Genomic DNA, 144,179 nt, shown 5'->3' with positions numbered 1-144,179 from the left:
AATAGATGTCAGTCTTGCTAATGCTGCCCACACCCTGAAAGCAAATTCTTTAAAAAAAAAGATTTTGCCCGTGAGCTCCCAATTTGTTTAGCTTCTGCTTTCAGTTGAAAGTTCAGATGTTGTTTCTAATCAAGATTTCAAAGGAATTTGATACTTTGAACATAGACCAGGTTACAAAACAAAAACAGAATTACCTGGAAAAACTCAGCAGGTCTGGCAGCATCGGCGGAGAAGAAAAGAGTTGACGTCTCGAGTCCTCATGACCCTTCGACAGAACTTGAGTTCGAGTCCAAGAAAGAGTTGAAATATAAGCTGGTTTAAGGTGTGTGTGTGGGGGGGGGCGGAGAGATAGAGAGACAGAGGGGTGGAGGGGGGGGGTGGGGGGGTGTGGTTGTAGGGACAAACAAGCAGTGATAGAAGCAGATCATCACAAGATGTCAACGACAATAGTACAACAGAACACATAGGTGTTAAAGTTAAAGTTGGTGATATTATCTAAACGAATGTGCTAATTAAGAATGGATGGTAGGGCACTCAAGGTATAGCTCTAGTGGGTTTTTTTTTATATATAATGGAAATAGGTGGGAAAAGGAAAATCTTTATAATTTATTGGAAAAAAAAGGGGAAGGGGGAAACAGAAAGGGGGTGGGGATGGGGGAGGGAGCTTACGACCTAAAGTTGTTGAATTCAATATTCAGTCCAGAAGGCTGTAAAGTCCCTAGTCGGAAGATGAGGTGTTGTTCCTCCAGTTTGCGTTGGGCTTCACTGGAACAATGCAGCAAGCCAAAGACAGACATGTGGGCAAGAGAGCAGGGTGGAGTGTTAAAATGGCAAGCGACAGGGAGGTTTGGGTCATTCTTGCGGACAGACCGCAGGTGTTCTGCAAAGCGGTCGCCCAGTTTACGTTTGGTCTCTCCAATGTAGAGGAGACCACATTGGGAGCAACGGATGCAGTAGACTAAGTTGAGGGAAATGCAAGTGAAATGCTGCTTCACTTGAAAGGAGTGTTTGGGTCCTTGGACCGTGAGAAGAGAGGAAGTGAAGGGGCAGGTATTGCATTTTTTGCGTGGGCATGGGGTGGTGCCATAGGAGGGGGTTGAGGAGTAGGGGGTGATGGAGGAGTGGACCAGGGTGTCCCGGAGGGAGCGATCCCTACGGAATGCCGATAAGGGTGGTGAAGGGAAGATGTGTTTGGTGGTGGCATCATGCTGGAGTTGGCGGAAATGGCGGAGGATGATCCTTTGAATGCGGAGGCTGGTGGGGTGATAAGTGAGGACAAGGGGGACCCTATCATGTTTCTGGGAGGGAGGAGAAGGCGTGAGTGAGGATGCGCGGGAGATGGGCCGGACACGGTTGAGGGCCCTGTCAACGACCGTGGGTGGAAAACCTCGGTTAAGGAAGAAGGAGGACATGTCAGAGGAACTGTTTTTGAATGTAGCATCATCGGAACAGATGCGACGGAGGCGAAGGAACTGAGAGAATGGGATGGGGTCCTTACAGGAAGCAGGGTGTGAGGAGCTGTAGTCGAGATAGCTGTGGGAGTCGGTGGGTTTGTAATGGATATTGGTGAACAGTCTATCACCAGAGATTGAGACAGAGAGGTCAAGGAAGGGAAGGGAAGTGTCAGAGATGGACCATGTGAAAATGATGGAGGGGTGGAGATTGGAAGCAAAATTAATAAATTTTTCCAAGTCCTGACGAGAGCATGAAGCAACACCGAAGTAATCATCGATGTACCGGAGAAAGAGTTGTGGAAGGGGGCCGGAGTAGGACTGCAACAAGGAATGTTCCACATACCCCATAAAGAGACAGGCATAGCTGGGGCCCATGCGGGTACCCATAGCCACACCTTTTATTTGGAGGAAGTGAGAGGAGTTGAAGGAGAAATTGTTCAGTGTGAGAACAAGTTCAGCCAGACGGAGGAGAGTAGTGGTGGATGGGGATTGTTCGGGCCTCTGGTCGAGGAAGAAGCTAAGGGCCCTTAGACCATCCTCATGGGGGATGGAGGTGTAGAGGGATTGGACGTCCATGGTGAAGAGTAAGCGGTTGGGGCCAGGGAACTGGAAATTGTTGATGTGACGTAAGGTGTCAGAGGAATCACGGATGTAGGTGGGAAGGGACTGGACAAGGGGAGAGAGAAGGGAGTCAAGATAACGAGAAATGAGTTCTGTGGGGCAGGAGCAAGCTGAGACGATCGGTCTACCGGGGCAGTTCTATTTGTGGATTTTGGGTAGGAGATAGAAGCGGGCCGTCCGAGGTTGGGCGACTATCAGGTTGGAAGCTGTGGGAGGGAGATCCCCAGAGGAGATGAGGTCACTGACAGTCCTGGAAACAATGGCTTGATGTTCAGTGGTGGGGTCATGGTCCAGGGAGAGGTAGGAGGAAGTGTCTGCGAGTTGACGCTCAGCCTCCGCGAGGTAGAGGTCAGTGCGCCAGACAACAACAGCACCTCCCTTGTCAGCGGGTTTGATGACAATGTCAGGGTTGGACCTGAGAGAATGGAGTGCAGTAAGTTCAGAGAGAGACAGGTTAGAATGGGTGAGAGGAGCAGAGAAATTGAGACGACTAATGTCGCGCCGACAGTTCTCAATGAAAAGATCGAGAGAAGGTAAGAATCCAGAGGGAGGGGTCCAGGTGGAGGGAGAATATTGGAGATGGGTAAAAGGATCCGTTGAACTGGGAGAGGACTCCTGCCCAAAGAAGTGAGCCCGGAGACAAAGACGGCGGAAGAAGAGTTCAGTATCATGCCGAGCCCGAAATTCATTGAGATGAGGGCGTAAGGGTATGAAACTAAGTCCTTTGCTGAGCACTGAACGTTCAGCATCGGAGAGGGGAAGGTCAGGGGGTATAGTGAATACATGGCTGGGGTTGGGATTGGAAGAAAGGGTGGGGACGGAGGAACAGGCAGGGGTGGGGGGTCCTAGATGGGTGTTGGTGTCGATGAGTTGTTGTAGCTTGCGTTCCTTAGCACTTGAGAGAAAGAGAAAAAGTTTCTTGTTGAGGCGTCGGATGAGCCGAAGGATAAAATGAAACTGGGGGCACGCGCAGCTTTGAAAAAGGGTACGGCGGTGCTGCTGGAGGGAGAGGTCGAGTGTGTTCATATGGCGGCGCATGGCACTGAGTGTGGATTTCAGAATGTGACGGGAACAGCAGTCCGAGAAACGTTTTATGTTAGCTTGCTGATTTAAAATGGTAGTAGCCACATGTAAAAGTCACAGGGGTCTTTGTGAATTGAACAAGAGGATGACCTAATCAATGTGATTTCCTCTCAATCCTGTGAGGGAAGTAATTCCCAGCAAACACTCCCTGCTGGTCGTGTCCTGAGAAATCAGACATTGTTGCCTCCATTTTTATTTTGGCATCCTTATGTGAGCATAATGAGCATTGCTGATTGTATTTCTTAATACAGTCTTGCGTCTGTAGGTCTGTAGGGGGGGTCGGGGGAAGGGGAAGCAAGTAAAGACTGTACTGTAAATAGCTATATTCCATTGGAAGGAGGAAAGTTTTCTTTTGGGAAGAAGGGGAAGTGTTGCATGTGCCTGCATGCCATTGTAACGTAAAGGCGATTGGCAGAGCAAGGATTGATGTGGGACTGGAGAATAGCATCGTCCACAATATGATGTAAATTCACACGGTAATAAACTCGAAGAACAGTCTAGAAGGAAGTTGCACCATGCTTGGCAGTAACTGGGATTTGCACATAATTAAGGATTACCGGTAAATGATTTGAGATCCCATCAAACAAACAATAGCACACCTCATTTTTATAACCAGACCTGAGCTCCTGTCCAAACCCTACAGGAATCATAGCCTGTTCAGTGAGTTGGGAGTGAGAATTCAGATGGCAGCAGGCTACCTCCAGTGATCCAGGAAAATAGCCCCCACAGCTAGATGTAGGGGGAAGCCCAGGTCAAGGGAGATTCAAGGTTTCACTTGGAACCTTCTTAGAAAAAAATACATTTAAACATGCTCCTCCTGGCCCTTGATTGAGTTGTAGACAGGCTTAGCTTGGAGCACTCTACTAAAGCAGAAACTTCTTGGATCAGCCTTACTCATAAGTCAGGAACAGTTTTAACATTAACATTGATTTAAAAAAAAAGCACTAAATCACTGCAAACCACAGACATGTTCACTTGTCCAAATGTGCTCTTCTTCCTCAAGTTTTCAACTAGTATTCTCATTTCTTATGCTGATACTTGGAGCGGAATCGTTCCAGATTTTCACAAAGTGCGGTAGCGGGCAGGGAAAAGGATGCTTTATCTGCCGACTGCAATGGTGCGCTTTCACGCCATATCGTCCCATTCCCGGCACGTCCCGCCTCATTAATAATAGATTCCCAGGAAGCCGGCCAGGTTGCTGATGGGGCCGCCTCTGATTCGCCAGCCTCACCCTCACCTAAGGGTGTCAGTAATCCAGGCGCCCCTGCACAGAGCCAGCTCTCTCTAAGGGATCGGAAGCTGCTGCTAAATCATCTCTGCCAAAGGCAGGAAACATTATGCCCCCAAATTTAGTGACGTCTCCCTTGGGCACCTGCTGGATGCAGTGGAGGATCGCCATGAAGTCCTCTGCCCCCACTCTGGGCAAAGACCAGCAAGCAGGGTCACCAATCCAGCAGGGGAGGCACTGGCAGTGGTGGTCAGTGCCAACACCCTGCAAAAGAGGACAGTCACCCAGTGCCCAAGAGGATGAATGATCTCCTCCATTCCGTCAGGAAAGTAACTCTTCTCATCACTCTCAACTCATACACTCACAAGCCCATCACACATCCACCGGGCCTTCACTCACTTCCAGTGCATGGGACATCACCAATCACTCTCTCACACCCACCTTCATCTACCCTGCAGATTGTGTCCTCATCTGCTCCATGGCACTATTCACCATCCACACATAGAACCATAGAACCATAGAAAAGTTACAGCACAGAAGGAGGCCATTCGGCCCATCTTGTCCATGCCAGCCCAAGGACACCCAGGTGCCCTTTCTAATCCTACCCTCCTGCACCCGGCCCATAGCCCTGCAGCTTACAGCACTTTATGTGCAGATCCAGGTACTTTTTTAAAGAGTTTAGAGTTTCTGCCTTTACTGCCAACTTGGGCAGCGAATTCCAGACACCCACTACTCTCTGCGTAAAAAATTCTTCCTCATGTCCCCCCTACACCTTCTGCCACTTATCTTGAATCTATGTCCCCTGGTTCTAGAACTCTCCATCAAGGGAAACAATTTTATCCTGTCCACTCTATCTATTCCCCTCATAATTTTGTACACCTTAATCAAGTCACCTCTCAGCCTTCTTTGTTCTAAGGAAAATAACCCCAACCTATCCAATCTCTCCTCGTAGCTACACTTTTCTAACCCTGGCAACATTCTTGTAAACCTCCTCTGCACTCTCTCCAGAGCTATTACGTCCTTCCTGTAATGTGGTGACCAGAACTGCACACAATACTCCAGTTGTGGCCTCACCAGTGTTTTATACAATTCCAACATTATATCCTTACTTTTATATTCTATACCTCTGCCAATGAAGGAGAGCATTCCATATGCCTTCTTTACAACCTTATGAAAACAAAAAACTGCGGAAGCTGGAAATCCAAAACAAAAACAGAATTGGAAAAACTCAGCAGGTCTGGCAGCATCGGCGGAGAAGAAAAGAGTTGACGTTTCGAGTCCTCATAACCCTTCAACAGAACTGAGTGAATATTAGGAGAGGGGTGAAATATAAGCTGGTTTAAGGTATGTGTGTGGGGGGGTGGGGGGGGAGAGAAGTGGGGGTCGGGGGGGAGGTGTGGTTGTAGGGACATGACATCTTTTGATTATCTGCTCCTATCACTGTTTGCTTGTCCCTACAACCACCCCCCCCCCAACTTCTCTCCCCACCCCCAACACACACACACCTTAAACCAGCTTATATTTCACCCCTCTCCTAATATTCACTCAGTTCTGTTGAAGGGTCATGAGGACTCGAAACGTCAACTCTTTTCTTCTCTGCTGATGCTGCCAGACCTGCTGAGTTTTTCCAGGTAATTTTGTTTTTGTTTTGTTCTTTACAACCTTGTCTACTTGAACTGCTGCCTTCAGGGACCTATGTACTTGTACGCCAAGATCTCTCACTTCATCTACCCCTCTTAGTATATTCCCATTTATTGTGTAATCCCTGTAACTCTTTGACCTCCCTAAATGTATGACCTCACACTTCTCTATGTTAAAATCCATCTGCCACTTTACAGCCCACTCCACCAACCCATCTATATTGTTTTGGAGATTATGGCTATCCTCTACACTATCCACTACTTGGCCAATCTTTGTGTCATCTGCAAATTTCCCAATCATGCCCCCATGTTCGTGTCCAAATCATTAATATATAACACAAACAGCAAGGGCCCCAACACCGAGCCCTGTGGAACACCACTTGAGATAACTTTCCATTTGCAAGGGCATTCATTGACCATTACCTTTTGTTTCCTGTTACAAAGCCAAACTTTCATCCAGTTTGCCACATTACCCTGAATCCCATGGGCTTTTACTTTCCTGACCAATCTGCCATGTGGGACATATCAGGCATCCTTCTCATCTGGCCTGGTAGGCTTCCTGCTTACCTTTCTCCATTTGTCTTCATGCAAGACAAGCTGGCACATAACAAAATGGAGAGGTCGCAGACCGGTGGAGGAAAGCCTGACATCAAGGTCCTCACAGACTTTGAAAACAGAGCCATCCAGCTGGCTGATGATGATCTGATCCATTCGTGTGATGACAGTGAAGTCGGCGGTTCTCAACAAAGTGAGGATCCAGCAGTGCAACGCCCATCAGACAATCATGCTGTAAGTAAGTTCCCCTGTTCTGCAGTCCCCTGACATGCCCTAATTATTTCTCTTTGCTTCCTCAGGCACACCTGGGAAGCAGCCGAGGGGGTCCACGAGTCAGGTCCTCGACTCAAACCCCAAAGACACCTTGGAAGAAGAATCTGATGGCACCCTGATTGAAGACCCATCACAGCGCACTCAAACTCTCCTCCAGTGCAGGGACACACACCTTAGTGGGACCTAGTTCTAGAGTAGCCTCAGGGTCACAGTCTGGTGAGCACATCGCACTGTCTGATCCACAGCAGGCAACAGCAGGTTTCTGGCACTCAGAGAACTGCTGGAGAACAGAAATCTGCTGAGTCTGAGTCAGATGAGCAGCCTCTGGACTCGGCCATGTCTCAGTTGCTGGAGCTGCAAAGGCAAGCTCAGGGACATCAGGAAGGTTCTATCCACTGCACGCCTCAAATTGCAAGGCATGATGGAGGAGTCTGTCTGCCTTCAAGCTGAGGTGATAGTGCTGGCTTGCTCACGCACCAAGGTTAATGCTGGTGGAATGGTGGCCGCCATGGAGACCTTGGCCCAGGACATCAGTCCTGCACTGCTGCACAGGCTGAACTCCGTCGATGACACCATAGTTGGCCTCCAATAGTGTCAATGCGAGACACTGGACACATTAGTGATGTCTGCGCCTGCAAGGATGTTGTGGACATGTGTCACAGAGTTGCACCATTCTCTCTGTGTGTTCACAGCACCTTTGATGTGCGACTGTGCCTGCCTCTCCTCCCCCCCACAGCATCTGTGACCAGTGATGCAGTGCTCCTGAGGGGACAGGTGCTGAAGGCTGACAAAGGATCAGGTGCCTTTAAAGCTTTCATGGCTGGGTCTCCACGATATGACCCTGATCACAGAGCGCAAGTGAGCTGCTCTCAGCCAGGCAGGGGTCAGATATTCACAGAGGGAATGTGAAGATCTATGGAGTGCTCTCATTGTATATCGTCATCATCCTCCTGGAATCTAGCAACTACTAGGGCCTTCACGGCATCTCCATGACATGAGCCTGAGCACTGAGGGTATGTGCGCTGCCATCAGCCACACAGGAGCCAAACATTCACAGATGCAAGGTGAGGATGTCAGGACTGTCCTAACTGCATCTTGTCATCATCCTCCACGAATCTTGCGGCTATGAGGGCCTCCTGAGCACACCTGCCTCATCTGGCCAGCGCGGAGGTCTCATCACCGGCATCCTCGTCTTTGAGGGCCTCAACACCATCATCCCCTTTGACATCCTCCTCATTGGAGGATAAGTGCAGCTCCTCCATCTCCTCCACAGCCAGGTCCTCCCCAGTTGCAGCACCAGGTTGTGTAGCACACAGCAAGTGACCATGATGCACACCACCCTCCTGGGGACTGTGCTGCAGTGCTCCTCTGGACCTGTTGAGGCACCAGAACCAAACTTTCAAAATGCCTATCATTTGCTCTACCAAAGACTGGGTCACAGCATGAACCTTGACATACCATCGCTCTGCTGCAGTCTGAGGGAGCCACACAGGCATCATCAGCCACGCCCTCTGGGAGTAGCACTTGTCCCCGAGGAGCTAACCCTGCAGTCTCTCTGGACGCTGGAAGATGTCATGGGTCTGAGACCTGCTAAGAATGTAGGAGCCATGGATGCTCCCTGACAATCGTATGCAGACCTCTAGGATGCATTTATGGTGGTCGCAGACCAGCTGAACATTCAGTGAGAGGAAGCCCTTGCGGTTGATGTAGTTGACTGCCTGTTGCCATGGAGATCTAAGCGCCATGTGAGTGCAGTAGATGGCACCCTGCACCACTGTAGAAAACCAGAGATCACCACAAATCCCAGCGCTCGTGCTTCCTGGCTTTCCCGATCCCAGGTGAAATACCAAATTTCTGTGCCTTCACGAAGATGGCATCTGTGATCTCCTGGATTTACTTATGGGTGGAGGCTTACGAGATCCTGCACAGGTCACCAGAGGAGCCCTGGCGTAAAAATTGAGTGTCACGGTTACTTTCACTGCATCTAGCAGTGGATGCCCTCCATGTCCCCTTGGTGTCAAATCCTGCAGCAGGTAGCATATGTGACTGACCACTTCCCTAGACATGTGCAGTCTTCAGCAACACTGGTTCTCAGTCATCTGCAGGAATGACAAGCGCTGTCTACAGACCCTGGGTCTAGCAAGGCACCTATGAGCGGATCTTCAGCTGCGTGTGCAGCAGGCCCTGCCACACCTTCATCTTGAGGGAGGTGTTCCTCTCTTTGCCTTGCCAGGTGCTCCTGCCACTCTCTCCTTCGTCTCCTCTGGTCTCTGTAAGCCATGAGGCATACCGCTATGGGGAGGTGAAGGCGTAGTGGTATTGTCACTAGACTAGTAATCCAGGGACCCAGGGTAATGCTCTGGGGATCCGGGTTGTGTGCACTCACCTCTGAGTTCCCCTCGAAGTCTTTCCAAGGCAGTCATGAAGCACACCGTTCTGAAGTCACGCTGACGTGGGTGGTAAATTTGATGTGGGGGCAAGATTCTGGCGAGCAGGGCTTTTACTGAGAGGCAATGTGTTAAAATGATAAAAACAAAAAACTGCAGATGCTGGAAATCCAAAACAAAAACAGAATTACCTGGAAAACCTCAGCAGGTCTGGCAGCATTGGCAGTGCTGGTCATTGTTGCAAGAATGTAGTGGGCAGGCGCCACAGAGTCTCTCATTATCCCTGTGTGCTCTCAACACCTTTAAGGTGGGGCTGGCCCCCATCACACCAGCATCTGTGACCAGTGACGCTGTACACCAGCTCCTGAAGGGCTGTGGTACTGAAGGCGGACACAGCATCAGATGCGTCTAAAGTTTCATGGCTGTGTCTCTGAGATTGCCCTGATCATGGAGCACAAGCGAGCTGCCCTCGGCCAGACAGGAGTCAGACATTCTCAGAGGCTGTGTGAAGATCTATGGAGTGTCCTCACTGCAGGTTGTCATCATCATCTCAAAATCTGGCGACTATGAGGGCCTCCCGAGTGAGTCTGCCTCATCTACCCAGTGCAAGAGCCTCATCTCTGTCACCATCACCATCAAGGACCCCACTCATGCTTGTCACCGTCGGCATCCTCCTCATTGGAGGAGAGGTGCAGTTCCTTCATCTCCTCCTCAGCCAGCTTGTCAGCTTGTCTCCCCGTTGCAGCGACCGGTTGTAAAGGGTGCAGCAAACGATGACGATGTGTGACACCCTCTGTGGGCTGTATTGCAGGGCTCCACCAAACCAGTCCAGGCACTGGAACCGCATCTTCAGCATCCCGATGGTCTGCTCCACCATGTTGCAAGCTGCAGCATGAGCCTCATTATATCATCGCTCTGCTGCAGTCTGAGGCCTCCACACGGGTGTCATCAGCCTCTGTGTGTAGCCCTTGTCCCCAAGGAGCCAGCCCTGCAGCTTCTGTGGACCCTGGAAGACTGCAGGGATCTGCGAGCAACTCAGGATGTAGGCATTGTGCACATTCCCTGGAAACTGTGCACATACTTGCAGGATGCGTTTCTGGTAGTTACATACCAGCTGCACATTCAGTGAGTGGAAGCTCTTGTAGTTGACGAAGTCCACTGAGTGTAGCGATGGAGACCTGAGCGCCACATGAGTGCAGTCAATCGCACCCTGCACCTGTGGGAATCCCGAGATCAGGGTGAATCCAATAGCTCTTGAATCCTGGCTGTCCTGGTCCTGGGCAAAATGCACAAAGCTGTGTTGCCATGGAGAAGATGGTTTCCGTGACCTCATGGATACATTTGTGGGTGGCAGATTGGGAAATCCCACAGAGGTCACTTGTGGAGCCCTGAAAAGAGCCACTGGCATAGAGGTTGAGTGCTGCAGTCACTTTCACAGGCACTGGCAGTGGATGCCCTCTATGTCCCCTTGGCACCAAGTCCTCCAGTAAGTGGCAGATGTGAGCCCCCAGGTCCCTAGACATGCACATTCGTCGGCGACACTGGTTCTCAGTCATGCAGGGATGGCAGGCGGTGTCTATAGACCCTGGGTGTCACTAGGCACTGACCAGCCACTGCTCACTGTCAGTCCTGGGTAGCGTGTGTGGGAACCCCTGCCGCCCCTTCTTCATGAGGTTGCTGCTCCTGCCTTTGCACAGCCAGGAGCCTCAGTCACTCTCTCCTCCACCTTCCACAGTCTCTGTAGGCCATCAGACATACAGCTAGGTCACCAGGATCCCATGAAAGAGAGAGAGAGAGAGACGTGGTTACCATGTCTGTACTTAGCACCTTTCCTGGCCCTGTGTGACCGCCCCTTAATGCTTCCTGGAGAGTGCTGATCACCCCTTGGATGGCCAGAGGTGAGTGCGCTGCATGGCTGCCCAGTCAACCTGTGACACTGGGGGACCCTGGCCCAAAACAGGATGCTGAGATTTCAAGGGGTTGTGAGCACCTCCAGCAGTGACTGCTACATGGCCAGCGTTGGTGAGGAGATTGTACAACGTGTGCAGTCCAACTGCTCTGTGGTCCAATAAAGTGGTGGCGGACTCGAAATCTGTGCCAGGGGGGCGGTGGGGGGGGCAGGGGAGGGGTGAGGTATGGAGCACTTGATGGCCCTTTGGTGCCTCCCTGTTGCTTGGCTGGGCAGGCAGGCTAGGAGCCTGACCCCAATCATAGCACTGTGGCTGTGCCTGATCTGTCTCAGTTGCAGGGGCCTGGTCAGTTTATACAAGTGTCCCTAATGCGTGGCCACTTCCCTCGCTTACCCTGCCCCCCGCCTCGATTGCCTGTGCGCGGGATGCAGCGCCAGGGCAGCACTTGACCCCTCCACCCCCTCAGCAGTCGCCTGCCGGGCCAGGCATCAGTTGCCCCCACCCCCCCCAGGCACCCCTGAGGCCTGTAAACAACGGGCGAGCTGTGGTGAACGCTGCTGCTCACTCACCTCAGTTCCACCAAAGTGAAGGCCGCCTAGTGTGTGTGGCCTGCGCGCTGTTGTGAAACAGGTCGGCGCGCTTTCCCGCTGACGTGGGTGGACGATGCGGTGGGGTTCCAGGAGCCTGGCAGGATGGCCTTTCAATTAAATGCTGATGTGTTACAATCAGCTCCCCCGCCGACCGATGGTGGGAAACACGGCCCGCCAAGGTCACGACCTGCCTTCGCGCCGTCATGAAATGGGTTCCCCAATATTTTCCTCGGTTGCCCCAATTATCACGACCACCACCAGCGGGCTGGGAAAATTCCACCCATATTACCTGTTTATTACCACATTGCTGTTTGTGGGAGCTTGCTGTGCGCTGCATTTCCTACATGAAAACATTACCCTTCATAAGGACTTCATTGGCTGTAAAGTGCTTTGGGATGTCCTGAGGTCGTGAAAGGTTCTATGAGATGGCAAAGCTTTCTTTTCTTTACGAAATGAACAAGAAGATAAAAAATGGGCAGCAGTCGGGTGGAAGGATAGGGAGATGGAACCAGATAGGGAGGTGGAACTAGATAGGGAGGTGGAACCAGACAGGGAGGTGGAACTAGATAGGGAAGTGGAACTAGCGGGAGAAGAATACTTTATCTGGTCTGATAAACCATCAGTTTTAGTCAAAAATGAAATATATTGACTGGATAACAATAATTTAAATTAAAATTATATCAGGAGGGTGGACTGGATGATACAGTGGTTTAGTCATATTACTAAAACCAATTGTGAGCACTCCTGGTTCTTACCCAGACTAGTGAGATGAATGGTTTCGATGTCTATCACCTATTTAGAAACATTAAAACGTATACACAGTCTAATTCTCATCGACTTAAGTCAACATCATTTAATGTTTCACAACTCAGAGTAGACTAGTAATGAATCAGCAACTGCAGGAAAGTCATTTGAATGGCTGGCATGAAAGGGGAAAAGATGTTAGATACTGGTGCAATGGAAAGGCTCTCTGAAAATAGGTATAATGCATATTGCTGAGACAGTGTAGAGAAAATCTTGCTCTGTAATGACCCGACAATGGATGTGGAACTGGATAGGTCTTGCATCTACTAGAAATGTTTACAGTAGCGAGCATTAGAAACTAGCAGTTTCAATGTTCTAAAACAAGCATGTTGGAACATGTAAGAAGGAAACAATTACGGAGCTAAAACCTATGCCAGTATTGGGCTTAGCTGCTGGACTGACACAGTAACAATCTGGTTCACAAGCAGTACGTTTTGATGCCATCTGTTCATCTTTGATTCTTGAAATGGGGTTGGGCAAGGAAAGCCAGCTTCTCAGACAAAGCATGCAAGATGTTTTCCCAGGGAATAGACATCTGTATTATTCAAAATATATACTCTTCACATTGCATGCAATGAAACAAAATTATACACCAAATTATCCATGTAAAAGAGGCAGCATTGGTAATGACCATCTGATTGAAGTGTGTGATACAACTAAACTGTAAATCTTACAATGGTGTCCCCTTATGATCTTAACTAGATAGTTGTATCTTTCACACACAACCTCTTCTGAGACAGAGCCAGAATGCATTTGGTAAAACAAGGCTATTCATGCATGGCTCTTATGTAGAAAATAGCCAATTTATACAGGGGAAGGGCCCATACACAACAAATGGATATAGAGTTAGTCTTGTTTCAGTGATGCTAATTGAGAAGTCAACATTGATTAGTTCACCACAGATAATGGAGTTCTCCTAAATAATATAAGGGAGTCCTTTACAGCTGAACAGGTAACCAGAGTTTCCAGAAGACAGAATTCCTCCAAGATCAAATAAAAGGTGCGGGCCCAAATTAGGTGCTTAAGTTCATAGTAGGACTAAAATCCTCAAGCTTCTGATATGGGTATTACCAACTGAATCAAACTGACACTAGTGTACATAATATTGGTATATGCATCTTAGGGCATTACAATGGTGGTAAGGATGGAGCCCTGAAAGGCTAAAATAAAACTTGTACTTTTCTGGAACTTCCAATAGATACAGGCAGTAAAAAGAACAGACAAATAAATACATAAAAATAAAAAAATTCAAGCGCAAACTAAGCAATAATATCTTTATGTGACCTGTCTTGTTTCACTGACATTAGTAGGCACTACTTATACACCACACCTTTAGATATATAAAGAAACAGAAAACACAGATGTGAAGTCTGCTTCAGGGTCATGGAGTTGAAAGATAATGTTGGTGAACAAGTTTGACATAGTTCCAGATACAGGAACTGAAAAAAGAAAAGGAAGATTTGTACGTCTACAATGCCTTTCATAATCTCAGGCTGTTCCAAAACTAATTTACAGCCAATTAACTACTTTTAGCTACTGTTGTAATGTAGAGAAATACAGCAGCCAATTTACACACAGCAGAATCACAAAATTCTTATGGCACAGAATGGGGTCATTCAGCCCATCATGTCTGCACCAGCTCTCTAAATGAGCATTATGGCTTAGTGCCAGTCTCATAATGCTTATTTGGCAAGCAATAAGATAATGACTGGATAATCTATTTAATTGATGTTGGTTGGACAGGCCACTAAGGATAACTCATAGATAAAAAAAAACTTCAGAGGCTGGAAATCCAAAACAAAAACAGCAATACCTGGAAAAACTCAGCAGGTCTGGCAGCATCGGCGGAGAAGAACAAAGTTGATGTTTCGAGTCCTCATAACCCAGTTCTGTTGAAGGGTCACGAGGACTCAAAACGTCAACTTTGTTCTTCTCCGCCGATGCTGCCAGACCTGCTGAGTTTTTCCAGGTATTGTTGTTTTTGTTTTACTAAGGAAAGCTCCACTGTTCTTCTTTAAATAGTGGTATGGGATCTTTTATGTCTTAGAAAAGGCCAGCCAACAACAATATGTATTTACATAGCACCTTTAAACATAATAAAATTCCCCACAATGCACCACAGGAGTGAAACAAAAATTGATACTGAAACAAATAAGGAGCTTTTAGGGCAGGTGAAAAGCTTGGCCAAAGAGATAGGTTTTAAGGAGCTTCCCAATGAGAGAAAAGAGAGATGGAGAGATGTAGGGACAAAATTCCAGGTCTTGGCAGCTGAAGGTGCAGCCACAATTGGTGAAGCGAAAAATCAGGGATGCTCTAGAGGTGAGAATTAAAAGAGGCATAGGGTTTTGTGGCTGGAGGGGTTTAAAAATAAGGTTTTGTGGTGTTGCGTAACCAGCAGCCAATGTAAGTCAGCGAGCACAGGGGTGAACAGGGCTTGGTGATGGTTAAGACATAGGCAACAGTCATGGCTGACCTCAAGTTTATGAAGGGTGGAATATGGGAGGCTGGCCAAGAGTGTGTTGGAACACTCAGAGGTAATGAAGGCATGAATGAAGGTTTCAGTAGCAGATGAGTTGAGGCAGAGCAAATTAAGCTGAATGATGTTCCAGACCAGTCAGCCTAACCTTAGTGGTGGAGAAATTATTGAAAAAATTCTGAGGGAGGAACGGTACTACTTGTCATTCAGAAAGGTATGAAATAATCAAAAATGGCCAGAATGGATTTGTTTGGGAAGGTCGTATCTGATGAACGTTACTGATTCTATTGAGAAACAAGGAAGGTCGTGAGGGGGGCACATTTGAAATGGACAAGGCTTTCGACAATGTGCCACATAGCAGACTGGTCAAAAAAGTAAAAAACCCATGGGAAAATGATGTGTGTTCAGGGATAGGGTGGTTTTGGGGGGAGGGAGAGGAGGTGCGGGATGAAGCGGGGTGGGGTGGTGGGTTGCGGGGGAGCTTTCATAAAGGTTTGGCCCTGTGGGCTAGGAAAAGGGAGGAAAGTGGCAGAGGCAACTAATTGGATGGTCTCAATCTCAGTGACAAAGAAGCCCATTAAACTGCTTGTACTTCTGGAGGTCAAGATGGAGGAGACAGGGAGAGAGGTACCATACATTAAAAATCTCTTCAGTGAAAACAGAAAGATGGTAGAAAAAGAGGTAGAATGGAAGGTTGAGAGTGCATATTTGACTCAGCAACATCTCAAAAATGTAACTAAAACCTGCCATATTCACATTTATTGCATTTATGGGTAGAATTTTTACCTCAGCAGGTGGGCGCGCACCAATCCCGCTCGAGATTAAAATGGCACGTGTTGACATCGGGCGTGCATCCCAACATCCATGCGCAGTCACACGATATTTTGGTCGCCGCGCACACACGGGAATCGTCAGCCCGCCTGCCAACAATTAAAACCCCTATTAAAGCCATCGGAAAGATAATTAACTTAAACTTTTCACTGCCCATCCAACTTTGCGGTTGGCGGGAACGCTAAGAGGCCAAGCGGCCTTTGCAATTTTTTTTAGGAAACCTCATCCATGGGCGGGATGAGGTTTCCAAGAGCAAATAAAAATAAAATTTAAAAAAATTTACGTTTCATTTATAACATGTCCCCTGCTCGAGGGGACATGTTTTATAACATCTTTTAAATCGTTATTTTTTTTTTAAACTGTTCATCTCCCTGAGGCAGCGCTGTGGAGATTTTCAAGTGCGTACCTGCGCGAACTTGCACGCTCTGTGCGGCCATGCGTGACTCACGATCGGTGGGCCTTAATTGGCCCGCCAGCGTGAAATTGCAGTCCGGCCCCGATCGCGGGCAGCGGTCAGCTTTCTGACCTCCCCCGCCAAGTCCGCCCGACAAGGGCAAAATTCTGCCCTATCTTGCTCTGAAGGATATAGGCAGCATCTTCCAAAAACATTACTAAATCAGTGGTTTCAAGCCAATTCAGCTAATGCCTTCAGATTATCTGTTATCAGTTATAAATACATAAACCCTTGAAACAGGTGGCTGCTCTATGCTCAAGTATTTTCAGCAGCGTGAAACCAGATATCATATTTAAGCACAATATCCCACATGGGTTGCAGGATTTTAAGTAGCTGCAGAAATGATTGGCATTGAAAGGCATATGTTTTTGGACCTAATAGCCTTTTTCTATTCCAAAGACTTTGTTTATACTCTCTTAATGACTTTCTCCTGAGGCATTGCTCATGGTAAGCTCAAGTATATAACAATTCGTAAGGATTTGAACAATGTTGCACACATTGCATCAATCTGCCACCAAGGCTCGCTTTCGTATGAATTGATGCTCCACCGTTAAGATTGCGAGGCTCCAATTGTTAATTGTGCCATCCTGCCTTGATGCAATTTTATGGTGAACTGCACATCAGAAGAAACTTGCAGACAGTAACTGGTTTTTGTCCTCTTTTAGTGAGCACAAATGTGACTTGGGACGTCGTGTCAATGATCAACCAAAGCTAAACGAGTGAATGTCATAGGTCAGGATATTGAGTTTGGCAAACGGGGGGGAGTTGGGGGGCGGGGGCAGCGGGGGGGGTGGTGGGGGGAGTGCGGGGCCGTTTAAAAATTAATTGAACGAGTTAATGGACCTGCCGTACAACCTTAAGGTTGGCGGGCAGGCCGGGAGCCTTGGCGGGCTTCAGAAAAAGCATGAAACCCCATCCACCGTCGGGACGAGGTTTCATGACGGTTTTAAAAAATTTAATAAAAGTTTAATTAAAAGAGATGGACATGTCCCAACTTATGTGACAGTGTCACATGAGGGGACATGTCAAAGAAATTTTATTTCTCTACATTTTAAATTTGAAGCCGATCTCCCTGAGGAAGCTCTTAGCCTCAGGGAGATGAGTGCACTCTTCCACGAACATGCACAAAAGAGTGCACTCCCGGATTAGGGAATCCACCCCCCCCATCCGCACAGGAAGCGCATAGCGCTTACTGGCAGATGTCACGCTGGGCGGGCCTTAATTGGCCTGCCCACGTAAAATGGCACAGCGCCCCCTGCAGGCACACCTGCACACGCCCACTCCCCCAAAGGGTGGGAAAATTCTTCCCATAAACTTTCCTGCTTCTCAAATGTGTCAGAATCAAAGCTGTTGTGGGGGTGCAGTAGCTAGGGTTTAAGGCTTGGACAGAACTGTACAATTTCTAATGAAATAATTTTTCAAATCATCACTTTAGAGATGATGAAGTGTTTATTGGTGGGCATTTAAATAGCACTTTTAATGTAGAACCTGAAAAAGAAACAAAGATACCAAACAAGAGATTACTAGAGATTATTAAGGATTATGGAATCAAGGGAAGGGTAACACAAAGGAATTAAATCTGTTCAGGGTGGAAATAGAGAGCAGGAGTTAAGAGTGTTTTCCCAGAGTGGTTGGAAGTGGGTAACAATGTCCCAGTGGGTTCTATTCTGGAGCTACTTCTGCTTACTCTCTACCTTAATGATTTGGATTATAGGGATAAAAGGGTTGGAGTCCAAATGTGCAAACCACACTAAATTAGGAAGCATAGTAAATGGTTCTGAGGACCAGAGAGTGCTGCAAGGGGACAATGACAGGATGGTGGGATGGGCACAAGTGTGGCAGGTGGAATTCAATGTCAATAAATGGTACATTTTGGCTAAAACAAAATTGTACTTGGGTATAAAAGGAGTAATTGGATGTGAGATATATGATGTGGAAGATCAGATGGATTTGGGGAGTCGAGATTTACAAGATAATAAAAGTAGTATCTCAAATGGATTCTATAGAAATGAAAACCCATTACTACTAGTTTATTGCCTGGCAATGACTTTAAAATCTACCCCAAGGAGTGGCATTAATTACCTTTTTTATTCTGGACTCTGGAAATCACGTGCCTCTGGTTCGTTTACTGTTGGCATCCATTGTTGAAAATCGCCCTCTTTTCTGTCCCTCTTACTGTACATGTGAAAAAGTGTGTGACTGAGAGACTGGGTGAGTGAGTGAGAGTGATAAGGGTGAGAGGATAAAGAAGTTGCGTTTGTCTCTCCACTGTCCATAATACAGTATATATAATTGCATAATGATAATTCCACAACTACATACCTGGTAAGCGCAGTACTGTTCTTATATAGACTGTATAGGAGTCTGATTGATACTGGACACTGGGTAAGTTTGATGTAAATGTAAAGTTGGCCCCTGGTAACCAATCTGCACAGATGGTTAATCTGAACATATTAAATTTAACTGTAAAATAAAAAAAAAATAATGATGCATCCAGAATAGGCCAACTCATTGGAATGGTCTGACTGGTCTCAAAGTACCATGGGATGAATTTAATGATTGGCCTCTGTGAAGAGTTTTGTGCAATACAGTGAGCATCAGGAATTCAGGTAAAGGACCAGTATACATAGCTCCTCAGCCACTATATCTAATGGGTGGAAAACTATCAGGAAGTGAAATCAGGGGGAGCTGATCTCCAAAACCTCATTCAGATATTTGCAGTTTTGGACTGGGAGCATTAAATTGTAAAATTTATAACTCCTGTATCTCTCGCAATTGGTTCCTTCATCAAAAACTATTTTGCTTCCTTCTGAACTTGCCAAAACTGCTATTCTCCACTATCACACTGTTCCACCTGTCAATTACTCTTTTTACAGAGCAATTTGATTACAACTGTCTGTTCTCTCTTCTGAGCCGAGATCTTGTGGTAATGTCAAATAATGTATCCAGGCTCAATTTATTGGTGCTCATGGGAATATGGAAAACTGCAATAAGATCTCCCTTATTCTTTTTTCTGTAATAGGGATTCCCAATCTCTCCTCAAATGCCTCATACCTGACATCATTTTAGTCACTTCTTCGGTGCATTATCTTAAAACCAAGATGTGCCCGCTGTAGAATAGGAACCAAAATTATCCATTAACTTCAGTCTTCAATTCAATAGCCCCCACACCTGGGCATTTGGATCAAGATACGCACTCATGTGGCCTGTTGACTGCAACTCAGAGAGCACACCAACTTCATGCTGGTCAGTGATAGAGGGAAGGGAAGGTGTGGGACTGTTAGTCCATGGGGAATCGCGGTGGCATTTATTGGTATTGTTCTCTGATAAGTCCTTCATGGACAGCCCAGCCAGAAAGATGCTATCTAGGTTGCCTCTTCTCTTCCTGCTTATGCTTTCGCTGTAAACTGCTTTCCACCTAGCTGGTGGCAAGGTCTATCACCTCATAATGACGAGGTTGTGTAGCATGCAGCAGACCAGAATGAATCTTAAAATCCGCTTTGATGAACACTGCAGGGCTCCTCCAGAATGGCCCAGGCAGAGGAAGCATTGTTTCAGCATTCCAAAGATCACTCTACCTCATTTTGTGTGGTATCATGACTCTCATTGTATACATTCTGCGTATGTATTAGAGTGTGTGTGTGGATTGAGTACCAGAGCCATTAGCCACGTGGTCAGCAGATAACCCTTTTCGCCCAGTAATCACCCGTTTATTTGCTGTGGTAGCACAAACGCAGTGGACTGCTGCAGATTGAAGGCATCATGGCTGCTACCAAGATACTGGGCATTGATCTGCATGCTTCTCTGCATATGGTTGCACACCAGCTGTACATTGAGGAAATCCCTTTCGGTTGCACTATAGGGGCAGAGTTGACATGTTCCACCTGCAAACTGATGTGTGTGCAGCCAATGACACCCAAACCATAGGGAAGGCTAATATGCTAAAGAAGCAGTGTGCTCATTGTATCTGCTTCTCTCTGGTTGGTGTGGAGACTCATAACCTTCAGATTTTAAGGGCGGAATTTTTCGTTGGCATCGGGCGTGTTTGGTGGTGTGAGCGGACAAAATGGCGAGAAGGCCCAAAATCGGTTTCACAACTTTGTGAAACCGTTTTGCGATCGTCCGCTCGGCCCACCGATGGCTATCAGACGTCAGGACCCTCATTGTAATACATCAACATACCATTATAAGGCTAGCCCGCCAGACTCATCCCCCCTCTGCTGGATCATCCGCCCTCGCGCCTATGTGTTTCACAACACCAAATAGAAGGTGTGCACTTGCTGGGCTGCACTTTGAGGGAAATTCAGATGTGAGTGCACAGCAACGTTGCAGAGCGCTCATGAGAGACGCCTGTCAGACTTCAAGGTTGAGGTGTTTTGGGGGGGTGGGGGGGTGCGGGGCAAAAGCTGCCCTGAAGTGGAGGCGACTTTGGTGCAGGGTGGGGGTGGGGGGGGGGCGGTGCAGAAAGGCTGCCCTTTGGTTGAAGTGACTTTGGGGATGGGGGGGGGAAAGGCTGCCTTGCGGTTGAAGGTAGCGCAGAAGCACGTGCAGGGTTTGGGGGGTGGTGGGCGAGGAAATGGCCACGCATTAGGGACACCTCGTATAGAGTGACCATTCTTCTGCAGCTGAGACGGTTCAGGTTCAGCCACATTGATATGGTTGGAGTCGGGCCTCTAGCTTCCCCACCCACTCAAGCAACGCAGAGGCATCAAAGTGCCACCTAGTGCTCCAGAGCTTCTCACCCCTCAGGCACAGACTGCAAACTAATGAGTGTTTTAGTGGACTGCAGAACAGTTGGACGACTGCACATGTTGTACAACCTCCTTGCTAAAGCTGGCCATGGAGCAGTCACTGGTGGAGGTGCTCACAGCCCCTTACAATGTTATCATCCTGGTTTGGACCAGCCTCCCCCGTGGTTCAAGCTAAGAGTGCAGCTTTGCAGCATGGATTAGGAGAATGCCTGTGCCTGAGCTGAGAGCACAGCCTGCAGTCCAATGGGCAAAGCTGCTGCCAATTGGTCAGGTGGAGTGGGACAGAGGTGGGTGGGGTTTCGGGCAGCCAAGCAGCGCACTAATCTCTGGCCATCTAAGTGATGGCCAGCACTCTCTGGTAGGCATTAAGGGGCCTTCATCTCTTAACCAAGAGATGTTCTTAGTACCAAGCTAACCCACACATCTCTTTCTTTCATCCTGCAGGAGGAATATATCAGGATCATGGAACCTGGTGAACTAGCTGTGTGCCTTCTGATGTACAAAGAGTGAAGACGATGGAGAAGAGAGCGATTGAGGCACCTGCGCAGAGGGAGGAACAGCACCTCTGGAAGAGGGGGCGGCTGGGGCTCCACACATACCGCCTAGGAGCCACAGCGAGCCATTGCTGGTCAGCACCTAGCAAGATCCTGGGTTTATACACGCCACCTTTCATTCTTATAGATGACTGACAAGCAGTGTCGCCAAAGACTGTACATGCCTAGGGAACTGGTCGGTCACATCTGCCAGCATTTGGTGCCACGTGGACATGGAGGGCATCCACTGCTAGTGGCCGTGAAAGCGACTGCGGTGCACAGTTTCTACACCAGTGGCTCCTTTCAGGGTCCCACAGGTGACCTCTGTGGGATATCACAAGCCTCCACCCACAAATGCATCCATGAGGTCATGGATGCCATCTTTTCCAGGATGCAAGAGCGATTGAATTTGCCCAGATCTCAGGTTTCCCAGAGGTGCAGGGGGTTATCAACTGCATTCAAGTGGTGCTCAGATCTCCGAAACAACGTGCAGTTAACTATGTTAACTGCAAAGGCTTCATTTGTTGAACATGCAGCTGGTATGTGACTACCAGAAATACATCCTGCAGGTGTGCGCATGTTTTCTGGGGGTATGCACGACTTTTACATCCTGAGTCACTCGCCGAACCTTGCAGTTTTCCAGGGTCCACAGAGGCTGTAGGGATGGCTCCTCGGGGACAAGGGCTACCCGCAGAGGCCGTGGGTAATGAAACCCATGCAGCAGCCTCAGACTGCAGCAGAGCGAAGGTATAACAAGGCTCATACTGCAACTCGCACCTTGGTGGAGCAGACCATCAGGATGCTAAAAGTGAGGTTCTGGTGCCTGGTCTGGTGGAGCCCTGCATTTAGTCCTGAGGGTGTCACGCATCATTGTCGCCTGCTGTACCCTTTACAACCTGGCTCTGCAATGGGGAGAGGAGCTGGCTGAGGAGGAGATGCAGGAGCTGGAGGTCTCCTCCGATGAGGAGGACGTTGACGGTGATGAGGGTGAGGAGGCCCTCGGAGGCAGCGATGATGGCCAGACAAGGCAGGCGTGCTCAGGAGGCCCTCATGGCTGCTAGATTTGTGGATGATGATGATGGCATACAGTGAGGAGACACCATAAGATCATCACATTGTATCTATGAACATTTGACTCCAGTCTGGCTTATGGCAGCACACATACTCTCTTTGATAATGCTCCTGTCATGAAGACACAGGGGAAGCCCTAACAATCACTCGATTGCAGGAGGATGATGACGGCCTGCATTGAGGACGCTCCATAGATCTTCACATAGTATCTGAGAATGTCTGACCCCTGTCTGGCTGAGGGCAGCTCACTTGCACTCTGTGATCAGGGTCATATCATAGAGACGCAACCTTGAAACTTTATCTGATCATTTGTCTGCTTTCAGCACCTGACCCCCTCAGGAGCACAGAGTCACTGGTCAAAGATACTGAATTGATGGGAGCCAGCCCCACCTTAAAGGTGCTGAGAGCACACAGAGAGAATGACAGAACTCTGTGACACCTGCCCAGCACAATAACAGCAATGACAAGCACCATCGAGGTGCAGGCATCACTGATATGTCCAAGGAATGAGGGGCTGGACCATCACTTTGGTCTGAAGGCTGCACAAAGCACAGGAAAGAGGCCGTGGAGTGAGACACCTGCCTTTGTCTCATGCAGGAAGGTTTCACATCTGAGTGACATCAACACTGCTGATCAGAACAAGGAGCCTTAGGCAGGGAGACATTCTTGGGAGTTTATTGACAATGGTGAACTCAGACTCCGCAGAACTCATTAACCTTTCTTCAGTCTGATTGTTAAAGAAGACACACATTTACTTGCTCTAGATCCTCTATAGGGGATGCTGGGTCAAAACAGCTCTCTAATCACAGCAAGCTCCAGTGCAAAAGCCGATAGATTATCTGAGGGGTAAGTAGATGTGTAATGGATGGCTGGCACTACTGACTGCAAAATCTAACTCAATATTATTTTCCAATCACAGAATCTGAAATGTTCCCTTTAAAAATTCATATCAGCATCCCTATGAATGGCTCAGTAAACCAGGATGTCTGCTGAATAAAAACAGCCTCTTGTTACTTGCTTTACAACAACTTAATAATTTGAAGAACAGACTTTATAGACAGAAGGAAAGCACAGATCATTGCAATACATTCTGTTGATTTAAGGATGTGGTATATATTCATAATTGAAAACTGTTTCTGTTCCATAGCGACAAGCAGAATAATACAGGAATGTTTTGTCTCAAAATATGATAATATTTTTGATATGGAACAGATAACTGCCATCGTATCATAAAAGTTGTCACGTAAGCTGTTACTCACATGGTTTAAGTTTTTCCAACAAAGTGGAATCCACGTTGTAAATCATATATTTCCAAGTTCTTCAACAGCTGAGTAAATAGTGAACACCAACATCTGCTCAGTGGAACTCTCCCAGAGCACATTGTCAGGTACATCCAGAGAATGCATCGTGCATTGGTCTGGGTAAACAAGCTGTCTGTTACTTTGCTTACAAGACAAAGATAAAATGAGCAACACAGCCATCAGCACCTGCGGGCATCCCTTAGACAGTATTGCAGTCGAATCAAGATTGTACCATACAGATGGAAAAAGAAAAAACTTGTATCTATTTTCACAACTTTGAGACATTCCAAAGAGCTTTGTATTCAATTAATTGCTTTTGAAGTGTTCTCACTGTCACATTGTAGGGAATGCAGCAGCCAGCTAACGCACAGCAAGATCCCACAAACAATGTGATAATGATCAGATGATCTGCTTTTAGGCACTGGCTATGGGACAAATGTTGGGCAGGACACTGTGAAGAACCAAACCACCACTACAGCCCTCCACTCCCCACCCTTCTTCAAAATAAGGATCTTTTATGTCCACCTGAGAGAGTTGACAGGACTTGAGTTTAGTGTCCCAAACAAAAGATAGCACCGCTGACTGTGCAGCACATCCTCAGCACTGCTGCTGAAGTGCTTGGAGATACCTGAATTACAACATGGATTCCACCATTCTGGTTGAAGTGCCATCCTGGATTGGAGTGGGACTTTTGAATCCACAACTTTCTGACCTAGAGGCTAAAAGCGCTGTGCCCTATCAATAAAAAAGTAACATCACAGTGGATTAGTTCTCACTTTCCGGAAAGCAGCCAAGCTTCAACCTAATTGTCTTGCTTGAAGAAACTGATTAGCTCAGTTGGCTAGATGGCCAAAATGTTGTTCAGAAATACACCAACAGGCAGGTTCAATTCCCATTCTGGCTGAGGTAGGCTTGGCAACCTGCCTCATGTTTGATGTGGAGTTATGCCCCTCAAGCTATCAAACCTACTAACTCTCTCCAGATGCCTACAGTCCCCTATGGACTATGGCTATACTTACCATGTTTAGACAACTACAAAGAACAAGATTAAGAGTTCTTGCCTGCAGCATTGCATATCAAGATTTAAATCTTTGCATACAGACAAATGAATTTTACTGCCAAACAGGATTACTACAGCCAATAGGTCAATGTTAACTGAAGTTAAATATTTCCTCCATCTGATGAGTCCAGATCATAGAGGGAGTGTAGTGTTAAACTGCACATAGCTCAGAACTCTCAGCAAAGAACAGAACTTAGTTAAACACGTTTTACTACCTCATGAAAGTGGAAGAGGAGAGAAGGGAGCAGGGGGAAAATACAAAGATGCGCTGAGAGCACAAGGGGAGAGGAGGTTGGGGGCTTAGTAGGATGGAGTCTGGAGAGCATAGAATACATGAGGATGAGGGGAAAGATTTGAGGAAAGAGATAAGGGACAAAAAAACTCTCTATAATAGTTCCATTTATTATTTAAGAGAGGCTGTGATTATCTAATAAATAAAATTAAATTTGTCAGATTCATACTTAGTTATACTACAACCATATTAAGCATCATTAACCTAAACTGACGACATTTGCACAAGTATATTTATCAGAATATTGTGATTGTAGTCAATAGTTTGTTTCTCTTTTGCTTTTTATTTTCTTTCTCCCTCTAAAGTCTTCTCCCCTTAACTCCTAAAAACATTAGTTACAAGGCACCCTCTACGTTCCTGTGGGAATATGGGCATGAAGAGGGTAATTTGGACTTTTATCTTTGATCAATAGATGTCAATGAGGCCAACAGAAAAGAAAATCAGACAAGGTATAAAATTGACTGAGGATTAGTTATCACCCATTTCTCAACTGGCACCGATATAGTAATTAAAACAGAGATCAGGCCATTCGCCCCAACCTGTTCATCCTGATGTTTATGTCCCACATGAATCTCCTCCACCCTTCATCTAAATTGATCAACATATTTTTCTCATGTGTGTTTTTCCAGCTCCTCTTAAACGCATCTATGCCAGTCGTCTTCTTATGGTAGTACCTTTCACATTCTAACTACTCTGTGTCTCCAGAACCAGGGGAGTTGGTTGCTACTTAATTCTTTCCTCTGGACTTTCTTTTCTTGAATTTTCTTTTCACCATTGCTATCTTTTCAGACTAGCTAGACTTTGTGATATCTAAATAGATTCCTTCTAGAGCTTCGAGTTTCAATAGGAAATTTATGCCAGGACTAGGGATGCTGGCATAATCCCCACTTCCTTAAGATTCACCTTCTTCCAGTTGGTGCCACCGACCAAATGTGATAGTGGGAGCAGGCCAGTAAAAGCTATTTTGAACAAAGAGGTTGTTACAGGTTAATTCAAGAGCCAAGATTGCAAGATAAAACCACAGAAACAGAAGCATCAGCTATATACACCTCATTTATTTTGCTTGGCTTGATTCTGATCTCCACCCAGTTATAGAATTTTTCATGTGTGAAGGTAAACTTCTTTTGGATTGAACATAGAGCGCACACAAACTTTTAATCTATTTAGTATGGCATTTTCATTACAACCTATCTGTCTATTTTCTATCTGCATGACAACTACAGAAACAGTTCTAGGGGGTTTTATATTATGTTATTGCAAATTCAAGTAAAGAGTCTGCAAAGGGATATAGATGACGGGCAAAAACTTGACAGATAGACTATAAGGTGGAAAGATGTGAGGTTGTGCACTTTGTCAGGAAGAATAGAAAAGCAGAATATTATTTAAATGGAAAGGGACTATGGAATGCTGCAGTATAGTGGGATCTGGGTGTCCTTGGACATGAATCACAATAAATTAGCATGCACGGACAGCAATTAATTAGGAAGGCAAATGGAATGTTGGCCTTTTATGCTCCATCCCCCTTGCAATAATGTAGGGAAGACTTGCTTCAACTGTACAGGACATTTTTGAGATGGCACCTGGGAAACTGTGTACAGTTTTGGTCTCCTTTCTTAAGGAGGGGTATACTTGCATTGGAAGCAGTTCATAGAAGGTACATTAGGCTGATTCCACGAGGAAGAGGTTGTCTTAGGAGGAAATGTTGATCTGGTTGGGCTTATGCCCATTGGAGTTTAGAAGAATGAGAGATAATCTTTTTGCAATATAAAAGATTCTGAGGGCGCCTGACAGGTAAGATGCTGTGAGGATGTTTCATCTTGTGGTGAAGTGGACTATAATCCCTTTTTGGGACCATTCTGGATCAGGCATACTCCTCAGATGATCAATCTCACTTAAGGTTGAGAAAGACATGCCCCATAGACACTTAAATGGGTCTGAAGAACTGATCCAGCTCTTCCTGAAGGAAAGTAAATCACAACAGAATATTACCATCCTTTAGATAGACTTTTTTAACAACTTCTAGTTAGATTATAACAGCCCGGCTATTATAAGGGTCCAGGCATCTCTCCTCAACAATGTACCTCTCCACTGAAGAGTATACAGAGATGGGTTTTTGAGTTTGGATACAGAAGACTATGAGATAATATATTTTGTAAGTTATATAAAAGTTTATTAAAGAAACGAACATGCAGTTCACTTTGGATGGTAATTCAATCACAACATTGACAGTCCTAGGAAAAGTAAGTATAATCTTGTTTCTAATAGAGAATCCAGGTCTTAGTAATGTTACAGAGAGATATTTAAGACATTCATCAATATTGAAAGAAGTATTTATTGTAAAGCCCCAAGTAGAAAGCTATCAAGTCTAGCAAGGATACCTCTATTCCAATTAAGAGGAGGGCTATCATCACGACACTTCAGCAGCTACCCTTACCTTGTGACACTGCAATGAATCCAACAAATATAAAAGTCCTGCTGTGTAGTTCCAATATTTATACCCTAAAAAAGGACTAAACCAGCAGGAAGCATGTTGAGTTCTAATACTGCACAACATCCAGCGTTTTTCACAAACATCCTTGAAACAAACAAGATACTAAGAGGTGGAGATAGTGGTCACTGCACAGTTGACAAGTTATTTAGGGTCATCCTTAAGGTTATCCATTGTTAGATTATTGTACCTTACAATTTACCAATGCCTTGCAGAGGTGATGTAAAGGCCAGGTTCCTATTTTTTCAGAACTGCCTTATGTCCGAGGATATGCCACATTCTATGCTGCAGGATGTTGTTGTCCTTCAGCACACAATTATATCTAGGCATGTTAATAAACTTTTTAATTCTTGTCCCTTTGTTCAGCAGATGAATGCTGCTTTTAATTTTTAATCCCTACCTCATCGGAGAATTACTCTGTTTAATCTTATGGACAGGATTTTGCCCTTGGTGGGGGTGCCCAGTGGGGGCAGGTGGGGGCAGTTGGGCAGCTGCCCGCCGCCCACGATCGGCTCCGCACTGTGGTTTCATGCAGGCGGGCCAATGAAGGCCCGCCCTGCGTGGATCGCGAGTGGCAGCGCTGAGTGCTGCCTGTGCAGGAATGGGAGGAGGGAGATCCGGGTCCAGCACACAGTTCACGCATGCGCGCAAAGGAGTGCTTCAATCCCTCGAGGCATGGAGCTGCCACAGGAAGATTGAAGCGCTTTTTAAAAAATATTAATATCTTCCATTTTTCTTGGATTGGAACATATGCCAGCACTGGAATAAATAGAACCAAAGGAATCGATCTGCTGTGTGTTGATGTTGCATTTCAGAACGTTGAATGCCAATCCTTCAAAAAGTGCAGATTATGGTCATGTTATTGCTTTGTTCTTCCCACAACAGATATATCATCTGTGGTGCAGATGCATCCTGGCACAATACATGTAATGGGATCCGTGTGAGCTTGAAAGAGATCCTGGCTAACAGATAGTCCAAAAGGAAACAATATCGTCCGAATGGGGTATGAAATGTAGTAAGTTCTTGGGACTTCTCCTTGAGATGTGCTGACCAGTAGTCATGCCTGGCATCAAGCTTTTAGAAGAATTTCGCACCTGAAAATGTCAGATTTAACTCTTCTAGTGTGGGTATGTTACAAGGAAAATGTTTCAAAGCTGCATTTAAACGTTGTGGACCGAGGCATACTCTCAATGCTCTCTCCTTCTTTATGACATATTTGATTGAGCTGCACCAATCTTATGTGCTCTTATACTCTTCTAATGGTTATGTCTTTCTACATTTTATCTAGTTTGACCTTCAATTTGCTTTGCAATTGGATTCTGCACTTATGTTGTGGATCAATTAATGGACTTGCATTCTCCTGCATGTATAATGTTGTGGCTCCCTTGAAAATGCCAATTTTGTCAAAACATTCTGGATACTTCGATGTAAGGTCAAGAACAAAGGTGGTAGGAATAGTTTCTGAGGTTGATCTACCTTAGAATGTCTGACTGATTCCATGGATTGTGACTAGTGTGAGGCCATGACATGCTGGTAGACCTGCAATTGCTGGGCCTTTAGTTTCCATGATGTAAAGCATCTGTGAACCCCAGGAGGATTGATTGTACTTGTGCCCCAGGACTATGGATCATCCACATTGAACTAGTGAACTGTTGTATGTTGAAAGTTGTGCAGCAACAGGTTTCACTATGGCCTTCCAAGTCTCAGAAGACATGTTGTTTAGAATTTGTAGAGGTAGCATGTTAGCACTTGCTCCTGTGGCACTTGCCTTTCTTAGGGCAGATAATTAAAATCTTGGCAAACACTTTGGATGGTGTGACAGTATCTATGCTTTCCATGAGATTGATGGTGTGAAACATGTGCTCACTGCTCTTTGTCGTGCACATCATCGTCATTTTCTGGTTTGTCAATTGCCTCATGTATATGTTTCTGATGGGATACTGGATGGTCATTCTTATTGCTTGAAGGTACCCATTGTGTACAGTCTGTTTGGATCAGTGTACAGCTCTTTGTAGCTGCACCAGCCTTTGCTCTAGTGCACTGCCACTGCCAATGGCCCTTTCTGCCACATGCCTTGCAGAATTGATGGAAAGTTGGGCATTTCCTTGGTACATATTGAAGGTCACACCTTCCACATATCTTGTTAGGTTTGGGTGTTCTAGTGAGAGCGTCAACAACTGGGGCTGTACTTAGGACTAGTAAGCAATGTTGACCTGCAAAGGTCGCTTCGTACTTATGACCATTCTTGAGTAACTCGTCAGTGTTATATGTTTTGAGCTTGTCTAGCAGATCTTTCTGGAACCCTTCCATGGGAGTGGATGTGACTCACCAACTCAACAATTCTGTCTGCTGGCTCTGTGGTTGAAATATCACAGTATGTACCCTTTTCTCTGCATCTGCTGATGAAGTGGCCTATGGATTCTGTAGACCGCTGTCAAAATGACATGAACTCTAGTCGATGGATGCAGAAGTTTTACCAGATTCTGAACTGGTCTTCCAGTGTAGTCCTTATCTTTTGCAGATCCCTTTACTCTTCTTCTGTTAATCTTGATGTGTTCAGCCTGTGTAGACCTTCCATTTGCTAGGTGAATTTTTGTGACTTGCCTGTCTGCTTCAGACACGCCCAAATCATGAAACCATAGCTCACTATGCTGTTTAAACATTTTACATTTGGATAGGAGGTCACCTGCATCTCAATTCAAACTGTGGAATTTTGTGGGCATTCTGACAATATCCCTTTGATCTTCCTTCTTCTATGGTACCTGGGATGAGTGGTTAATAAGGAATAGAAAGGGTTTTAAGATGGTAGCAGGAGCTATGTATAGGCCCTAGTCTAAAAGCAGAATACTGCAGATGCTGGAAATCTAAAATAAAAATAGAAAGTGTTGGAAATACTCAAAAGGTCAGGCAGCACCTGTGGAAAGAGAAGCAAAGTTAATGTTTCAGATCTGTGACCGTTCATCAGAACTGGGAAAGTGAGAAATGTGATAGGCTCTGAGCAAGGGATGGGTGGATTGAGGAAAGGAAAGTCTGCAATAGGGCAAAAGACAGAAGAGTTTGTCTTCCAGGGCCAAAGGGGATGGCGATGGGGCAAGAAAAGAAACAAAGAAGCAAAAACGTGCCAAGATCAGGTGTGCTGCTGACCCCAAAAGAGAGAAAAACTGAGGGCGGAACCGTCCCAGATTTGCACTAAGTGCGGTAGCGGGCGGGTAAAGCAACATTTTATCCACCAGCCACAATGGTGGCTTTTCACACCGTTTCGTCCCAAACGTGCCACATTAATTTTGAATTTCCATGGCAGGCGGGTTCTCATTCACCTGTCACACCATCAGCTCATCGCTTCACCATGCCAGGCACCATATTTAAAGCACAGCCGTGCACCTCTCAGTACTTCCAGCCCATGACTGCTGCAAAAAAGACATGGTCCTGAAAGGCAAAAGGACTGAAGGCCCCCCAAGTTCAATAATGTGTGCATCGAGCATGTTTTGGACGCAGTGGACGCTCGCGGTGATACCCTCTGCCCTGCTCTGGCCACAGGATGGGCAGCAACCTCACTAATCCAGCTTGGGAGGCGGTGGCAGTGTGGTCAGCACCAAAAGAGGACAGCCACCCAGTGCAGCAACAGGACGAATGATCTCCTCCGTTCCACCAGGGTAAGTCACTCTTCTCATCACTCTCAACTCACACACTCACAAACCCATCACACACCTACAGGGCCCTCACTCACTGCCGGTTCAAGGGACATCACCATTCGCTCTCTCCCACTCACCTTCATTGTCCCCATCCCGTCCATGGGACCACTCGCCACCCACATAGGCCAGGCATACTTATCATCTGGCCTGGCAAGCGTCCTGCTTATATGCTCTCCATCTCTATTCACGCAGGACAAGCTGGCACACAACAACAGGGAGAGGTCGCTTACCGGTGGAGGAATGCCTGAAATCAAGGTCCTCACGGACTTTGAAAACAGAGCTATCCAGCTGGCCTCCAAGGATCTGGACCGGTCCTGTGCTGATGCTGAGGCCGGTGGTGCTCCACCAAGTGAGGATCCTGCAGTGCAACATCCATCAGACAACCATGCCGTGAGTGATGTGTCCTGTTCCGCAGAGCCCTACCATGCACTAATTATCTCTCCTTGCTTTCACAGTCACATCTGCTGAACAGCCAAGAGAGCCCATGACCCAGGGCCTCCAATCAAACCTAAAAGAAACCTCTGAAGAGGAATCTGAAGGCACCGTCCCTGAAGTTCTGTCACAATGCTCACCCACACCCTCCACCAGCGCAGAGACACACACCTTGGTGGGACCTAGCTTTAGAGTAGCCTCGGGATCACAATCCGGTGACCGCACTGTACTTTCTGATCCACAGCAGGCGGTGGCAGGGACTTCCCAGGCACCTGGCACCTCGAGGACTGTTGGAGGCCAGAACTTTGCTGAGTCTAAGTCAGATGATGAGCCTCTGGACTCGGTCATGTCACAGTTGCTGGAGCTGCAAAGGCAAGCTCGGGAACATCAGGAAGGGATGTCCTCTGCACTCCCCAGATTGCAAGGCACAATGGACGAGTCCATCCGTCTTCAGGCTGAAGTGATAGCTCTGGCATGCCAACGCACCATGATCAACATTGATAGGATGGTGGCCGCCATGGAGACCTTGGTCCTGGATGTTGCTCCAGCACTGCTGCATGTGCTGAACTCCATTGCTGACACCATAGTTGGCTACCAATAGTGTGTACGCAAGAGGGGTGTGGGGCAGCTCGATCTCATTCCAGTTTCCCTTCTCCTCAAGGAGACAGCCAGGGGCCCTCAAGCACCCATAAGGAGGAAGATGTCTACAAGATGGCCTTTTGGAGCAGCTTGTGGTGGAGCCCACTAGGAAACAGACAATTCTAGATTTAGTGATGTGTAATGAGGCAGATTTGATAAGGGAGCTTAAGGTGAAGGAATCCTTAGGAGGAAGTGACCATAATATGATAGAATTTACCCTGCAATTTGAGAGGAAAAAGCTGGAATCAGATGTAACGGTATTACAGTTGAATAAAGGCAACTACAGAAGCATGAGGGAGGAGCTGGCCAGAATTGCCTGGGAGATGAGCCTAGCAGGGAAGACAGTGGAACAGCAATGGCAGGAGTTTCTGGGAGTAATTTGGGAGACACAGCAAAAATTCATCTCTAGGAAGAAGAAGCATACTAAAGGGAGGACGAGGCAAGCATTGCTGACAAGGGAAGTCAGGGACAGCATAAAAGCTAAAGAGAAAGCATACAATGCGGCAAAGAGCAGTGGGATTGGTAAGCCTACAAAGACCAACAGAGGACAACTAAAAAAGAAATAAGGAGGGAGAAGATTAAATATGAGGGTAAACTAGCCAGTAATATAAAAGAAGATTGCAAGAGTTCTTTTAGACATATAAAGGGTAAGAGAGAGGCAAAAGTGGACATTGGGCCGCTGGAAAATGACGCTGGAGAAGTAGTAGTGGGGAACAAAAAATGGCGGAGGAACTGAATAGGTACTTTGTGTCAGTCTTCACAGTGGAAAACACAAGTGACATCCCCAAAGTTCAAGAGAGTCAGGGGGCAGAGGTGAGTATGGTGGCCATTACCAAGGAGAAGCTGCTAGGAAAACTGAAAGGTCTGAAGGTGGATAAATCACCTAGACCAGATGGATTACACCCCAGAGTTCTGAAGGAGATAGCTGAAGAGATAGTGGAGGCATTACTGGTGATCTTTCAGGAATCACTGGTGTCAGGGAGGGTCCCAGAGGACTGGAAAATCGCTAATGTAACCCTCCTGTTTAAGAAGGGAGTGAGGCAAAAGACCGGAAATTACAAGCCGATTAGCCTGACCTCGGTCGTTGGTAAGATTTTAGAGTCCATTATTAAGCATGAAATTTCAGAATACTTGGAAGTGCATGGTAAAATAGAGCAAAGTCAGCATGGTTTCATCAAGGGGAGGTCATGCCTGACAAATATGTTAGAATTCTTTGAGGAGGTAACGAGTAGGTTAGACAAAGGAGAGCCAATGGATGTTATCTACTTGGACTTCCAAAAGGCCTTTGACAAGGTGCCGCACAGGAGGCTGTTCAGTAAGATAAGAGAAAATGGTGTTAGAGGCAAGGTACTAGCATGGATAGAAGATTGGCTGTCTGGCAGGAGACAGAGAGTGGGGATAAGGAGGTCCTTCTCAGGATGGCAGCCTGTGACTAGTGGAGTTCCACAGGGGTCAGTGTTGGGACCACAACTTTTCACTTTATACATTAATGATCTAGATGAAGGAACTTAGGGCATCCTGGCTAAGATGATACGAAGATAGGTGGGGGGACAGGTAGCATTGAGGAGGCGGGGAGGCTGCAGAAGGATTTGGACAGGTTAGGAGAATGGGCAAAAGAAGTGGCAGATGGAAAACAGCATGGGGAAGTGTGAGGTCATGCACTTTGGTAGGAAGAATAGAGGCACAGACTATTTTCTAAATGGGGAGAGAATTCAGAATTCTGGAGTGCAAAGGGACTTGGGAGTCCTAGTCCAGGATTCTCTTCAGGTTAACTTGCAGGTTGTGTCGGTAGTTAGGAAGGTAAATGCAATGTTGGCATTTATTTCGAGAGGACTAGAATATAAAAGCAGGGATGTGATGCTGAGGCTTTATAAGGCTCTGGTCAGACCACATTTAGAATATTGTGAGCAATTTTGGGCCCCGTATCTCAGGAAGGATGTGCTGGCCCTGGAGAGGGTCCAGAGGAGGTTCACGAGAACGATCCCAGGAATGAAAGGCTTAACATATGAGGAACATTTGAGGACTCTGGGTCTATACTCGATGGAGTTTAGAAGGATGAGGGCAGATCTGATTGAAACTTACAGAATACTGAAAGGCTTGGATAGAGTAGACGTGGGGAAGATGTTTCCATTAGTAGGAGAAACTAGGACCCGAGGGCACAGCCTCAGAGTAAAGGGAAGACCTTTTAGAACAGAAATGAGGAGAAACTTCTTTAGCCAGAGAGTGGTGAATCTTTGAAATTCATTGCCACAGAAGGCTGTGGAGGCCAGGTCATTGAGTGTATTTAAGACCGAGATAGATAGATTCTTGATTGGTAAGGGGATCAAAGGTTACGGGGAGAAGGTGGGAGAATGGGGTTGAGAAACTTATCAGCCATGATTGAATGACGGAGCAGACTCGATGGACTGAATGGCCTAATTTCTGCTCCTGTGTCTTATGATCTTATGGTCTTATGGAAGATCAGCAGGTGCACACACTGGCGCCATGCGCCTTGGTGATTCTGGGAGTGTCCAGCCCATCTGAAACCCCTCTTCCTGTGACCTCAGCAGCTCCAGCTCCACAGCCCGAGGAGGGTGCCACTGCCACACAGCAGGACCCTGAAAGCAGGCCAGGGCCCTCCAAGACTTGGTCCTCCAGAAGACCAAGGTCATCACCGACAGTGTGTAACGGTCAGCGGGTTGCTTTCACCTCACTGTGGATGTCAGGGAAGCACCAAGATGTAGCAGCAGGTTTAGGAAGTTTAAGATGATGTAGTTGCACAGGTTTTAAGTCATAATGTTTGCTATTTTCAATAAGCTCCCAAGAATGTCTCCCTGCCTATGGCTCCTTGTTCTGATGAGCAGAGTTTGTATCACTCAGATTTGAAACCTTTCTGAACAAGATAAAGGCAGGTGTCTCAGTTCAGGGCCTCTTCCTTGCGCTCTGTGTGGCCTTCAACCCACAGTGATGGTCCAGCCTCACATTCCCTGGAAACATTACTGATGCCTGCACCTCAACGGTGCTCGTCATTGCTGCCAGAGTGTCCTGTGTGATGTTACGACCCACCCCCCGGTGAGGTTACCCAAAGTTGTTGATCCAGGCGAGACCCCTCAATTTGTCACCATCTGGCTGGGAGACCCCCAAATTGTTATGTCCCAGGTGAGGAGGGATGAACTGTCTCTCTGTCTTCATTCAGCACCCTGGCTTCTGTTGGTTGTAATGAGATTTTCACGGATACCATTTTCTCAGACCCAATCTGGATTTGAAGGAGCCAATTTGGTCAGACTGTATTGAGTTAAAAGTATGAGTAAGTTTATTAGCTACTACAGGCGAGAAAAGATAAAACACATGCATATGCAAACATACAGGTTAAAAGTAAAAAGTTAGCTTGAAGTAAGTGAATATATATATCTACTAAAATAAAAAGGTATACATAACAGTCCTTGACTTGTGGGGATTGAGCCGTTGCGATTCGAGATTCCAGTAGAATTGACTCCGGTGGACGAATAATCGGTTGAGATTCCAGTTGAATTCACTAGAGAGGGAGAGAGATCGGGATGCCTGCAAAATGGCCATTTGCAGGGGTACTGTGTGCGGCTGTTACTTCTGAGTCAAACTTCCAGCACTTGCTCTCTCTCAGGATACCCACCAACAGACAGACACCAGGTAGCTTTTCTGCTCACTTTTAACCCCTTCTTTGCATATTCCACATGGGAAGGAAACTCACAAATCTGTCTGGGCATAGCTCACAGGATTTCTTGATGAACTGATACACATCTCCCATTATGTCCCATTGTCTGTATCGGAGGGAGCAATTAGTTTCTGGATGTCTTTAAAAAGTACTTTGTCTGGTAACAGAGTGGGGTTCCATTACCTCTTAGGGAGTCACCCTGCAGCATTCCAGCCATTGGCTTGTGTGCATTTTTAAAAACTCAGATCTTCTCTTTTTAAAATCCAATATTTCCAAATACAATCCGGTGTTTTTACTTCATTATCATGACAGCAGGCGTTACAGAGTTCCATCATTCTCTCTGCGTGCTCTCAGCACCTTTAAGGTGGGGCTGGCTGCCATCTCTTCAGCATCTGTGACCAATGATGCTGTGCACCTGGAGGGCTCAGGTTCTGAAGGCGGACAAAGGATCAGATGCTTTTAAAAAGTTTCATGGCTGCGTCGCTATGATATGACCCTGATCACAGAGCGCAAACGAGCTGCCCTTGGCCAGATATTCTCAGAGGCTATGTGAAGAACTATGGAGTGTCCTCACTGCATGTTGTCATCATCCTCCCCGCAATCAAGCAGCTGTTAGGGCCTCCACTGCATCTCAATGAGCAGGAGCATTATCGCAGAGGGTATGTGTGCTGCCATAAGCCAAACTGGAGTCAAACCTTCACAGATGCAAAGTGATGATCTTATGATGTCTCCTCACTGTATGCCATCATCATCCTCCACAGATCTAGCAGCTATGAGGGCCTCCTGAGCCTATCTGCCCCATCTGGATAGTACAAGGGCCTCATTACCTTCCTTGTCGCCTTCGAGGACCTCCTCACCATCGATGTCCTCCTCATCGGAAGAGACCTCCAGCTTCTGCATCTCTTTCTGAGCCAGCTCCTCTCCCTGTTGCAGCGCCAGGTTGTAAAGGGCGCAGCAGGTGACGACAATGCGTGACACCCCCCTGTGGACTCTATTGCAGGGCTCCACCAGACAGGTCCAGGAACCTCATTTTCAGCACCCGATGGTCTGCTGTACTAAGTTGTGAGTTGCAGCATGAGCCTCGTTACATCGTCACTCTGCTGCAGTCTGAGGCTGCCGCACGGGTGTCATCAGCCACATCCTCTATGGGTAGCCCTTGTCCCCGAGGAGCCATCCCAGCAGCCTCTGTGGACCTTGGAAGGCATCAGGGATCTGTGACTGACTGAAAATATGGGAGTCGTGCACACTCCCTGGAAACCGTTGCAGACCTGCAGGATGATTTTTTGGTGGTTGCACATCAGCTGCACATTCAGCGAATGGAAGCCTTTGAGTTTGACATAGTTGACCGCTTGTTGCCACAGAGATCTGAACGCCATGTTAGTTCAGTCAATGGTACTCTGTACCTGTGGGAAACCCGAGATCTGGATGAATCCAATTGTTCTTGCAGCCTGGCTCTCCTGGTCCCGGGCGAAATGCAGAAAGTTGTGAGCTCTCGGGAAGATGGCATCCATAACCTCATGGATCCATTTGTGGGTGGAGGCTTGTGAGATTCCACAGAGGTCACCTGTGGAGCCCTGAAAGGAGCCACTGGTATAGAAATTGAGCTGTCACTTTCACAGCCACTGGCAGTGGATGCCCTCCATGTCGTCGTGGTGTCAAATCCTGCAGTAGCTGACAGATGTGACCGACCAATTCCCCAGACATGCGCAGTTTTCAGTGACACTGGTTCTCAGTCATCTGCAGGATTGAAAGGTGGTGTCTGTAGACTCTGGGTTCAGCTAGGTGCTGACAGTGACAGCTCACCATGGGTCTTCGGTGAGGTGTGCAGGACCCTCTCTTCCAGAGGGTGTTGCTCCTTCCCCTGCACAGCCAGGCACTTCAGTTGCTTTCTTCCCAATCGTCTTTGCTCTTTGTGAGCCATGAGGCATACAGCTAGTTCACCAGGCTCCATGATCCTGATGTACTCCTCCTGCAGGAAGAAAGGGAGAGACCCATGGGTCAGCATGGGTGTACGAAGAACCACTCTTGGTTAAGTCTGAAGCCCCCTTAACACCTCCGGAGATTGCTGGCCACCACTTGGATGGCCCGAGATTAGTGCGCTGCATGGTTGCCCGATACCCCACCCACCTCGGCCCCACTCCACCCGACTGATTGATGGCAGCTTTGTCCATTGGACTGCATGCTGTGCTCTCAGGCATTCTCCTAACCCATGCTACAAGGCTGCACTGTTAGCTTAAACCTCGGGGAGATTGGTCCAAACTGGGTTGATGACATTGCAAGGGGCTGTGAGCACCTCCACCAGTGGCCAACTTTAGCAAGGAGATTGTACAATGTGTGCAGTTGTCCAACTGTTCTGCAGTCCACTAAAACGCTCATTAGTTTGCAGTCTGTGCTTGAGGGGTGAGAAGCACTGGAGAATTAGGTAGCACTTTGATGACTCTGCATTGCTTGAGTGGGCAGACAGGCTAGAGGCCAGGACTCCAACCATGTCAATGTGGCTGCACCTGAACTGTCTCAGCTGCAGAGGAATGGTCCCTTTATACACGGTGTCCCTGATGTGAGGCTGTTTCCCTCAGTCACACCCTCCCACCCAGCACCTGCTCGTGCACTACCTTCAACCACAAGGCTGCCTTTGCCCCCACCCAACGTCACCTCAACCGCAGGACAGCCTTTTCCTCCATGCACAAAATCGCTTCCACTGCAGGGCAGCCATTGCACCACCCCACCTCTCCAAAAACCAAGTTACCCCAACTCCAGGGCAGCCTATGCTGTCCCCCACCCAATGCGTCTCAACCTTGAAGTCCAACAGGCATCCCTCACGAGCGCTCTGCAACATTACTGTGGACTCACCTCCGAGCCCCCCTCAAAGTCCAGCCCGCCAAGCACACACATTTTATATGCTGTTGTGAAACACGTCGGCATGATGGGCAGACAATCCAGCAGGGAGGAGGGTTGGGCCAACGGGGGGCAAGTCTGGCAGGCTGGCCTTTTGGTGATATACTGAGGTATTACAATGATGTTCCCCAACGCCAGATGGTGGGAAACATGGCCGCCATCAACGGGCTGAGCAAACAATTGCAAACTGGTTTCATGACGTTGTGAAACCGATTTTTGGCCTCCTCGCAATAATGTCCGGTCATGCCACCAAACACGCCCGACGCCTGCGGGCACGGACGATTCCACCCTGAAACAAATGGAACAAAAGCAGCAAAATGGGTGCCAAGATTATGGTCTGAAATTGTTGAACTCAGGAAGGTTGTAAACTGCCCAATTGAAAGACGAGATGCGGTTCCTCAAGCTTACACTGAGCTTCCCTGGAACGGTATAGCAGGCTGAGGACAGAGAAATCAGCGTGAGAGCGGGGCGGAGAATTGTAATTGACAGGTCACTGAAAGCACTGGGTCATGTTTGCAGACTAAGCAAAGGTGTTGCGCAAAGCGGTAACCCAATCGATATTTAGTTTCCCCAATGTAGTCAAGAACGCATTTTGAGCACCGAATAGACTAGATTGAAATTAATACACGTAAATAGTTTCACCTGAACAGAGTGTTTGGGGCCTTGGACAGTGAAGAGAGAGGAGATAAAAGGACTGGTGTTACCTCTCCTGTGTTTGCATGGAAGGGTGCCATGGGAAGGAGGTGGGGTGTTGGGAGTGACTGAGGAATGAAGCAGGATATCAGGGACAGAACAGTCCTTCTGGATTGTGAAAGGGGGGAGTCGAGGAACATGCTGGTGGCATAGCTCACTTTTACCTCACCTTCCATCTCACCCTTCAGTCCGCACCCACATAACCCTTTTGCTTAGAAATATATGGACACACCTTTCGGTATCATTCCACATGTACAAAACAAGCAGTGAACAAGTCAGAACACAAGGCATTGATACAGCAGGTATCAAGGCAGCATTTGACAGAGTGTGGCATCAAGGAGCCCTAGTAAAACTAGAGCAATGGAAATCAGGGGGGAAACTCTCCACTGGTTGGAGTCATACCCAGCACAAAGGAAGATGGCTGTGCTTGTCGGAAGTCATTCATCCCTGCTCCAGGACTTCACTGCAGGAGTTCCTCAGGGTAGTGTCCTAGGCCCAACCATCTTCAGCTGCTTCATCAGTGACCTTCCTTCCATCATAAGGTCAGAAGTGGGAATGTTCACTGATGATTGCACAATGTCCAGAACCATTCACGATTCCTCAGGTACTGAAACAGTCCATGTCCAAATGCAGCAAAACCTGGACAATATCCAGGCTTGGGCTTACAAGTGGTAAGTCACATTCATGCTACACAAGTGCCAGGGAATGGCCATCTTCAACAAGAGAGAATCTAACCATCACACCTTGATATTCAATGGCATTACCATCACTGAATCCCCCACTATTACTTTTCTGGGGGCTTACTATTGACCAGAAACTAAACTGGACTAGCCACATAAATACGGTGGCTACAAGAGCAGGTTAGAGGCTAGGAATCCTGCAGTGAGTAACTCACCTCCTCACTCCCCAACGCCTGTCCACCATCTACAAGGCACAATTCAGGAGTGTGATGGAATACTCCCCACTTGCCTGGATGAAAGCAGCTCCCACAACACTCAACAAGCTTGATACCGTCCAGAACAAATCAGCCCGCTTGATTGGCACCACTCCCACAAACATTCACTTCCTCTACCAGCGATGAACAGTAGCAGCAGTGTGTACCATCTACAAGATGCACTGCAGGAATTCACCAAGGCTCCTCAGACAGCATCAACTACTACCATCTAAAAGGACAAGGACAGCAGACATATGGGAACACCACCACATGGAAGTTCCCCTCCAAGTCACTCACCATTCTGACTTGGAAATACATCGCCGTTCCTTCACTGTCACTGGGTCAAAATCCTGGAACTCCCTCCCTAACAGCACCGTGGGTGTACCTACACCACATGGACTGCAGTGATTCAAGAAAGTAGCTCACCACCACCTTCTCAAGGGCAATTAGGGATGGGCAATAAACGTTGTCCTAGCCAGAATGGATAAAAAAAAGGTGCTGGAAATCTAGAGCAAAACCAATTGAACACAGGAGGCACTCAGCAGGTCAGGCAAGGGGAGGTAAGGGGAGGGCATTTTAAGTAACAGTTAGTATTGCTGAACACCGCATATAGACACAGATTAAAGCAGGACCAAAACACCCACAGACACCTACCTCTTTCATTTCTTTCCACTTCACTTCACCACACACTGCTTTAAACTTGAAGGGTTTATTTCAGCTACCAAGCGATGGCACTTGCATTGATCTACAATTTCCCCTAGCTATCCATACTGGGAGGATGAGGCTAGAACAGCCAATCAGCCTTTAAAAAGGTAACTTTTGGCATGTGGCAAAGTCTGGGCTCTTGGGCTGCATTAAGCAAATTAAAATGTATAAGAGTTTTTGACAATTGGATATAGTCAAGATTTTAAGCTAGGGCAGAATCAATTCAGAACACAGCGAGGACAAAACACTTCAGAACAAATTAGCTATCACTAATAAACTAGAGAGTTCCTCCAGTGCTAATATAAGTTGCAAAGGGATGAAAATGATTTCTGATTGTGTTCTCTCCTCAAATGTGGTTTGAGACAAAAACAGAAAATGCTGGAAAAACTAAGCAGTTCGAACAGCATCTGTGGAGAAAAAAACAGAGTTAAAGCTTTGAGTCCGTATGACTCTTCTTCAGAGCTAAAGAGAAGTAAAAAGGCCCAACTTGCACCTCCTTCAATTTGGCCTACTGCATTCACTGCTCCCAATGCTGTCTCCTCTACACTGGACAGACCAAGCGCAGACTGGGTGACTGCTTTGCAGAACACCTTCGGTCTGTCCGCAAGCATGACCCAGACCTTCCTGTCGCTTGCCATTTCAAAACACCATCCTTCTCTCATGCCCACATGTCTGTCCTTGGCCTGATGCAATGTTCCAGTGAAGCCCAACGCAAACTGGAGGAACAGCACCTCATCTTCCGATTAGGCACTTTACAGCCTTCCGGACTTAACATTCAGACCATGAACTTTCTCCTCCATCCTCACCCCTTTTTTATCCCCCTTTTTCAATATTCATTTTTATTTTTTATCCACTTAATTTTGTTTTCATTTTTATTCAAAGGTGTTGTCCCCACCTTTTATCCTATTTTCGATCTTTTTTCCCACCACTGCCCCCTCCCCCCACTAGGGCCATCTATCACTTTTTAATGTTGTTCTTTCCAGAGTGCTTACCCTTGTCCTTCTATTACCACATTCTGCTTTCTTACCTTAATGCCACCATCAGCACCTCCTTTAGCCAGTACCACTACCATTAACACCCCTTTGTCCTTTTGTTCATGACACCTTTGCTAATATCTCCTTTGCCCCACCTATCACTGGCCTTCTATCCAACTTCACCAGCTCCACCACCACCCCCCCCCTTAAACAGTATAAATTTCATCATATTTTTACTTCTCTTTAGCTCTGAAGAAGAGTCATATGGACTCAAAACGTTAACCCTGTCTTTCTCTCCACAGATGTTGTTAGACCTGCTGAGTTTCTCCAGCATTTTCTATTTTTGTTTCAGGTTTCCAGCATCTGCAGTATTTTGCATTTATCTTAAGTGGTTTGAGATAATCCATTATTGGGATGAGAATATCTTTTGTTTCCGTGCTTTCAACAAATCAATGGCCCATAAACAGAAGCAGACAGGTACAAAACAACCAGGAGACAGGATTTTTTTTAAAAACTTTGACCTAAAGGCATTTCTATTCTAAAAATTATTGACAATATATAATCCAGGAACCTGGCTGAAATTCCCTTCTTTGCACCAATTTATTTCCCTAACCTTTTTCAGACCTGTCTGGGCTAAGTGGCGCATTTACTCAAAGGTTTTAACAGTTAAGCCAACAGGACGTTAAGATAATAAGTTTAAGTAACTATTCATCACTGATCCTAATGCTTCCTGCATCAGATTGTGTGGACTGTAACACACGTGAAAAGGCATTTTGTGCTAGGGCTTTTCAAACACAGAATGAATCAGCAGGTCCCATACTTGTTTTGTTAAGCACTCCTCCTCTGTCCTGTTGGGAAATTCACATCCCATGTTTGGCCTTCACCTCCCTCGAAGACAGTATTTTTTTATTTTTGCATAATTAGTGTTCATCAGCTAAAACATTTCAGAAGTTTTACCACCTGAGCCATTTTAAATCCCCCCTTACAATTTTGGATTTTAAATATGAACTCCAATAATTTCTCTTTCTTCTTTCATGGGATGTGGTTCCTGGCAAGGCCAGCATTTGTTGCCCATCTCTAATTGTCCTTGAACCAAGTGGCTTGATCGACCATTTCAGAGTTAACCACATTGCTGTGGAGTCACATGTAGTCCAGACCAGGCTGGGATGGCAGGTTTACTTCCCTAAAGGACATTAGTGAACCAGATGGGTTTTTAAATCGATGATAGTTTCATGGTCTCCATTACTAAGGCTAGCTTTCAATTCCAGATTTTTTTAGTTAATTAAATTTTTATCAATTAATTGAACTTGAATTCCACTAGCTGCCGTAGTTGGATTTGAACCCATGTGCTCAGAGCATTAGCCTGGGCCTCTGGATTGCTAGCCCAGAGATATTATCACCAAGTTTCCATCTCATTAGAACTCATTGACCAGGAAACTCCTGGGATTTCCTGCTTCGCTCCCAGAAGTGGGGCAGGAGCCATGCAAATGAGTGTTTGCGCTTCACTTCTGGTAAAGCAACAGCAGCAAAGCATAAGCACATCCAGTGAATGCCCCCCGAATACCGAGACCTGTGAATGACTTCACTTAAAGCAGGAAAACCACAGATCAATCCAGTCTTTGGGTTGGGATTGTGAGCTGGGTACAGGGAAAACGATCCTCTTCATATCGGACTAGAAGGTGTTAGTTGCTGGGTTGCCTGTAGGGTGGAATAGGCAGTCTCTGTTGTTTATTCAGTACTGAGGGGGCACCACACTGTTACAGCAGGCATCCATCAGATGAGACGTTAAATCGCTGCTGCCCGCTCAGGTGGGCATAAAAGACTCCACGGGCTGAATTTTCACCTCGTCATGCGGATGCATGAACGAATGCACGAGCATTAAATGACGTTGGCCGAGGGTCTCAGCGTCATGGCACACTCGTGCAATATTTTGATCGGCGGGTGCGCACGGGAGTTGGCAGTGCACCCGCTGACAATTAAGAGTGCTGTTAAGCCCGTTAATAAATTAATTAAGTTAAATTTTTCCCTGCCTGCCCAACCTTATAGTTGACGGGCGGGTGAATAGGCCAAGCAGCCTTTCAATCTTTGAGGAAATCTCATCCACGGCTGGGATGAGGTCTCTGATGTTAATTAAAAAATAAAATAAAAGTTTTCAGAACTCATCGTCAGCCTGTACCTGCTCATGTGCCAGAGTCACATGAGTGGCGCATGTTTCCTCTATTTTAAAATACTTTACTTTTAGTGTGAAAAATCTTCAGCTCCCTGAGCCAGCTCTGTGTCTTCAGGGAGGGCATTCACGCGCATGCGCTGACTTCCACACTCGCCCTCCTCCCGTCCCCCTCCCCCAGGCAGCGCTGAGCGTTTCAGTGCGTGATTCACCCTGGCTGGCCGTCAATTGGCCGGTCAGTGTGAAATCGCAATCGGGACCTGATTGCGGGCGGCAGTCCGTTATGTGGCCACTCCCAGGCCCGCCCTCCATGCCCACCTGACGAGGGGAAACCCCACACCCCAATGGCACTATTTCAAAGAAAGGCAGAGACGTTCTCCTTGGTTCTGGGCCAATATTTATTGCTCAATCAACCTCACGAAAACAGATCATCTGGTTATTAACACACTTAAGTTTATGGGAACTTGCTGTGTACATTTTAGTGGCTGATTTTCCCACCTTGCAATTGTGATTACACTTCAAGAACACAATTTCATTGGCTGTAAAGCACTTTTGAAACACCTGAGGTTGTGAAAGGCATTCAATCAATGCAACACTTCCCTTTGAGAAGGAAAAAGTTTAATTTTCGTTCTGTAAAACACCAAGGACTGATGACAGCAAATGCTTTTGTTTGTATTTTGTTCAATTTAAGGTGATGTCAAGCAAGCACTAACATGAAATCAAGAGCAAAGAAAAATGAAGTTTCCCAGAAAGAGCCCTTGGGGATAACAATCTTTGAGGCAGTGACAGGTTTTTCTTTCTTTAAAAAGGAAGCCCATTTACCTGTCATCACAAACATCATGGGGAAGCCGCAAGGGCTATTGAGGACTATTGGACTGTGAGTAAAGAAAGGATATCTTAATCCTTCATGGGCCCAACATCATGGCCAAAGAAGAGTCAGAAGCCTGCACTGGGCAGATTTTAATGTGTATGTTATGGAGCCCATCATGCCATGGTGGTGGAGGGTGATGGTGGGTGGTGGTGGGTGGTGGAGTTTGAACCCTTGTCTGCAAATCCTGAGCCTGGGCCTTTGGATTACTCACCCAGCAACATCACCACTAAGCCACTATCTTCCCCTGAGTACTTATTTGCTTTCCAAATGGCATGGGAATGTGGTGCACCTCAAAATGGGCATGTGGTGCAACCAGTGGAAGAATGAATGTTTGGAGGAAGGCACCTCTAGGGTTATGGCCAACTAGAGTTGGCAACCAAAGGTTCAGGGCACTTATAGAGAAATTTACACTGCACAGGAAGGAAATACAAACAACCTCCTTTTTAAAGCGAATAATTTTGAACATTCCTGCAAACTGGAATTGTTTGCAGGGAATTCTCAAAGTCTGGTGCGTAAAGAATTGAATTGAGCCAGAGTCCAGGAAAAACATGGAGAAAATGCATATTGCTCCTCTGCTTGTAAGTTACACCAAGCATCATGCTTATGTTCAATTCCAATTTGAACACCTCTGAAATAAACTACAGAAGGTTAAGAAGCAGATCAGAAACCAACCACCTGAACATGAAAGCTGTACATTGCAACATCATTGTTAATTATGGGTTTGCGATGGCTATATACAAGGCCAGTCAATCCTGCTCAGTTGTATTCCAGAGACAGCTGTTTGGCATCAGGCAATTTTTAAACAAAGTTTCATCACTGTGTAACATGGAACATTTTTCAGATACTACTACTTTCCGCCCTCCTTCCTGTGCTCTAACTCTCACCAAGTCCCATTCACCCAACACCTCTGTGCATTGTGACTGACACTGGCTTTTGGTTAAACAAAATCTTGATTTTAAAATTCTCATCGTTGTTTTCAGATCCCTCCATCTTCCTTCCCTAGCTCTGTAATCATCTCCACCCTGAGATACCTGCACTCCTTTAACTCTGGCCTCTTGAGCATCTTTGACTTTACCCCCTCCACCATTGGGAGCCATTCCTTCAGCTGCCTGGACCCTAAGTCTGGAATTCTGTCCATCAACCCCCCTATCTTCCCCTCCTATTTTAATCGCTTCTTTAAACCTGCCTCATTCAATGAGCTTTCAGTCATCTGCCCCAGCATCTCCTTTGTCTCAGTGTCATAGTTTGCTTGATAATGTTGTTGTTGTACAATGGGGCAGATGTTTGTCTTTCGGTTGAAATCATTGGAATGGAAATAGGGCAAATTCTACAAACAGGAGGGTGATCACTGCTCCAATTATCACCCAGACAGTGGAGGTGAAAATCTACCCCAACATGTTCAAACGAGATCAATTTTTCCCTGCTTCCCACTATACATTCATTGCTGTTTGAGGACAATGCAAGCTCCTTGGCGGTTAATGGTTAATGTCTATATCCATTACACCCACTTGGAAATATGCAAGCATTACACCTCAATTGGCAAAGAAATAAATCTCTGGGTTGAATTGCATGTATGCAAATTGGGACAGTCATGTGAAAAGCAATTGAGAAACCTGGGAAGAGTCAAAGTCTAGAATGTCCAAATTTTTTTTTGTCATATAAGAAATCCCGGACACACACAATTATACCCCTTCCTAGCACAACGGGGTCAAACATCAAAACCCAGATTTATTCAAGTCATTCCAGATGTCTGTCGATGGGAAATTCAGTGCATTCCTGGGAGACAAAGACCAATAGTAAGAGAGGGTGGAATTCGTAAAGATATCTGACAACACTCCAACAACATACATGAAGCTCAACACCATCCAGGACAAAGCAGCCCGCTTGATTGCCACCCCATCCACCACCTTCAACATTCACTCCTTTCACCACAGTGGCAGCTGTGTGTACTATCTACAAGATGCACTGCAGCAACTCACCAAGGCTTCTTTGAAGTCACCTTCCAAACCTGCAACATCTATGAACTTGAAGGGTAAGAGCAGCAGACGCATGGGAACACCACCACCTGCCAGTTCCCCTCCAAGCTACACACCATCCTGACTTGGAAATAGATCGCTGTTCCTTCACTATCACTAGATCAATATCCTGGAGCTCCCTTCCAAAGCGTACTGTGGGTGTACCTATACCACATGGGCTGCAGCAGTTAGGGGTACAAGTTGCTAAAAAAAAAGCAGCACCTTAAAACATTTGGTTGTTCCTGAAGTGCTTATATTTGCAAATGGTTGTGATTCCTCAGCAAGTACCCAGAAAGAGTTAAGTCAAGGGCATTATTAAATCCAGGTATACCATATCATATTAACACTTCTTCCTTGAAAAAACTTCAAGTAGTTAGCATCATATTTCATTACCATTAGCTGCTGGTAGATACTAGATTTAAAAAAAATGTCACTTTCCCTCCCAGGGAAGATCTACCAGCGTTACATACAGAGTTGCAGAGAAATATGAGTCATTTCACTCTGTCCCAGTGTTAAAAATTAATAGGTTCTCCTAATCAGGTTTAAAAACAAAAAGCTTTCTTTATAACAAGGTCATAATTAAGATCGCCAACCCTCCAGGGTTGTCCTGGAGCCGCTAGGAATTAAAGATTATTTTGGACACTGGTGTCAGCAACCCAGGAATCACAGGGGCATTAAATAGTGTTCTTTTCATTTTATTTGAACGTTCTGTTTATTCATTTTAAAATTATTGGGGTGATGGTGGGTTGGGGGAGGTGGGGCGAAGGGGTGGGCTGGTGGCAGAGAAAGGGCTGTTTGACCAGGGAGCGCTGTTGGAGGTGTGGTGTTATGTGGTGCAGCCTCCAGGAACATATCCAACCAGAGTTGGCAACCTTAGGTCCAATATGTCTGAATAAGGGCTGTCAAAACTATAAGCTACACAGAGGGTGGGGGGAAGGGGGAAGATGACCACTCATTACGCAGGAGGAGGAGTGATTGATGTCTCTTTGGTTAGTGAGGGGAAATTTGCTCTTTGTGCTTTTTGTAATGAAATTGTAAACCACTTCTTTAAAAGAACAAGTTTGTGCTTTTCTTACGCATAATCCACTGAAGGAAATCTTTTCACCAGAAAGAAAATTTGGGTGAATTTTGTGGGACTGTGAGTGGCGATCAGAAAGTCAGGCAACAAGATCAATGCAGCTGATTTGCAGAACTCCTGATTTTTTGATGATCAGAATTATGGCTGGAAAATTGGAAACATCACAAGTTAAGCCGGCATGACCTCTAAATCCAATTGCTGGATTCACACTCATATCAAGTGATGCGTTACACCCAAAGTGTTACCATGCAAAAAACTTACACCACCTGTCCCATAACTCTGGGAGACAGGCTGGAAAGTATAGTATGGGATTAAATCAATAATCAGTTAGATAAGTGCAGGATAATAAAGGAAAGCCAGCATGAATTCATCAAGGGAAAATCATGTTTAACTAACTTGCTGGAGTTTTTAGAGGAAGGAGCAGAGAAGGTTGATAAAGGAAATACTGTTAATATGGATTTTCAAAAGGCATTTGATGCAGTGCTACACAACAGACTTGTGAGCAAAATTCTAGGTCATGGAATAAAATGGAAAGAAGGCACTTGGATAAGAAATTGGCTGAGTTATAGGAAACAGAGAATAGTGAGAAATGGTTGTTTTTCAGATTGGAGGAAGGCTTGCAGTGGAGTTCCTCAGGCGTCAGTGTTGGGACCCTTGTTCATCCTGATATATCTTAATGATGTTGACTGTGGTGTTCAGGGCATGATTTCAAAATTTGCAGATGATACAAAGATTGGAAGTGTTGTCAACTGTGATGGGGACAGTCTTGAACTTCAAAAGGACATAAACATGTTGGTGGATTGGGCAGACAATTGGCAGATGAAGTTCAATGCAGAGAAGTGTGAGGTGCTTCATTTTGGCAGGAAAGATTTGGTGAGACAGTATAAGATATAGGAAGAGCCTCTAAAGGAGGTGCGGGACTGAGGGACTTTGGTATATATGTACATGGGTCATTGATGATGGCAGGGCGTGTTGAGAGAGCTATTAATAAAGCATATGGTATCTTAGAAATTAATAATAGGGGCATTGAAAACAAGAGTACAAGAAGGTCATGTTGAATTTGTACAAGACACTAGTTAGGCCTCATCTGGAGTACTGTGTCCAGTTCTGGGCGCCAGAGGAGATTCACAAAAATGATTCTAGGGATGAAAAACTGTAGCAATGAGGATAGATCGGAGAGGTTGGGACTTTTTCCTTGGAGAAAAGAAGGCTGAGAGGAGACGTGATAGAGGCATTCAAGATCCTGAGGGTTAGGAAAGGATAAATAGTGAGAAACTGTTCCACTGAAGAGAACAAAAACTAGAGGGTACAGATTCAAAATAATTGGCAAAGGGAATAAAAGTGATATGAGGAAAAATTCTTCCACTCAGAGGTTGGTTGGAATCAGGATCAAACTTCCTGAAAGGATAGTGGAGGCAGGTTCAATTGAGGTATTCAAAAGGCAATTGGACTGCTAACTGAAGAGAGAGAATGTGCAATGTTCGATGGGCCAAATGGCCTCCTTCTGCACTGTAAAGATACTGTGATACTATGAAGAGCCCTGACCTGTCAGTAACAAGTCTTTTCCTTTTCCTTCCTTTAAAAGCAGTGCTTGTTAAAACCTTTTTTGGTTTGAAGGATATCTCTTCAAGTGGACAAGTAAGTAACCATGGAACTCTATCTATATTATGATACTCCAATGAGCTGTATAGTAATTGTTTTAATAATGCCTTTAAGAAATCAGATATTTACTTACACATTTCAGCGAGGTGGGTGTGCCAGATTCTCACGGCAGAATCCTTCTATCCTCAATGTGATGTTGGACAATGACACTCCTGATTGATTCTCCCAATTCCAGATGAGCCTTGCACTCGTCTTCAATGTTGCCACAACAGGATGTTTCACAAATGTTTGGTGTTGGAAAGGTACCAAGATCTTCATTGTTTGCTTCTTTTCAATCAATTCTAGGTACTCAGGGTGGCCAAAAAAAAAAACCAGGTTGGCATTTGGCCCTGAAACTTAATTTTCAGCCAGCAGTCATGGGACAGTTCCACCAGTTCCTTCTTTGTTTTTCCACTTGGGCAACAAGATGATGTAGTAAACATTGAAAATGAGTTCCCACACCAATTGTACTTATTTGCATTTATAATTTTTAAAATAAATACTGAAGTATTCAGTCAATAGTGCAAGATGAGTAATGATCCTTACTTTCACACACTCAACTGGAAATTGGGAGCTTGCACCCAGAAACTCAGTGCCAGGAATATATCTGACATTGTTCACAGCCTTGTTTTCCCAAATCTCAATTTCGTTTCTGAATGTTACAATTTTGCCGCTCACTTTTGAGTGTTTTTGTATTACCCTGCCCCTTGCATTGATAGGTTCAGCCCCTTAATAGGTTAAAAGTGTCAGGAAGGTAGAGAAGTTCTATTTACTGTAAGGTCAGGGAGGTTTTCAGTGAATGCAGGATTATGCACAAAAAGAAAATCCAGCAGCTCTTTAAACTCAAAAACTCTTTCTAGGATTCTGCTATGGGATAACAGCCTGCTTCAATGTGGAATGTACTGCACCCATTACTCAACGTACCTTTGCAAACAGATGTGAATTCACAAGTTTGGACTTTACAAGATTCACAGCTGCATTTACTACAGCATTTAATGCAGGTTCCATTGTACTTGAAGAAAGGACTTGCTGATGCAATAGATGATGCGTGCCACGATTACCTGTGGTTTCCAAACTGTCATTCTTGCAACACTGCCACTCCTATTGCGTGTCACAAAGGCAGCACTGTCTGTGCAAACAGCCACGCTCCTCCCACTTCTGTGATTCTCATTCCATGAAATTATCCAGTGGCATGAATATTTCCTCATTTGTTGCTCATTCTGGTGATGGTTGATAAAGAAAATCTTCTAAAAAAAAATTTACCCCAGCCAAATGGCAAATGAGTTGTCTCATTGAACTGAATACTGAATTGTAAACTGTTCACTTTTATAAACCCTGTCAATTGGAAGCTTATATCCCTTGAAAGTTTCTCAATTCTTCCATTACCTTTGTCATTAAGTGAAATGGTCTTCAATTTCTGTGCTGCATCTTTACTCACCATTAGTTTGTCCATTTCTACAGCAGCTGCAGGGATCAGTTTCTCTCCAATAGCATGGGATTTCATGCTTTTAGCAATCTGAATGCTGATTAAAAAGATGCTCTCAGGGCCTTTTCTGAAACTAATTGTTTTGAGGTTTCTGACAACTGTATCATTCTTTATCTTGTTAAAAAAGGGGGTCTTTTGTTTTATCTTTATGTTCCAGATGCTCAGCTGGAAGTTATCATTTAGCTTTTGGAGGTTTTGGCACGTCGTTCGATAAAATTCATAAGCACACAAAACCTTGCAGCCGTCCATCATTGAGCTCAATGAATCCAAGTTCCATATAACTCTCCTCAGAATTTCTGTTCTTCATTTGATCCTCAGTCGTGGACTCAGCACTGTTCATAGATTCAGCCAAAGTACTTGCAATGGTAGCATGAGATCATTTCAAATAAGTTATCATTAATTTACACGCACACTATCATTGATCAACTTTTAAGGGCATCTGTTGTACAGAAGCACATTGCTCGAAGAATGACAAAATATGAAATATATTCTAAAGGTAATGTATGTGTATATTTGTATTATATGGCAACTGTGTATTTCTGAAGTGCACTATTGTGGCGATTTCAAGCTCTGTGCATCAGAAGTCATTTATATAGTTATAACTTGGTAATAGGGCCAGCCTTAGGGAAATGGCATCCTGGATGAACTAGTATATTGGCCCTTTCTTCTGTTTAAGTATATAGTGTTATCCAGATCTTGGTTCTATGCAGAGGTGACTCTAGTTTTTATGTGAACACCAGGTTTTATTCAGCGATTTAAAATGTCTAGTCCCTGCTCTATCTCTGGCTTCCAGCTCTTTCTACGGCTTTGTTTACACACCCAGGTTCAACCAATCAAGCACAATGAGCATCAATAGTAAACAGACCCATAATCAAACACAGAACATTTAAATACTACATGTCGTACTTAAATATTTTAACAACCTACCCTCTCTTCAGCAAGGCTGAACTCACCTGACACCCACCACCAGTCTTGGTGATCTCCTTGCTGCTCAGCATTCCTCTATGCATGCCTTCCTCAAGGTGAGACAGCCAGTCCACTCTGCACTGCACATGTGGCAGCCTCACTGTGCCACTTGCCTCCACAAAAGTTTGCTTCTGTCCACTGCTCATTTGCTTACCCTGGATCATGGCTCCAAGACTGGCCCTGATTGGAAAGTATTTTCACATTATTTTGTGGGCCCCTGGAAAATCTTCACTGACTCCCAGTGGTCTACGGATCCCAATTCGACATCCTATCTTTAAAGACCACATGAAAGAGCCCACCATTTTGAAGAGTAGGGGCGTTTTCCTGGAGGAGCTGGCTGATATTTATCCCCAAACCAATATGTAAAACAAGTCAGGTATTGTTGGTGGAACGGCTGTGTGCAAAATTGGTTGGCACTTTCCCCTACATTACAACAGTGACCATACTTCAAAAAAGTACTTCATTGGTTGTAAAGTACATCGAAAGGTGTAATATTGCGGTGAGCACTATATAAATGCAAATCCTTTCCTTTATATTCAACTTGAGAGTGGGGGAAACATATGCTTTAACTATCATAACATACAGCATCTGCAAAACCACTACAATGAATAATTGAAATGTCTTTCTTACCTCTCCATCTACAGGTTTAAATTCACTGCAGTCAGCAGCTTATGCCTCACCTTTTTGCAGTTGGAATAACCCCTTCAGGCATTCTTCAGGAGGAAACTGTGAATGTGCATGTAGGTGACCTATTATGCATGGCAAGCACTCTTCACTTAAGTTTGCAGAATTTTTAGAAATGGATATGAGACAGGGTGGAAAGCTGAAGCAGCCATCACAACATTTTCTTTCCCTGAAAGTCGTGCCTTCAGAATCCTGGAAGAAAAGAAGAAGCTTTTACGTAGGAAAAAGACAAAAAAAAGGTGCTAAAAAAAAATGATCAATTCACACAATTACACTGGGGAGGGCTACCAGATGAGGGAGCACACAGTGGATTCAGGTCTCTGAACGAATGCAGATCTGACCCATAGCACCATCATGGGTAGGACAAGGAGGCAGGTCCCAAATCCACCCAGCCAGAATGGGCGTTGGCATACATTAGAAGGAATTACAAGTTAACACTCAACCTATTTGGCTGCATTATGAATACACTTTCCTTGGCCATCAATCAGACTTGAACCCAGAGCTTCTGGCTCAGAGGCAGGGACGCTACCTACTGCACCACAAGACCACATTGAGTCTGCAACAAGCACGCAATATACAAAGAATCAGTTAGTGTCTTCAAATAGAACTCATGCTCCACTTTAAAGGAAAAATTACCTGTTGTAGCTTGAGAGGAACTGACTCTATTATAGAAGTGACAGCCACCGACATATTTGTGTATAATGCCGCTGTTCAAGTGGCAGGATGTGACGAATGGAGTCCCACAGGGGTCTGCGCTGCGGGCCTTAACTTTTTACAATTTATATCAATGACTTAGATGAGGGGAGTGAAGGCATGAGGGCTAAATTTGTAGATGACACAAAAGATAGGTAGGAAAGAATGTTGTGAAGAGGACATAAGAAATTTGCAAACAATATAGATAGCTTGGATTAGTGGGAAAAAATATGGCAGATGGAGTATAATGTGGAAAAATGTGAAGTTGTTCACTTTGGCAGGAAGAATAAAAAAGCAGAGTATTAATTAAAGGGAGAGAAACTGCAGAATTCCAAACTGCAGTAGGATATAGATATTCTAGTTGAGGAGTCACACAAAGCTAGTATGCAGGTACAGCAAGTAATTAAGAAGGCTAACGGAATGCTATCCTTTACTACAAGAGGAACTGAACATAAAAGTAAGGATGTAAACATGGGAGAAGTTTAGAATGTAAGGTGTAAAAGGACATTTGCATTTTTAAATAAACCCGACTAGATTGTTTTCAAAGGAGGGCTGAAATGTGTCACCTGGCCAGGTAAAAGTCAGGAACAGTGTGTTTATTTTTCCCAAAGATTACTGGTAAAATGAGTACAATGGTAAAATGGGTACTATGGTAAATATTTATGATCAGGAAGGTAAAGTCCAAAGACAGTGAAATAATGGGTATTTGAACTCAAAGGGGAAAATATGTATAAAGGAGCGAAGGCTGTATGTAAGGGTAGCATTTTAAGAACTAACAAGTATGAAAAAACTTGATCATCTATGCCCCAAGTTGCTATTTTCAAAGAACTGAAGTTAAGAAAACTCACTTTAAATTCGACTGGTTCGGGGTATCATGTTTCTTTGCCTGGATCTTTTAAAAATAGGAGTGTTACGGGTGCCTTAATGAAAGTGTAATTGGGAGTCAGAATAAGTAGGGGATTTAGAAGTTTTCATAGTCATAATTTGTAGATCTATGTATGTGTTTAAAACTATTTCTCTTATTAATTTTTAATCTAGCTTTGTAAAACCTCTAAGACTTGGTGGTCTTATTACTACTGAATTCAAGTCACACATCTTGAAATTTATACAAATTGCAAAACAAGTTGCGGCAGTTGTTTCAAGTTTTCTTTTGGGATTTGAACAACTCAGCATTTACCATCAGCTGTGCCATAACAGGGAACAAAACATATAACATAATTCATAGTCTGATGGCTCCAAATGCACCAAATTCCAGATGCTTCACTGAGGTAGTAGACATCGTGAAGGCACATTTTCAGCCAAAACCATCAATGATGATGCAAAGATTCAAGTTCAACTCTTAGGTAACATGAAATTAAAACAGTTAATGGAGCACTGTGATTTCAGTGATACTCTAAATGGCATGTTGTGAGATCGTTTGGTATGTGGCATACACTATAATGCCATTCAGCACCATTTATTTGCAGAAGTTAACATAGACCTGAAGCGCACCATGGAGATAGCGCCAACAATGTGCTGACTGGGACTTGCAGGCTTTACAGAGTGTGCAACATGGCACCGTTCTGCGGTTAGACTAGGAATCTGTTGCCAGGTGAAGATCAGGGAGGCAGCCGCGAAATGGGACACGGTCCCTACCACTTGAAAAACCAAAAGAAATACTGGAAGCAGCTCACCAGTGATTCAAAAATTAAAGTGTTACCGATGTAGGGGTAACCATGTACCAGAAACCTGCAGATTTAAAGAGGCAGAATGCCACTACTGTCACAAAAAAGGGGATATTATAAAACAATGCAGGGTGAAATCAAGACAGTCATTCAGACAGGAGGCCAAGTTGAATGAAGTGCACATTATAAATGAATCAGAAGCTGCTGATACTGATATCTATTCTCTACACAATCTGAAGGTCAGGAAAAATGAACCAATCACAGTTATCCTTCATGTAAATGGAAAGCCTCTAGTCATGGAGGTTGACATAGGAGCATTGACCCCAGTGGTGGGGTCAATTCAAATCACACATTTAAATACCTCAGAGAAGCTACCCAGTCACTAAGGTTGGAGCAAAAAAATGCAGAGGCTGCACAGCCTTTTCGCCTGCCCACCAGCTGTAAGGTTGGACCGGCAGTGAAAAATTTAATTCAATTAGATTGTTAATGGCCTTAATAGGCCTGTTAATTGTCAGCGGGCAATTGGACAATTAGGAGTCAGCAGCGCGCCGGCCGACTGAAATGTCGCAGGAGTGCGCGATGATCTCGGGACGCTCGCTGGACGCCATCACACGTCATTTTACACTCGTTTGGGTCCGGCATGCGCCCGCCCAACGAGGTAAAAATTCTGGCCATTGCATCTCCTGCCAACGCAAGATGGCCGCCAATATTGGTCCAGGCGTGGACTGAAATGCAATAACGTCACGTCTGTCAGGCCGGCAGGACACGGGAACAAGGATCCAGAGCCGACAATAGCTTCAGACATGGACACATGGACACATAACCCCCCTCCCCTGGGAAAACCCCCTTAGCTGGGAAAACTCCCCCCCTAGAGGCCTGGGCTGTGTGTCAGGCGGGGAAGACCAAGGGAAAAGCCACAGCCGAGAAGCAGTGAGGATGCGACTGGAGGGAAGAGCTCGGTCAGTTTTGGGTGGGGGTGGGGGCAGATCAAGATCGGGTGGGTGACGGGGTGTTAACGGGGGAGGGGGTAATTACATTATTATAAAATCAACATTCCTATAACAGTTAATATTACATTAAGCACCCGATTTATTGTTTCCCTTTCCTAGTTTTATACAAGAAATTTCGAAGAAATCCACACTTGCTGGTTTCTGGACCATAATCCCGCCCCATGCTCCTAAACCTGGGCCAGAGTAAAAACACGAGAGCTGTGCTCACGGGCTGTGCTGGCAACAAATGCAGCCTGTAAGAAAAGCAGCAACCAGTTTGAGCCCAGCAAGATCCCAGAAACAGCAATGGGATAATGGCCAGAGAATCTGATTTTAATTGACAGATAACTACTTGGAGGGCAGTGAGCAGCATTTCCTTTGCTTATTCTCCTAACTTGTGCTGCGGGATCATTTGCATCCACCTGAGGGGGCAGGCAGGGCCACGATGTTAATGGGCAGAATTTTGCCCTTGGTGGGCGTGTGGGCCCCACCGGCTTGGCGGTGGGCGGACAGCTGACCCCCACCACCGAAACGGGGCCCGCCGCCATTTTGAGTGGGCGGGCCAATTAAGGCCCACCCAGCGGTCTGTCCAAAGGGAAGCGATATGCACTTCCTGTTCCGGGGTGAGGGGTTTGGTGGGGAGGGGGGGAATCCCCATCTGTCAAAGTGCGCACTGCTCCCTGAGGCAAAATGCTGTCTCAGAGAGATTAGTGACTATGCACAAAAGTTAAAAAAATAGAAAAATAAAAATATTATTAACATGTCTCCCTCATGTGACAATGTCACAGGAGATGGGACTTGTTACTAAAAACGACATAAACTTTATTCCACTTTTTAAAAACGGACATGAAACCTCATCCCGCCGGTGGATGAGGTTTCATGTGTTATCAGAAGCCCGCTGGGGCTCCTGGCCTGCCCGCCAGCCTTAAGGTTGAACAGGCAGGGTCTTTAATGATCTTAACTACTCTGTCAATGACCTTAATTGGCCATTGACAGGTCAGCGGTCGGACAGCTGATTTCGCCTTCCAAAAAATTTAAAGGGACCGGGATGATGTCGGGGGTTCCTCCCGAAGTCATTTCGTGTCATTTTCCCCTCAGCGAGGGGGCCCCGCTCCTAAATTGCTGACGGGAAAATTCTGGCCAATGTCACATCAGAAAAATAGCACCTCCATTAGCGCAACGCACCCTCGTTACTGCACTGGGACTGTGTCAGCCGAGATCTTTGTGCTCAATTCCCACCTGAAGTCAATGGACCTTTGGCTGGTCCGTCAAATTTTCCATCCCGCCCACAATGATTCCCGTTGTGAGCAGGACCGGAAAATCCCGGCCCAAGTCTCTGGACTGGAACTTGAAGCCACAACCTTATAACTCAGGCCTGAGAAGTGTCACCTACTGAGCCAAGTGCAACATAATTTGTCATTGGTTATTTTTAATAGGACTGAATGCGTGAACTAAGCTCGGTGGGGATTCAAGGAGGATAAATTTGCACAACCAATAATGTTTGGCTTACTTCAACTTTGTCTGCCACAGGAATTCAATTTTCCTTACAATTCCAAGCAGGTCCATTTTATTGGACATAATAGAAATGGCCAATTAAATGAAAACTATTCGACATGTTAAATTTTGCTGCCTGAACGTTTGCACTGCCAGAGTTGAGAATCAGCAGAATTTTAAAATATTAGGCGTGGATGATATGGGCAATTCTGAGAAAGTGTCACACCAAACATTCGTTGTTCCTTTTTCAGCTTCTGAATCACTGACTGTACATTTTACACTGGAACTTACAGTGCAGTTGCACAAAGGCTCCCTTTCTATCTCCGGTTGCTTATTTCCTGATGGACATGGAATTTTTCCACTCAGGGACTCTTGGCAACTGTGAAAGTTAAAAAGACATCAGGAAGTCACCACTTATTTAATTGGGACAAAGAACAAGACTAGAATAAGTTCATCATTAAATTACCAAACATTATGGCAGACTGAGCAGATGGACTAGTGACTACAATGGTACTGGTTAAAGCATTACTCCACACAAGCCATAAGGTCCCATCACAAAAACAGAATTACCTGGAAAAACTCAGCAGGTCTGGCAGCATCGGCGGAGAAGAAAATAGTTGACGTTTCGAGTCCTCATGACCCTTCAACAGAACTAGGTGAATCCCAGGGAGGATTGAAATATATAAAAACAAAAAAACTGCGGATGCTGGAAATCCAAAACAAAAACAGAATTACCTGGAAAAACTCAGCAGGTCTGGCAGCATCGGCGGAGAAGAAAAATATAAGCTAGTTTAAGGTGATGGTGGGAGGGGGGGTGGGTGGGGGGGTTGGGTGGGGGAGAGAAGTGGAGGGGGGTGGTGTGGTTGTAGGCAAAAGCAGTGATAGAAGCAGATCATCAAAAGATGTCACAGACGGCAGAACAAAAGAACACATAGGTGTCGAAGTTGGTGACATTATCTAAACGAACGTGCTAATTAAGAATGGATGGTAGGGCACTCAAGGTATAGCTCTAGTGGGGGTGGGGGGAGCATAAAAGATTTAAAAATATTTAAAAATAATGGAAATAGGAAGGAAAAAGAAAAATCTATATAATTTATTGGAAAAAAACAAAAGGAAGGGGGAAGAAACAGAAAGGGGGTGGGGATGGAAGAGGGAGCTCAAGACCTAAAGTTGTTGAATTCAATATTCAGTCCAGAAGACTGTATGCCTAGTCAGAAGATGAGGTGTTGTTCCTCCAGTTTGCGTTGGGCTTCACTGAAACAATGCAGCAAGCCAAGGACAGACATGTGGGCAAGAGAGCAGGGTGGAGTGTTGAAATGGCAAGCGACAGGGAGGTTTGGGTCATTCTTGTGGACAGACCACAGGTGTTCTGCAAAGCGGTCGCCCAGTTTACGTTTGGTCTCTCCAATGTAGAGGAGACCGCATTGGGACTGGAGGAACAACACCTCATCTTCCAACTAGGCACTTTACAGCCTTCCGGACTGAATATTGAATTCAACAACTTTAGGTCTTGACCTCCCTCCTCCATCCCCACCCCCTTTCTGTTTCTTCCCCCTTCCTTTTGTTTTTTTCCAATAAATTATATAGAATTTTCTTTTTCCCTCCTATTTCCATTATTTTTAAATATTTTAAAATCTTTTATGCTTCCCCCACCCCCACTAGAGCTATACCTTTAGTGCTCTACCATCCATTCTTAATTAGCACATTCGTTTAGATAATGTCACCAACTTCGACACCTATGTGTTCTTTTGTTCTGCCGTCTGTGACATCTTTTGATGATCTGCTTCTATCACTACTTTTGCCTACAACCACATCACTCCCCTCCACTTCTCTCCCCCCACCCAACCCCCCCGCACCCCCCCCACCCCCCCTCCCACCACCACCTTAAACCAGCTTATATTTCAACCCTCCCTGGGATTTACCTAGTTCTGAAGAAGGGTCATAAGAACTCGAAACATCAACTCTTTTCTTCTCCGCCGATGCTGCCAGACCTGCTGAGTTTTTCCACGTAATTCTGTTTTTGTTTTGGATTTCCAGCATCCGCAGTTTTTTGTTTTTATCTATAAGGTCCCATGTTTGATTACCGATCAATGTTGATTTTGTTAATCTCAGCCAGTGCAGCTATACAGCACATTACAAAACCATGAACCCAACACCCATGGGGTGATACCCCATCACCAATGACTGCAGCAGGAGCATGGAATGAAATTGGAAGAAGCTTCCAATTAAAAGATTCACACAATGCGATTATAGGTTTATTACAAATCATGTTCAACACGTCCGATGATGATCTTGCCTCAGGTTCTTCCATATGCTCCCCCTTCCTGGGTGAAAGAGCCAGCCCACCTTGCATAGCACGTGTGGCAGCTGCACTCTGCTCCTGGCTTGCCCCCACTCATGGCTCAATTATTTTGCAGACGCCTAGGATCCATGGGCCACAGTTTGAGAACTGCTGGTATAGAAAATCAATACTTGGAGTTGCTTGGGACTACAGTGTGTAAGCACCAATACCCATGACCGATTTGTCCTTCCCCGCTATGGTATTAACACAGAGAAATACAGAACGTATACTTTTATTAGTTCCCCTCTCTTAAAAATAATGTTTTGTACAGCGGTGGCATAGTCGGCATTTGTTGCAAGGAGAGCTGTCTCACATGGAATAACACTTAGGCCAGAGTATGACGCTTGTTGGGGGGGGTGCGCACCTGACCCGAACGAGCGTAAAATGATGCGCGATGACGTCAGGCAAGCGTCCAGATGTCACTGTGCACTCGCGTGATATTTCGGTCGGAGGGCACACACGGGAGTTGGCAGCGCCCCCTTAAGGTTGGTGGCCAGGCGGAAAGGCCCGAGCGGCCTTTGCAATTTTTAGGAAACCTCATCCACGGGCGGGATGAGGTTCCAACAGCAAATAGAAACAAAATAAAAATTTTAACATTTCATTCATAACCTGTCCCTGCTCATGTGACACAGTCGCACGAGAAGACATGTTTCATAACGTTTTGAAAATCTTTATTTTTAAATCTTCATCTACCAGAGCTCTGCACCACAGGGAGCTTTTCCAGCGCATACCCACGAATTTGCACTCTTGCCTTCCTCTCTCCACACCCCACCCCCACACACACACACAGGCAACGCTAAGCGCTGCAGCACGCTTTCATGTGGTGGGCCTTAATTGGCCCACCAGCTTGAAATCGGGGTCTGACCCCACCCGCTTCCTGACTGCCCACACCATGCCCGCCCGATGAGGGAAAAATTCTGCCCTTGAGGAAATTGTACTTGGGTTTCAACATGCAGGTAACAGGTTTCGTATAGTCTAAGCTGGCTCCAGCAATCCTACCTGAGCAGGAGGCCATGCTATCTGGGAAAGTGTTCCACAAGCAACAGTTCTGCTTAGTTAGGCAATCCAGCCAATAGCTTCCCCTGTAGTTGCGCCTCAAGAATTGTGCACCAACCAACAATGTAGAGGTCTGGCATATTGGCATTGAAGGCAGGTTTAGCTTTCGAGCTGGGTGTGTTCCATTTGGCTTGCCAGAATTCTATTTCACTAACGTAAACCTGCCTGTTTGATTTATAAACATGATTTCAAAATTAAATGAAACAAGGAATTTCAGTTTATATATTGCCTTCCACAAGCTCAGAATGTCAATTTCTGCACAGCAAGGTCCCACAATGAGATAATGGCTAAATAGTCTGTTTTAATGATGTTGGTCGAGGGATAAATATTGGCCAGAGCACTGGGAGAACTCCCCTACTATTCTTCAAACAGCACAGTGGGATCTTTTATGTCCACCTGAGGATAAATGTGACCTTAGTTTCAATGTCTCATCTGAAAAAAACAACACCTCTGACAGTGCAGCACCTCCCTCAATACTGCATTGTAGTGCCATCCTATTGGACTCAAATCTTTGAAGCTAGATTTGAACCAATATAACTAACAAACTGTACTGAACCATTTGCTAAAGTCACTATGATATATTTAAAATCAGGTAGTGGATTTACAATGTTTAAAAATTTTTTTTGTGGCAAACCCATTTTCAGTTACATTACTGTCACTGGGCTAGTAATCCAGAGGCCTAAGCCAATGTTCTGGGATCAAATCTCACCATAGAAGATGGTGAAACTTAAATTCAAAAAAATCCAAAAAAAATCTGGAATTCAAAGCTAGTCTCGGTGATGGTAACTATGAAATTATTATTGATTGACATAAAATCCATCTGGTTCACAAATAACCTTTAGGGAAGGAAATCTGCCATCCTTACCTAGCCTGGCCTACATGTGGCTCCAGACCCATAGCAGTTGACCCTTAATTGCCCTCAAGGACAATTAGGGATGGGCAACAAATGCTGTCCTAGACAGAGACACCCACATCACAGGAATAAATGAAAGAAAAATCAAACTGCACACCATTACAACTCTTAAAATATATCAATGAATATTTTTCAAAGCAAAATGTCTTTTTTTTTTAAAGGTTTAAGGTTTGTAGCGATGAATCATGGTAGATATTAGTTTTGGCTTGAGCTTGAGTGGATACACAAGGAAAGAAAACATTTCTCAAAATTGGAGTATTTAGCACCTGGATCACACCCAGTGTAAACTCTATTTATTTATTTGTTCATAGCATGTGGACTGGCTCGGCCAGGGTTTATTGCCCATCCCTAATTGCCCTTGAGAAGGTAGCGGTGAGCTGCCTCCTTCTACCGCTGCAGTCCATCTGGTGTAATTACACCCACTCACCATCCTGACTTGGAAATATATCGCCGTTCCATCACTGTCGCTGGGTCAAAATCCTGGAACTCCCTAACAGCACTGTGGGTGTACCTACACCACATGACTGCAGCGGTTCAAGAAGGCAGCTCACCATCACCTTCTCAAGGGCGACTATGGATGGGCAATAAATGCTGGCCCAGCCAGCAAAATCCACATCCTGTGAATGAATAAAAAAACCAGTGCTGTTAAGGAGGGAGTTCCAGGATTTTGACCCAGCAGCAGTGAAGGAACAGAGAGATAGTTCCACATCAAAATGGTGAGTGGCTTGGAGGGAAGCTTCCAAGTGGTGGTGTTCCCATGCATCTGCTGCCCTTGTCCTTCTAGGTTGTACAGGTCATGGGTTTAGAAGGTGCTGCCTAAGAAGCCTTGGTGATTTGCTACAGTGCACCTTGTAGATGATATACACTGCTGCCACTGTGCGTTGATGGCGCAGGGAGTGATTGTTTCAGGCGATGGATGGGTTACCAATCAAGCAGGCTGCTTTGTCCTGGATGGTGTCAAGCTTCTTGAGTGTTGGAGCTGCACTCATCCAGGCAAGTGGGAAGTATTCCATCACACACCTGACTTGCGCCTTGTAGATGGTGAACAGGCTTTGGGGAGACAGGAGGTGAGTTACTCACCAAAGAATTCCCAGCCTCTGGCCTTGTAGCCACAGTATTCAGGTTGGCAAGATGTAATGAGTGCCGTGCCACAAGGATCAATGCTGGGAGCTCAATTGCTTACAATTTATAAATGACTGGGATGAAGGGATGGTCACCAAATTTGCTGATGTCGCAAAGATAGACAGGAAAGTAATTTGTGAAGAGGACATAAGGAGGCTACGAAATGATACAGATAGGTTAAATGAGTGGACAAAGATTTAGCAGATGGAGCATAATGTGGGAAAATTGAAATTGTCCATTTTGGCAGGAAGCTTAAAAGAGAAGCACATTATCTAAATGGTGAGAGATTACAGAGCTCTAAAGTGCGGGGGGAGGGATCTGGGTGTCCTAGTACATGAATCACCAAAGGCTGGTGTACAAATACAGCAAGTAATTAGGAAATCTATTGGGATGTTATCATTTATTGTGAGGGGAATTGAATACAAAAGTAGGGAGGTTATGCTTTAGTTGTACAGGGCACTAGTGACAGCACATCTGGATTATTGTGTACAGTATTGGTCACCTTATTTCTGGAAGGATGTAAATGTGTTGGAAGCAGTTCAGAGAAGGTTCACCAGACTAATACCTGGAATGGGTGGGTTGTCTTATCAGATCAGGTTGGACAGACTAGACAGTGTACCCACTGGAGTTTAGAAGAGTAAGGGGCGAATTGATTGAAACGTAGAGGCCAGGGTTTTGCCCTCGTCAGGTGGGTTCGGTGGGGGGCGAGTGGGAGTGGTCACGATAGCGCCCACCGCCCGCGGTCAGGCCCCGATCGTGATTTCACACTGGCAGGCCTGTGACACGCACTCTGCAGTGCTCAGTGTTGCCTGGGCTGGGGTGGGAGGAGGGTGAGTGTGCAAGTTTGCGAGTGCATGCAATGAAAGCTCCCTGAGGCACAGAGCTTTATAACAGGGACTTAACAAATGAAAAATAAAGGATTTTAAAATGTTAAAAAAAAACGTGCCCTCTCATGAGCATGAGCAGGGACATGTTAGGAATGAAAATGTTAAAAATTTTTACTTAATTTTTATTTGCTGTTGGAAACCTCATCCCACCCGTGGATGAGGTTTCCTAAAAAATCCAAAGGCCGCGTGTGCTTTTCATCTACCCACCAATCGTAAGGTTGGACGGGCAGCGAAAAATTTAATTTAATTGGTACTTTAATGGCCTTAATAGGCTTGTTAATTGTTGGCGAGCATGCTGCCGACTCCCACACGTGCCAGCCAAGTGAAATGTCACGGGTCATTTTCCACTCGTTTGGGTCGAGCACACACCCACTTGACGAGCACAATATCCTGCCCGTAAGATCCTGAGGTGTCTTGACAGGGTGGATGTGGAGAGATGTTTCTTCTTGTGGGAGAATCTAGAATTAGGATCACTGTTTTAAAATAAGGGGTCTTCCACTTAAAACAGATGATGCAAAAATTTTTCACTCAGAGGGTTGAGAGTCTTTGGAATTTTCTTACTGAAAAAGTGGTGGAAGCTGAGTCTTTGAATATTTTTAAGGCAGAGGTGGATAGATTCTTGGTAAGCAAGGGGGTGATAAGTTTTTGGCAGTAGGTGGGATGCAGATTTCAAGTTACTATCAGATCAGCCATGATCTTATTAAATGGCAGAGCAGGCTCAAGGGGCTGAATGGCCTTCTCCTGCTCTTTGTTCGTATGATCGTATGTAGTTATATGGCTGGTCCAGTTCAGGTTCTGGTCAATGGTTATCCCCAGGATGTTGATAGAGTGAGGGATTCAGTGGTGAAATGCTATTGAATGCCAAAGGGACAGAGATGATTGACTTTCAACAAACACAATCATCTTTCCTTTGTGCTAGGAATGATTCCTACCAGTGGAGAGTTTTCCCCTCGATTCCAATTGACTCCAGTTTTGGTAGGACTCCTTAATGCCACACTCGATCAAATGGTGCATGGCAAGGGCAGTTCAGCTCTTTTTTCTGGATCAAGGCTGTAATGAAGTCAGGAGCTGACTGGCTCTGGTGGAACCCAAGCTAAGCATCAGTGCGTGAACAGGTTATTTTTGAGTAACCTGAATCTTATTGTTGAATCTTATCCCCATGTCAACAATCACTAACTCTGGCCAATGCTATTTCCACTGAATCCTATAAAATCCACTTTAACCTTCGATAAATTTATTGGATATAGCCCAAGTCACTTTGATGTCCTTCCACACCACATGACTTTGGAACACAGTGACAAAGGGACTCAATTCAATCCCTGAGTCTCACCAAGTTAACTAAACATAGAAGAGGTAAAGGCACATTTCGGTAAAAAGGGGACTCAAAGTTTGCACTTTTGAATAGCTAATAGTTTTTAACTCAAAATCATTAGTCAAAAAATTCAAACATTCTATTCTCTCATGCTCTTGGATAAATAAAGCAGAAAAATCGTTGTGCAAACCTGCTTCAAACAAGTTCTCAACTGGAGAACAAGGCAGCTTAGAGCTGTTGATTTTGTCAGGTTAGCTTAATCATTATGACACAAACCTCAAAAAGAAAATCATTAGAAGGTTCATCTCAGTTGAAGGATGCAGTGCTCATGAGCTTTAATGGTTCCAAACATCGCTGTTCCTTTTTTTAACCCCTCCTTCAACACTTGCAAAACCCAGAGATGTTCAAACCAAGTGGGTCAAGGCCCTATTCAGTTGTTTCAGTGACTACTGCCTGATTATTGGGGACCAGTTTGCATTACATCAGCTGCCATTACAAAATATTCCGGCACTCAAACAGCAACTAATTGTAGTGACAATGACAGCTTCATACCTGCCAAGTACAAGAGTCAGTTTCCCTGCACAATGTCCCTTGCAGCCAATTTCCAACTTCAGTCCCAAATTCTGTCATCATTGAATCTTACCATATCTCCTTGCCAGTGCACTGTGTCCTATGCTCAAACCAACGTGTAAAAGTGACAAAACAGAAGCACCCTTCTATGCCTACACAACAACGCAATTTTCATAGGAAGCCTTCTTCATATGGTCTAATTTATCCTGTTTACTGGCAAAAACAGCTCCAGTAGCTTCAGGAGAGGTAGAACTTTCCAACAAGTAGTTCGGATAGTTTCACAATACATGTCAAGGCATGCATTAGTTTCAAGGGTGCTGTTACTCAGAAATTGGAGGCAAGTCCCACAGAAAAGGTCAAACCCAGGTATGATTAATCAGCACTGCATTAGTGCAAGAATATTCCATGGGTAATGTAAGTATCGGGCAGTGTGATTATGTTCCATCTTCACGTTGACTCTGCCTCCAGTCGAAGGCCCAGATTTTTTGCTCGCAGGTCAGGTGCACAGATACATGGGAATTCCCAGCTCTGTGCACCCCAATTTTAAAAAATGGCCACCCGCAGTTCTGATCTTCCTTCGGATTGGAGCAGCAGGGGAGGGGCTGCGGTTGGAAGGGGGGGGGTTGCAGCAGGCTGGATTGGAAGTTGGGTCTGCTGCCCCTGAAACGATCGTGGAGGCTGCCGGGTGTGGAGGCAGGTACTTATTCTCCCACCCAGCCTCTGTTCCAGCACTTTATTCAATTAAATAAAAAAGAAACCAGGCCTCCAGGCCTTATCCCTCACCCCATGCCCCATTCATGCCAACCTATGTCACCTCATGTCCCTCTACCCACCCCCCCATGACCCCTCGTACCTCCTATGATCTCCACATCCCCATGGCCGCTTATAGCCTATATGCCAACCAAGTGCCAACACATGCCAACTCATGTCCCCACCCACCACCCGTTGCCCTTAGCCCCTCCATGTCAACTCATGTAGTGTCCTTTGACAGTTCTTTGATAGCTCCAATGAGATCATGTGCTTTTTACGCACAATCACGTTTACTTTTAACTCCCCCAAAGGTGCCCTGGGGCCATGTCCAAAAGGGAGCCTTACCTCTCCAAAGGGGTACCCTGGCTACCCAAATGAATCCACCAAGTTCAGACCAACTCTTACCCGATCTGATCTGCTCAGTATCTCCTGAAGATAGTGGAGCTGTTTTTGCCAGTAAACAGGGTAAATTGGACTATGTGAATAAGGCTACCTATGAAGATTGGATTGTTGTTGCATAGACATAGAAAGGTTAATCTGTTTTACCACCATCCTAGCTTTGCAAATGTTACTTTGGGTATATATGACGTGATTTAAATGGCCGGCTGCTCTGTAAACCACGCATGCGTGAACCCTGGCCCCAACCTCAGTCCCACCCCCACAAAAATAGGAAGTGCTGCGTTCGGGGGCAGAGCATAGAATTTCTGCGTTCGTCTGCTATTTTTGGCATGACAGAGTGGCTCTCTATCATGGCAACAATCTGGGCCTAGGTATCAAAGAAATTATCTCTAACTAGCATGTCTTCTGCAGCAGAACAGGGCAGCGCAGTAGACTGATCCTGTTCTTGGCATTTGATAGTAGACTATAACCTCTTCAGTGTAGCACTGTGTTGTTCAGAAACACCTGTTGGGTCCAGAATTGTTTTTTTCTGGCAACAAGCAACTCATGGCACAATTTTAATACAGTGCTTTGGGAGTGGAAGATACAGTATTTAGATAAGTAAAAAAAAAATACTGCTTTATAATGTTTTGTCATTGTTTTATGTATCAGGTAAGTATTTATTTCTGGTGCTTCCTGTTCGCATCTTGTGTGGTTAGGCATTTGAGCATAATTTTATAATCCAGAAAATTTCAAAATCCAGAAATGCCTTGACCCCAAGCATTCCAGGCCAGAGAGGTTACAGTGTACTTGATCTTCCCAATGGATTTTGGCATTTGGCATTTCTTTCTCACTGTCCTTTTCCAATCTCATGGGAAGAGAACAAGACCAAGGGCCGTAATTTCCGGTGGAGTAGCAATCGAGTCAGATTGCCCCTCCGCTTGTACTTGCTTACCTTGAAATCCAGCCACTCCTATCTCGCCTGACCTTCTATCTCAGGCCAGGCAACATCACTCCAGTGCAGCAAGTTCCCAAGGCCTCCCAGGGCAGGTCAATTGAATGCAAGCAAACCGCGCCCCCTTTATTATGACAATCTTCAGCCAGAAGTGCTGAATGGATGACCCATCTCGGCCTCCTCTGAAGGTCCCAGCATCACAGATGCCAGTCATCAGCCAATTCGATTCACTCCCCGTGATATCAAGAAACAGCTTAAAATTTCTGGCTTTTGCACTGTGTCCCTCTAGCAGCTAATTTCCCATATAATTCATCAAAGATTTGTGCACAAGCATTTTCAGGTAACCTGCTTTAAAATGCTACCATTTAACATAGAAGATAGGAGCAGGAGTAGGCCATTCGGCCCCTCGAGCCTGCTCCACCATTTAACTAGATGATAGCTGATCTTCCACCTCAGCGCCACCTTCCTGCAGTATCCCTTAGGATTTAAAGATCTATGCTTTGAGCGTACTCATTGACTGAGCCTCCACAGTCCTCTGGGGTAGAAAATTCTAAAGATTTACCACCCTCTGACTGAAGAAATTCCTCTTCATCTCAATCCTAAATGGCCTGCCCCTTATCCTGAGACTGTGTCTCCTGGTTCTAGACCCCCAAACCAGAGGAAACTCCTTCCTGCATCCACCCTGTCAGGACCTCTCAGAGAAACTCTAGAGAATACAGGCCCAGTCTCCTTAACCTTTCTTCATAGGATAATCCCCCCATCCCCAGGATTAGTCTGGTGAACATTCAGTTCCTTTGGATTCTATTGTCTCTCCCTATCCTTCCTAACAAAATATATCTCCTTGCACTTTCGTGCACTGAATTTCATCTTAGAATCTTAATGCAACCAATCGAGTTTGCAATAACTTACAGCAGCTTCCTACTTCCAGTCAAAATTTGCAATGCTAGGACTATGAAGCACAGCAACACTCCAGGGACACAGTGATGTGCAATATAGTGTTGATCACAGTCAGGAAACTTATTTTACTTTTCTGCTGGGTTCATTGTCGTATATTAAATAGGCTAATTACCTTTATGTGGTTTAAAAGTTAAAACTATAAAACAAAACGGGTATTTGAAATGCCCAGGATTCCGCAATTATAGTTAACAAATTAAAATATATATTAATGGTGTAATATTCTCCTGTGACATCGGTGAACGTCATGTAAACAAGCCATAAAAATTATACATTTGGCAGCCACTTTTCATACAGACTCCAGTAAGTGCTCTATTCAATTCAATTCAATTCAATTCAAATGTTCAATTCAAGTTTGCAAATTCAAACAATTCATTTTGTTGGATCCTTGGTCATTAGTTTAGATGGACTAATGGATCTGGGTTGCACGCTTGTTTCAGGATGACTGAGTTGGTACCATAGATAGAGTAGTTCAGCAGACAGTTCTTATGTAGAACACATTCTACTCATATACAAAGGAACTCCGCAGTTACACTTGCGTACTTACAACTCAAACCCTGTCTCTACATTACAGACTCTAACTCTAGACTACTCCTACTGACTACAAACCACAGATGACTAAGGTTGCCCATGCAACTCTTGTCATTGGATAATAAAATCATGTGATCTTCTATTATAACATTCTTCTTAAATGTATGTTACACATCAGATTTTCACACATCCCTAAGAGTAAATGCCAGCTAGAGTAAGTTCTTGCTTTAAGTTGCCCCAATTTATGTTGATTTACTATAAAGTGGTGTTTGTTTTCAGTCCTGTTTCCCCACTATAAATCCCAATTTCCGGGATGAAGTTTTTTCTCGCGTCACCATCGCCTATGTGTAATTACATTTTGCACTTCATCGCGCAGTGCACGTCAGCGCCATTGTTAGTAGTGCGGTATCTAAGCCAACATCGAATTTCTAAAAAAAAACAGAAGCATTCAAAGCCAGAGGTTATTAAACTTTGGAGTTTTGCTGTGGGTGAGGCTTATAAATCATTTTTAAACATGAGCAGGAAATGCCCAGTAATTGGCGGCAATGTGCAAGCTGTTGCAAAGAAAGCAAGAAAGGCCATCAGTGAAATCGAATACTTTAAAGTGTCTTGGGTCGAGAGAACCAGCAGTCAATACTGTTAAAGTTCTTGGGCTACCTCCTACAGTGCAACAGCCAGGTCTTCCCCTAAGCCAACATGTCCAGCATTGAGTCTCTAAATCACTCAAAGCCAGCATCACTGAAATGCTTTAGGGATCCCTGGAGAGGTAAAACTTCTCCCCAACCCATCAAGCCGGAGTGGAAGCAAATCAACCCCGAGCCCAAGGGACTGCCTAACAAGGGAGGGAGACTGGTGAGTGTTTTCCTATTTGTATTCCTCCCAGATCCAGCAATGCTACTTCCTAGGAGTGGCAAAAGAGTAAAAAAGCAGCAAACTCAGGCAGAACTTAACTTACTCTATGATTGATTCTCCTGGTATATCATCTACTATATTTGTTATCAGTGGTTGCGCTGCATGCTCATGTTTTATCTTTTGTCTTAGCTAAAGTCAATGTGAAGAACTTTATTCGTTACTTTTTTTATTATTCATTCATGGGATGTGGGCATCGCTGCTTTGGCTGGCAGTTATTGCCCATCCCAATTGCCTTCATTGAGAGGGAATTTAAGACTCAACGACATTGCTGTGGATCTGGAGTCATATGTAGGCCAGGTAAGGATAACAGATTTCCTTCCCGAGAGGCATTAGTGAACCAGGTGGGTTTTTAGTGACAATCAACAGCAGCTTTGTGGTCATCAGGCTTCTAATTCCAGATTTTTATTGAATTCAAGCTTCACCAGCTGCCATGGTGGTGTTTGAACCCGGGTCCCCAGAGCACTACCCATGGGCCGGGCTTTTCTGTGCCCGCTGGCATCGGGTGTGTTCAGTGGCACGAGTGGACAACATGGCGCAATTGATTTCACGACAACATGAAAGCAGTTCCTGATCGGCCGCTCCTCCCACCTATGGTGGGCCATGTTCTCCGCCACCGGGCATCGGGAACCTTGTTGTAATACATCAGCATATCACTGGATCATCCGTCCATGAGGGTGGGGGAACACACTTGATGTGTTTCACAACAGCACATAAGCGGCGTGAACCTGGTGGGCTGCACTGCGCCCAGGACTTCAAGGTTTGTTTGTTGACCTTGCTTCGGGCAGCACTCGCAGTCATCAGTGCCAGGCTTCATAGACAGCAACACATCACTTTTAGGGAGGGCTCACGGGCAGGTCTCTACCCACCAGATCAGCCATATGTGGCTGGCTTTGTACAGCTGCAGGGCTAGGGCTTGCTTGGCGAAGGGGGAGAAGTGACCTCAGGCAAGGGAAAAGGCTGCAAGACAAGGACTGTACTGGGGAAGGAGGGTAACCCAGGGCATGTGTGGCGCACATGTTGATCTATGCAAATGGCCTCAAGATGGTGAGGGCTGAGGAGGCAGTCTCCAGAGGAGATGAGGCCAGATAGGCCTGTGAGGGCATGAGTGTGAGAATGGATGGTGATGCCACTTGAGCTGGCAGTGAATGAGATGCCAGTGAATGTGCAATGGGCTTGAGTGTGCGTGTTTAGAGTGATGAGATGGTTCCCATACCCTGGCTGCGTGGATGAGATTATTCGTCCTCTATCTGCATTGGATGGCCAATCTCTTATGTGCAGCATTGGCACTGATCGCCACGGTCACCACCTCCCAAGCCTGGCTGGTCACACCGCTGCCCATCTTGCGGCCAGAGCGGGGGGTAGTGGACATCGCGACAGCCCTCCACGGTGTCCAAAGGCGTTCCAGTGACATGTCATTAAACCTGGGGGCTGCAGCCTTTTTGCCCTTCGTGGACCTTTTCCCTGCAGTAATCACGGGCTGGAATCGTTGAGTTGTGTGTGGGTGGCCGGATTTTAAATATGGCAGCCAGCGTGGTGAAGCCCCGAGGTGATGGTGTGGTGGGTGAATGAGAGCCTGCCTGCAATGGAAGCGGCGTGTTTCCTGGGAATGTATAATTAATGTGGGGTGTTTTGGACGATACGGCGTGAAAACCCGTCATTCCGGCCAGCGGGTAAAATGTCGTTTTACCTACCCATTATCACACTTAGCGCAAATCTGGGATGATTCAATCCTGGGTCTCTGGAATACCATTCCAGTGACAATACCACTATACTACCACTTCCCCTATTAAGACTATTGCTGCACCTGCACCTGATGCTTCCCCTTTCATTTGTCCCCCATCTGCCTTTATGCCTCCTCCAAACTCTTTTGACCACACGACCCACCTCCAGCTCCCTTGACCTATTCCCACCAAACTACTGACTACCCAGTTTCTCTTCCTGACTTTCTCTCTCTTCAGGTAGCAGCCCCTCCCTTTCACTCAAGAAACAACGCCCTCAACTTCTCTGTCCTTCTAAACTGCTCATTGAATGACTCCAATGTCCATAATAATAAATTATATTAAAATAACTATAGGATGGCTACCTACCAGAATTCACAGCTGTAGCCCAGGAATCCTTGGTGATCCCAGTACGTTCGAAATGGACAGGTGATGGAACAATTCTTCTCAAGGCCAGAAGTACCTGTTGAGATAAAGTGGGTTTATTGAAAATCCTAGGCCCATTTAAAATATTGCCCAAGTAGTCAAGAGGAAACAAACTTCATTATTGTTGGAAATTCAACACAACTTGCTTCTCGAACATTTATGCCCCTTGGTGACTATCCTCAATCCTTCTAGATTAATACAGGATAGCGCATAGAGATCGTTATATAGATATACACAGCAATAACTTGTATTTACATAGCATTGTTAACATAGTAAAACACCTTGAGGTGCTTCATAGTAGCAACTGAGCCCCCTGGGAGATGGTAGGGCAGATTTCCAAAAAAATCTTGATCAAAAGGATAGGTTTTGTGCAGCACCTTATAGATGGAATGGGAGGTGGAAAGGCAGACAGGCTTCGGGAAGGCATTCCAGTGTTTCGGGATTTGGCAGCTGAAAGCATGATCCCCAAACGGTAGAGTGATTAAAATCAGGTTTGTTTAAGAGGCCAGGATTGGAGGAGAACAGAAATTTCTGAATTTGGAGGGCTGGGGGAGGTTACAGAGATAGGGGAGGGGTGAAACCATGGAGGAATTTGAAAGCAAGGATGAGAATTTTAAAATTAAGGCACTGCCGAACTGGGAGCCAAAATAGACCAGCAAACACAGAACATTAAAAGTAAAGAATGGCTTGTTGCGAGCAGAACAATTATCAGAATCGCCATGGCCCATCATGTCTGCATCAGCTCTCCAAATGAGCATTATGACCTAGTGCCATTGCCCTGCCTTTTCCCCATACCCCTGCACCTTTTTTCTATTCATATAATCATCTAATGTCCTCATGAATGCCTCGATTGAACCTGGCTCCACCATACTTTGAGGCAGTGCATTTCAGACCTGAACCACATGTGTGAAAAAGCATTTTATCACATCACATTTGCTTCTTTTGCAAATCACTTTAAATCTGTGCCCTCTCGTTCTTGATCCTTTTACAAGCAGGAACATCTTCTCCCTATCTATTCTGTGCAGCCCCTTCCTGATTTTGAACATCTCTATCAAATCTCCTCTTAGCCTTCATCTCTTCAAGGAAACAGTCCCAACCGCTCCAATCTATGCTCATAGCTGAAGTTTCTCATCCCTGGAACTATTCTGGTAAATCTCTTCTGCACTCTCTCCAATGTGTTCACATCCTTCCTAGTGTGGTGCTCAGAACTCTACACAATACTCCAGCTGAGGTCTAACAAGTATCTTATATAAACTCAGCAAAACCTCCCTGCTCTTGTACTGTATGTCCCTATCAATAAAGCCCAGGATACTATATGCTTTATTAACTGCTCTCTCCATCTGTCCTGCCACCTTGAATGATCTATACACATATACACCCAGGTTCTTCTGCTCTGCACCCCCTTCAAAATTTCATTCCTTAGGAAGAACATGGACAGAGATTATAAACTATCAAAATGCATCACCTCATACTTCTCCTCATTGAACTTCATTTGCCACCTATCTGCCCACTCCACCAACTTGTCTTTGCCACCTTGAAGTTCCACCATCCTCCTTGCAGTTCAGAACACTCCCAAGCTTCACATCATCTGCAAACTTTGATCCAGATCATTAATATATGTCAGGAAAAGCAAGGGTCCCAATACCGACCCCTGGGGAACTCCATTACAAACCTTCCTCCAGCCCAAAAAATAGCCATTGACCATTACTCTCTGCTTCCTATTTTTCAGCCAATTTTGTACCCATGTTGCTACTGTCCCTTTCATTCCATGAGCAATAACTTTTCTCACAAGTCTGTTGTGTGGCACTGTGTCAAATGCCTTTTGAAAGTCCATGTGCACCACATCAACAGGATTATCTTCATCGACCTTTTCTGTTACCTCTTCAAAAAACTCCAGCAAGTTAGTTAAAAATGATTTCCCCAGGAGCACATCACAATCATTAGAACCTGGTGGGGAAATCAAACCAACACGAATAAGCCAAAAGGAGGCAGCACAATTAACTAAAGCTATTTAAAATAAAAATGCATATAAAAAGAGAGACATAGAATACAAAAGGAAGAAAGTTATTCTAAGCCTTTATATTTTTAAAAAAAACTGATTAGGCCTCATGAGTGTTCACGTAGCTTTGAATTCATAGTTAAGTAAAGGGAGCTTTGTCTGAACTGGAGGTATCTGTAATGATTGGCAGCTGAGTGTATCTTACTAAAAAAAAGCATACTGCATGGTTGAACCAAAAAGTAATTTTAGTCAGCAAAAAATTAGAACCAGCTTACGTATGTTCCAGGTTACCTTAAAAAACCTTTCATACTTCCCCTTTTTCTATCTAAAGATCAGAGTGAAAACATCCCCTCAGAAGGATTCTAAGGATGGACCAGTGCATTCCACCTTATCCAAACTGTGTATGTTGTTACAAATATGAGTTTTATAAGAATTTTATGTTTCGGGGCTGTGTCTTTAATTTAGGATAAAATAAAGGGGGTCATGTGCCCTGTTCTGAAACCTGCCTAACAACAGGCCTGGCTGAAGTGGCTGTAAAAGATTAAAGGGAGGCCCAGGTTGTTTTGCTGGAAAAGAGAGGAAACACTTGGAAACAAAGCAGCAGTGGTTAGATTAGTACCGCAAAGTCCCAGGAAGGCATTCAGAATGTCGGATTGTAAATGGTTTTACTTTAATCTGTCTATTAATTTCCAAGATCGAATAGAGTTGAGGTCCAAAGAATAGCTAATCAGAATTTCTACTTGGATGCAAGGCCCATGTGATTCACATTGCCATGGAGATGGGCTTTGAGAGGAGGAAGTTTTCTAAGATATCCCCGAAACCTTACAGACACAGGCAGTCTGCCAGGATCTGGGAGAGAGAGAGCACCTAGAGGCCAAAAGTCTCCACAGCTTATTAGGCAGGAACGAGGGTGGGAGCTTAAACTCTGATTGAAAAGACCAATTTTTTGAGGATTTGAAATTAGGCTGGAAGATTCACCTAGCTTGTGTTAAAGGGAGAATCTCCAGGGAAAAAAAATCTGTCACCGTGAAATAGAGTTCTAGGGTGAAAAATTGCCAGGTTGGGAAAGGAAAAGAATGGAAATAAGCCCTCAGGAGTTAAAAATTGCCTTGGATTGGTTCCAGGAGAATTCAATGTCTAGTTAAGGGAAAGTGTAAAGTATAACCATCGAGTGGGATTTCCAGCTGCATTAAAAATCAAAAGGGAAAGTTCTGTTCTGAAGTTTCAAGCATAAATTTAGTCAATGTAGTCAAATATTTAGTCAATGGTGCTTTTAGTTTGTTTGTTACAGCAAAAGTCTTAAGACTTTGATTCCTGTCATGTCATCCTTTCAGATATTCATTGACGTTCGAATTTTTCTTTGAAGTTATCAGTACACACACACAAGCACACACACACACATACAGTTGCTAGATTAATGAAAGTTCATTTGTATAAATTCAGAACTTGCTTATCTAATTATGCATTATATGATCATTGTAGGTGTGTCACAGTTGTTACCAAAAACCAACACGTTCTCAGAAAAATATGCATTCCTACAATCTTGCTAGAGTACTCAAAATCACTAAAAAAAATTAGGCACCTTATCAGGGCTGAATCATAGAATGGCTACAGCACAGAAGGAGGCCATTTGGTCCTTTGTGTCCGTGCTGACTCTCTGCTAAAGCAATTCTCCTAGTCCCACTCCTCTGCCTTTTCCCCATAGTCCTGAAATTTGTTTTTCTCCGAAAACCTCATACATCCAAAAAGAAAGTCATCATGTCACGTTAGCTAAGAATATGCATGAGCTGAGAAACATGACCTGAGGATGCCCCAAAACACTTTACTGTTAATTATTATTCCATTGTGTAGTCAGTTTTTGGTTCATAGGGAAAGGTTACTCAAATGTTACTCTGGTAGCCGAAGAGTTAAAAGGAAAGGAGGAAGGAGCTGCATTTGTATAGCACCTTTCACAACTTCTGGACACCTCAAAATGCTTTACAACCAATGAAGTACTTCATATTGTAATACAATTTGACATCCAACACTCAATTTAAAATCTGCCTGTTTGCATATATTGAATATTAACAGTTTGAATAATTGCATTTCAACTTTTAAATAACATATTGTAACAAATGATCCTTCATTTTGAAATACTGCCCCTGTACCTTGTGAGCTGCCAAACAGTAAGCAGTGAAGCAGGAGCAGCATCTTGCCAGTGTTGTCTCCCTTTAAGTTCATGTCGCTTTGTTCCTGAGAGCTTTTCTGCTCCTCCTCAAACCAGCTACCACTAAACTTAAAAAGCAAGGTAACGCACATTTGGAGAGGCACCCACCTTAGCCGAGTTTCTGCTTGTTCTGAGTCAGACCTTTCTTCCCTGGAACCGGGGAACAAAAGAGATCCAATCTACCCAATTACATTTAATCAGCTTTATTACCTATTCATTCCAGTTTGGTGTCAAATAACAAACTGTTCAGGATCAGATATCTTTTCCACAAAATATACCAGGCTATCAGCTGCTGGATTATTTTACACTGAATTATACTAAATGTGAAAGTATCATTGAAGTTTATATTGTGTGGGCTTCTAATGGAGTCCTAATGAGAAATTTAAACAAAACCATTGATATTACTGTTGTAATGGTGCTGATTACAGTACGTGTCTGTTAAGGAAGTCTTCGTAGTCTTCTGTATGTTACCAGCAAGTCTTTATTAAGTACTCGTAACTATATACAACTATACAGTAAAGGGTACAGGCAAGGAGCTATCCCATGTCTAGATCACAACATGTCTCTTGCCAACACCTAAGTCTTGGTCATGTACCTTCTTACATCACTATGTGGATGGTACTGTACTCAGACCCACATTTAACACTGTATACAGCAGACCCTTATATTACACCTCCCCCAACATCTTTATCTCATGGATATAGTTTACTTCAAGTCTTGCACTGTTGTAAGTCTTATATATTTACCTTACTGTTACAAACTTAATGCTATTCCAACATTATTGCTATCACAGTATTAACATTAACATTCTCACTACCCCATCTTCCCACTTCAAATCCTTGTGTTAGAGGTTCAAGCAGTCTAGAGGCCTCATAACCCTTCCATATCTCATTCGCCATTCTGTCAGGAGAGTGACAGGCTCTGTTGGTTCTGGTTCTTGTGGTTGCCTTGGAGGTTGGACTAGCATTTGGATATGCTTTCATTCTTTTCTTTCATTGTTAATGTTGACCCATGCCTGGTTGGTTCAGCTGTTGCGTTGATCCATGGTTGCTGTTACTCTCAACCATTCCTTGCAGGGTGGAAGAACATGGTATCCACCTCCTTGGTGCTGCTTTGTCTTCTTCTTTCTATGTGTGGGCTGTCTCAAAGCCCTGGGAGGCTGAGGAATAGTGTTTCTGTGGCAGGAAGAAGGTTTAGAGGTACGCTCACCTCTGCATTTTGTTGTCAATGGTGAGAGACTGGTCCCAGGTTCCAGCATCCTTTGTGGTGTGGCATGCTGGCTGGAAGTTGCTGTGTGCACAGTAGTTGCTGTATTGACCAGCTGTACTATCATCGTAGTTGAAGCTAGAGGCTTCTCACACTGCTGATCACTGCCTGGTACCGCTCCCACCGGAGAGAATCTCATGGGTGGTAGGTTGTTCTGACCATTGGAGGATTTCCAGACCTGGAATGATAATAGACAAACTTGCTCCACAAAGAGAGAAGAGAGATCGCAGGTGAAATTCGAGTCTGAATACTCATTAGTGTTCAGGTACTCAGGACCGTGTTATTCTGGCTGGCTAATGACATTGGTAGTCTTGACATCCTCTGCTGTCTGTAAGCGATCGCTGGCAGTGCAGGCATCCCTGCTCAGGAGAGAGAAAGATTGGTTACGGATGACATACATCAGCTTAAATATTTGTTTGCTGCCTCATGCTGTATTCTCTCCACTGATCAATTTTTCCTTGGCAGAGAGTGTCTTTTCAAGCTCACGTTCCGTAATTGCGATTCTTACAGTTGTTGAATTGCTTTTTAGTGAGAACCTCTACCTTCGCTTGTCATTCTATGTTCTTGATTTTCACCTTTCTTATACCTCTTTGGTAATGTAATGTTTGTCCAGGGTTCCTTCTCAATGTGCAACTGTTCCCTTCAGCACTGCAGTCTCTTTCCTGTATCTTCTCTGAAATCTGCTTCGTCAGTTCTTTAAGTGGCATTAAATTCATTTTGTTTCGCTTCATAATGTTCACAGGGGACAAACTCAGACCTGAGTGATCCTTGTAACATGTCAATGTCCTTCAACAGGTATTCCTTTTCGCTGCGAAGCTCAAGTACTTCACTTGAGTTGAGTTTTCTTGTAACGTTCCAGAGTCTCAATGGCTTGGATTTTCCAGTCCTGCCTTTCCTGTCCATGACCTTCAGCGGGACCGGATGATCCCGGTGGGGGTGGGGCTGGAAAATACTGCCCAATGAGCTTGTTCTGCTGTTCTGTCATTCTGCTTCTGAGGGTATTCTTTATTCCATCATGTTGCTGAAGTGTAATGGACTGATTTTGAGTCTGAGACTGAAGGGCAATTAGCGGCTCTTTCAACTGTTCACTTTCTCATTCGGCTCTTGCCTGCTCACTCAGCGTACCAGTGTAATAGCTTTGGTCGTTACTGTTAGCTCCGGTATAGCTTTTTCTGAAGTAGCATTCCGCATCCTTTCCAACTCCTCATATTTTTCCAGGGACACATATTAGTTCACTAAAGAGTCTCTCAAGGCAATGAGTTCTGAGAGTGTCCTTCTTGCCTGCTATTGTGACTGGCTGTATTTCAGGTTGAGTTCTTCCAACTCAGCTGATGGTACTACTGCTTTTACTTGATCTGGCTGCCACAGGTCATTTTCCTTCTCATTCACTACCAGCTGCTGATACAGTTCTAGAAACACGTCCACATCTTCAAAAAGGAAATCACCTGGGACTTCTTCCTTTGGTTTCCCATATTACTGGGGCTTCTGGGGAGTTCTATGCCTCCCTGGCATCCTCGTGTGGTTTGTTCGGGTGTTGTTCTTTACCTTTACTTTGCTTTGCTGTGGATCTTTTTTATGCCTCTTAAGCTCTGAGCTCTCCTCAGCTTGAAGATTAAAATATTCATCAAAGGCTGTTAATAGTTCTTTGATGCTGGTTGTGGATTCAGTACCTTGCATCAGGACAATGTGATTAGCAAGATCATCAAACCAGGAATAAAAGACAGTAGTCTTGTATTCCTCTGATTTTTTTTTAAATGAGACCTTATAACCTCATATAAGGTGAAAAGTCATTTCTCAAGAATGCCAAATGTCCTGTTGGATTTGGCCCTGGGGTTGGTCCAAACTGATTTGGTAAGTTGAATTTTTGATCCATGGTGATTTAATATTTCTCCTGCAATCAATGCTTTCAATGTTGTCTTCCTTTTAAGAATGCATGTGCAGTAACCACTTTTTTACCACTGCTTTTCAGCAATTTCAGTTTTAAACATCATTGCCCCTTTAAGAATGGTTGTGCAGGAATTGTTTTTCTATTCAAAATAGCTCCACAGCTGCTGCTTTTTTCCCCAATCTGGATGAACAATATTTAACAACTGCTGTGTGGGTTGGCTGTCTGCAGGCTTGATTTATTCAGCAATACAGCAGTGCTACAGACATTTAAATGAACTGCAGCCTCGCTGTCTAAGGATTCAGATTTTCGCGAGGTTCCCGAGAGTTGGGTAAGTTCATTATTATTTTTTTCCTTTTTTTCTCAACTGTTGAGGCTCGGAGTTGGAGATTGGGATTAGTGATGTATTTCATTAAAATGGCACTTCTGACTGAATTCATAAAAGGGGATTCTCAGGACTGGTTGCAGTCTGGAAGTTACAAGGTTTAGCTCAGCTTTCAGGCTATGAAATCTATGTGCTGAAGCTAGACTTGCAAGGGAGATTCTATGGCGTCTTCTGCTGCAGTAGAACTTCTGCATTTAGCTTCCAGGCTCTTCTCTCTGGAGCTTTCTCTGGTGAATTTTCTCAGTATCTGTAGCTTCAGTTGGGAGATTCTTTCATTCCAGAATCTGTTGAAGATTTTCTTTTTCTTAGGGCAGAATTTTGCCATCGGCGAGCAGGGGGCAGGGCCCGCTCACCGACACATAAAATGACACGCGATGACATCAGGCGGAGACCCCGACATCATCCCGCCCCATTTAACTTTTCAGGAAGGCGTGGGCACAGCAAAATCAGCTGTGTGCCCGCTGACCTGTCAATGGCCAACTGAGGCCATTGACAGGATCATTTAAACAATTAAAGGACCTGCCAGTCCAACCTTATGGTGGGCGGACAGGCCAGGAGCCCCGGCGGCAACTGGAGAAAACATGAAACCTCATCCAGCAGCGGGATGAGGTTTCATGCAGGGTTTTAAAAAGTTTTACTGTAATTTATGAACATGTCTCATCTCATGTGACATTGTCACATGAGGGGGACATGTTAGAGAATTTTCTCTCTATTTTTAATCTTTTTAAAAGTGGAAGTGATCTCCCTGAGGCTGCACTTAGCCTCAGGTAGATGTGCGCTCTTTCGTGCGCATGTGTGAAAGAGCGCACTCTCGCTTTTGGGGAATCCCCCTCCCACCCGCACAGGAAGCGCATAGCACTTCCCGCCGGACGTCACCCTGGGTGGGCCTTAATCGGCCAACCCATGTAAAATGGCGGCAGGGCCCGCTTCTCTGGTGGGGATCGGCTCCCCACTCGCTGGAGATTGAGTCTGGCCCGCCCACCCGGCAGACAGACAATTCTGCCCTTAGTTTTTCAGTATTCTTGTGAGGCTGAGGGCTTTTTGACCCCAAGCTGCCACCATGTTGTAATGGTGTTGGTTACGGAGCGTTTCTGTTAAGGAAGACGTCGGAGACTTTTGTATGTTAACAGCAAGTCTTTATTAACTACTTGTAACTATATACAGTAAAGGGTACAGCTTGGCGCTATCTTCATGTCTAGATCTTAATGTGTCTCCGGCCAATACTACATTGATGCTAGATCTTCGTCAGCTGCCTTCTTACATCACTGTTACTGATGTTACTGCACTCAGACCCACATTAACCCTGTATATACCAAACCCTTACACTACAATTGCCAGTGTACATAGGAGCCTAATCAAAAAGGTTGGACTTCAGGTGAGGAAATAGAATAGGAAACCGTAAAACCTTGTCTTTATAGTTATCAATCAGGATGATTAAATCATCATAATTTAAAATCAAAATACTGCAGATGCTGAAAATCTGAATTAAAAACAGAAAATGCTGGAAAAGCTCATCAGGTCTGACAGCATCTGTGGGGAGAGAAACAATTAATGTCCCGAGTCCATATGGCTCTTCTTCAGAGCAGAAGAAGAGTCATGTGGACTTGAAGTGTTCACTCTGTTTCTCTCCGATTAAATCATCAATTGGAATCACTTGAACTCTAAGTACCGGGGAGGCAATGGCTGCTGCATGCGAAACCAACCTGAGGCACAAGATTTCCAATGGACACGGGGCTGGGGCGGCAGTGCAGGGTGGGGGGAGGGGTGGGGGGTGGGAGAACCGGTCTTCAGGGGAAGCGAGTGAGGCGTTGGCAGCAAAGACAGGGGGTGGCTCTCTGCAGGCTTCTCTTTCCCAATGCTGGTCCCTCAATCTTTTGAATTTGAATAAAGAGTCGGGATAAAGCCCTCAAGTGGGCTTTTGACTGTCTGGACTTAGACAGGGTGGAGGGGGAAAGGGGTTCCTGCTCGCCACACTCCTGCCTGATTAAATGCTCCCCCCCTCCACAAATTTTGCCATGGGGTGGGGTCATTAAATTCCACCCAGTGTCTTTGGAATTTGGCAAAATAGAGAACAACAATATGAGAGTGTGCATATAATTCATAAAAGTGTAAGATTTAACTCCATTGTAAATTATTAACTAGATGAAAGTCAGACAGCAGAAAACAATCTCAGCATCCTTTTCATTTGCAGATACCCAATGCAGGTGGATTATAATGCACTCAATCAATTCAGAAACTCTGGGAAAAATGCAGCTTTTTCCATGATTTACCAGCAGCAGCTGCACTCAGTGTTGCAGCCTTAATGGAATGTCCTTTGAGCTGTGTTATTTTTTCTAAATTTATGAAGGTGTCGATATTTCCTGCTAAACTCTGCATTTTGCAATTCCCGCACATTGTTGTACTTGTCAATGTGCCACCAAATACCTGGTCAGCGAAGTTCAGCGTACACCCCTCTTTTTCAAACACTTTCATGGTTTTCCTGGACTCTTAATTTTTCATCATCCCTGAAGAGTAATTTAAGGCTTTTAAAATACCAACATCAATACGTTTGATTTCCTCGATTCAAGAAGAAATTGGCGCATTGCTGATGACAGTGGTTCTGGTTGATCAAGGTGAATCGCTAAGTGTCCCAGATTGAGAGAGTTAGTGTCCTCAGAATGCCATAGCTCCTGGCTTCCTCTCTCTGATAGCTAATTGATTTCAATTCTTGTGAGCCACAAAGTTGCACATCTGTTGTTGGGATTGGCAACAGCATGTTCAGTTAATCAAAGCAGAAGCCTCAGCCCCATCATGACTAGACTGAAGCTTGTTGTCTGGTATGATCTCATTGCAAAATTGGCTTCTTCTCTAGGGTCCCCCCTAGTTTAGATGTCAGAACCTATGTATTGTTAAAATCTTGCACTTTCCAGAAACATTAGTGTGTTTATTAAACTACCATTTCCTAAGAAGCTGTGGTGTGATGTTTTGTGATTAAGTTATTTTGTGAATTTGGGACAAAGTGATTATTTGGAATGTCTGAATAATCCTCCTCCTCCTTCAGCCACTATTCCCTAAGGGGGTGTTGACGACCATGCTTGACCAAGTACTGAAGCTGATGCTGCAGTGTTTGCTGTTGCCTTCTGTAGTATGGCTAAACAGGAAACTCTCCCGCTCTTACCGCCCGCCATCAGGCATTGTGGAAGGATTTACAGGCTGATAGTCAACCTGTTTGGCCACATTATGAACACACCTTCTGTGGCCATCAACTCTTGGAGTGGGACTTGAACCCAAAGCTTCTTGTCCAGAGGTAGGGACGCAACTACTGTGCCACAAGACCTCCGTAACATGAATAATAAACCCTTTAAACTGGTGAGAAGCTGCTGACAATAAAATACCAAACAACTTCCCAAACACTGCTTGTCTCTCCACTTGATAAAGGAAATAAAAAGACCTCGGTGTCAGGCACTTAATTGCAAACTAATTTCATTTACCAATAAGATCAGCATAAATGGAAGTCAAACAACAGCAGATAAAAGTGTCCTGAGGTTCACGTGAAACCCTTCAATTCAGCAGACTGTCTGCAAACAAAGGTCAAAGGTGAAATTAGATATTGCCCTAGCTCATCAACTGCCTGAGAAAATAAACATGGGGGAAATAAAGAGATTCTGATTCCCAGTTATACCCCCTCTTGGCTTCTGTCATGCCCAGTAAAGGCACGCCCTATCCATAATTTTTAAAACATAAACTGGCATCAGTTTGGAATCTTCCGGAACTAATGTTTCTTTTGAAAATGGACATTAAAATGCTGCCAAAGACGGCTATCAGGAGTCACCTGACTTGATTTGTTGTTTCAAACTGCCATGCTTTCTCAAAAGGACACATTCCAAGCTAGGAAATGACAATACTCATCTCCTGAAACCATCCGATCTTAAATGGGTCTTTTCAGAATAAAAGACAGTGATTGTCTCAGGTCACCAGGTTGAATGTCTACACAAAAAAACCCAGATTGTGGTTAATTAACTTATGCCCAACAACATATTTGGTAGGGAGCTTTGAAGGACTACATAGTAAGGCAGCCACCTTGGCATCCCCTTTAAAATGAAACTTAGTGCTGTTGGGAAAACACAAAATGACAACTGGAGAGTCAGCAACAGCAGAAAGGGCAGCAGCATCTGCACTTTTAAAAACTGGAGACCACAACATCTTAGGGTCTCCAACCCTCTCCTTTACACCAATAAAGAAAACTGACCTCCTGGTATTGAGACTACAAGTGAATATCTTTTGTGACTTGCTGAAAATTCATCTCTTCGAGGGAATCCTGCAACAATTTTGATATACAACTTCTGCCAGTGAATCCACCTAGACTACCCTTCAGAGGTGAAAAATCCTTCCTCACTGGGCCTGCAATGCGTGCTTTTTTATCAAGATGAGCTAATCACGTGAATTACAAACTATCCTTTGGTTTATAACATGTAAAAGCGCACTATTCTCCTTAACTATTGCTTTCCATTTCCCTCCTGGTGTTTGACAAGGTGTTTACTAAAACCCGCTTTCACAGCCATATCTCCTTTCTCAGTGACTGTCTCCGTCTCCGACTTACCCCACGTGGATTTCAACTGAAATTCCACCCCTCGTGTTTCGAACCCACCCAGGATTACAGGTATCTCCGGGACATAAAACGTTTCTAGGACTGCTGTTCCCGTCACATTCTGAGATCCACACCCAGTGCCATGCGCCGCCATATGAACACACTCGACCTCTCCCTCCAGCAGCACCGCCATACCCTTTTTCAAAGCTGCGCGTGCCCCCAGTTTCATTTTATTCTTCGGCTCATCCGACGCCTCAACAAGAAACTTTTTCTCTTTCTCTCAAGTGCTAAGGAACGCAAGCTCCAACAACTCATCGACACCAACACCCATCTAGGACCCTCCACCCCTGCCTGTCCCTCTGTCCCCACCCCATCTTCCAATCCCAAACCCAGCCGTGTATTCACTATATCCCCTGACCTTCCCCTCTCCGATGCTGAACGTTCAGTGCTCAGCAAAGGACTTAGTTTCATACCCTTACGCCCTCACCTCAATGAATTTCGGGCTCGGCACGATGCTGAACTCTTCTTCCGCCGTCTTCGGCTCCAGGCTCACTTTTTTGGGCAGAAGTCCTCTCCCCATTCAACGGATCCTTTCACCCACCTCCAATATTCTCCCTCCACCTGGACCCCTCCCTCTGGATTCTTACCTTCTCTCGATCTTTTCATTGAGAACTGTTGGTGCGACATTAGTCGTCTCAATTTCTCTGCTCCTCTCACCCATTCTAATCTCTCTCTCTCTGAACTTACTGCACTCCATTCTCTCAGGTCCAACCCTGATATTGTCATCAAACCCGCTGACAAGGGTGGTGCTGTTGTCGTCTGGTGCACTGACCCCTACCTCACAGAGGCTGAACGTTAACTCGCAGACACTTCCTCCTACCTCTCCCTGGACCATGACCCCACCACTGAACATCAAGCCATTGTTTCCAGGACTGTCACTGATCTCATCTCCTCTGGAGATCTTCCTCCCACAGCTTCCAACCTGATAGTCGCCCAACCTTGGACGGCCCGCTTCTATCTCCTACCCAAAATCCACAAACAGAACTGCCTCGGTAGACCGATCGTCTCAGCTTGCTCCTGCCCCACAGAACTCATTTCTCGTTATCTTGACTCACTTCTCTCTCCCCTTGTCCAGTCCCTTCCCACCTACATCCGTGATTCCTCTGACACTTTACGTCACATCAACAATTTCCAGTTCCCTGGCCCCAACCGCTTCCTCTTCAACATGGTCATCCAATCCCTCTACACCTCCATCCCCCACCAGGATGGTCTGAGGGCCCTTAGCTTCTTCCTTGAACAGAGGCCCGAACAATCCCCATCCACCACTACTCTCCTCCATCTGGCTGAACTTGTTCTCACACTGAACAATTTCTCATTCAACTCCTCTCACTTCCTCCAAATAAGAGGCGTGGCTATGGGTACCCGCATGGGCCCCAGCTATGCCTGTCTCTTTATGGGGTATGTGGAACATTCCTTGTTCCAGTCCTACTCCGGCCCCCTTCCACAACTCTTTCTCCGGTACATCAATGATTACTTCGGTGCTGCTTCATGCTTTCGGCGGGACTTGGAAAAATTTATTAATTTTGCTTCCAATCTCCACCCTTCCATCATTTTCACGTGGTCCATCTCTGACACTTCCCTTCCCTTCCTTGACCTCTCTGTCTCAATCTCTGGTGATAGACGGTCCACCAATATCCATTACAAACCCACCGACACCCACAGCTACCTCGATTACAGCTCCTCACACCCCGCCTCCTGTAAGGACTCCATCCCATTCTCACAGTTCCTTCGCCTCCATCGCATCTGTTCCGATGATGCTACCTTCAAAAACAGTTCCTCTGACATGTCCTCCTTCTTCCTTAACCGAGGTTTTCCACCCACGGTCGTTGACAGGGCCCTCAACCGTGTCCGGCCCATCTCCCACGCATCCGCCCTCACGCCTTCTCCTCCCTCCCAGAAACATGATAGGGTCCCCCTTGTCCTCACTTATCACCCCACCAGCCTCCGCATTCAAAGGATCATCCTCCACCATTTCCGCCAACTCCAGCATGATGCCACCACCAAACACATCTTCCCTTTACTCCCCCTATCGGCATTCAGTAGGGATCGCTCCCTACGGGACACCCTGGTCCACTCCTCCATCACCCCCTACTCCTCAACCCCTTCCTATGGCACCTCCCCATGCCCACGCAAAATATGCAACACCTGCCCCTTCACTTCCTCTCTCCTCACCGTCCAAGGGCCCAAACACTCTTTTCAAGTGAAGCAGCATTTCACTTGCATCTCCCCCAACTTAGTCTACTGCATTCGTTGCTCCCAATGTGGTCTCCTCTACATTGGAGAGACCAAACGTAAACTGGGCGACCGCTTTTCAGAACACCTGCGGTCTATCCGCAAGAATGACCCAAACCTCCCTGTCGCTTGCCATTTTAACACTCCACCCTGCTCCCTTGCCCACATGTCTGTCCTTGGCTTGCTGCATTGTTCCAGTGAAGCCCAACGCAAACTGGAGGAACAACACCTCATCTTTCGACTAGGCACTTTACAGCCTTCTGGACTGAATATTGAATTCAACAACTTTAGGTCTTGAGCTCCCCCTTCCATCCCGACCCTCTTTCTGTTTCCCCCTTCCTTTTGTTTTTTTCCAATAAATTACATAGATTTTTCTTTTCCCACCTATTTCCATTATTTTAAAATATTTTAAATCTTTTATGCTCCCCCCACCCCCACTAGAGCTATACCTTGAGTGCCCTACCATCCATTCTTACTTAGCACATTCGTTTAGATAATATCACCAACTTTAACACCTATGTGTTCTTTTGTCCTGTTGTTTATGACATCTTTTGATGATCTGCTTCTATCACTGCTTTTGCCTACAACCACACCACCCCCCTCCACTTCTCTCTCTCTCTCTCTCTCTCTCTCCCACACCACCCCCCGCCCCCCCCCAACGCCTTAAACCAGCTTATCTTTCTTGGACTCGAACTCAAGTACTGTCGAAGGGTCATGAGAACTCGAAATGTCAACTCTTTTCTTCTCCGCCGATGCTGCCAGACCTGCTGAGTTTTTCCAGGTAATTCTGTTTTTGCTTTTGGATTTCCAGCATCCGCATTTTTTTTGTTTTTATGCTATGTCTCTTCTCCAGCTTTAAGAGCTTCCCAATCTCCTTAGCTGCTTTTGAGGCTTCTCCTCTTAACCTTTCCTCCTACTCAGGCCTGACTGCCATAAGTGAAGCACCTTCGGACATCTGTTACATTACTGAAGCTTCACAGACGCACATTTCAAGATGCAAAGGCCACAGTCCATTGTTTTTCCTACTATCTGGAGATACCAAGCACAGAAATGCTCCAAATTTCTGCAGCAGAACTGAGCATCTGAATTCTTTAGCAAAATTGGACGTAAACATTCCTGCAGTATTAGGCACAGGATCAGAGATACACTGGTGAAAAAGTCCAATATTCAGCATTTCAAATCAGGTTGTATGCATTTCTTTAGAATATGCTTACGGCATAACAACAATAATTTGATTTATAAAGCACTTTGAACATAATAAAATGCCCCAAGGTGTTTCGTAATGTTATCAAACAAAGTTTGGGACTGAGCTGGTACTAAAAACTTGGCCAAAGAGGTAGATTTTAAGGCGCGCCTTAAAGAAAGAGAGAGGTAGAAGACTGGTTTAGAAAGAGAATTCCATAATTTAAGGTCTTGGCAGCTGAAGACACAGTTGCTAATGGTGAAGCGAGTGAAATGGCACTGTGTCTCCTTCCAATGCAAGATGGCCACCGTCTGTGCCTGTGCACTTGTCTACACATGGGCAGCAAACCTAAAGCTGAGTCTAACCTAAGCGTAAAATGTGGGATGCACAAGAGGCCAGAGTTGAAGGGCTGCTGATAGTTCAGTGAGTTGCAGGAACCTACAATGACAGAGAGAGGAAAGGCCCTGGAGGGATTTGAAGACTGGAACGAGAATTGCAAAATTGAGGCATTTCTTAACCAGGTGCCAACATAGGTCAATGAACACAGAGGTGAAAGGGCGAACTGTACTCAGTGCTAGTTAGGATGCGGGCAGTAGTTTTAGATTACTTCAAGTTTACAAAGATGTAAGGTCAGCCATGAGTGTGTTACAATAGTCAAGTTTATGAATAACAAAGGAATGGATCAGGGCTTCAACAGCAGGGGAACAAAGGCAGGGGTAAAATAGGATGACTTTCCAGTTTCACTGGAAATTCAGTTAACTTCCGTCATTCGCAACACCCTCTATCGCGAATATTTTTACCCGCGCAAATGTGTATGCACACCAAATCGCGGTCCCAGAATTTCACTCATCCCCGATTTAAAACGTTAAACTCTCATCTTTCCCATGACTTTCCCATGTAGAAAGTGTGCACTGCGCATGTGCCGTCTCTGTGCACACGCAAGATCACCGTTCGCGATTTCACCCTTCACAAGATTTCGTGGGAAACAGAACCCCCGCGAACAACAGGAGTTGACTGTATTTTAACACATGCACATACATCACAGTGACCAGAGGAACACAGTAATTACAACAAGCGAATAAATAACGTTATATTTTGTAGCAAAACTCTTTATTCTTGCTGATTAACGTTAAGTAAGACATCAAATATAACAATTACATCTCGTTTACACCAGGTTTACCCATAACATTTTTTTACTCGTCAGGATGAAACAACCCACTTTAACTTTTAAAAATGTTGTCCACTACCAAACCACCTGTAAGTCCTCCCATGTACAGCAATTATCTATAATTCTGATTCTATGTAAATTGGAATAAATCACCATGTACCATATAGTAATAACTCACAAGTTACTTATATAAAATATGTTCATGCATGTAATCCATGTCCTCATAAAGGGCAGGCAAAAAATAACCCATGAAAATGACTTCCTACCAGCCCTGATCACTTAGCCGCTCCATTTTAGCTTTGGGAAACCTTCTGTTACTTGCACCACATCAGTAGTGGCTAGATAAACGTGTCAACATTTCACTAACACTTGTTCCCTTTTTTAGGCAAAACTCTCCTGACATGTTGACCTAGCTCTCGAAAGATTTGGCCTGCAATTGTCCAGATATCTTTGTTGTTGCTAGACAAAGTTTAATAAGAACAATGCTTCCACCAGGATGACAATGAGCCCATTGAACCCATAGTGAAGGTAGGGTCCTGGTTATTTATGGCAAAATCCCACTGCTCCTGTTGAACTTGGTCTCAGCAGCGTATTCCATTCAAATTGAACATGCATCACAGGATGCGCAGTAACAACAATGAAGGGTTTCTAACAAAGGAATGGTTACAAATTCCAGGGCTCCATACATAATGATAGAAGTTGGAATACATTTGCTGACTAAATCAAAGGAAATATTTGGACTGCATTCCTGGTTTTAAGGACACAATAATATGTATTTTTGGTAAATTATCAGTTTATATTTTTTCATGTGAGGGGACAATCCTGCTCAAGGCTGACTTTTAAAAGTTATTTAATTGCCCATTGATGTCATGACTGGAGAATCAAACATTTTTCTACCCTTGGCCTCAGCTTCAGGTGTACTATACACCAGTTACAGAGAAAAACTTCCATTTTTAACTATTTCAATGAGGCGTGATTAACTCCATGCCCAGCAGAGTAATCCTTCCTGCACCAGTGTGACATTTTCCATTTCTCATTTCAGCAAAGACAACGGGCAGGATTTCCCAGCCCTTGCTTACGGCTGGGATTTTCCAGTGCTACCGAAAGTCAATGGACTTTTGGCTAGCTGTCCAAATTCTCCATTCCTGCCTGCGACAGATCCCTGCCACAGGTGGGGGCCGATAAACCCTGGCCAATATTGTGGCCATTTATACAAAGTTAGTCCTGTCTTTTGGACAAGTGCCAATGGACAATAGACCAAGAATTTTTTTTAAAAGAAATTATTTATCGGCGTAAGGGCTGTCACTGACAATTCTGGGATTTGTTGCCCATCCCTCAGTGCCCTTTGAGAAGGTGATGGAGGGCCTTTACCCTGAACGTAGGAGCGCATGTGATACAAGTACTCCCATTTTGCTGTTAGAGGCTTTGGCGCAGCGGCAATGAAGATCACACTCTTCTCTTAGAATCCTCAAAGGCTAGCAGCAGTGGTGTATCTCCATAGTCTGCACAAGGTTCAAACTCCAGATGCCAGAAGTTGAAAAGACAGTGCGATAATACACTGCACTCTTGGACCTCTTTATAAATGCACTTCTGAAAATGTTACAACCTCAGGTTGCAATCACTATAGGAATGATATTGGTGAATGGAAAGAGAGTCGTGCAACTACCAAATTTCTATACTCAATTGCAATCGCCAACAGATTAACTTCTAGGCCCTAAATTATTGTAGAAATTCCATTTAATGGCTAAATGTGCTCACAGGGTTTAAAACCTGTCAGGGGGAGATTCAGGATAATGAGTGTACTGAAGTTTCCCAGCACCTTATCAAATGGAGAGACCAAGATAACTCAATGTATGCAGGGAGGAAAGTGGGGTGAGAGCACACAATCTAAACAATTGTCATACATTTTGAAATAAATATAAATGAAAGATAATCAGCCAATATCGATAGGCAATTATCAAGCCACCTTTTAATGCCTTGCAATGGATATTTCAGCTATTTAGAATGGTCAAACATTTCTATGCCATTTTCTCAGTACATCAATAAGCAACCAGTCATTGCCCTCCAAATCCACAGTGTCATATAAGCAGTGGAGCTTAATTTTCAGTCCAAAAGTAGTCCAAACTGCTGAAGGAACAACCAGCAGCATATATGTATGCAGATTTGTTAAAAAATCAATAATAAGATAAACAGGGAACAAAGGGATTGGCCAGATGTGTTTTTTTGCTGCAACTATATATACCCAGTACAGTCTGCTAAACGATGTAGCCAACAATTGAAGTTTCACAGAAACCAGCTAATTGCAACTAGGGGCTTTTACATAATTAACGTTCATAGACCAGAAACTAAAGTTGAAATTGTTTGTATTACTGGTTAGCAGTGGGGTGAGAAGAGCTTCCTCTTAAAGCATTTTTGGAAGCAGCTTCATTTTCTTTCATCTCGTTTCAGTTTGGTGGTTATTTGATGCAATTCACAGTGCAACAAGCCAATGTCAAATTCTGATCACCATTAAATTCAAAGCTGCCTCATAATTTAATTTGGAAAGGCTATGTGTATTAGCACTAAAAGCATGCATTCCTCAGGTACCCAAAACATGTGTGTATATCTGCTGCATGCATCTTCCACGCGGTAACACATTTAATCCAGATCATTTGAGCTATTTTATTCAATTTATGATGAAATAACAAGACAATTTCAACATTTAGATTGGTCTAGGACTCTTTATAAGATGTTACATTTCTTTGCTGTAATATCTGTACCACATTTAACCCTTGATGCATTTTTTAAATAGCCTGAGGTGTGCTGAAACAAAGAACATTCTTGTACTAATTTCCTTGTAGTTAAAAGTAATATATATCTGGCTTATAATCACCCCAAATTTGTTATGTGCTACTCAAGCATTGGGAGCTCTAGCCAGACTGTGCACAATGTCCAGAGAGTTGGTTATGGATTTGCATATATTTATCATTTTATTAAATGTCATTCATTAAATAATTTTATTTCAAATCATTTTTGCTGCAATTAGTTTTGGTAGCTCCACACACTTATTATTCATTAACTGGTTTATGCATGAATATATATATAAGATATACATATATATTATTTTAAAAATAATATTTGTACATATATATTATTTTAAAAATAATGTGTAAAAATAATATATATATTATATATATATATAAAGTACAAAAGCTTTGCTTTCAACTTAATCTCAGGCTTAACAATTTCTTGACTTTTACTTGTCAATTTTTGGACTGTCTCACTGACAGTCGATGTTGAGTCTCCTTCCGAGCTCCTGGAAGAAAAAAATAACTTCTTTTAATATTTTGGAGGGCGTAAATATTAATGTTTTAGACAGTAAAAGTGGTTACAATGATCTAAAATGTGCTTTCTAGGATTTCTGTTGCCTTAAAATAAAAACCGCCTTCCTAAATGTTTTACAGCCCAAGAAAATGATTTTATATTTTAATCTACCTCACAGTATATACTGGTTCGCTGGAAAATGTCACAAGGAAGCAGTTCTGGATCCAGTTCTTGTAAATCAGCTTTTTGGCCCTTCATGTTGAATACTCTCGAAGGGGTAAATTCCTTTTGGATTGCAAAAGAAAATTAATAACTTCACTGATTTAAACACATATATAAATATCCCATGGTTTAAAATCTAGGACCTCAGAAAAGAATTGCAAAACCTAAATAAGATTTCATTAATTTTCTAAAAGCTGAAAAATTTATCTTTCAGAATAAAAAGTCTTGTGCTTAAAAAAAGGGTCTTGTTTTTCTTTTGTGTGTCAAGTTTTCTAAAAAAAAAATCAGACTTGACAGTGGAACAGGAAAAGATAACAAATGTCTTTCATTATTGCTGCTTCGTACTATGGTAATCTTAGGCACTATGCAAGATAGCTAAAAAGTAATCAATTGTATTTCTAATTCTCTATTCAATAACAACTAAGAAAAAGATTATGTAGTCTTCTGTAGAGTCAGATAGGTGGGGAAGCTGTGAGCTCTCAATCATACAAAATTGCTTGTATTCAGGAAACATAAGATATTTAACTTTCACTTTGACACTGAGAGAACTGACAACTGCTGAAAAAAAAAATCATTTATAAAGTACTGATTATTATGCACTGCAGCAGGAGGTTCTAAAGAGGACAATTCAGGAAAGGGATAGCCTATGAGTACAGCACTTAAAGGGTAGACTGTCCCAAGGCATGGGTTCTACGTCTCATTCCTTTAAGCTGCCATTTTGAAAACATTGCTGTGGCATATTCAAGGCTCTTGCACAACCTACTGAAGCAAACTAGTCATCATTGAAGTGGCTTGAGAAGTTTGAAAAGGCCGTCACTGCAGGTGCAGGCCTGCTTTACTTTTGTTCTGTCTTACAAGCTAGGTTGCACGGAGTTATCCACAACAGGACGTGTTACGCCCTCATCTTAATCTGGTTCACTAAATTCTGGGAATTCAACTCTTCTATTTCAGGACTGAAAGGGAAAAATGTAGTTCTGAGTAAATGTTTAGGAATATGAAAGGAATGTGTCTCCATTACATTATTGTCCGTGAAAAGTACTTCTAATCTTGTTCAACATAATAAAATAATAAGGGCCATATTTTGGAACAGTTTAAACAACTTTTGCTCATATATAAATAGTCAAACTGGTTAAAGGCATTCTTAATTTGTTGATTAACAAATATATTTGTAATTTGCTGAGGGCTACAAGGAAAGACAGGGGAGTGGGACTAAATGGATAGCTCTTCCATTGAGTCAGCTTAGCCATGATGGGCTAAATGGTTCACTTCTGTGCTATGATTTGATGCCTTAGTGGTGTTTTTCTGTATGTTTTTCATTTTCTAGTTTTGGTCATAAGAATAAGTAAAACTTACTCAACTAAAAGGAAATACCTTTGAATATAATGTAAACTATTGAAATTTTACTTTTTTGGGATCAACAGAAATTGTCATTAAAATAAAAACATTATAAATGTATCAACTGCTGCTCAATTGGTTTTATTGAATGAAATGTACCTCATGATGGGTGGTTTTCATTCCATCAAGATGTCCATAAAGAAAGTTCAGAACTTCAGTGTCATTTACTTCCTCAGCAAAGTTGATGGCGTTTCGTCCATTCTGATCCTTTAAGGAAAAAACAGAACGTGTTACACATCTGGGCAGACTCCTCAAGTTTCTCCCTTTATCACCGCAGCCCCCCTTCTTTGTCAAAACTGCTGACCGATGTTCCATAGGTACCATTAATTCTCCAACATTTTGCCTGCGAAACTGTTCTTCCTGTGCCTGGGCTGGACAGTGTGTTGACAACTTCCCAGCTGTGCACTAATGTCAAACCCAAACCTAGCCAATAAACTTTCCAATAAAGGTCCCTAGATCACTGGTGAAGATCTGTTTTATTCACTGCAGTTACAATCTTTGTTTTAAACTATATTTGGCACATTACTATGTCTGTTTGTGCAATTTATAAATTGCTTTGCAGTGAATTGAAATACAACATGAGGTGTGATGCGTCAAATACTACTGTGCTGCTAAGTTTTTAAAAGTCAAAAAGCCTAGTTTTTCCACATTCCTCCAATTTTGGGCCTCTTGCATATCCCTGATTTCCACTGCTCCATCAATGTCCGCTGAGTGTTTGGCTGCCCAGATCCTAAACTCTGGAATTTTATCCCTAAACCACTCGCCTCTCCACCTCGCTCTCCTCCTTTAAGTTGCTTTTAAAAACCCACATTTTTGACCAAGCATTTGATCATTTCTTTCTGTGGCTAGTGTCAAATTTTTGCCCATTAACATTTCTGTGAAAAACTTTGGGGTGCTTCCTGGCATTAAAACATGTTACACAAATACTTTGTTGGTGTTATTTTACTTGGCCTCGAACAAGCATGTATTAAAAAGTCACAGGCAGAGTACTCATTAAAGTATTGCTGATAGCAATCATAAAAAAGGATTTAAATCTTAAAAATGATCCAATACCTATTTTATTCTGCCCCTGTTATTTTTCAGTGACAAATTGCCCCCACAGAACCCAGTGAAATAAAACATGCTCAGTCTAGGACTGAAGTAACTATTGTCGTACCTGCATACAGAGGGAAGATCCCATCCTCAACAAGCATCTCATACCATCCAGCAGCTGCTCCTTCCTCAATTTGAGGAACTTCTTTGTGTTACAGTTCATGTCCGAGTTCTCAAATTCATTCACTGTTGCATTGTGAGCCAACACCGCACAGTGTAACGGGGTCAGATCTTTGTAACAAAAGGTAGAGGATTATTATTCACATTTGCTGGATGCTGTAGATATCAAACACACAAGTTATACCTGAATTTTCAAAAATAAAAAGAGTGCAGGCGTAATCCAGTTTAATTGGAAGTGACAGTCACTCAAGTCGGAGCAATAAATGGGGTGTTGAAAAAGTTCTTGTGGAACTTTAAACTTTAATAACTCTGAATGCACATACAATAGAAGTATGAACAGCATATGAAAGCATAATTCATAAAGATATTAACACAATACAGTTCAATTTTCAACATAACCATCGTATTTTTGAAATATTTTGTTCAGGCTTTCCAACTCATTGAAAACAGTTGCTGCCAAGCATTTTCATAAACTGCATGTGTTCCTGATCCTATAAATATGAAATATTGTCTTAAAATATTATGAATTGTTCTTTCATATGCCTTTTACAGTTTGCTTCTATCATTTGTGCACCCAAAGTTAAGTTTTAAAGTTGCACAAGGAATTTAAAAACGTATAAATAATTAACGTCACAATGCATCAATGAAACAAGAATTATTTTGAGCCCATCAAAGGATACTTACAATTATTGTCAACAGCATCAATGTCCACATCTGTTCCATTCATCAAGGTTTTCTCTATTACCTGAAAATGATCGTTGATGATATTATTGTGGGATAAATATGGAAAGAATGGCAATTATTCACAATCTGAGATGCTCAAAATTGACCAGAAGTGGCAATGAACTGTTTACTTACATGTAAAACGCGGAGGAATCCATTTTCTGCACACAAATGTATTGGTGTTTTCCCCATATAGTCTCTCTCATTGATCGGAGCACCAAGTGAAATGAGGTCATTCACCATCAGGTGCTGATTTCTTTCTGCGGCCAAATGCAGTGCAGTCTGTAGAACCAAAATCACAATGCAGTACCTTAAAGCTTCAATTGACTCCCACAAACAAATCACTTTTTCATGACTTTGAACAATTCGGCCTTAATTTTTAAAAAAAATCATGAATATAATGTCCTCTCATACGGATCTTTTTAACAAAATATTTTTAAAATCAAGTGAACATACTGACAAGTAATTTCTAACAAAAATAGTTAACTTTTTATATTTTTTAAATTTTGGATAATATGTTGTTTTTATTTTTGGTAAATATAAACATATACACTCGCTCACATTGTCTTACAGCAATTTTAATTTGGTTTTATAAAAAGCATACAATACTTTTTTAAACTGATTGTCGGCACAATTGAAGTAGAATGTCTTAGAATGTAATAACCAATGTAATCTACATGAGTTACTGTAGTTATTCAGTGAAGTATAGATATATTCTAAAACCTATGATATAGTGGAGAACAAATCCAATTGTTGTGGATTTGTTAACATTTTCGTTTGTTTGCAACGTTTTTGTAAAAGTAATTATTAACGCAAGGAAGTCCAGAAAACGATTTTGAAAAGGGTAAAGTACAAAAAAAAAGGAACTTTCTTTTCAGGCTTCTAATTACTTACTCGGCCTCTGGTGTTTTTTTCATCGATTCTACCCACATTTGCCATCCTACAGGCTAAGCTATATGCCAGGGCTCTCTTTCCCTGAATGACAGCATTATGCAGCATTCTGTTGAAATTAAAAAAAAGAGTGCTCTATTACTGATAATTAAACAAAGAAAGCAGAGCAAAGAACAAAATAGATGATTCAAAGTTCTGAACGAAGCTATTCCTTCTACCTAAAGCCCCTGTGTTAATTTCAGTAATTCAGTCACATCATGATTGTAATCCAAATTACTTTATTTTTTGTGATAAAGGCATTAAATTAATCTCAACAAGCATAACTTGTCGGTGATTCATTTCCAGGTGATTCAATTGACATGTAATAATTTTATCTCTACTGAAGGTCAAATACACAAAAGCATGAAAGCAGGTTGAATTTCACGGAATGAAATGGCATACACCTCATTCATTTGTAAAGCTCTGAACCACACCTAGTACTTGGAAAATCACACAGTAAACAGTTCTATTCACCAGTGCTATTCATTTAAAAGTGAAGAAAATATTTGAATTTACCAAAAAAAAAACCGCATTTATTTGGGGAGGTAAGTACAGGGAGGTGAGGTCCTTGCCTGAAGTGCATTGCCCGTCATTTTCTAATGTGTGCTGGTGGTGGGCAAGATTCCCAACCATCGACTTCTTCAAAAAAACTTAACATATGGCGCAGAAATGATCTGTAATAATTTAGACCATGCCATTGACATACAGACACAGCACAAGGTGCTTTTCAAATGAGAAATTGGCAAAAGCACATTTCATTGTGAGACAATAGAACAAAGTGGCTGACCTTTTCCTTAATCTGAATATGGAAACAAAAATGGGGTTTTGACAGCCACTGATAACTTGTTACTGTAATCATGTAATACTTGCTGTGCCACAACACCAAAGTTACAACATCCTGAGCTAAGTAGGTGCATGCATAATATTATAATATTTACTAAGTTAACTTTTGCATATTGTAATATTCGTTAAACTAGCTTTTGCATAATATTACAACATTTGTTAAACTAACTTTTGCACAAGGCTGTATCACTTAATGATTAGTTACACCATATTCATCTGCTCGTCAAAACAAATTTTTTTTGCTACAGGGAAAAAGTGCGGAGTGGGACAAGTTGGTGAGCTTATTCGAAGAGCTGGCACAGGGCAGATTGGACAAATGGCCATGCTCTGTGCTATAAAAATCTATCTTGCAATCTCTTACAGGCATTTTTGGATCTACATCTACAATTAATGTGGGCATTATACCTACGTGTTGCCATTCTTGTCTGCAGAGAGTATTTCCTGAGTAGATACAGTGCAAAGGCTGTCCTCTACATGTCGCAGCTGAAATTGGAAGAAAGACACGGCTGAATCATCTGGAGAATGTTGACGTTGAGAGGTGACTGGAAGGTGTTTGCTTTCAACGTGAGAAGGTTTACAGTTCTGGATATTGTTTAGTTCAGCTTGCCTAAACCATTCCATCTCAGATGAGGGGGGACAAGGTAGAGATTGCCCAGTGACATTTGGAGAACTGCAGGGCTGACGCCTGACGGTCCTGTCTTCATTGGAGGTGTTCCCGTAGTGTTCTTCTGTGCAGACTGCCATCTGAGCAGGTGAAAAATTCCAAACTTCTGGTTCCAAATGTATATAAGGTTTGGGATATACAGACTCCAAATCAGGAAGAGTTGTATCATTCTTGGAGAAACAACTTGAAAGATAGCATAAGGTTCCTTGGTCAGTTTGCAGCTGTTGGTGGCCATTGTGTGAACCCCAGAAACTGACTGGGTAGTCAGTGTAGCAGCCCACCTGGCAGTCCATTCCTGGTATGTTCTGTTCTGTCTGGTAAGAGCATGTTTTATTTTGCTTCAGGTCGGTCTCCAGAACTTCTACCAAGTCTTCCAAAAGTTCTTCAAAATTCTTCGGTGGGAAAGCATTAGCTTTTTTTATCTGTAAAAGGGATAAACAAAATGGAAAGCTGTTATTAGATTCCATCAATGCATAGGAAGCTGTCACAATCAATCATTGATTTCAAGATGTCCTTAACATCCTTAAAATCAGCAGCAAAGTAAGTCTTGAAATAAGTGCTGCAAATGATATTATAAATATGAACCTGCAAACTACACTGTGCAATATTACCACATAAAGGGTAGATTGGATTTCGCACTCCATTAAAATAGCACCTATTAATACAAGTTCAAATCCCACCATGGGAGTTTAAGCATTTGATTTCAGCTTATGAAATATTGGGAATTAAAAAGTTGGTGCTAATATTTCAAGAAGAGACTTTGAAGCTGTTGAATTGTCACCAAAACACAACTGGTTCACTGGTGGCCAACTCTGACCTGGAGGGAGAGAAACCCTGTTGTCCTTACCGGCCTGACCACTGGGAGACTCCAGTCCCACATCAACTTAATTGCTTAACTGCCCTCTGAAGTGGTCTAGCTCGCCACTCAGCCACTCAAGAAGAAAGAAGCCCATCAGCACCTTCCCCGGGAAACCAGGGTTGGGCAATCAATGATGCCCTTGCTGTTATTTCCAAGGTGTAAATTCTAGTGGCCAACAGTGCTTACCTGTATGTTCCGTTTAGTAGCATATGGATGACCATGGACTGCCTCTCGGACCACACGTCTTCTCACTGCAATAGAGTCGCCAGTAAACACGTTAGGCACAATGTCAGATCATTAAAGAAGGACCTTTTAAATTAATAGATTCCTCTGAGCCACTTACTATTATTTGATTTCCAGGACACATCCAACTGTAAGAAATAAATTAAAAGGTCTTAAAAATTATGTCAATCCAACAAATACTGAAGATGAATTTCCAGCTTTGCAATACCTTGTTACCATGTCAGAGAAACTTTATTTCCAGAGAATCTGCTCTGATTATACAATTTTCCCCGACCCTCCTAATATTTTGTTGCATGTTGAGTTTGATAGTTAAAAGATTGAATATTTGCTTTTCTTCTCTTGAAAGAGGGGCTTGCTGTACAGGTACAATGGACCTATCCTCGTACCTGGACATCATTGGGATCTTCTCCTCTGGCTCTGCGATAATTGCGAAGAAGATCTCGAACTGGCCAGCGGACCCTTACTCCCATGTATTTTTTCTGGCATTCTGTATTTATATGATTCTTTGAGTCTAGGAAAAATAAGTTTTGATTAAAAACTGGCACAAAAATTTTGATAAAATCTTCCCTACCAAAAGGCCACCTTTAAAATGAGCAGTTGTTTATATCAACCAGAAGGCGATAACCATTATACACATGGAAGTTGAGAATTTTCGCATCTTAAGTGCCCCGTTTCTTTCAGGCAGAAACAGCAGTGCTATTGATTAGTTTGCACCTTCCCCATAATTTGACGTAATACTAATTCAGAAATTTTATCTGCAGAAAAACTTTTTCCTGGTAAAATAATATTGAAGTAAACACACAGTTAAGGACAGATTCTTATCGAACCATGAAACCTAGAAAAGGGAATGCAAGATGATGATCTTATTGAGAATGTCAATTCTTGAAACGTAGCAGAGATTAAATTCTCCGAGACATATCTGATCCAATTAAGCAGCTCTACTTCAAAGAAGTTGGGCTTTTTTCTAAACTTTCTGCAGGATGTCTGAGTTTTGTATTTCACAAAGCACAGCACCTTACATTATTCCAACTTGTTCTGTGATTACCAAGACTAGGCACTTCAGTCGTATTCACATCCTGCTCATTGGCCCTCCCATTTATAGATCACATCAAAACAAACAAATAACCGTACCATTTCAAATAATGAAGTGAAGCCTGTATAAAAGCCTGTTCTCCCGTACTTACAGTCAGAAAGAAAAAAGGCTTGTATTCATATGGCACCTTTCTTGACTTCAGCATTTTCCAAAGCACCTTGCAGTTAATGAAGTAGTTTGCATTCTTGTAATGTAGGGAATGCTACAGACTATTTGAACACAGTAAGATCCCAGAAACAGCAATGAAATAAATGACCAGGTAATCTGCTTTCGTGATGTTGGTTAGACAGACAACCAGTTTAATGAAAAATGATCATAGTGGCAGGTGCCAAATTGCGATGAGGAGGCAAATAAAACAAGTCATGATAATTCACAACACGGTTATAGACAATCATTAAAATAAATGAAATATAAAGGCCCAGGCATTGAACGATTATTTATGAAACTGAGTATTAACTCTCCTTTCAAACACATTGCAGCTGTTTGCCACTTTTTAAGTCCATGGTTGAAGCGACCTTCGGCACATTCATTGCTGCAATTATAAATTATGCTCCATATTCCACTAGTGCGCGAAGAGGCTGAATTGATAGATTGAGAAGGAATCTTACCAGCGAAGGTCTCGTTTGCGCCTTTGGTGGTTTTCTGTTCCGGGAGGGAAAGCTCGCGGTTTCCAAGGAGATGAGAGGAAGGACTTGGCTGCGGGCAGTCGCCCGGACTGGTGGGTACTTCCCCGTCCAGAGAGGATTGGTTGCCCCTTCGGTAACAATCATCTATACCACTGTCATTGCTGTTCTGATCGTATAGGCTATCCGGACTTAACACCTTGTAGAGCATGATCTATCCTGATGCACCCAGTTAGGTGCCACACGTCAGAGGCGACCCTGTCACAAAGACCTGGACACTTACACCTGGGCAGGTATATGGAAACCAGGTAAATCCACCTTGCTCCAGCAACGCACGGGTGAAGGGAAATTGGAAACGCTGATGAATGCGTTTCTCTTTTCTTTTGATATATATAAACACCCCATTTCAGGGGCGGGATCGTTGACACCAATACCTGCGTCAACTTCCTGATCATTTTCTGTAGCTGTGCTTAGAATTTAGTCCAACTATCTGGCCGCAGCGGTGCACTGACTGTGTGTGTGTGTGTGTGTGACGCTCCTGTGAGCACATCATTCCAATACCGCGCCTGTTTTCCAGGACTTGTTGGAAAGGAGAGAGAGAAAAAAAAGCCAATTTTTGGAAATTGTTTACGAGAAGATTCCGATTGCAATATTTCCCAAGGCACGTTTTTCAATCAAATTGCGCCCTTCAGTAAAACCACTAAAAGCCCAATTTCTTGACTGTGAAATCCCATCATCAGAAGCTTTATAACGAACCTATTTATAGGCTATTATTTCCATTCTTAGTGAAAAATCATTATAGCGGCAGGTGTCAAATTGTGATGAGGAGATACATAAAACAAGTAATGATAAGTTCGTAAAATAGTTATGGACAGTCATTAAAATAAATGAGATAAAGACCGGGGCATTGAACCATTACTTATGAACCTGAGTATTAACTCTCGTTTGCTGCACTTTGCTTTTGTTTGATTGGACGAGGTTAGTTTCTAATTCTTAATTTTATTATTTATGTAAATATTATAATAAGTTGCTTTCCAATCAGCCCGTCAGTTTACACAACCTCTTTTTAACAATTCATTTGTGGAAACTACTGATTAATTTGCAACTTTCACTCGTGAATGCTAAAATCAGATTAAAGCCTATCCCGAGCCAAAGATCTGTTGTGTTTGAGAAAAATTCAAGTACTTTGCAGCTGATTGCCATGTTTTATACCCTTGGCGCATTCATGGGCGTGGGCACCACAGCCCCATCCCCATCCCTAATTGCCCCTGAGGAGTTGGTGGTGAGCTGTTGCTTTAGATTGCTAACTCGTTCAATAGTTCCACTTGATATAATTACATTTATGCTGCACAAAGATTGGGGCTTTTTTACTTTTATGTCTTCTATGTCAGAGAGTCATAAATCCATTGATGGAGAATGAACTTTTGTTTTGCTCCACTTATCATTCAGAAGTAATATTCACCAGCATTCACATACAGCTTTCCTCACACAAGCATTGCAAATGACTGCATTCTGAACATATGTAGTTTTCGACTACTTCATGTATAACACAAACCCCAGCATTACAAGATTCACTGTACTCCAAAATTAGAGGTCGTTAGCACAGTGGTAATGATACTGGGCTAGTAATCTAGAGGCCTAGATTAGTGCTCCAGGTACAAGAGCTGGGGGAATTTAAATGAAATTAATAATTCTGGAATAGAATGTTAGTCTCATTGATAATGGTCATGAAACCACCAGATTGTCACAAAAAAAAGACTACCTGGTTCAGTAATGGACTTGGGGAAGAAAATCTGCCCTCCTTACCTGGTCTGACCTACATGTGATTCCAGATCCACAGCAATATGGTTGACTCTTAACCACCCTCTGAAATGGCCAAGCAAGCCACTCTGTTGTATCAAACTGCTACAGAAAAGTCAAGTAGGCTGCGGCAGTTCAGGAAGGTGGATCACCACCACCTTCTCGAGGGCAATGAGAAGAGGGCAATAAGTGCTAATATTACCAGCACCACTCCCATCCCAAGAACAAATAAACAATAACATATTATGTAAAACACTTTATAACCTATTGATGACATAATATGGCGCTATCTCAGTCTTTATACTAATACCTCATATTGTTTTTTTAACTAACTGTACTCCTTTATGTCGGGAAAGGGTTCCTCACTTTGTAACTATACAGAGGTACTGCTTCTTAGCCTTGAACAGAGCATAACCATTGCAATGGACCAGTTGGGCTGAATGGTCTGTTCCTGTGCTGTACATTCTATAATTTATTATGTTAAAGGCATTATATAATATAAGCTGTTGTTAAAAATAGTTGGGTGGTAGATGATTTGTGCACAGCGTCAAATAAATCACTACAAGTTACATAACTTTCAGGAAGCTGTGAGCCTTGATTCAGCGGCAGTTCCCTCTCCTGCGCACCACAGGTTTAAGCCCCACTTCAGAGACTTGGAGACATAATCTAAGCTGACACCTTGAAGCAGTACTGAGGGACTGCAGCACTGTCGGAAGTGTCATTTCCTGAAGAGATGTTAACTGAGGTCCTGACTGTTATGGATAGGAGAGAGAGAGAGAGACAAAGTGAACATCTTTATCCTCCCTCCGTTTGTCTGTAAGCAGAGGTGTTTTTGAATTATTTTTAAAGTAGGCTGTGGCGTGTTTCCCCCAAACCCTGTTTGTGTGGCCCAATGTTATAAGTAACACACAGCAATCTCTCCATATGATTTACTCAGAAGTTTGAGGCTGGGTGAGGTCAAAGCTATCTGCAATGAAGACTGCTTCCCTAAGTAAAGAACTGAAAGCTGTAGCTAGGGAGGTACAAGTTCAAATACCTAGTAAGGTTGAAAGAAGTGACATGCTCCAGTTGCTGGTCGAGCATTTGGACCCCACTCATTAACCACAACAGGTAGACGAGGAGTTAAACCCTGACACTGAGTTGCTTCCCCTCGCCAAATTCAGACTGGAATAGCTTAGAATGCAGCTAGAGTTTCAGAACAGAGAAAAGGAGAGGAAAAGAGAGAGAGAAAAGGAAAAGGAGAGGGAAAGAGAGAGAGAAAGAGAAAAGGAGAGGGAAAGAGAGAGAGAAAGGGAAAAGGAGAGGGCTTTCTGCTCCTCCAAGTGCAATCCTAGGTTGAAGGGTAAGCAGTTTTTAAAATTCCTCCAGCAATATCAAGGTGCGCAATCTCTCATAGGTGTGCTTTTAAAGAGTAGATCCACTGGTCGAACGCGATTTGCTTTAACAGTTTGAACTCCATGTAGGTGTGTGTGGATTTCTTATGAGTGTTCTGGAATTGCTGGCGATATGCCTCTGGGACTAACTTGTAGGTGCTAAGGATGGCAGCCTTGATCTGTTCATAATTAGTGGACACATCAGGAGACAGCATAAAATAGACCTCTTGGGCCCTCCCCTACAGCTGGCCTTGAATTAATAAGGTCCTGACATCTGATGGCCTTTATAGCTGTCCTGCTACTTTCTCAAAAATGGTGAAAAAGGATTCCCCATCACTCTCTTCAAATTTGGGAGTGAATCTAGCATATTTAAGGGCTCCAGAGATTGATTTTGGGCTAGAGATTTGGACAGTTACCATGTAGAGACCATCTTCCCCGAGCAGCTTCCATCTGTCGAATCTCTCCCTCCCTTTGAGCTGCTAACTCCATTTCTAATTTTCGGAGCTAGAATTTTTCTCTCTCCCTTCCTCTCTCTCTTTCCCTTCCCTGAGCTTATTTCCCTCTCTCCTTCCCTCTCCTTTTCCCTTTCTCTCTCTCTTTTCACTCCTTTTCTCTGTCCTGAAGCTCTAGCTTTTCCAGTTGGAATTTGGCTAGGTTTTTGAACTTGTACCTCCCTAGCTACAGCTTTCAGTTGTTCTTTGCTTAGGGATGCTAACGTTTCACTGTTTATGAATCCTTGTTTTACCCATATTTGTGCATCAAAATTTTGCCTTTTTTTGTGTTGGGGAAGGGAATTTTCCGTGATTTAATTGTAGTTTACAAATTGGGCAGAGTTTTTCCGTTGGCAAGGAGGGGGTGGGGCCCACTCGCCGAGGGGAAGATGACACGGGATGGCGTTGGGGGGAACCCCTGATGTCATCCCGCCCCATTTAAATATTCAGGAAGGTGGGGTGGACAGCACGATCAGCTGTCCGCCCGCTGACCTGTCAAGGCCAATTGAGGCCATTGACAGGGTAGTTAAATCAATTAAAGGCCCTGCCCGTTCAACCTTAAGGCTGGCGGGAAGGTCAGGAGGCCCAGCGAGCTTCTGATAATACATGAAACCTCACCCACCGGGGGGATGAGGTTTCATGTCGCTTTTAAAAAACCTTAACAAAGTTTCTGTGATAGTTATTAACATGTCCCATCTCGTGTGACATTGTCACAAGAGGGGGGACAGGTTAATAATTTTTTTATTTTTCTACTTTTAAAATTTCAAACACTTTCAGCGATCTCCCTGAGACAGCACTTAGTTTCAGGGAGATGTACACTCTTTCGTGTGCATGCATGAAAGAGCGCCCTCGGGCAGTTGGGGAATTCCCCCCCTCCGTCCGCAAGGAAGCACATAGCGCTTCCCATTGGGCAGGTCTTAATTGGCCCGCCCACTTAAAATGGCAGCGGGGCCCTTTTCAGCGGCGGTAACTGGCTGCCCGTCAAGGGCAAAATTCCGTCCATTGTTTCAGCCACTGAATTTTCCCTCTTGGCTTCCTACTGGTTCCTTTTATATCAGATTCAGCTTGTTTCTTAAATTTGAATTCTGGTCAAATTTTTGGACATATTTTGCTTGTTTGGCCAACTTTTGGCTCGCTTGTAATGGACTTATCCCAGACATGAGCTCCCAATTTCTGTTACAGACAGGAGAGAGTCAAACCATTTGTCCATAAGCAGAAATGTTTTTAAATTATTTTCAAAGTAAGCTGTGGCGTGTTTCCCCAAACCCTCAGCTTGTGTGGCCTAATTTTATAAGTAACTTGTAGCAAACTCTCTTTATGATTAGCTCAGAAGGTTGGTTTACTTCATATTCAAACCCAATGGGGGGGATGTTTGCAACCTCACATATACACACACATACCCATATACAGTAATTGGGATAGAAAAGAGGGAGCTTTTACAACTATGGATATCAACAGTAAAAGAACCACAGCAATGAATATTAGTTCACGTGATTTCCAGAGTCCAAAAGTCAAAGTTGAGAGGATGTTTCCTTCATGGCAGAGTTCAGTCCAGATGAGTTCCTGGTTGGAGGCAGCAGCATGAAAATCCTTGAAATGAATGATGATGCAGCACAATGGGATTTCAGTGCTTAGACCTTGGCAGGCGATGATCAGTGGCTTTTAAAATCAAACAGGGTTCGAGGAGTTAAAACACAGTGACCAGCTGCTTGGTCAGCTTGGAGTGCTGCTGAAGGTCTTTTCTGTTGGTGTTAATTCAGCAGACTGCTTGTCTCAACTGAATATAGAGATTTCAAAATGATTGCTCGAGTAATGTGACCTCCTTTCTCGAGTTATGTGACCTCCTTTCTCCACAACAATTTCAAAAGGGATAATTATCTGATGTCTGTGTCTGGTCTTTGTTTCATGGCTTATAATGTCCTAGCCATTAGCTTCTGAAAGAGCCACCATCTGAGGATCTTGTTTTGGGGAGCCATTGTTTGGGCAGACCCTGTGACTCCACTAGAGGGTTAAGCTTAGCAAGATGCAAATGACATCCATTTTCCCCTCGATGGTCTCTTTTTCAAATGGACCTGGACAGTTCTAGGTGTGAGCTGGGCCTGTTAACACCTCTGTAGGAATAGTGAGTTTTGATCTCTGCAAGTCCCCTGGTTTTGTGATTATAATGTCCTTACAATGGGATGTGAGATTCCACAAGGATGCTGGGGAATTCTTTTGTTCTTGTAACTCCTGTTGGAAGGTTCTAGGACAGATGGCCAATCCTGTGAGTCTTGTGACCTGTAGCAGCCATCTTTTGATTCAGCAAATGTCCAATTTAAAATAGCAAAGAAGAATTTTGATGTACATAGTTTTGATTTCATGTCTTATTGTCATGAGACTGTTCTCTCAAGTGGGCCTAAAAGATCACATGGCACTATTCAAAAAAGAACAAGAGAGCTCTTCTGTATGATGTTCTGGCCAACATATATCCCTCAACAAATACCTAAAACATTATCTGGTTAGTTATTTCATGGTAGCTTGTAGGACCTTGCTGAATGGAAATTGGTCACTACGTTTCTTAAATTTCAACTGTGCCTGCATTTCAAAAGTACTTATTTATTTATTTATTCATGAAATGTGGGTGTCACTGGATAGGCCAGCATTTATTGCCCATCCATAATTGCCCTTGGGAAGGTGGGGTTGAGCCGCTTTCTTAAACTGCCGCAGGCTATGTAGCGTAGGGAAGGAGTTCCAGGATTTTCACCTAGCGACAGTGAAGGAACAGCGATATACTTCCAAGTCAGGATGGCGAGTGACTTGAAGGGGAACTTGCAGGTGGTGGTGTTCCCATTTATCTGCTGCCCTTGTCCTTCTATGTGATAGAGGTTGCTGTTTTGGAAGATGCAGTTAAAGAAGCCCTTGCTAGTTGCTGCAGTGCATCTTGTAGATAGTACACACCATAGCCATAGTGTGCTGCAGTGGAGGGAGTGAACGTTCAAGGTAGTGGATGGTCAATCAAGCGGACTGCTTTTCCTGGATGCGTCGAGCTTCTTGAGTGTTGCTAGAGCTGCATTCATCCAGGTAAGTGGAGAGTATTTCATTGTAATCTTAGCTTATGCCTTGTAGATGGTGGAAAGGCTTTGGGAAATCAGGAGGTGAGTTACTCACCACAGAATTAGCAGCCTCTGACCTGCTCTTGTGGCTACAGTATGGCTAGTCCAGTTACGTTTCTGGTCATTGGTGACCCCCAGGATGTTGATGGTGGGGGATTCAGCGATGGTAATGACATTAAACATCAAGGAGAAATGGTACACTCTCACTTGTTGCAGATGGTCCTTTCCTGGCAGTTGTGTGATGCGAATGTTACTTTCCACTTATCGGCACGAGTCTGAATGTTGCCCAGGTCTTGCTACATGCAGGCGTGGATTGTTTCAAAATCTGAGGAACCAAGAATGTTACTCAACACTGTGATTATCAGTAAACATCTCCACTTCTGATCTTGTATGATGGAGGGATACTCATTGATGAAGCAACTGAAGAAGGTTGTGCCTAGGACACTACCCTGGGGAACTCCTGCAGCGATGCCCTGGGGCTAAGATGATTAGTCTCAAACTACGACAACCATCTTCCTATGTTCTAGCTATGACACTAACCATTGGAGACTTTTCCCCTTGATTCCCATTGGCTTCAGTTTTACTAGGGCTCCTTGATGCCACACTTGGTCAAATGTTACCCTGGTTTCAAGGACAGTCACTCTCACCTCATCACTGGAATTTAGATCTTTTAACCACGTCTGTCCATAAAGTCCAAGGCTTTAATGAAATTTGGAGCATAGGAACTCGGACAGAACTGAAACTGAGCATTTGTGAGCAGGCTATTGCAGAGTAAGTGCTGCTTGATAGTACTGCCAATGACACCTTTTATCTCTTTGCTGCTGATTAAGAGTAGACTGTTGGAGCAGTAATTGGTTGTGTTAGATTCATCTTGTGCTTTGCGTCCAGAACATACTGGGGAATCTTTTTCACTTTGTGCACTGGTTGGTAAGCATTTTGTGGTGTCCTGAGTCATGAAAGGCATTATTTCAATGAAAAATTTTCCTTCTTTCACTGAAATGCCGTGACATGGATCAGTAACAAATTTGAGGTTGGAAATAGTTTGAAAAGTTCTTTAATTTCTGAGCTGAGCATGTTTTTATTTTAAAACCTCATCCAATGAACTTCTCACAAATCAAAAATATTTATAGGGGAACTGTTAACGTAGGATCTAGTAAGGCAACAGATTGCACTGTTCACACTTCTGTATAATTATTAAATGAGACTGTCTTTAACTGCCAGATTTTTCCCTTTAGTAACCTTCAACCCTGCCCTGTTCAGTCATAAAATGGCTTCAGGTTCTCACTGATGTCATAGGGCCTTGATTTAAATATTTAAATTAACCTTGTGCCTCATTCAGTTAGCGCAGAGGTTGGCAACCTGCGGCTCTGGAGTCGCTTGTGGCCCATTAAGGACTTGTGCGGCTCACGCCCTTAATTTATCAAACTCATTTTGGTGTTAATTAAATGGCTTGTTTGTTTTTTTAAACTTTTATTAATAGTTAACTTGTGAGAAAGTAACATTCAATTGCAAAAACCTTTAAAATGTTGTTGAAATGTGTCTCTGTCTTGTTTTTCATTATTATTGGCATTTAAGTAACATCATTACGTCACCTAAGATATTGCGTTGTTGACTAAATTTTTAAAAAGTGGCTCTTCTCATTATTCAGGTTGCTGATCCCTGAGTTAGCGACCTGGACCACTTAGCTGGAGGACTGCACCAAGATGGAGACAGCCACAGGGATGGCAGCAACCGGGCTCCTAAATCCTTCCCTGCCATCTTCAGAGTGTTTCAGCCCTCCTTCTGTCAGGCAAGAGTCCTCAAAATTTAACCCATAAATGCTCAGATCAGTTCTCCCAAGTAAGGTGTTGGATTGCTAGATGTAGAATTAAGTTCATTCTACTCTGTCCCAACAATGTTCCTTAACTAGGAGCTCTGAAGACCAACCACAACCACATAGCTCAGACTCCCAAAACCTTGTGAATTCAACTGTAATCCAAGAAAGAACAAAATTAACTTTTGGCACAGACAGTGAGCTGGGATGTAGCAACATGTGGAAATAACTGACAAGAAATCAGATATGCCAAAGTGCTAAAGAAGGACTAGATAAAGAACTGCCAATCAAAGAGTAAGCAGAAAGATGTTAGTCACAGAATGAAAGGCCGCTATCATTAGATCTTCAAGATTGTTTGTCTTAGTCTAGTGGGCAAGGGGGATTTTCCACCCTTGGTAAAGCAATATAGGATACCACCTTGCTACTTTGGAAACTGTGGCTCACAATCAAATTCAAACTTAAAAAAAAAAAATTGGAACAAGAAAGGCCATTAAGTACATGGAAATTTCCCAACACGGTGTATCGTGTGATTTAGTTGGAGGTCTGGTTGCCAAGCAATATTTCACACCGGCACAATTCATAAACCTGCAAAGCAGAGATGCCATCAGTCTTAAAAATGAAGCAAATATACAAAAAATTTGTGGTAATTCTATATAGATAATAGGTGAAAATGGTTTATCTAAGTGTTTATTTTCATCTATGACACTACACATGGATTAGCCATATAATCATTGTGCTACAAGAGTAGGTCAGAGGCTAGGAATCCTATGGCGAGTAATTCACCTCCTGACTCCCCAAAGCCTGTCCACCATTTACAAGGCACAAGTCAAGAGTGTGACAGAATACTCTCCACTTTCCTAGATGAGTGCACTCCAACAACACTCGAGAGTCTTGACACCATCCAGACCAAATTACCTGCTTGATTGGCACCCCATCCACCACCTTCAACATCCACTCCCTCCACCATCAGTGCACAGTAGCAGCAGTGTGTACCACCTACAAGATGCACTGCAATAACTCACCAAGGCTCCTTCGACAGCACCTTCCTAACCTGTGACCTCTGCCACCTAAAAGGACAGCAGGTGCATGGGAACATCACCACCTGCAAGTACCCCTCCAAGCCACACACCATCTTGACTTGAAACTTATCACCACTCCTCCACTGTCGCTGGGTCAAAATCCTGGAACTCCCTCCCTAACAGCACTGCAGGTGTTCCTGTACCACATGGACTGCAGCGGTTCAAGAAGGCAGCTCACCACCACGGACGGTGGCCAACTGGGGATGGGCAACAAATGCTGGCCTAGCCAGTGATGCCCACATCCTGTGAAAGAATGAAAAATAGCAAAATACCGCATTCAGTCACAATGGATGAAGGACTGCTAGAATTTGGCTTGATATAGCTACTGATCCCAATATCTGTCTCTATATTGCCTCAAATATTTTTAGACCTTTCTCCAATGTGGCAAGTACAATGTTAAGTTCTCTTCTTCGGCTCTTTGCCTGAAGGCAGGTTCTTGGCAATTTATTCACCAAATCAAGTCAAAGCCCCATGGGTTTTTGCTGTGGCTCGAGAACAGAACTAGGCCCTAAGACTGCCTTAGCTGGAATGGGGTTTCATTCCCATGCTGTTGGCATCATCCTGAAGCAGACACTTGCTGTCTAACCAACTGAGCTAACCAGCTACCCCCATCCCCACCCCCTGTCCCATACCACCGCCCCCACACAAAGCTCAATAACAGCATAAATACTTAACTACTGTATTAGGGCAGTGGAAAAGATTCCTTTAAATCACTGGGCCCCACCCTCCTCCAATTCTGCCATAGACCCAAATCGAAGGTCCTAAAAATGCAAAATGGGTTGTAGGTAAAATATAAACATCAATTTATATTTCAATGGAAATGCTAATTAAGCTCAGGTACAGATAGAGCTTATGTTACTCTGCCACATCAACATTCTTTAAATGACATAGCCGGAACATTCATCAGTGCACGAAAGCACAATTTCCAGTTCCCACAACAGCTACCTGGTGTGTCACTCAATAGTGAGATTGACAATAGTGTCAAATTCCAGTTGATTATCTATTATGCAGTCATGCCTAGTGAATGTGCTGAGGTTGCCAGAAATCATTCCACGTAGCACTTCAGCAGCCAAATTTACAGGGCGACTCCACTGTGGTTATCATGGTTATCTGGTTACCATGGTTTCTGGTTTTAAATTGGCACAAGGATCCTTGCACCAACCAAACTTTCAAAACCTATGCCTGAGAAAATGCTTCTTCAGAAGGAGTGGACTTTACTGTACTACAGAAGATGAGAGTCTGGGCAAAGGAAATAACAAATAAAGAAAAGGTGCAACAAAATAAAAATGATATAAAGGTTCTCAGTTCAGGGTTAAAAGGGATAACAGCTACAAATTGGTGGATTAAGTTCTAGACTATTTGGTGGCAGGAGTTTTGCATCCCTAATTAAAGCACTATGACCGCACACACCTAAGTACATTTTGATTGCATTTTCATTTAAAAAAGAAATTAAGTCCAACACATTCTTGTTTATATCAGTGTTGGGATGCATTTCTGTGCCATAGGAACCAGCCACAGATATGCTTGTACCTCCTACCCAAAATCCACAAACAGGACTGTCCCGGCAGACTGATTGTGTCAGTCTTTTCTGCCCCACGTAACTCATTTCTTGCTATCTTGACTCCATTCTCTCTCCCCTTGTCCAGTCTCTTCCCACCTACATCCGGGATTCCTGTCATGCCCTACATCATATCAACAATTTCCAGTTCCCTGGCCACAACTGCCTCCTCTTTACCATGGACGTCCAATCCCTCTACACCTCCATTCCCCACCGGGATGATCTGAGGGCTCTCCACTTCTTCCTTGAACAGAGGCCCGAACAATCCCTATCCACCACTACTCTCCTCCATCTGGTTGAACTTATTCTCTCACTGAATAATTTCTCCTTAAACTCATCTCACTTCCTCCAAATAAAAGGTTTGGCTATGGGTACCTGCTTGGGCCCCAGTTATGCCTGTCTCTTGTTCCATTCCTACTCAGGCCCCCTCCCACGCCTCTTTCCCAGGTACATCGATGACTGCTTTGGTGCCGCTTCATGCTCTCATCTGGATCTGGAAAAAATTATTAATTTTGCTTCCAATTTCCACCTCTCCATCATTTTCACATGGTCCATTACTGACACTTCCCTTCCCTACTTTGACCTCTCTGTCTCAATTTCTGGTGATAGACTGTCCACCAATATCCATTAGAAGCCTGCCGATTCCCACAGCTACCTCGACCACAGCTCCTCACACCCAGCTTCCTGTAAGGACTCCATCCCATTCTTTCAGTTCCTTCGCCTCCATCGCATCTGTTCTGATGATGCCACTTTCCAAAACAGTTCTTCTAACATGTCTTCCCTCTTCTTTAACCGAGGTTTTCCACCCACGGTGGTTAGCAAGGGCCCTCAACTGTGTCCGGCCCATCTCCCGCGCATTCACCCTCACACCTTCCTCTCCCTCCCAGAACCATGATAGGGTCCCCCTTGTCCTCACTTATCACCCCACCAGCCTCCGTGTTCAAAGGATCATCCTCCGCCATTTCTGCCAACTCCAGCATGATGCCACCACCAAACATATCTTCCCTTCACCCCACTTGGCGGCTTTCCGCAGGGATCATTCCCTCCGGGACACCCTGGTCCACTCCTCCTTCACTCCCTACACCTCAACTCCCTCCCACGGCACCTTCCCATGCAACCGCAAAAGGTGCAACACCTGCCCCTTTACTTTCTCCCTCCTCACCGTCCAAGGGCCCAAATATTCCTTTAAAGTGAAGCAGCATTTCATTTGCACATCCCTCAATTTAGTCTGCTGCACTCGCTGCTCCCAATGCGGTTTCCTCTACATTGGAGAGACCAAACACAGACTGGGTGACCACTTTGCGGAACATCTCTGGTCTGTCTGCAAGCATGACCCAGATCTCCCTGTCGCTTGCCATTTCAACACACCACCCTGCTCTCATGCCCACATGTCTGTTCTTGGCCTGCTGCAATGTTCCATTGAAGCTCAACACGAACTGGAAGAACAGCACCTCATCTTCCGACTAGGCACTTTACAGCCTTCCAGACTTAATTTTGAATTCAACAACTTAAATCATGAACTCTCTCCTCCATCCCCACCCCCTTTCCGATACCCCTTTTCCCAATAATTTATTATTTTTAAAAAATAAATTTTTCTTTTCCCACCTATTTTTAAATTTATTTCAATCTATTGTTTTATCTCCACCTTTTAGCCCATTTTAATCCCTTCCCCCCACCCCACCCCCACTAGGGCCATCTGCCACTTGCTCGTCCTGCTTACTACCCTTAATGTCCCCATTAGCACATTCCTTAGATAATATCACCACCGTCAACACCCCTTTGTCCTTCTTTCTATGACATCTTTGGCAATCTTTTCTTCTTCCACCTATCACTGGCCCCCTATCCAGCTCTACCTGTCCCACCCCCCTCTACCACCTTATATTTCACCTAATTTCTCTATTTCCTTTGTTCTAATGAAGAGTCATCCGGACTCGAAACGTCAGCTGTGTTCCCCTCTGCAGATGCTGTCTGACCTGTTAAGTTTTTCCAGGTATTTTTGTTTTTGTTTCAGATTTCCAGCATCCACAGTATTGTGCTTTTAGACAGATATGTGAAGTACCTGATATTTGACTGTAATAAATTCTGTGCCCTCTGTTGTTTGGACTCAGTTACTGAATAGCTCTCAAGAGTCACGTAACAAAAAATCTGAAATATGCAGGATAAGAAATCAGAACGAGTGTATGCCTATTTATATTCCATTGGAAAGATTAAGTGCTGTTAAGAGCCAAATTCTCTCATAGAATCATGACAGCACACAATATAACAATGCATTGGCGAACAGGCAGGACACAGCATAATTAGAGATATGATTTCAGTGAATAATCGCATCATAGTTCATCAGAACATCAATTGAAAAAGTTGATCAATGCCTAAAAGTCTTACAAAATTCATTGAAGAAGGGAAAAAGTGCATAACTCCCATTCTTGTCTCCAACAGCAAGTTCAAAAACCTCATGGATTCTTTTCTCTCCATACTTTTGAGGTTGTGGCCTGGAAATTCCTAGTGCCTTTGCGGTTCTCCACTCCTGACTATCCAAATATAACCAGCATTCCTCCCACAATGTTTTCTGCTATTGTCTCTGAAACACCACCTCTAGAGCTACCCAGGAATTTCTCTTTGGCCCCCTGTTATGACCAATGCAGTTGGTAGGGTGGAGTTACTTAAAAATCCCGGAGGGAAACATTAAACAACTGTCATAACCTATAATTTTAAGTTTTATGTTTGAGATGCGACTCTAAACTCCGGAATCAGGCCACTTGTTCTCAAGGTTTTACATTAAACTAAATGAAACATTTTATTAATTACACAGGTTGAAATATATACACATGGCAACAAATTACTACTATCATTACTTTTAACAAAGTTCCAAACTAATCTCCATTAAGGCAACAACAACCCATAGACTTAACCAAACACCAGGTAAAGCATTTTCACCTTATGAATTCAAAACGAGATTCTTTCCACTGTGGAGCCAGTTGGAGGCTTGTAGCTGCCTTTTGATCTTACATTGCTTCTACTTGCACACCCAAAAACTACTGAAGTTATACCTACCAGCCCCGTTTAATGTTAATTCTTATTGTATCAATAACCTCTTTGAACTTCACCTTTAAACAACAAAATCCCTTTCATAATACCAATTTTATTCATAATATATACATATTGCTTGGTAGCTCCTAGAAATACTCGATTCAAAAAATGCAAATGCACTCTACCGCTCTGCTTACATCTCAGACTAATACTACAAAGCATCCAGACTAGCTGGCTTTAATCCAATTAAGACATACCTGGGAACTGAGCCTTCATTTCAAAAGAAAAATATTTTCCAAAATATTATATAAATTAATAGCTTCATGACACCTCCTTTGCATCACATTCCCAATCTGTAAACCAGTAACGTCATCTGTGGCCATTTTTGCATATATGCTGATGCCAAGTAGTATTACTTCACCACCACCTTTCTCAACTCCATAACTATTGCTGTGCTATCTGACTGACATAAAGTTGTGAAGATCAAATCAATCTTTTCTTTTCCTGTCATAAACTCGACCCCACCCCCAACCCCCTTACAACTGGCTGCATGTGATTTTCTCATAAGTTACAAAGAATTTGACCTAAAGCTTAGCTTCAAACCCTACAGTCTAATCATCATCCATGTCGTCTATTTCCACCTCCACAACATTACCCACTTTGCCTCACTCCAAATCCTCTGCGTTAAAAGTTTTATTCACATTTCGATTACCTCTAAACTCAACTGTTGTAATTGTTGCTGACCTACTATCTGTATTGATATCACAACCGGGCTCTGCCCTCAATAGAAGAGAGCTAGAAACCATGCTGTTGCAAACTAGTGAACAGTTATTGACCATTTACAGAGACAGACTTTAGCAAGGCTACACTAGAACCTTCTTCCCTCAGGTTCCAGTTACATCTGACCTAATATCACCTGATAGCAATGTGGTTGACTCTTAAGTGCCCTCTGAACAAGGGCAATTAGGGATGGCCAATAAATGCTGGCCTAGCCAGCAGTGTCCATATCCCATGAATGAATAAAATTTTTTTAAAAAATCACTGATGCACTCTAGCCATTAGCATAATAACTAGTAGCCCTTTATACTACACCTCCCCCAAGACTTTCATTCTACTCATAAACTATTTACAATTTTATTCTACTCCTACTACCCACTCCCCCCTATCCCCAGTGCCCCCTTCCTCCCATCTCCACCTAAGTCCCCATCAGGCCCACTGAGTCAGAGTCAGAAGGAAGGATGCTGTGGTGGCTTAACTAATTTTCCTGACCGCGTCCTTTTTCTTTCAGAGGAGAGGTAGGAATACAGGTATCCTACAGTGGAGGATGTGGTCAGTCCACTGAGGTGGTCGGGCATCTTCCCTTGTGTCCGGGTGGTCAATCTAGGCCTGCAAAGACCACTTGCTGGTGGACGCCAACACCGGTCAGTCACATCTGAGGACGCTGTGGTCAGTGTTGACTGAATAAAAACGAGGATGAATCAAGGGACTCAAAACTTGGCCCAGTCAGTTCTGTTCCCAAATCCAGACAGACTCCCCAGGACGGAGTGCTGGTAGTTCCTGCACCTTATGGCGATGAAGGCAACAGCCCACTTTGCGCAATAGTGAGCCTCTTTCTGCCCGCCCTTATCCATGTCAGCTGTAATACCTGGTTAAGGAGTATGTGGGAGACGCGGGAGTCAAGAACCTAACTTTCTACCTATTAGGAGTCTGAAGAAATCAGACCATTGCATAAAAGTGTGGACCGGTAGCCAAACAAGGCCAGGTCAATGTTGTCATTTTTCATTAACAGGGCCTTGACCAAACAGACAAGGCTGACACCACTGGCTGTGGATATCTAGGTGAGCTGGTAAAAAACCGTATGATTCAGTGAAGTGTTTGAGGCAGTCATTAGCAAACTGCAGGCCATTATCCGAAATGACCATATCTGGGATGCCAAGTGGAGGAAGTCTCTTTAGGATTGATGAAAACTGCCATCGAAGTGGGGCTGTGTAGTCGCTTGACCTCATCCATGGGGAACAGTAGTCAATGATAATGAGTAAGGTTTTACGCATTAAAGTGAACAGATCCATCCTGAGGCGCTCCCAGGGGAAAGATGAGGCCATCAAGGGTTCCTTGCGGCCTTACCTATGGATAGCACACGTTGGACAATCAGAGACCATGTCTTCAATGGCCTTCGATATTCCAAGCCACCAGACAGAGTTGTGGGCTCGTGCCTGGAAGGCGGTAATGTCCAGGTGTCACTGGTGTAAGCGTTGAGGAAGTCCAACAATGTGCTCATTATGGACTAGCAGGTCATCCATAATGTTAAGATGGTGGGGTTGATTGAAGTATTGCTTTAAAATGCAATTCGTGGGAAGGTATGCAGACCGGCCAGTGACTTCCGGATTTGCGTGCATTCAGCATTGGCTTTCTGAGCTGTACAAATCTCTTCCAATTTTTGAGTGGTCACTGGGAGAAATTTGGCCTACAGAAACAAAGGATCCTTTGTCCACAACAAAGGAGACATTGTTTCATGTAGGTTTCTCCACAGGGATGTGGGATAAAGCATCAGCCATGGTATGGAGTTTGCTGTGAGTGTATTCTGTGATAGTATCAAAGTGCATAACGCATAATCAAAACCTCTGGATTCGGGTGACATCTTTACCAGCTCCTTGATATTGAGGAGGGTTACTAATGTAATGGTTTATGATATGTCTGTATGGTGAATTTGAGTCTGAGGGAATAATCAGAGAACTTCTCACAGGTCCATGTGACTGCCAGGACCTCTTTCTCATGGGCCATACACTGCTGTTCGGTATCCGTTAGCATCTAGCTGGAGGTGTAGTAGCCTGGCAGTCAGGAGCTTCTTCTTCTTATCCTGTCCACGGACAGTCTACACATGGCCCAGCTGGAACTGGACATGTTTTTGCGCCTTGTTGTTGAATTCGGCAAGATCTGCAACAGTGCAGGGTTACTCTAGCGATAGGCATTGGAGGAGATGTTGCATAGTCTGTGGCTCAGTTCCACATTCACAAGTTGTCAGGCAGGTTCTATATCCCCATTTGCTTAGTGACACCTTTGAGCGACCTGCACCAGTCCTAAGTCTGTTAAGGCACTTCCAGGTTGCCCAGTTGCAATTAGCTCCTGGGGGAAGGCTTTCATCCGGTAGAATTTCCATCGCTGGGGGTTGTTCGAAACTGGTGAGCCGGTCTTTTCACAAGGCGATGCGGGCTTCAGATGGAGTTGATTGTAATGGAACAACACTGTTCATGAAGCTCTTCCTTGACTTTAGGCGGCTGGGTGTAAGTATATGACCATGTAGAGGGTGCCTCTCATCTGATGTTTGATGGAGTCGCTCTTTCTTGCTGGCTACCGTTCTTCTTATATCAGGGGGAGCAATACCTGCCAGGATATATAGGCTGTTGGTGTTTGTTGGTTTTAAACAGCATGTGATAAATCGGCAGCTTGCATTCAGAACAGCATCCATCTTCTTAGCATGAGTAGATCTTTCCCATGCAGGACAGGCATATTTGGCAGTGGAATAGCAAAGACCAAGTGCACTGGTTCGCAATGTTTTCGAGCTTGCTCCCCATTTTGTGTTAGTGAGCTTATTCAGGATGTTGTTTCGTGCGCACACTTTTGCCTTTGCCTTTTCGATGTGGTTCTTGAAGTTGAGGCATATGTCAAGGGTGACTCCTAAGTAAATAGGGTGCTCGCAATGTGTCAGTGTTGCTCCACACCAGCTTACTTTAAGCTGCCGTTTGGCTTCACGGTTTCTGAGGTGGAATGCACAAACTTGCGTCTTTGATGGGTTTGCGCAAAGGTGGTTTTCTTCATAGTAGGATGTTATTCCCTCCAAGAACTAAGACCTCAGAGACCAAGGCCTCAGAAAGCGTTTTCTCCACGGTATTAAAATCAGTGCTTTGGGCAGTGACACATAAGTCATCAGCATATATAAAACGGCGTGTGACACCGCTCGGGGCCAAGGTTGCGGCCCTGTTTCAACCACTTCTACCACCACCACGCACAGCAAGTCAGGAGCTATCACACTGGAATTGAAATAAAACCACTCTTGAGGCAATGAAGGAGGTGTTGGCTGCAACAATAGTGGGCATTTCTGGGACCAGGGTTTGGGTAAATGTGATCTTGTGCTTGAGTGTAACAAAGGCCTGTTGGTGGTGTGTGTTGCAGTCCCTGGCCTGGTCCTGTTTTTAAAAAGGGTTTCATTGCTGTGCACCAGGTTGGAAAGAGACTTGCCCAACTGGTTAACGATTCCCAGAAAGCGTTGGAGTTTGGTCACGTCAAGGGGGTGGTGGGAAAGTGTTGCTGACCGCCGTCTTTTGCGGATCTGCCTCGACTCCTGAGGTATTGACAATGTTGCAACGGCAAGTTGATGGTGGGTTTGGAAAACTCATGCCTTGCGGTTTACTGTGCGACCCGCAGCCTGCAGACCTCACCGTACTCTGGTGTTGCGTTCTGTCGTGGTGCAGCCATGAATGAGAATTTCATCCATGTGACAGGTGACACCTTCGAGGCCCTTAAAAATGCCTGTCATAGTGCATTTGGAAGATGTCGGGAGCTGAGGTGATTCCAAATGGAAGGCAATTAAGACAGTATCGCCCAAAGAGGGTGATAAATGTAGTTCAGAACTTGGTTTCTTTGTCCAGTGGAATCTGCCAAAAGCCACTGTTGGCATCTAATAACATGAAGACTGAGCTCCCTGTGAGCTTTGCTAAACTCTCATCAATAGATGCCATGGGGTGAAATTCTCCCTGTATTGCCTTATTAAATTGCTTCAGGTCAACACAAATATGCAAAGTTCCATTAAGTTTAGGGAAAGGCACCATGCTGGGGCACCAAGAAATGGGATAGGTAACAGGTGATCTCAACCCTTGGTGTAACATGATGTCTATCTCCCTCCTGACCTTTTGTAAGGCAGGGTAAGGGAACTTCCTCCAAGGAGGTAGCATGGAGGAGGTAATGGTGTAGTGGTAATCCAGTAGGCCTAGGCTGATGTTCTGGGGACATGGGTCCAAATCCCATCATGGCAGCGGTGGAATTCAGATTCAATTAATAAATCTGGAATACGAAAGCTAGTCTCAGGAATAGTGAGCACCGGCAGAATTTGCGGGCGGGCAGAGCATTTTGTGCATTTCCGACTCCCGTGGATAGCGGGAGTGTGCAGGTCCAGTGGGCGTGCACAGACCACCGGGTCCAATGGCGACACGGCAGTCTGTTTAAAGGAAGGCCTGGCAGCCTCCTGTAGGCCATGTCCAGGTCACACCGCATGGGGTCGGCTGAGCAGGGCACGCTGGAGGGAAGGGCAGAGGAGCAGGGCAGGCTGCAAGATCCGCCATAGGAGCAGGGCAGGCTGCAAGCTAGGCCAGCGGGGGTGGGAGGGGGGTAGGGGAGGCAATGTACCCCTCGCTTTTCTGATGACTGCCATGCTGCCCTCCTCGAGGACGTGTCAGCACATTGGGAGGAAGAGGCCCCCCCCACAAGACCAAACGTGCCTGGGGGGAGGTGGCGGAGGTGGTGAGCTCCCGTGACATGGTGCGGCGCACCTGGATCCAGTGTCGCAAGCACTTCAATGATTTGTTTCGCTCTGGAAGGGTGAGTACATGTTGGTATTGGGCATTTGACCCAGCAGGTAATCTTTGCCTTTGAGGGCTACCCCCCCACCTCCCAAGTCTTACTGTCGTGACTGCATCGAATCATGTTGGGCATTTCTGGTACAGTGGGTGGACAAGCAGGTAGTGCCCATGCTTAGATCAGCCTGAGTGGTTCATGAGGAGATGAGTTCTCCCCTGCACCATGTGTTGCTCTTGTCGCACATGACTAGCCTGGGGGCAACCAGGAGATGCAGCCAGGCGCATACTCAGAACTCCAACACATGTCCTATTCACGGTGATGAGATTGTGGAAAGGGAGCCTCAAGGTCTCGTGGTCAAGGGCCATCTGCTGCCCGTGACGCTGTATGTGGTTGCGCCTCGTTGTTATGGGAGCAAAGACCGTGTGATTCCTAGAGTGATGGACGCAGAATGTGTCCAAGGTGGCCATTGGCGGGCGTTGGGAGTAGGCGTACTATCTTTGTTTGACTGATCTGCATTAGCAGGGAATGTAGGCATTGGAGGCCTGATATGGGCCACTGTGGTTGGGCTGCAGTCTGCGTGTGCAGAGTCCGTGTGCGATTAGCCGCATTGAATGGTCTTCTCTGTTTTTCAGGAGAAGAGTTCTCACGATGCCTGCGAGCGTTTGAGGACTGGAGGTGGCCAGACCCAGCTCATGATTTTAAGCCACTTCGAGCAGGAAGCCCTGGGGCCTTGAGAGGCCCCATGCGCCCAGGTCAACTGGTGTTGGTGAGGCTGGGGTGGAATGGCCAGGTACCTGAGGTCAACAGTGAGGTCCACTCTGTCCTCCCGCCATCCACAGCACCGATGATTGTTTGATTTGTTATTGTTGCAACATTGCTCATCACAGACTGATAGAGTGTGGGTCATAGACAAAGGTCCCTCAGCCCTTCGAAGATGCGCATGTCAATCACCTTCCCAAGTCGCATTATCCCATTTCCCACCACTATTCCCATGGCCTTGTATGCCATGGCATCGCAACTGCACATCCACATATTTATTTCATGTTGGGAGGGTTTCTGCGTCTACCACCCTTTCAGGCAGTGTGAACCACATTCCCAACACACACTGTGTACAAAAGTTGTTCATCACATCATCTGTCAACCTCATGCCCCTTGCCTTTAATCAATAGCACCTGGTTACTCATCCCTCCACCAAAGGGAAAAGTTACTTTCTGTTGATCCTATCTATGCCCCTCATAATGTTATAAAGCTCAGTAATGTCACCCCTCAATCTCCTCTGCTCCAGGGGAAATAACCCCAGTCTACGTTGTGTTTCCTCATAACTTCAACTCTCCAGCCCAGCCAGGTGAACAACCTCTGCACTCTCCACTCCAATCACATCCCTCCCGTGAAGCGCATTTCATAACTGTACGCAGAATTATAGCTGTGGCCTAGGCAGCATTTTCTGTACTTGCAACATGACCTCCCTGTTCTTATATTCTATTCCTCGGCTAATAAAGGCAAGTATGGCATTTACCTTCTTAAACACCTTATGTACCTGTCCCGCTACATTAACGGGCCTGTCGACATGCACACCAAGTTTCCTCTTACTTTCCACAGTCCTACCCTTCATCGTGTACCTTGTTTCTCCTACCCAAGTGCATCACCTCACACTTATCCACATAACATTCCATTTGGCATTCCTTAAGCCATCTGACCAGCCCATCTGTATCCGCCTGTAATGTAAGGGTATCCTCCTGACTGTTTGCCACCCCACCAATATTCGTGTCCATAGGTTCTGGAAGGTTGAGCGCATAATGAGCCTGGGGAAAGGGATGAAGTGTGTCACTGTGTGCACATTAACTGATCCACTGTCCTTGCTAATTTCAGCATCATCAGAGCCTGTCTACCAGGAGCAATTCCAGTTGCCCCCTCTCACACCTGAGGGCCCTCAAGTGTCATTTGTGTCACACCATTTCTGCGAGGCAGGCACCAACGCAGATACTAGCACCTCGGAGGGCATTGCAACATTGGCTAGTGTCCCGGGGCACAGTGGAGAGGGCACTTCACAATCGCTGGGGGAGCTGGCAGAGACAGAGAGTGCCGATGGTGCCAGCAGTTGGAGGACAGCAGGGGACCAGGTACATGCTCAGTCGGTGCTTGATGATGTGCCTCTGGAGTCATCCACGATGCAGCAGTTGCAGGAAATGCAGCCAGGTGTGCGGGAGCATCTGGCAGTGTTACATAAGACTATGCTTTCTTTGGAGTCCGTGGTGGAGGAGTCCATGTGGAGCATCACTGATGCATTGAACCACATGGCAGAGCGTCGTGCTTCCTCCATGGAGAGAGTGGCGACTCTCGTGGAGAGGGGGGGTTCCAGGAGAACAAGCAGGTTCTCCTGGGCTTACACTCGGACCTGCAAGCCCTCACAGCGCCTGTGGCCACAGCTGGTCATTGGCAATGTGGGAGATGGTGTGGGCTTCAAGCTTCCCAGCTCGTCGCCCATCCATCCATGGTGAGCAGGGATGTCTGGGACGACCTCACATTGGCGCAGCAGCTGCCTGGTGTCTCAGTGGGCTCCTCTCTAGGCGCTCCGGATGAGGGCAGCAGCTGCTCCACCCCTCTCCCAGTGACCGCTTCATCGGGTGAGGCTGCGACGACTGGGGAGATGCCAGCTGTGGAACTGGCAGCTCCCTCCCAGGCGGGGCCAGCACAGGCTCCACGGGCCAGAGGACGGCCGCCAAGGTCAGAGGCTAACAGGACAGCAGAGTCAGCAGGCTGGCTCAGATGCCACTCCGAGCGATGGGGCGGCACCGAGACGTAGCACCCGGAAATGTAAGGCACGTTAGGCACCTCACGGGCTTATCACTGGTGCTTTTGTGTTGGCCTGAGATTAGGGTTTATTATTTGTTTATGCTTGAAAAATGTTTTGGTTTGACTTTGTGTGATCTTCTGATCGTGAAAATTAAAACCAGATGTGTCACCATGGCTGAGGGTGGCTCCTTTGTTCTGCATTTGTATGGTTTACATACACATCATGAGTGCTTGAGTGGACTTTGAAGTTTATGACCAAAACCCTTAGTTGCAGCTGATGACTTGGCAGATTTAGCACTTAAGTGTCGCATATGGAAGCGCCAGGCAAGGCTGGTCCTGCTGATCCATATGTGTTGAGCTAGTTGAAGATTCATTGGATTAAAGTCTCCCGGGTGTCCCTGCCTCCGTGGTGTAGTCCTGGTTCAGCGTTTAGCCCCTCGTCATTCCCCAATGCTTCCTCATCCTCACAATCAGTGCTGGACTCATCATGTGCAGCCGCATCCACTGCATCAATGTCTTCAACGTCCACTGTGTCCCCCCGTTCCAGTGCAAGATTGGGGAGAGCGCAGCATGTGACCACTATCACCGAGACACAATCTGGGGGGTACTGGAGTGCGCCCCCTGAGTGGTCCAGGCATCAGAAGCACATTTTGAGAAGACCAATGGCTCTCTCCATCATAGCCCTTGTGGAGGCGTGACTCCTATTGTACCACTGCTCAGCTTCTGTTCTTGGATGACAGAGAGGCGTCATGAGCCACCTTCTGAGGGGATAGCCCTTGTCACCCAGCAGCCATCCATCCAGCCGAGCTGGAGCACTGAAGAGCCCCGGCACCTGGGAGTGTCTGAGGATGTAGGCGTCATGGGAGCTGCCTGGGTACCTTGCACAGACTTGTAGAATCTGCATCCTGTGATCACACACTATCTGCACGTTCATGGAGTGGAAGCCCTTCCTGTTGATGAAGGCACCGGGCTCACCCGCTGGTGCCTTGATGGCCACATGTGTACAGTCTATAGCACCCTGGACATGGGGGAAGCCAGCAATGGCCGCAAAGCCTCTGGCTCACTGTGTCTGACTTACCTGGTCGCAGCAGAAGTGGATGAAGGCCAATGCACATCTGAACAGAGTGTCTGTAACCTGCTTGACACAAGTATAGACAGCTGATTGGGAGACACCGCAAAGATCACCCACCGAGCCCTGGAAGGAGCCAGAGGCATAGAAGTTGAGGGCAACTGTGACCTTCAGAGCCACTGGCATGGGGTGTCCACCCACACAGTTAGCAGAGATCTCAGGGCCAATCATCTGACAGATTTAGTTCACTGTCCCCCTTGAGAGATGGAGCTTCCTTCGGCACTGCACCTCAGACATATTGAGGTAGCAGCTTCGTCGCCTGTAAACCCTGACAGCAGGATAGTGGCGTCTTCTGCAGCCCCTTCTGCCTTGGACTACCTCTTGGCCCCTTGTGCCTGTGACTGGCCTCCCAAAGGTGGCTCCCATGGAGGCTGATTGTGCACTCTTGGCCTCCTCCTTATTCTAGCCCTCCCTTCCTCCTCAAAGGAGCTGCCTCCAGTGGACATGTCAGAACCCACACCCAGGCTAAAGGGAGGCCTCCGGAAAGCTGCAGGCCCGATAAAGATTACTGACTGCAGAGTGTTGACCTGAAGGTTCAAAATACAGAGAAAACTGCTGGAATTCATTCTGCACTGCTACAGATCACACAGGCAAGTTTAAAAAACTTTCTGCAATAAATACTCACAGATCAGATTGAGAACCCTACTGAGCCTTCTTATCCTGCCCGCGGCTCAGGTGTGAAAACTCCTGATTGTGGTTAACGTAAAGGACTTCAGTAATTTATCTCCCTTTATAATGAGGAGTTGCAGCCATCTGGCCTTATGCCTTCAGTGGAGTGCTCCCTGGGCATTAGAGCCAGGTGGTGGATGGCTGGAGGAAGCCAGGTTTCAGCCAGGGTGTGTTATCAGAGTGAATGGACACTCCCACTCCTGCCTCCAATTTAAAAGTCACCTCGTGGCCATTAACTGTTAGTTTGGTGGTCCAAAAATGCCCTTAGGATTCTGTGACCTCAACCAAAACAAAGCTGGTTGACACTCTTGAGGGTTTTCTAAAGGTGTAGCAGCTGTTATTCGGAGCAGTGTACCTTTAAATGTTTGACCCGGAGCTGAAAGCTTCCTGTTGTGCAGACTGTTTGAAAATGTCCCCTCCTGTGGGAGGAGTGGCACTCTGCATTAAGGTGTGATGGCGATGTGATCTTTTCCCGGTACAACAGAAACATTCAGCAATAGCCACGACTTCACCCTGTCTCTTCACATTCTGTTTATTGGCAGGCATCCGGGTGCCCAGTCATATCCCCTGTGAATCGGCAGCTGATAACGATCATTGCATCAATACTTTCCACAGAGTTACAGGTGGCTCTGTCAAAATTTTCCCAGCCTATACCAGAATCAAACTAAAGGAGGAGTTGAAGCCACTGAGGACTTCTGTGTTTTCAACGCTTTCCTCATCGACCCTTCGGCTTTGGAATTTCAATTCAATAAAAATCTGGAGTTAAAAGTCTAATGATGACCATTGTCAATTGTTGTAAAAACCCATCTGGTTCACAAACCTCCTTTAGGAAATCTGCTGGCCTACATGAGACTCCAGACCCACAGCAATGTGGTTGACTCTTAAATGCCCACTGAACAAGGCAAGGAATGCTGGTCTTGCCAGCGACGCCCACATCCAATGAATTAAAAAAAAACTGTTCCAACAGTAGGCTTAGAAATGGCTCACCACCACAGGCATTACACCTGTACATCAGGAATGACGCACTTAGTCTTGCCCGACCACAGTGGAGGAATGAGTCAGATTCAAGACATATCATTCAGGAAACATATAACAGACGCAATGCATTGGCCAACAGATCACAGCTAACTATGATGTCTTAGCTGCACACGATGAGTGAAGTAAGTTAGGCCCAGTAAAGTTTTCCATGACTATTGGGCATGGGGGTGGCGAATGTAAACGTTTCAGGTCTGTATAGGTTGAAATAAAGTGAGAAAATGCTGAGAATACCCAATGGGGAAGTCAGTGCCTGAAAGAGAAAGCTTAATGTTTCTGGGGTGGGGCCTTTCACCAGAGAGATGACTCCTCCAGCCACCTTGCTACGAGCAGCTGAGAGTTTCTGTCAAGAGTAGGCCAGACCCTTAAAAGGCAAAATGTTTTATCTACTAGGACGAATAGGTAGAACGCAGCACACCAAATCTAAGAAACAAAAAGCAAAAGCATAAATCTGTCTCCTTGTTGAATTAATTACTAGGTTCCTTGACGATTTGAATTCCTCAGTGGGTTTTCCTATAGGACAATTATGGAAGGCCAATCCATACGGTGGAATCTTCCGGTCCCGCCAACAGTGGGCAGCATGGTTGGGAGGGGAGCACAAGGCCAAAAATCAGCTTCCTGCCGGCAGGATGAACTGTAGGAACTCCATTCTCAGGACTTTAAAGGCGGGTCCAGCTTCCTGACGAGCAATGTCGGGAAGCCCTTAAACATGCATTAGCATGTCATGCACGCTTGTTAAAAGGCCACTTCGCTGGAATCAAGTTCCGCTCCAGAGTAATTAGAACATTCAGTTTAATGACTGTATGTAAGTGGTACATACCTGGCAAGCTTCACTTCATCCATTACTGTGAGGTCAGTAGATGCTGCTTTCTCTTCCCTGTGAGCTCTCCACTCTTTCATGTTGCGTGCAAGCTGTGCCAAGGCCAGGCACGGAAGGAACGACCAGCGGGGAAGGGCGGGACGGAGGCTGGACAAGGGGGTGGGGGGGTGGGGGTGAAGATCCAGCGGCATAGACTGGCATGGAGGCAGGACTAGCGGGTGGGAGGGACCAGCGGCAAACGGTGACAGACTGTCTGTGGAATGAGCTCAGACTGTCTGGGCCCATGGTGCCAGGACCTTTGATCCCACGAAGTAGTGACAGGACGGGCTATTTCCCTGACTGCCCCCCCCCCCCTCTCCCCCATTAGATTTTCCAAGCTCCTCACAGACGCATAAGTAATGAGCTGAGCAATACAAGATCACGTGTGCTGTGCTGCCCTTTCACCAGCGGAAACCACTCTGACTTGCGCTCTTGCCACCGGACTTAGATTTCAGAGTAGAAAGTTCCTCCCATAGTGTTTTAATCTACAGTGAACAGTATCAGTTTGTATTTATTTATGTATTCTGCTTGTCCATCACAAATATTGCTGTATTATTGTTTGTCACAGACTTTCATCCAAACATTTCTGTCACTTTAACATCAAGAATGGTTTCCTTTTCTTTATTTAATGAGCTCAAGTGCCTGTATTAAATTGCCCTTAAGTACACTGACTGCTTTCTCTTCCCTGTGCTAAGGAATCACAGAAGTGCTTTAAAAGTGCTTTACAGCCAATTAAGTACTTTTGAAGTGTAGTTGATATTGTAGTATAATAAACATAACAGCCACTTTGCACACTGCAGCATCAAGTGGAATAATGATCAGATAATTTGTTTTAATATGTTGGTTGAGGAGAAAATATTGGCCAGGAAATTGGGGAAAACCCTTTTGCTCTTCTTCAACATAGTAACGAATCTTTTACATCAACCTAGAATGGCAAACAAGGCTTTGGTTTAACAACTTATCTGAAAGACAGCACCTCCGACAATGCATCTTTCCCTCAGTATTGCGCTGGAGCATAAACCCTGATTTTTTTTTTCTAGATCGGGGCTTTGACCCACAGCTTTCTGACTTAAAGGTGAAAATGCTACCACTGAGGCATGATTGACACCGGTAAACTTGTACTCTCCATAATCAGAGGGTAGTAAGAGTCAAGCCCATAGTACATCACTGGAATGATGTGCAGGTCAAGCCTTGCTACCTTGAGATAACATATTCCCTTCCCTGAAGGAAGCACATGTTTGTGAACTGGTGGATTTTTATGGCATTCTGGAAGTTTTCATGATCAGTTGCTTTTGGTGCCAGCGCACAAGTGATTAGTTTATCGAATGTAACAATATGCAGATATGGTGAAATGAAGTAGGATGGGAAGAGGCTTGTGTGGAGCATACACACCACCATGACCAGTTGGGCCGAATGGCCTCTTTGTGTGCTGTAAATTCTATGAATTCAATTTCATTGACCAATGGTGAGAATTGAACCCAAGACCCTATCGTTGATATTCACTGCCAAAATTGCTACAATATGCCAATACAGTCAAGACACAGCATATTCCAGAACATACTCAGCACTGTACTGCAGAGCAGCTCTTGATCTGCTCAGACAGGACACCCGACAATTATATGTGACCTTTGTAAACAACGTAGGAGTGTGATTAACTGTGAATTAGGTCTGAGAGTCATTTTCTACGCATTAGATAGCAGAGTCAAAAGCCATAGTTTATGTAGGAGATTCATTAACCACTTCTTTGATCATTGCTAATGTCTACACTGCCACCTGTTTGAAACATCACCTATGTACATACCTTTTGCATGACACACAACTTCTAAGTTTACTGGAAATAAACTGCCAATATGCTCACGCGTCAGCACACTTTTATGTAAAAGGAGCAACAGCAGTTTAACTCAATTTGAGAAAATGATTGTCCTAATTATGTTTGTACTGCAGTTCCAGTCATGGCCTTATGTGAAGAGTGACAAGTTGTCACCATATTCCTGGACAATTTAGAGCACTCTCTTTTATATTTCAGAAGGTACACTTTTCAAGCAGAGATGTGCCAGGAATGTTTTAACAACAATCTATAAGTGGTCCTTGGTCAGAATTAGTAAACGTTCTATCATCCCACACCGATGCGCTTACTTGCACCACGGGTCTATCGTTTTAGGACAATACCACAGCTGCAGAAAATGAAGTCTGGGATATGGAGAACGAGCCTTATCCAGTCTAATAGTCTTAATGACTTTGGATTAAATACCAGGAAGAGTACAGGCCTAGCAAACATCAGCCTATCATGAGGAAAATATAGGTTCCCTGCAACATTAAAGTTGACAAGTATGGCAAATCAGGGCTTAAGCTCCAGTGCAATACTGAGGATATATACAGTTTTGAGATTTTCCAACTTTTCTCAATCTCCTTATCACTTATAAGTCTCTCCATACCTTTGGGTCTATTTTTCAAGCTGAGAAACTTTCTAGTTCCAACTGGTCAAATGCTTGGAAACAATCAGATATAGAAACAGTCATTAAACCATCACATTGATTTGCTTAGCAAGTGGGTTGGCCCATTTCTTTCAAATTGCCAAACAACAATACCTCTCTTTGTTTTATTTAACAGGATGTGAATGTCCCTAGCTAGGCCAGCATTTGTTGCCCATAACAAAAACAGAATTACCTAGAAAACTCAGCAGGTCTGGCAGCATCGGTGGAGAAGAAAAGAGTTGACATTTCGAGTCCTCATGACCCTTCGACAGAACTTGAGTTCGAGTCCAAGAAAGAGTTGAAATATAAGCTGGTTTAAGGTGTGTTGGGGGGGGGGGGGGAGGGTGGAGAGAGAGAGAGAGAAGTGGAGGGGGTTGGTGTGGTTGTAGGGACAAACAAGCAGTAATAGAAGCAGATCATCAAAAGATGTCACCAACAATAGAACAAAAGAACACAGATATTATCTAAACGAATGTGCTAATTAAGAATGGATGGTAGGGCACTCAAGGTATAGCTCTAGTGGGGGTGGGGAGAGCATAAAAGATTTAAAAATATTTAAAAATAATGGAAATAGGTGGGAAAAGAAAAATCTATATAAGTTATTGGAAAAAAACAAAAGAAAGGGGGAAACAGAAAAGAGGTGGGGATGGAGGAGGGAGCTCAAGACCTAAAGTTGTTGAATTCAATATTCAGTCCGGAAGGCTGTAAAGTGCCTCGCGGAGGCTGAGCGTCAACTCGCAGACACTTCCTGCTACCTCTCCCTGGACCATGACCCCACCACTGAACATCAAGCCATTGTTTCCAGGACTGTCACTGACCTCATCTCCTCTGGGGATCTTCCTCCCACAGCTTCCAACCTGATAGTCGCCCAACCTCGGACGGCCCGCTCCTATCTCCTACTCAAATCCACAAACAGAACTGCCCCGGTAGACCGATCGTCTCAGCTTGCTCCTGCCCCACAGAACTCATTTCTCGTTATCTTGACTCCCTTCTCTCTCCCCTCGTCCAGTCCCTTCCCACCTACATCCGTGATTCCTCTGACACTTTACGTCACATCAACAATTTCCAGTTCCCTGGCCCCAACCGCTTCCTCTTCACCATGGACGTCTCATCCCTCTACACCTCCATCCCCCACCAGGATGGTCTGAGGGCCCTTAGCTTCTTCCTCGAACAGAGGCCCGAACAATCCCCATCCACCACTACTCTCCTCCGTCTGGCTGAACTTGTTCTCACACTGAACAATTTCTCCTTTAACTCCTCTCACTTCCTCCAAATAAAAGGTGTGGCTATGGGTACCCGCATGGGCCCCAGCTATGCCTGTCTCTTTATGGGGTATGTGGAACATTCCTTGTTCCAGTCCTACTCCGGCCCCCTTCCACAACTCTTTCTCCGGTATATCGATGATTACTTCGGTGCTGCTTCATGCTCTTGGCGGGACTTGGAAAAATTTATTAATTTTGCTTCCAATCTCCACCCCTCCATCATTTTCACGTGGTCCATCTCTGACACTTCCCTTCCCTTCCTTGACCTCTCTGTCTCAATCTCTGGTGATAGGGTGTCCACCAATATCCATTACAAACCCACCGACTCCCACAGCTACCTCGACTACAGCTCCTCACACCCCGCCTCCTGTAAGGACTCCATCCCATTCTCTCAGTTCCTTCACCTCCGTTGCATCTGTTCCGATGATGCTACCTGCAAAAACAGTTCCTCTGACATGTCCTCCTTCTTCCTTAACCGAGGTTTTCCACCCAAGGTCGTTGACAGGGCCCTCAACCGTGTCCGGCCCATCTCCCGCGCATCCGCCCTCACACCTTCTCTTCCCTCCCAGAAACATGATAGGGTCCCCCTTGTCCTCACTTATCACCCCACCAGCCTCCGCATTCAAAGGATCATCCTCCGCCATTTCCGCCAACTCCAGCATGATGCCACCACCAAACACATCTTCCCTTCACCCCCCCTATCGGCATTCCATAGGGATCGCTCCCTCCGGGACACCCTGGTCCACTACTCCATCACCCCTTACTCCTCAACCCCCTCCTATGGCACCACCCCATGCCCACGCAAAAGATGCAACACCTGCCCCTTCACTTCCTCTCTCCTCACTGTCCAAGGGCCCAAACACTCCTTTCAAGTGAAGCAGCATTTCACTTGCATTTCCCCCAACTTAGTCTACTGCATTTGTTGCTCCCAATGTGGTCTCCTCTACATTGGAGAGACCAAACGTAAACTGGGCGACCGCTTTTCAGAACACCTGCGGTCTGTCCGCAAGAATGACCCAAACCTCCCTGTCGCTTGCCATTTTAACACTCCACCCTGCTCCCTTGCCCACATGTCTGTCCTTGGCTTGCTGCATTGTTCCAGTGAAGCCCAACGCAAACTGGAGGAACAACACCTCATCTTCCGACTAGGCACTTTACAACCTTCCGGACTGAATATTGAATTCAACAACTTTAGGTCTTGAGCTCCCTCCTCCATCCCCACCCCCTTTCTGTTTCCCCCTTCCTTTTGTTTTTTTCCAATAAATTATATAGATTTTTCTTTTCCCACCTATTTCCATTATTTTTAAATATTTTTAAATCTTTTATGCTCTCCCCACCCCCACTAGAGCTATACCTTGAGTGCCCTACCATCCATTCTTAATTAGCACATTCGTTTAGATAATATCACCAACTTTAACACCTATGTGTTCTTTTGTTCTATTGTTGGTGACATCTTTTGATGATCTGCTTCCATCACTGCTTGTTTGTCCCTACAACCACACCAACCCCCTCCACTTCTCTCTCTCTCTCTCTCTCTCCACCCTCCCCCCCCCCCCCCACACACCTTAAACCAGCTTATATTTCAACTCTTTCTTGGACTCGAACTCTAGTTCTGTCGAAGGGTCATGAGGACTCGAAACGTCAACTCTTTTCTTCTCCACCGATGCTGCCAGACTTGCTGAGTTTTTCTAGGTAATTCTGTTTTTGTTTTGGATTTCCAGCATCCGCAGTTTTTTTGTTTTTATATTTGTTGCCCATCCCTAATTGCCCTGGGGAAGGTGTTGGTGAACTGCTTTCTTGGTCTGCAGCAGTCCTACCCTATTATTTGGCCTTACATTTTGTCTGACCATATTGTAGCTCTACAGTTTTACTGAATATCATTAAATTCCATCTGTTCTTTCACTACTTGCTCCCTCTATGTACATGATAGCCCTTGTTTTTCGTATGCATGTCTTTGGCCACCATTCTGATCATTCGACCTTTGACCCAGTTCCTGTCTTATAGGTTGTCCCATTGTGGAATGCCTCGACATAAGAACATGGGAACAGGTGGAGGCCATTTAGCCCCTCTAGCTTGTTTGCCCACTTAGTTAGATCTTGATTGTTCTGTGATTAAACTCCATGCACCTGCCTTTTCCCCTGTACTTCCAGACAGTTTGCAATAAACAAAGCTAAAAATAAACTGATCAATAATCAAAGTGCTTTGTCCTTGAAATAACACGACTGAAGGGTCCATCTTGCACCTATACTTGTTTTTTTCTTAAGTTAAGAATGTTTGCATATTCATTGGCCAAATTTGGGATCCTGGCACCACATCAACCAATTGGGCAGTGTGATGTTTGAATGGCACCAAATTAGAGCCTTCCAATACTCACGAGGGACACCCCTGTGTTCTTAACCTCGCAGAATACTGCATAGGCTGTGCCAAAAGCAGCCGTTGGCACAGTGGGCACTGGTAGAGCCCCATAGGCTGGAAGCAGTGCAGCATTAGCCAATTTTATGACTCATATGTCCTCACCTCTGTTTAAAGTTTATATTGGCAGTGTGTTATTAACAAAGCTTCATCAGAAATTATTTATTGTTCATGATAAAGTGTGCACACAGTGTCTGAGTTAAGTATTTCCCTCTGAGCTGTTTACTTCTATCTATTTAAGCTATTATCAGTGCCACCTTGGTTGAATGCAAACATATCCTCAATGCTTATCTTTGCCATGGAAGTGAATTTTGCACTCCGACCACCATTTGAGGTCAGTCCATCACGTACAGCAACATAGAATGAAACAGTACAGAAGGAGGCCATTCGGTCTATTGTGCCTGTGTCAGCTCCTTAATGAAGGTATCCAATTGGTCTCACCATGCCCTTTCTCCTTTCCCCACACCCTGCAAAAAATTTACCCCTTCAAGCATTTATCCAATTCTCTTTTGAATATGGTATTGCATCTGCTTTGACTTCTCTTCCAGACAGAGAATTCCAGGTTACATAATGTGACTTTTAAAAATTACCTGGTAAATGTTTCCTTCTGCACTCCAGAACAAAGAATGTAAAAAAAAATGCGCTTCTGTTCTAAGAACAGATCAGAATAGATGAAAGGGGAGATATGATGAAACGCGTTACATAAATTCTTAACCCTTCATGCCCTATTTTGTTTACAGAAATTAGAGTCCTGTGTTGAGAAGTCAATGTGTTGGAGATTGCAGGAAAACTCTGTGGGAATTAATGGGGTGCAGAAAAGCTCTGGAAGTAAAAGTACTGTGGGTTCTGAGGTTCAGGCGCAGGAGAAACCAGTGGTTTATGTGCGGGTGAAACAGGGAGAATCAGTAAAAGCTAAAGAAGCGGGATTGTGTTCACAGATTACTCAAGAGCATTCTGAGGAGCGGGTTGCAGAAATGTTTAAAGACTTTGTGTGTGAAGGGAAAGTCTTTCCATGTGGACAGGGTGGAGTAGGTAAAGATGTTAAAATTTTACGAGACACAGGGCTAGTCAATCTTTAATGTTGTGGGACAGTGATATTTGTTGTTCAGAGGGAGTATTGCAGAAGAAGTTAATAATAAGTAGGGTTCATGGAGATGCTAAATCTATTCCGTTGTGGAAGTTAAATTTAAACAGCAAATGTAAGAATGGTGAACTTATAGTTAGAGTGGTGGAAAAATTGCCCATTGCAGGGTTTCAATTTATTCTGGGTAATGATATAGCTGTATTGCAAATCTGGGTGATGCCTATGGTAGTTGAGCAGCCTGTAGAAGTGTTTTCAACAGAAGTGCTAGAAAAGGAACATCCTGGATTGTTTCCTGATTGTGTTACAGTGTGATCAAAGGCCCGTGGGGAAGAACAAGCTAAATAAGATAAGCAGGCTCCAACAACTCATCGACACCAACACCCATCTAGAACTCTCCACCCCTGCCTGTCCCTCCGTCCCCACCCCATCTTCCAATCCCAGCCCCAGCTGTGTATTCACTATACCCCCTGACCTTCCCCTCTCCAATGCTGAACGTTCAGTGCTCAGCAAAGGACTTAGTTTTATACCCCTACGCCCTCACCTTAATGAATTTCAGGCTTGGCACGATGCTGAACTCTTCTTCCGCGTCTTCGTCTCCGGGCTCACTTCTTTGGGCAGGAGTCCTCTCCCCGTTCAACGGATCCTTTCACCCACCTCCAATATTCTCCCTCTGCTTGGACCCCTCCCTCTGGATTCTTACCTTCTCTTGATCTTTTCGTTGAGAACTGTCGGTGTGACATTAGTCGTCTCAATTTCTCTGCTCCTCTCACCCATTCTAATCTCTCTCTCTCTGAACTTACTGCACTCCATTCTCTCAGGTCCAACCCTGACATCGTCATCAAACCAGCTGACAAGGGTGGTGCTGTTGTTGTCTGGTGCACTGACCTCTACCTCGCTGAGCGTCAACTCGCAGACACTTCCTCCTACCTCTCCCTGGACCATGACCCCACCACTGAACATCAAGCCATTGTTTCCAGGACTGTCACTGACCTCATCTCCTCTGGGGATCTTCCTCCCACAGCTTCCAACCTGATAGTTGCCCAACCTCGGACGCCCCGCTTATACCTCCTACCCAAAATCCACAAACAGAACTGCCCCAGTAGACCGATCGTGTCAGCTTGCTCCTGCCCCACAGAACTCATTTCTCGTTATCTTGACTCCCTTCTCTCTCCCCTTATCCAGTCCCTTCCCACTTACATCCATGATTCCTCTGACACCTTACGTCACATCAACAATTTCCAGTTCCCTGGCCCCAACCACTTCCTCTTCACCATGGACGTCCAATCCCTCTACACCTCCATCCCCCACCTGGATGGTCTGAGGGCCCTTAGCTTCTTCCTCGAACAGAGGCCCAAACAATCCCCATCCACCACTACTCTCCTCCGTCTGGCTGAACGTGTTCTCACACTGAACAATTTCTCCTTCAACTCCTCTCACTTCCTCCAAATAAAAGGTGTGGCTATGGGTACCCGCATGGGCCCCAGCTATGCCTGTCTCTTTATGGGGTATGTGGAACATTCCTTGTTCCAGACCTACTCCGGCCCCCTTCCACAACTCTTTCTTCGGTACACCGATGATTACTTCGGTGCTGCTTCATGCTCTCGTCGGAACTTGGAAAAATTTATTAATTTTGCTTCCAATCTCCACCCCTCCATCATTTTCACGTGGTCCATCTCTGACACTTCCCTTCCCTTCCTTGAGCTCGCTGTCTCAATCTCTGGTGATAGACTGTCCACCAATATCCATTACAAACCTACTGACTCCCACAGCTACCTTGACTACAGCTCCTCACACCCCACTTCCTGTAAGGACTCCATCCCATTCTCTCAGCTCCTTCGCCTCCGTCACATCTGTTCCGATGATGCTACCTTCAAAAACAGTTCCTCTGACATGTCCTCCTTCTTCCTTAACTGAGGTTTTCCACCCACGGTCGTTGACAGGGCCCTCAACTGTTTCCGGCCCATCTCCCGCGCATCCGCCCTCACGCCTTCTTCTCCCTCCCAGAAACATGATAGGGTCTCCCTTGTCCTCGCTTATCACCCCACCAGCCTCCGCATTCCAAGGATCATCCTCCACCATTTCCGCCAACTCCAGCATGATGCCACTACCAAACACATCTTCCCTTCACTCCCCCTATCGGCATTCCGTAGGGATCGTTCCCTCCGGGACACCCTGGTCCATTCCTCCATCACCCCCTACTCCTCAGCCCCCACCTGTGGCACCACCCCATGCCCACGCAAAAGATGCAACACCTGCCCCTTCACTTCCTCTCTCCTCACCGTCCAAGGGCCCAAACACTCCTTTCAAGTGAAGCAACATTTCACTTGCATTTCCCCCAACTTAGTCTACTGCATTCATTGCTCCCAATGCGGTCTCCTCTACATTGGACAGACCAAACGTAAACTGGGCGACTGCTTTGCAGAACACCTGCGGTCTGTCCACAAGAATGACCCAAACCTCCCTGTTGCTTGCCATTTGAACACTCCACCCTGCTCTCTTGCCCACACGTCTGTCCTTGGCTTGCTGCATTGTTCCAGTGAAGCCCAACGCAAACTGGAGGAACAACACCTCATCTTCCGACTAGGCACTTTACAGCCTTCTGGACTGAATATTGAATTCAACAGCTTTAGGTCTTGAGCTCCCTCCTCCATCCCCACCCCCTTTCTGTTTCTTCCCCCTTCCTTTTGTTTTTTTTCCAATAAATTATATAGATTTTTCTTTTTCCCACCTATTTCCATTATTTTAAAATATTTTTAAATCTTTTATGCTCTCCCCACCCCCACTAGAGCTATACCTTGAGTGCCCTACCATCCAATCTTAATTAGCACATTCGTTTAGATATATATCACCAACTTTAACACCTATGTGTTCTTTTGTTCTGTTCTCTGTGACTTCTTTTGATGATCTGCTTCTATCACTGCTTTTGCCTACAACCACACCACCCCCTCCACTTCTCTCCCCCCACCCAACCCACCCCCTCCCCCCCACACACACCTTAAGCCAGTTTATATTTCACCCCTTCCTTGGATTCACCTAGTTCTGTCAAAGGGTCATGAGGACTCGAAATGTCAACTCTTTTCTTCTCCGCCGATGCTGCCAGACCTGCTGAGTTTTTCCAGGTAATTCTGTTTTTGTTTAAGATAAGCAAGCAGTTCAAAGGCAGGAAGAAGCTGTCGAAATCCAATCAGCTGGCACTGTATTTGATAACATTGTTCTGGAGGAAGGAATGCGGGCAGTTCAGTTTAAATATTTAACTCAAAGAGGTTAGTGGAATTATAGAAAAATGATTACAATTAAAAGAGGTATATCAGTATTTGATCCAATACCATCAGTTTCCCATTGTGCGAGTCAGATTAACATGACTCCCAAATGTGTTCAGAGTGGAAATGTTTCGTTTCTACACAGTGAAACGGCAATGAGTATAGAAACATGAAAATTTACAGGACCAGGAACAACCCAGTAGGCTCCGTCTACCCAGCCTCAGTCTTTAAATAGGCATAAGGTTCGTATTCCCTACGCCTTTCAATGACTCAAAATCTATCCAGCACCCTACTGAATTTACTGACACTCTTTGCCACCCTCTCCTGAGACAGTTCACTCCATATATTTACGACCCTCGTTGTGAAGTTGTTGCATTCAAACAGTTCTGAACACAACAGCAACTTGCATTTGCATAGCGTCCCCAATGCGCCAAAAAATCCCAAGGCACTTTTGCAGGAAGGTTATTAAAACACAATTGGACACCGATAAATTTGGACGGCAGAACGAAGTAGGTTTTAAGGAGGCCTTTTAAAAGAGGAGGAGAGAGACAGAAAGACAGAGGGACTTATGGCAGGAATTCCAATGTTTGAAGAGAATGAACTATAAAAACTGAAACAAGCGCAGAACACGCTGGAAATGTAAAAACATTGGAATGAAAAAGACATTAAAATTGGGGGTGAAATTTTGTCAATTCTAATGAAGGTTCTTTGCAGTTATTGCTGAAGTTTCCAATGGATGTCCAATGGTCAATGCTATATTTTTTAACAATGCCATTAAGTAATGTCTTCTTACACTGGAAGTTGACTCAGTGGCTCAGGTGATGATGTTTGGAAACTTATACTATTTTCCATTGTAAGAAATAAGAGTAACTTTGATGTAGGTATTGCCTGCTGGGAATTTGTTTGTGTTTTGCATTGTTTCTTTGACAAGGTTTACTGACCCTTTCACTTGGAACCATAAGTTGCATTTTTACTATTTTTTCTCAGAAAGTTGTAACCTGATTACCTGTTGTTTGAATTCGATGATCGAATGCAATTCCAACACCAAACACCCTTAACCTAAAGAGCAATCATGAAATTCTACTGAAAATCTTTTGGGAGGAGCAAGTTCCAGATTTCAGGCACCCTTTGTGTGAAGAAGTGTTTGCTGATATCACGCTTGAATGGTATAACTTAAGTTTATGACCTCTTGTCCTGAATTCCCCTATCAGATGAAATTAATTCTACTTTATCAAATCTTTTGATCAACTTAAGCACCTCAATTAGATCACCCCTTAACCTTCTGTGTCCTGGGGGTGGCGGAGTACAGGTTTAGTGCACTCCATGAGCGGAGTTTTCCCAGATTTGCACTAAGCGCGGTAGCGGGCTGGTAAAATGGAGTCCTACCCACCGCCGAAAATAGCAGGTTTTTCACGCCGTATTGTCCCAATTGTTTCAATCCTGTGAAACCTGCCGTGTCCATGGTGGGCAGGTTCTCATTCGCTCGCTTGCCATCACCCTGCTGTTGCATCTTTAAAAGGCAGCTGCCAGCACAGCGCCCATCGCCACCAGCTCACCACCGCTGCCCGGGAGACATGGTCAGCAAAGGGAAAAAGACTGCAGCTCCCCCCCCCCCGCTTCAACGACGGGTCCCTCGAGCGACTGCTGGATGCCATGGAAACCCGCTGGGATGTGCTCTACCCTCACTCTGGCCACAGGATGGGCAACAAGGTCACTGGCTTGGGAGGCGGTGGCAGGGGTGGTCAGTGCGAACACCCTGCAGAGGAGGACAGCCACCCAGTGCCCCAAGAGGATGAATGATCTTCTCCATCCTGCCAGGTAAGTCACTCTTTTCTTTACTCCCAACTCACACACTCACAAACCCATCACACATCCACAGGGCCCTCACTCACTGCCAGTTCGAGGGACATCACCATTCACTCTCTCACACACACCATCACTGACCTCAGCCTGTCTGTGGGACCACTCAGCACCCACACAGGCCAGGGATACTTAAAATCTAGCCTGACAGGCGTACTGCTACACTCTCCCCATCTCTATCCATGCAGGACAAACTGGTGTACAACAGGAGGGGAAGGTCGCAGACAGGTGGAGGGATGCCAGAGATCAAAGGTCTGACAGAATTCGGAAACTGAGCTATCCAGCTGGCCAGTAATGACTGGGACCGGTCCTGTGCTGTTGGTGAGGTTGGCACCACTCTACCAAGTGAGAATCCATGAAACAACCATGCTGTGAGTGATGTGTCCTCTTTCACAGGCCCCTGCCCTGCACTAATTACCTCCCCTTGCTTCCGCAGGTACATCTGCCAAACAGCCGACAGAGTCCATGACCCAGGGTTTCCAATCAAGCCCTGAAGAAACCTCTGAAGAGGAATCTGAAGGCACCCTCCCTGCACAGTGCTCACCCACACCCTCCACCAGCGCAAAGACACACACCTCGGTGGGACCTAGCTTTAGAGTCACCTCAGGAAACACAGTCTGGTGAGCACATCGCACTTTCTGATCCACAGCAGGTGGAGGCAGGGACTTCCCAGGTTCCCGGCACTCGGAGGATTGTTGGAGGCCTGAACGTTGCTGATCCGAGTCAGGTGACGAGCCTCTGGACTCGGTCATGTCACAGTTGCTGGAGCTGCAAAGGTAAGCTCGGGAACATCAGGAAGGGATGTCCACTGCACTCCTCAGATTGCAAGGCAGGATGGAGGAGACTGATTGTCTTCAGGCTGAGGTGATAGCACCGGCATTGCAACACACCGAGGTCAACACTGGCAGGATGGCGGCCGCCATGGAGACCGTGGTCCAGAATGCCGCTCCTGCACTGCATAGGCTTAACTCTATCGCTTATGCCATAGTTGGCCCCCAACAGTGTGTACGTGAGGGGTGCTGGGCAATTCAATCGCACTCCAGCTAACCTTCCACTCACGGAGTCAACCAGGGGTCGTCGAGCATCCATAGGGAGGAGGATCAGCAGGTGCACACTCCGGGTCCATCCACTCCGGTGACTCTGAGAGTGACCGGCCCATCTGACTCCCCTTTTCCTGTGACCTCCGCAGCTCCAGCTTCACAGGCTGAGGAGGGTGTCACTGCCACACAGCAGGACCCCGAAGCGGGCCGGGACCCTCCAAGTCTCGGCCCTCCAGAGGATGCCCGCTAACGTCATCACAGACAGGGCGTCACAGTCAGTAGGCGGGTTCCACCTCTGCTGTGGATGTCTGGGGAGCACAGCAGGGTTAGGAAAGTTAGATAAAAGTAGTTCCACAGCCTGGCCATGGGTGTTGATCACTTGTACATACTGTTCACTATTATCAATAAACTCCGAAGAATGTCTCCCTGCCTGTGGCTCCTTGTTCTGAGGATCAGTGTTCTTGTCACTTGATGTGAAACCTTTCTGCGCAAGATAAAGGCAGGTGTCTGAGTCCAGGGCCTCTTCCCTGTGCTCTGTGAGGCCTTCAGACCACAGTGATGGTCCAACCTCACTCTCCCTGGAAACATTACTCATGACTGCACCTCAGCAGTGCTGGTCATTGCTGCCAGAATGTAGTGGGCAGGTGTCACAGAGTTCTCTCACTCTCTCTGTGTGCTCTCAGCACCTTTAAGGTGGGGCTGGTCCCCATCACACCAGCATCTGTGACCGGTGATACTGTACACCAGCTCCTGAAGGGCTGTGGTACTGAAGGCGGACACAGCATCAGATGAGTCTAAAGTTTCATGGCTGCGTCTCTGAGATGGCCCTGATCATGGGGCACAAGCGAGCTGCCCTCGGCCAGACAGGAGCCAGAGATTCTCAGAGGCTGTGTGAAGATCTATGGAGTGTCCTCGCTGCATGTTGTCATCATCCTCCTGTGATCGAGTGACTATTAGGGCCTCCACTGCATCTCCATGACAGGAGCATTCTCACGGAGGGTATTGGCGCTGCCATAAGCCAAACTGGATTCAAACGTTCACAACAGTGATGTGAGGATCTATGGGGTCACCTCACTGCATGTTGTCATCATGCTCCACAACTCTTGCAGCTATGGGGGCCTCTTGAGCGCTCCTGCCTCCTCTAGCCAGTACGAAAGCCTCATCCCCATCATCATTACCACCTGAGGACCCCCTCACTCTCATCCCCGTCGGCATCCTTCTCATCCAAGGAGATTTCCAACTCCTCCATCTCCTCCTCAGCCAGCTCCTCTTCCCGTTGCAGCGCCAGGTTGTAAAGGGCAGAGCAGATGACGAAGATGTGTGACACCCTCTGTATTGCAGGGCTCCACCAGACCGGTCCAGGCAACAGAACTGCATCTTCAGCATCCCGATGGTTTGCTCCACCATGTTGTGAGTTGCAGCATGAGCCTCATTATACCATCGCTCTACTGCAGTCTGAGGCCTCCACACGGGTGTCATCAGCCTCTGTGTGTAGCCCTTGTCCCCAAGGAGCCAGCCCTGCAGCCTCTGTGACCCTGGAAGACTGCAGGGATCTGCGAGCAACTCAGGATGTAGGCATTGTGCACACTCCCTGGAAACCGTGCGCATACCTGCAGGATGCGTTTCTGGTAGTTACATACCAGCTGCAAATTCAGTGAGTGGAAGCTCTTGTAGTTGACGAAGTCCACTGTGTGGAGCGATGGAGACCTGAGTGCCACATGAGTGCAGTCAATCGCACCCTGCACCTGTGGGAATCCCGAGATCAGGGTGAATCCAATAGCTCTTGCATCCTGGCTGTCCTGGTCCTGGGCGAAATGCACAATGTTGTGTTGCCATGGAGAAGATAGTTTCCATGACCTCGTGGATGTATTTGTGGGTGGCGGATTGTGAAATCCCACAGAGGTCACCTGTGGAGCCCTGAAAAGAGCCACTGGCATAGAAGTTGAGTGCCGCACTCACTTTCGCAGCCACTGGCAGTGGATGCCCTCTATGTCCCCTTGGCACCAAGTCCTCCAGTAAGTGGCAGATGTGAGCCCCCAGGTCCCTAGACATGCGCATTCGTCGGCGACACTGGTTCTCAGTCATGCAGGGATGGCAGGCGGTGTCTATAGAACCTGGGTGTCACTAGGCACTGACCAGCCACTGCTCACTGTCACTCCTGGGTAGCGTGTGTGGGAACCCCTGCTGCCCCTTCTTCATGAGGTTGCTGCTCCTGCCTTTGCACGGCCAGAAGCCTCAGTCACTCTCTCCTCCACCTTCCACAGTCTCTGTAGGCCATCAGACATACAGCTGGGTCACCAGGATCCCATGAAAGAGAGAGAGAGAGAGACGTGGTTACCATGTCTGTACTTAGCACCTTTCCTGGCCCTGTGTGACCGCCCTTCAATGCTTCCTGGAGAGCGCTGACACCCCTCAAATGGCCAGAGGT

General features: G+C 44.9%; 1 protein-coding gene and 1 long non-coding RNA gene across 2 annotated transcripts; both read right to left on the bottom strand.

Moving 5' to 3' along the window:
• Positions 1-58,505: 58,505 nt before the first annotated feature.
• Positions 58,506-93,023, bottom strand: LOC121269686. The gene is made up of 3 exons (XR_005941390.1): positions 90,227-93,023; positions 72,953-73,046; positions 58,506-58,563 (listed from the first exon to the last, which is right to left on the bottom strand). It is a non-coding gene; the product is annotated as an uncharacterized LOC121269686 (long non-coding RNA).
• Positions 93,024-93,158: 135 nt separating this feature from the next.
• Positions 93,159-102,383, bottom strand: zgc:113279 (uncharacterized protein LOC553749 homolog). Its single transcript, XM_041174549.1, has 12 exons — positions 102,056-102,383; positions 100,741-100,865; positions 100,455-100,482; positions 100,298-100,362; positions 98,998-99,674; positions 97,710-97,815; positions 96,951-97,097; positions 96,777-96,837; positions 96,037-96,203; positions 94,980-95,087; positions 93,435-93,548; positions 93,159-93,255 (listed from the first exon to the last, which is right to left on the bottom strand). Exons 1-12 carry the CDS (start codon positions 102,279-102,281, stop codon positions 93,220-93,222), a joined length of 1,860 nt encoding a protein of 619 aa, XP_041030483.1. The 5' UTR covers positions 102,282-102,383; the 3' UTR covers positions 93,159-93,219.
• Positions 102,384-144,179: the final 41,796 nt, after the last annotated feature.

This window comes from Carcharodon carcharias, chromosome 25 (genome assembly GCF_017639515.1).
Source record: "Carcharodon carcharias isolate sCarCar2 chromosome 25, sCarCar2.pri, whole genome shotgun sequence".
NCBI classification, from domain to species: Eukaryota; Metazoa; Chordata; class Chondrichthyes; order Lamniformes; family Lamnidae; genus Carcharodon; species Carcharodon carcharias.
Note: the sequence above shows the minus strand (reverse complement) of the source record. Positions and strands in the feature narration are given on the sequence as shown.

Bases quoted from the DNA above. Each gene is read 5' to 3' on its own strand.
- zgc:113279 (XM_041174549.1), bottom strand. From the start codon at position 102,281: ATGCTCTACAAGGTGTTAAGTCCGGATAGCCTATACGATCAGAACAGC. The intron at 99,675-100,297 runs GTAAGCACTGTT...TCCCTTTTACAG, and splicing joins CTACTAAACGGAACATACAG to ATAAAAAAAGCTAATGCTTT. The intron at 97,098-97,709 runs GTAAGTAATTAG...TTGGTTCTACAG, and splicing joins AAAAAAACACCAGAGGCCGA to ACTGCACTGCATTTGGCCGC.